The following is a 144,179-nucleotide window of genomic DNA, read 5'->3' as shown; positions in this document are numbered from 1 at the left end:
TATAAATTCCTGGAACTGAGTGAAATTCAATCCCTGTCACCAATCATTCACACTGACTTTAATTCAATCCCTGTCACTGAATGAGGTTCTATTCCAATCGCTGACTGAAATTTAATCCCTGTCATTGACTAAGCTTCAGTCCCTGTCACTGACTGAAACGTAATCCTTGGCGTTTATAGAAAATCAATCCCTGCCAATGACTGAGGTTCGAACTCTGTCACTGTCTGTGACTCAATCCCTCTCAGGAATTGAGATTCAATACATGTCATTGAGATTCAATCCCTGACACTGAATTAGGCTCAATCGTTATCATAATTACGATTCAGTACGTGTCACTCACTGAGTTTGAATCACTGTCAACGTCAAAGGTTCATTCCCTGTCACTGACTGAGATTGAGACCCTGTCTTTGACTGAGATTCATTATCTGTCACTGACTCAGATTCAGCCCCTGTCTCTGACCCACACTCATTTCTTGTCACTTACTGATATTCAATCCCTCTTACTGACTGATGTTTCATCTCTGCTTTTGACTAGATTTAATCGCCATCTCTGAATGAGATTTCTATTCTTCTCACCGACTGAGATTCAATGCCTCTCTTTGACAAAGATTCAATCCCTGACACAGACTGTTATTCAATCAATGTCACTGACTGACGTTTTATTCCAGTCAGTGACTATGGTTCATTCCGGAGTCTCAGACTGAGGTTCAATACTTGTGACTGAGTGAGAGTCAAACCTTTGTCACTGATCGAGATTCAATCCCTATCTTTGACTGAGATTCAATCCCTGTCACAGCCTGCGTTTCAATCACTGTCACGGACGGAGTTTCAAACCATGTCATTGACTGAGATTCAATCCCTGACACTGAAGTTTAGTCCATGTCGCTGACTGAGGTATCATACCTGCCAATTAATGACATTCATTCTTTCTCACAGACTCAATTTCATACACTGTCACTGGCTTAGGTACATTCCCTGTCACTGACTGAGGTTCAATCCCGGACAGTGTCTGAGTTTCTATCCCTATCACTGACTCAGGCACAATTCTTATCACTAATTGAGAACCGACAGCAATCACTCACTGAGTTTGATTCCCTATCAAAGTCAACGCTTCAGTTCCCGTCACTCACTAAGTTGCATTCTCTGTCACTGACTGAGATTCAATCCCTGAATCTGGCGATGGAGGAGTCCAAGGATCTGCATGTTCTTGGTGGATTGGGAGGGGGAGTTGAAGTGTTGAGCCACGGGGTGGTTGGGTTGCTTGGTCCGGGTGTACCAGAGGTGCTCTCTGAAACGTTCCGCAAGTAGGCGGCCTGTCTCCCCAATATAGAGGAGGCCACATTAGGTGCAGTGGATGCTGTAAATGATGTGTGTGGAGATGCAGATGAATTGTGACGGATATGGAAGGATCCCTTGGAGCCTTGGAGGGAAGTAAGGGGGAGGTGTGAGAGGGAATGAAAGGGTAAGAGAGAGGGATAGAGAGGAGTACAAGAGAGAGGGGGGATGGGAAGCAAGCGAGAGAGATGACTTGTGAGAGGGAGTGAGATGGGGCAAAAGTGGGGAGAAAGACAGAGAGAGGGGAGGTGAGAGGCGCAGAGAGAGAGGGGGTGCAAGAGTGAGAGAGGGTCGGGAGAGAGTGGGAGGGAGAGTGGGCAACAGCAAGAGAGAGAGGGCGAGAGAAAGTGTGAAGAGAGTGAACGAGAGAGAAGGTTGAGCAAGAGATAAAGTGAGAGAGAGAGTGAGGGAGAGGGGGCGATTTGTGGAGGGGCGAGAGAGGGAGTGAGAGGAACGAGCGAGAGAGGTGGAAGGAGGACCGAGAGAGCAAAGGGGTGAGAGACAGAGATAGCTGGAGACAGAGAGAGCAAGAGAAGGAGGGGTTCAGGGTGAGATAGCAAGAGTAGGGGACAAGAGAGAGGGAGTAAGAGAGAGAAAGAGAGAGGAAGTGATAGAGAGAGAGAGGGAGGGACAGAGTGAGAGCGAGAGAGAGAGACAGTGAGGGAGAGAAATAGCATGGTTGGGACATGTGAGAGAGGAGATGAGAGAGGTCGTGAGAAAGAGAGGGGACGAGAACGAGAGCAAGACAGTGAGAGAGGGTGAGAGGGGGCGTGAGAGAGAGTGGATGAGAGAGAAAGGGCGAGAGTGGGCTAGAGAGGAAGAGCGGAGTCAAGGGACACGGAGAGATGGGGGCAAGGGGGAGAGATAAAGAGAGGAGGGACAATAGACAGAGCTAGTGAGAGAGGGAGAACCAGGGGTGAGAAAGGGAGCAAAGGAATGAGAGAGCGAGAGAACAAAGAGAGACAGAGAGACAGTGCAAGAGAGAGAGAGGGCAAGACTGGGCAAGAGACGAAGAGAGGAGTCAAGAGACCCAGAGAGAGACACGGTGCGAGCGACAGAGAGAAGGAGTGAGAAGGAGAAAGTGAGTGAATAAGAGAGGGCGCGAGAGAGAAATAGAGGGACGAGAGAGAGACCTAGTGAGTGAGAGAGGGAAGGAGAGATCGGGGCGAGCGATAGAGGGAGAGAGAAGATGTGAGCGAGAGAGAGAGGTGGGGGCGAACAAGGGAAAGGGTGTGAGATAGAGAGAGAGAGAGAGAGAGAGAGGCAAGAGTGAGCAAGGGGCAAGAATCAGGGCAAGAGCAACAGCGAGAGAGAGGGGCGAGAGAGAGGGAGTGGATGAAAGAGAGAGAGGTGGCAAGACAGAGATCGAGAGGAGACAGGAGAGAGGGAGAGAGAGAGACAGAGGGGGGCAAAAGACAGAGAGAGCCAGGGTGAGAGACATAGAGAAGTGGCAAGAGGTAAAGACTAGAGAATAGGACATGAGAGACAAAGAGAGAGGGAGAGAGAGAGGATGGTGAGCAACAGAAAGAGATGAGTCACGTGAAAGAGAGAGAGGAGGTGGCAAGAGAGAGGGTGGGTGCTAGAGAGCAAGAGAGAGAGTGAGGATGAGAGTGAGCGAGAGAGAGAGGGTTCGAGAGCGAGAAGAAAAATATGACAGAGAGAGTGAGAGGGGACTGTAGAGGGAGAGTGGTGTGTGAGAGAGAGGGAGAGGGCACAAAAGAGGAAGCTCGAGAGACAGGCCAAGAGACTGGACGAGAAAGAGAAAGAGCGGGAGAGAGTGTGTGAGAGATTGCAAGAGGGACAGATAGAGAGTACGAGAGCGAGGGGCTGAGAGAGAGGGATGAGAAAGGGAGATCGAGGGCGAGAGTGTGAGAAACTGAGAGTGAGACAGTGAGTGAGGGTGCGAGACAGAGAGAGAGGGTGAGAGGGGTGGGAGATGAAGAGAGGGCGAAAGAAAGCGAGCGAGAAAAGGTTGGCAAGAGTGAGGGGGTGTTAATCCAGGGAGGGACGGGGCAAGAGAGTGAGACAGCAAGAGTGAGACAGTGAGAGAGGGTGCGAAAGAGACAGAAGGCGAGAGAGAGGGCAAAAATGGCGAGAGAGGAAGAGAAGGTTTGAGAGACACAGCTCGAGGGGGGAGCTACAGAAATCGATACAGAGGGGTCTGAGAGACAGACAAAGCGAGAGAGAGAGAGAGAGAGAGAGAGTGGGTGAGAGAGGGGCCGAGGGGTGAGAGAGCAGAAGAACGAAGAGAGAAAGAGAGAGGGTATGAGAGAGAGAGGGCAAGAGAGAGAGAGAGGCGAGGGGGGGTACAGAGGAAGAGAGGGATCAAGAGACATAGAATGAGAGGGGGTGCACGAGACAGAGAGAAGGACCGTGAGGGAGAGAGTGAGGGTGTAAGAGAAGGGGAGAGAGCGAGCAAGAGGGGTGAGAGAGAGAGTATGTGTGTGTGTGTGTGAGAGAGAGAGAGCGAGCGAGAGTGGGTTGATGTGCGATAGAGAGAAAGAGAGGGGCGAGAGAGCAAATAGGAGGCAAGAGTGAAAGACGGCAGAGACTCATTGCGAAACAGAGAGAGGGTGAGAGAGAGAGAGATCAGGCGATAGAGCTAGAGCGAGAGTGAGAGCGAAAGCAAGAGAGGGGACAAGCGAGGGAGGGAGAGAGGGAGTGGGTGAGAGGCAGAGATAGAGGGAGAGGTGCGGAGAGACAGAGAGAGGGGAAGCAAGAGAGAGCGAGTGGGTGAGAGACAGAGAAAGAGAGAAAAGTGCGGCGAGACAGAGAGAGGGAGGCGAGAGAGAGGGAGAGAGGGGGATTTGAGAAACAGAGAATGAGAGGCGGCAAGCGACAGAGAGAGTTGGGGCGTGTGAAAGTGACGGGGGCAAGAAAGAGAGGAATAGAGACAGGGTGGGTGAGAGGGAGAGAGAGGGATGGAAAAGGGAAGGAGAGAAATGGTGCAAGAGAGAGGGAGAGTGAGAGAGGAGACGAGCAAGAAAGAGAGAGGGATTGAGAGAGAGGGAGAGAGTGAGAGGAAGAGAGAGAAAGGGAGGGGAGAGACAGAGGGCGAGAAAGGGTGCGATAGAGACAGACAGAGAGTAGATAAGCATAAGGGAGAGGGGGCAATGAAGAGAGAGAAAGGCATGGTCGAGCAAGAGAGACAGAGAGGGTTCAAGTGAGAGAAAGAGAAGGGTACGACCGAGAGAGTTAGGGAGAAAAATTTGAGAGAGAGAGAAAAGGTGTAAGAGAGAGAGAGAGATGGTGCACACACATGAGAGAGAGAGTGGGAGAGAGGGATATAGATATAGAGGGGGGGCAAGAGAGAGAGGAAGAGGTGGGAGAGAGAGTGAGAATGACAGGACGAGAAAGAGAGGGGTGTACAAGAGAGACAGAGTAAGATCAAGAGAGCAAGCGAGAACGAAATGTTGGGGGGTTGAGAGAGAGGGGGAGAGACGGAGGCAGCAAGAAGGAGAGGGTGAGAAAGAGATGATTGAGAGGAGACGGTACAAGACAGTAAGAGCAAGACAGACAGAGAGTGTGCGAAAGAGAGAGAGAGGGCGAGAGAAAGACAGAAGGAGAGACGGCGCTAAAGAGGAAGAGAGGGGGCGAAAGAGACAGAGATGGAGAGGATGGGGGCCAAGAGACAGAGAGAGGGAGCGAGAAAAAACGAATCAGGATGTGAGAGAGGAGGCGAGAGAGTGCGAGAATGGTGAGTGAGAGCGAGAGAGAGAGAGAGGAGAGCCTGGGGGCAAGCGAGAGTGTGTGCAAGAGGTTGCAAGTGGGAGATAGAAAGAGCAAGCGAGAGAGGGAGAGAGAGACGACACAAGCGAGAGGGGGTGAGACAGAGAGTGTGTTAGGCAACGGAGACAGTGCAAGAGAGAGAGAGGATGATAACGAGAGAGAGATGGTGAGAGCGAGATAGAACTGGAGCCTCAGTGACCGAGAAAGAGTGAAAGCGAGACTGAGACCGAGCGAGAGGAGAGGCGCAAGTGATCGAGAGAGGGTGTAAGAGACAGAAAGAGAGAGAGAGAGACGAGGCAAGAGAGAACGAGAGATACAGACCGCGGCACCAGAGAGAAACAGAGAGTGGGAGAGGGGTATAGAGAGGGGGTGGTGTTCGAGAGAGAGTGTGGAGGCAAGCGAGAGAGAGGTGAGCGAAAGAGAGAGAGATGAGGCAAGCAAAAGAGAGAGAGAGTCGTCCGAGAGAGAAACAGAGAAAGGGGGGGGGGGGGGGGAGCGCGGGGGTGGGGGGAGGGAGAGAGAGAGAGAGAGAAGAGAGAGATGGAGAGAAAGGGTGCAAGAGAGAGAAAGATACAGAGGGGGCAGCTGTGAGAGAGATGGAAGTGAGCAGGGGGGAGAGAGAGGGGAACTAGAGAGGGGGGCAAACGAGAGAGATGGGCGAGGAAGTGAGAGAGGGAGAGGGAGAAAGGGTGTAAGAGAGAGCGTGACAGCATGCGAAAGAGAGGGTGCAAATGAGAGAGAGGGGCGAGAGAGAGAAAAAAGGGTGTAGATAAGAGGCAGAGACAGAAGAAGAATGAGAGCAAGAGAAAGAGAGAGGCAGAGTGAGAGCAAGACAGAGAGAGAGAGAGACGGTGAGAGAGAAAGAGGGCACGAGAGAGATACCGAGAGAGAGAGGGTGACAGAGGGAGAGGGTCAGGGGAATGGAGGAGAGAGACAGAGAGAGTAGGGGCGAAAGTGAGAGGGAGCACAAGAGTGAGAGAGAGTGCAAGAGAGAGATAGAGGTGACGAGAGGGGGAGAGAGATAACGTGTGAGAGACATTGCGAAAAAGGGAGAGAGAGAGGGCGTGAGAGTGAGAGCGAGACTGAGACCGAGAGTGAGAGAGGGGAGCGAGTGTGAGAGAGAGAGAGAGAGAATATGAGAGACAGAGAGAGAGAGAGAGAGAGAAGGAGAGAGAATGAGAGCACAAGTGTGAGAGATAGAGAAAGTGGGAGAAAGAGAGGTAGTCAGAAAGAGAGGATGAGAGAGAGAGAGAGAAAGAGGATGGCAAGAGGAGTGGTCTAGAGAGACAGAAAGGGGCCAAATGAGCGGGCGAGAAATAGAGAGAGAGAGGGTGAGAGGGTAAGAGAGGGAGAGGGGCGAGACAGAGAGAGAGAGAAAGAGAGTTGGCAAGAGAGAAGGCGAGAGAGACAGAGAAACGGGGTAGAAAGTGACAGAGAGTGCGAGAGGATGCAAGAGAATGATAGAGGGATGAAACAGGGGGCAACAGAGATAGAGAGGGGGACGAGAGAGAGAATGTTGAGAAAGGGATGGAGAAAAATGGTGCAATAGAGAGGGTAAAGCAGTGTGTGAGAGAGAGGTCGAAAGCAAGAGAGTGGAAGCGGGTCAAGTGAGGAGAAGAGAGGGAGGAAGGGAGAGAGAGGGATAAATCGGGCAAGAAAGCGAGAGATGGAGAGAGAGACACGGCATAACAGAGAGAGAGAGGCGTAAGAGAGTAAGACATGGAGCGAGAGTGCGAGAGGGTGCAAGAGAGAGATAGAGGGATGAAAGAGGGACAAGGGAGAGATAGCATTGAGAGACAGTGCGCAAAAGAGAGATGGAGGGGGAGAGTGAGAGAGAGAGAGAGCGAGAGAGTGAGAGTGAGAGTTAGAGCGAGACCGAGACAAAGAACGAGAGAGAGCACGCGAGTGAAATAGAGAGGATGTGAGAGACACACAGAGAGAGAGAGAGGCAGAGAGGGAGAGAATGAGAATGAGAGAGAGAGAGAACGAGAGAAAGTGAGCGAGCGTGAGAGAAAGACATAGAGGGCACAAGAGAGGTAGTGGGAAAGAAAGGATGAGAGAGAGAAAGAGGGTGGGAAGAGAGTGGTTGACAGAGACAGAGAGGGGCCAAGAGAGCTGGCGATAAACAGAGAGAGGGCGAGGGGTCTGGGAGAGAGAAGGGGGCGAGACAGAGAGAGAGTTAGCAAGAGAGTGGGCGGGAGAGACAGAGAGAGAAGAGGCAAGCGAGAGAGAATGGTTGAGCGAGAAAGAGAGGGGGGAGAGCGAGATCGAGGAAAAGGTGTGTGAGAGAGGGAGGTTGCAAACAAGAGAGTGGAAGGGGGTCGAGCGAGGAGAGAGGAAGGGAGAGAGAAAGAGAGAAAGGAGCGAGCAAGTGAGAGAGGGAGAGAGAGAGACAGAGCGTAAGAGAGAGAGAGGGGACAAGAGAGCGAGTGAGAGCGGGACAGGGAGAGAAGCAGAGCTAAGCGAGATAGAGAGGGTGTCCAACACAGAGAGAGAGAGAGAGAGAGAGAGAGAAAGTGCAAGAGGTAGAGAGAGAAGGGTGTGCAACAGAGAGAGAAAGAGACAGAGGCAAGCAAAAGAAAGGGCTTGAGTGAAAGAGAGAGATAGAGAGAGGGTAAATCAGAGAGAGGGGAGACACAGAAGGAGAGAAAGGACGCGCGCGAGAGCGAGAGACAGAGAGGGTAGGCAAGTGTGAGAGAGAGGGGTGACAGAGAGAGGGGGCAATCAAGAGATAAATGTGGCGAGAAAGTGAGAGAGGAGTAGAGACAGCAAGGGTGTAAGAGAGAGAGAGAGTTGATACGAGAGGGAGAGAGAGAAAGGTTGCAAGAGAGGTAGAGAGAGAGTGAGAGTGAGAGAGAGGTGAGAGAGAGAGATACAGAGAGTGGGCAAGAGAGAGTTTGGGGGTGAGAGGGAAAGAGAGGGGGAAAGTGCGAGAGGGGGCAAGAGACATGGGGTGAAAGAGAGAGTAAGGGAGACTGTAGGGGCAAGAGAGAGAGTGAGAGGGTGAGAGAGAGTTGGCGAGGGAGAGGGCGAGAGCGAGAGAGAGTGTGGGGGCACGAGAGAGAGTACGGACGAGAGAGAGAGTGGACGAGAGAGGGTGTGCGACAGAAAGACAGGGCGAGAGAGAGAGAGAGATTGGGGACGACAGGGGAGAGACGGAGATGAGACAAGAGGGTGAGGGAAGGGGCGAGTGACAGAGAGGGGTCCGAGAGTGTGAGAGAAGATGCGAGACAGAGAGAGAGAGAGAGAGAGAGAGAGAGAGAGAGAGAGAGAGAGAGACGGCCAGAGAGAGAGAGAGAGAGAGAGAGAAAGAGAGATTGTGTGTGTGAGAGAGAGAGAGACAGAGAGTGTGAGAGAGACGGGGGGTGTGAGAGAGAGAGAATTACCCTGTATATAAACCATCCTGAATTATTTGGTTAGATTCCAGCCTGTAACTAAGAACATAGGAACTAGGAGCAGGAGCATGCTAGCTGGCACTTGGAGCCTGCTCCAACATGCAATAAGATTTTGGCTGAGTGATGGGGAGAGAGCGAGAGAGGGTGAGAGACAAATAGATAGAGAGAGAGAGAGAGAGAGAGAGAGAGAGAGCAAGGAACGAAGAGAGAATATCATAGCAAGATATGTAGAACATGGAGAGAAGTAACTATTCCAAGCGCTGAAATCCCAAAACTTGGCACCACCACTCACCCTTGGCTAACCCAAAGGAGAATTCATTTTTCCAGCTATTGAAGCCGATTGATCCTGCACTATGTCCTCACCTGAATCATCCTGCTGGCCGTATTTCTTCCCCATATTAAAACGGTGATGGCTCTCTGATGGCAGAAGGAAACGGACGGATTTCTCTTCAATCTCATCTTGTCATTCACTCATCGAACTTGAGGGGGTAGACAGTAGCAACAGAAGCAGATTCCTGAGGGACAAGAGATGATGTACATTGTTCTTTGTTATTTTCCATCGCTCACTGAAAGATTTAGAACTTGATCTTGAAGTTAAAGGCTGAACTGGAATCCGTGGATAAATTATCTGCCAAAGGAGCACAATTGGCTTACAATTATTGATTTAACACAACTTTTACATTGAACAGCACATTGTTTAAGTTTCTTTGTGCACAGCCACAGATCTAATTGAAACATAAGACAGTTGGATTGAATAGTTGAAACACGAGTGAATAAAGGAATCGTGAAATAAATCAGTGCAAGGCATGTGACTATTTGACCCGCATATCATTTATGTAGCGAAGGAGTGATAGTGTGGATTTTATTGAACGATTCATCAATATAAAGGCAGACATTTCCACATTTAAGTCATGAGATTACTGGAAGGACAAAAAAACATTTCTGGTTAAAGAATTCACCTTTTTCACCAGGTAATGAAGGCACACTGTCAATGTGGATCTAGTCGTCGGCTGCTGTTTGAACCACCTCTTCAGTAGAGCTATTTCCCTTTGTATGGTGGGAGGTTCAGCTTTTCTCCAAGATTGGTAAAGGTGGACTGTCTTGTTTACTGCTGCTGCCACTGCTCCTATAGAAATGTCACAGATCAACACAGATGCATAGTTTCAGAACACAAAAACAGGTTCTCAATATTTGTGATTTACACAGGACTCCTTCTCAACCTAAACCCATCAACATAGTTTTCTTCGATCTCCTGTATTCCAAGTACTCCTTGACTTCATCTGTTATTTGCTTCAACCATTCCTGATGAATTAAGTTCTACATTCAAAATCCTTTCTGGGTAGAGACTTTGTCCCCACTCCCCCTGCTCATTCCCGTTTGATTTAATAGTGATTACAATTATATCCACAGTTCCAGTGGATAGTGTCATTCACAAGCAGAGACATATTTTCTATGTCTACCCCATCAAACCCCAACGTAACTGGATCATGTCACTCTTTTTAAATGACACAAGACTATCCAATCTTACTTGATGAATTCAAATGCATTTTGATCCAATTGCAGTAGATATTCTTTATCTTCCCTACTGCCTCTTAATCCATGTTGCAATGTGAAGATCAGAATCGTTTGCCGTGCTCCAAAGGCGAGCTGTCCTTGGTTCTACACATACCTAACACATTTCCATTCTGTAGCCCCAGAAATAAACCCATGCTCTACTTTTCTTTATAACCTTTTGAACCGATGCCGTTAACCGCTGGAGGCTCATTTCTCTCTCCAGATCCCTCTTCCCTTTCTAAGTACATAGGATGCAGGTTTGCTCGCTGAGCTGTCGGTTTGGTATCCAGACGTTTCATTAACTGGCTCGGTAACATCATCAGTGCCGACCTCCAAGTGAAGCCAAAATGTTGTCTCCTGATTTCTATGTTTGTCCTGGATTGGGTTCCTGGGGTTTGTGGTGATGTCCATCCAGGACAAACATATAAACAGAAAGCAGGATACAACAGCTTCGCTTCACTTGGAGGTCGCCACTGATGATGTTATCTAGCCAGGTAATGAAACGTCTGGATATCAAACCTACAGCTCAGACGAGCAAACCTACACCCTCAACCTCAACCTGAGTTACAAATCTTCACAAACCTTGCAAAAACCATAGTACATTTTATTCTCTTGACCACAGTGTACTACCTCACACTTGGGTGGGCATTAACCTTCCACAGCTTTGACTGCAGTATTTCCTGAACAAAGGTCTTCCCAACAATAAGTCTTCCTCAAAATAAAACTCCGATATATTAATGTATTTAATCTCTTGAACCATTTCTTATTTGAAAAACACTAACTGTCCAGCTCAGTTTTGAACAAACACCCTCGGCCACAGTTAGTAAAACGTCATAAGCTGAACTACAACCACTATCTGCAATCATACTCATTGGGGCCCAAGAATGAGAGGTGGTCTCATTGAGGGTCTATAAAGTGGTCACGTGATTGACAAAGTAGATGTAGAGAAGACGATTCAATCCAAAATGAGGAGTCGTCATTTTACAATAAAGGGGAAGCAGGAGAAATTACTTCTCTCAGAGAATTGTGAATCTGTGGATTCCACGACCTCAGAACTGCATGGATTCTGGGATATTATGTAAATTTAAATAGGAGACACACAGATTTGTTTTTAGTAATGGATTGAAGAGTTAAAGAGAGCTGGCAGGAAAGTCGTGTCAGGCCAAGATGACTGTATCAAATGACAGAGAAGGTACAAGGGGCTGGAGTCACAATGCTGCTCCTAATTATTATGTTCACATGTTCTTATTTCAAAAGGAGGAAGTAAGAGGAATGGAGTAATGCAAGATTTTTAGTGGACATGGTATTGGAAAGACTATGGTGAGAGGCTATTTGATTTGGTGACGTGAGCCAAACTTGCAGCCTCTTTCTCCAAACCCTCCATCACCGAATCCACAAACATCAACATTCTGGGGGTTGGTCTTGACCAGACATTGAACTGGACTGGCCATCCAACTTCTGTGGCCACAAGGGTAGGTCATGGGTGATGAATCTTCCAACCGGTAGACCACCTCACGAATCCCTGAAGCCTGTCCACCACCTATAAGGCACAAGTCAGGAGTGCGATAGAATGTTCGCTACTTGGTTAGGTTTGGGGGCAGCTCCAAGAACACTCAAGAAACTTGACAACATCTGGAAAAAGCACATTGCTTGATTGGCACCACATTCGCTCCCTCCACCACTAATGCTCAGAGCAGCAGTATGCATCATCTACAAGATACGCTGTATAAATTCATAATACTTCGATAGCCTTCTCCAAACCCGCGACAAATACCATTTAGAAGGACAAGGGAAGATTCATGGAAACACCAACACCTACAGGTCCCCTTCCAAGTCACTATCATCTTGAGTTGACAATCTTTCAGCAGCCCTGATGTGTAATTGCACCAAAATCCTGGAACTCCCTCCCAACAGCAATACCAGTAAGCCTACAACAGACGGACTTACATTTTCGCACAGCTGGTGATACTCACATTTCATAAATTAATTAATTAACGCCTCCTCCTTCCCTCCACCGTAGCCCCGCCCAGAGATAGCTGCTCTTCTCAAACGCAAGGCCTTGTGCAGCATATGGTAACCGACAAGGATGCCCCAACCACATTCAATCACTTCCTGAGGTTCTGAGCCATGCTCAGAAAGGGGCGATACTGAATGAACAATAATCCCCAGTGATTCGCTCACCATCGTCAACAGTGAAACGATCAGTTGCCAACTTTTTCACAAAGAGGTTGTTAGGTACATGGAAAGAATCGTCAGAGGAAGTGATGGATACAGGTACGGTTACAACATTTAAAAGACATTTGGAGAGGTACATGAATACGAAAAATGAGGAATATGGGCCAAATGCAGGAAAACTAGTCTATTTTACTTTGGAAAATTTGGTTGGCCTGGACGAGTTGGACCGAAGTGTCCATTTCCATGTTTTATGCCAAGGATACTATTCTTCTCAGCCACAGTGACATTTTGCAATTGTCGTTTTGGCAACAGGGTCACAGTAATCTCTCAGCAAGGTGATGAGTCGGAGCTGTAATTTAGTGGGCATTTAATGAACAAAATATTTCAGAAGTATTTAAGTAAATTACTGCAGACGGTGGAATCTGTACTGAAAACAACAAATGCTGGAGCTGACAACAACTCAGACAGCATCCATGGAAACTGAGCAAGCTAACGTTGAGTGCAGATGGGTCGATCAAAGCTCGGATGAAGAGCAAATGTTAGCTTGCTCGCTCCCCGTATATAAAAAAAATCATGGGATGAGGATGTCACTGGTTAGGCAGCATTTATTGCCCATCCCTAATTGCTCAATTGGCAGTTAAGAGTCAAGCTCATTACTGTATATCTGGAGTCACCTGTCGGCCAAACTAGGTAAGGATGGTAGTTTATTACCTCAAGGACTTTAGTGAACCAGATTTAGTTCGGACAATCGACAAATCGACTCCACATGTGGAGTCAGATATTACTAGGGGGCATAGCTTTAAATTAAGGAGTGGTAGATATAGGGCAGATGTTAGGGGTAGATTCTTTACTCAGCGAGTCGTGAGTTCATGGAATGCCCTGCCAGTAACAGTGGTGGACTCTCCCTCTTTATGGGCATTTAAACGGGCATTGGATAGGCATATGGAGGAAAGTGGACTCGTGTAGGTTAAGTGGGCTTGGATCGGCGCAACATCGAGGGCCGAAGGGCCTGTACTGCGCTGCATTTTTCTATGTTCTATGTTTTATGTAAAGAATTCATGGTCATTAGATTCATAATTCCAGATATTTATTAAATTCACATCCCTCTGTTTACTGCTGCACGAATCGAACCCGGTTGTTCAAAATGTTATCTGGATCTTTGGATAAGCCATCTAGCAATAATACCTTTCTGCCATCATTTGCCGTTTGTGATATCCAGTATTCGGTGTTTTCAGTATTCAAGAAATATGTTATGCGTTAATTTTGTACGATATAATAGCATCCACAGTGAACATAAAAAGCCCACCTCCGTTCATGATGTTTGAGTCTGGATAACTCAGACAAACTGTCTAATGAAGTGAAATAACTCATTTCAGTATCTGGATGTTTCACCGCATGTCCAGCTGGCGTAGGGGTACCCTCACCCTTTCTGAGATGAAACAAATAAAGAAAATACGGTCAGCTACTTCCTGCTAAGTCTCTGCATTCAAGTCCACTGAAGCCATTGTATTTTCTTTTTAAATGCAAACATTTTTGTTTCAGTGAAAGACATTCCAGGAAGTTCACCACCACCTGTTTCACTTCAATGGGAAATGGGATCAATACTGCCCCGCCTACTGTCCCAGTGAAAAATATAAGTGGTTTAATCCGTTGAACAGATTATCAGCTAATCTGATTTTTAAATCTTGTCTTTTGATAGGTTCCAACATGCTTTGTACAAGTGAACATGCGTGCAGGTCAAAGTTCAATTATATTCAACACAAGAAAAGGCAATTCAGTTTAAATAAGAATTATTAACTGAGATCAGGGCTGTGCTGAGGATTCAAAACAGTCAAGTTTGGAATTTCCAGAGACCATCAAGACTGTGCATTCAATTATTGAATTCTGTCTCATGTTTCTTTCCTAATCAACGTATTTTGATACATTAAGACACTTGTGGAGCAGGTGGGACCTATCCAGGCCTTCTGACTCATAGAACATAGAAAATGGAACATAGAACAATACAGCACAGAACAGTCGATGTTGCGCCGATCTGTGAACTGTTCTCAGCTCGTGCCCCTACAATATCCTAACATAATCCATGTACGTATCTAAGGATTGTTTAAATCTCCCTAATGTGGCTCAGTTGACGACATTAGCAGATAGGGCATTCCACGCCCTTACCACTCTCTGCGTAAAGAACCATCTGACATCTGTCTTAAATCTATCACCCGTCAATTTGCAGTTATGCCCGCTCATAAATGCTGACGTCATCATCAAAAGTCTTTCACTGTCTGCTCTATCTAATCCTCTGATTATCTTCTATGTATCTATCAAATCCCCCCACCCCCTCAGCCTTCTCCTTTCCAATGAGAACAGACCAAAGTCTCTCAGCCTTTCCTCATATGACCTTCCCTCCAGGCCAGGCAACATCCTGATAAATCTCTTCAGCACTATTTCCAATGCTTCCTCATCCTTCCTGTAATGGGGTGACCAGAACCGCACGCAATAATTCAACTGCGGCTGCACAGTGTATTGCATAGCTGCAACATGATACTGCCATTCCAGAACTCAATCCTTCTACCAATGAAACCTAACACACCATATGCCTTCTGAACAGCGCTATCCCTGTGGGTGGCAACTCGCAGGGATCTATGCTCATGAACTCCAAGATCCCTCTGCACATCCACACTAATAAGAATCTTTCCATGGACCCAGTATTCTGCCATCCTGTTATTCTTGCCAAAGAGCATCATCTCAAATTTAGCTGCATTGGACTCCATTTGCCACATCCCAGCGAATTCTGCAGTTCATCCAAGTCCCCCTGCAAACTGTAGCATTCTTCTAAACTTACCATACTCCACCGACATTAGTGTCATCTAAAATTAACTAAACCATCAATCTATGCCTGCGTTTAAGTCATTTATAAAAATGACAAACAGAAGTGCACCCGAAACATATCCTTGTGGCACACCACACTTAATTGGACTCCAGACTAAATATTTTCCATCAACCACCAATCACTGCCTTCTTTCAGAAAGCCAGTTTCTAATCCAAACTGCTAAATCACCCTCAATTCCATGCCTCTGCATTTTCTCCGCCAGCCTACCAAGGTTGACTCAAGTTTGGATACAGCACCACAGCATCACAAGTGCACTTCGCTTTCGGTTGATTAACTAGTGGGTTAATTTGCCCAATTATCTTAATAATCTGGAAGATAATTAACCATCCCAACATTGGAATTAAGCCAGGCATTAATGGGAGGAAAGATGTTATCACAGTCTCTATCGCAAGGGACAAAATATCTTCCATCAATTTTTTGTTCATCCTTCGATACATTGAAATTAACAACTGCTCTGAGAAATTGTCCAGAGCAATCTCCCTCAAATTACTCAGAAGTTAACATAAACTGAGTGCACAGTACAATTTTAACTAACAGAGGGTCTTCTGAATACCAGGATTTTGTTAGATCCCCAAAATTACTCTGAGCATGAAATAGAATGTCTACATTGTGGAAAGAGGCCCTTCAGCCCAACAAATCGCCTCCAACCCTCTAAAGAGTAACCCAACCAAACCTAACTCTCGACCTATTACCCTACATTTATCTCTGACCACTGCACCTAACCTGCACATCCCTGAACACTATGGGCAACTTAGAAGACCAGTTCACCTCAAATGCACATGTTTGGATTGTGTGAGGAAACTGGAGCACCTGGAGAAAACCAACACAGACGCGGAAGAATGTGTAAACTCCACAAGATAATCACACTGGAACTGAACCCAGGTGTCTGGCGTTCGAAGGCAACAGTGCCAATCACTGAGCCGCCCCCTTCTTGCTTTAAAGACTAAATGCATTCACCTCACCTCTCCTGATCATATATGATATCAAAAATATCAAAAACAGTGCAATGAGCAACAAACCTCACGTTATTAAGCCATGAAATTTAATATTATTGATCAGATTGGGGCAGTGTAAAAATCTTACGTGTCAGGTTCAGCCTTGGTTCGCAGTTGTGTCATTAAGTCTGAATGCTGCTGCCTCTGTTGGCCCAACAGCTTTGTCACTGGCACAGAAGCTGTTCCACGAGATAGGCTTCTGGCAGTCATAGATCCTGCTGCAGCCGATGCACATGTGAAATCAGTCATTTCAATCAGAAATAATTAGTGCAGAACAAATTAGAAAAAAAAATCACATTTTGCTTTTGAAATCAGAGGCCCATGTTTCACCACATCGCAACTGTGCCGCCTTTTTGAAATCACAGTATTCCATATAATTTCGTTTTCAAGTATTCAAATTGATTTTGGAAATTAATATTGAATCAGCTGCTACCTCCTTCCAGATGATCTCAGCTCTTCTTTGAAACAGCAACAACCAATGAGAATTACATAAACATTGAAGCATCCAGTTTTAAACATTACACATGTTTGGTCATTTCGTATGATGTATTTTTTTTCGATAATGCTGAGCAAAATTTTATTTGATGCAAAAGATAAAGCAAAGCCAGTCAAGTACAGGACTCCCAAGGAAAAGAACGACACAGCAGAGGATGACTAAATAGGAAGAAAATTCATCATGAAAATAAATTGACAAGAAACAAAAATGAATGGCACAATTTTCGCGAGGTAATTGAAATGTTGCAGCGAAAGTCAAAATAGAAACCTTGGAGGTTCTGACTTGGCAATTGACAATGGGTACAAGGAAACAGCAGGCAATTTAAAAAGATACTTCACATTGGTCTCCATGCAGGAGGATATCGTTCTCGTCCCAAGGATAGCAAATAAGCTAGGTATTCTTGGGGGGGTGGGGCGGGGTGAATGTTATAACAGTCTTTATCACAAGGGACAAAGTAATGACAAGGTAATATGATTAAAGACAGACAGGATCTATTGACACGGATCAAACATTTTTAAAGCAACTTGCTGTAGAGATATCCAAGGCATCGATTGAAATATTCCAGAATCAGTGGATACAGAGACCATACAGTGGATTGATGCGCCTGTTCAAGATGGAAGGGAGACAGAAATCAGGAAAGTACACACTGCTTAGTTAAATACCTGCTTTGGTAAAATTGCAGAAGCGATTATTAAAGGAAGAAATAGCAGGGCATTTAGAAAAGCTTATCATGAAGCATGTTAGACTGGTTTTTGTGAAAGGGCAACTATATTTGACAAATTTGATGGAGTTCATTGAGGAGGTAACAAGCAGGGATGATAAAGGGGAATCAGATGATATTCTACATTTGAACTTTAGAACTGCATTTGATATGGTGCTACACAAAAGTTAATTACGGAAGTTAGGAGCTCATGTTATCAGGGGTTATGTATTAGCATGGACTAAAGATTGGTTAACCAGTCTGGCAGTTGCTGAGGCCCCACTTGGGGTACTGTACACATTGTTAGCTCCCATACTTAAGAAAGGACAAATCAACAATGGAGGCCATTAAAAAAAAGACTAATTTAGCTGCTTCGAGGATGAAAGGGTTGACCTACACAGGTTAGGTTATTATTTAATAGTGTCTCGACAAATAAAGATTCCAAGGAGCTTCGCACGATAGATATTCATGGTTTAGCTATTCTAGCAAGAGTGAAGTCTCAAACCAGTGGGCATTACAGAAAGGAACATTTTTTTTTGAAAAATGGAAAGAATGTATTTTGTTCTCTCACTGAATGGCTAGAAGTCCTTCACCTAAAGAATTGTAAAAGTAATATGGGGTAGCGGAACGGATCTGGTTGGGGTACTCTTTGGAGGGTTGGTGTAGACGTGTTGGGCAGAAGTCGAGATTCTCTAATTCCACGCTCTAGAGATACTGTGATTTTATCTCAAATTATTTTAAAAGAGGGTAGATAGATTTTTGTATTATTGAGCAGCTGAGGGCTATGAGGATCAAGCTTAAAAGAGGAGCTGTCACCTGGGTTGGCACAGTCATGATTTGATAGAATGCAGGAGCAAGCTTGCTGGGATGAATGCCTACTCCTGTTCCGATTCCTTGAGGCTCCGCTTCATGCTTTATTTTCTCCACAGAAGAGATTGATGTAATGTGCCAAATGTCTCAAATGTTGTGAAAATGACTGAAAATGGGGTGTTTATGTACTGAATCAGATGGCATTGATTCATCAATCACAGATATTCAGTCATGAGTAGGAAGGCAGTTCCCTCCATGAAACGGAAATCTACTACAGAGCTCACACAAAGGAAAATCTTGCTTCAGTACACTCTTCCGTCACATTTCCCAACATTGCACACTCAGCTGTTTAATTTTTGTTTACTTCCAGGCATGGCTATTTCAATGTTCTTTTGATTGACCTTTCATAAACTTCAAAGCATTCAAAAACACCATCAACCCCAACATCATGCCAAACCCCCGTGCTTGCTCATTCACGACTAGCCAACAACTTCAGTATAAAAACGTTTGTCCTTGCTTCAATTTTTCTTCTGTCTATCTCTGCAATTTCCAAAAGTCTCCACATTTCCCCAGTTAAGCATTTACATTTTCACGACCCCAGCTCAGCATCGAGGCTTTCAGCTGCAAGGGCATGAGCTATGCAATTCCGTCCTAACGATGCTCAATTTGTTTTTCATCCTTTCCAACTTTCTATATAACCCCTATTTATTAAACCAAGCAGTTGGTCGTCTTGCTTAATATCATATGGTTTGATGTAAAATTTTCGGGAAAAAAATGAGGTCTGCAGATGCTGGAGATCAAAGCTGAAAATGTGTTGCTGGTTAAAGCACAGCAGGTTAGGCAGCATCCAAGGAATAGGAAATTCGACGTTTCGGGCATAAGCCCTTCATCAGGAATGAGGAGAGTGTGCCAAGCAGGCTAAGATAAAAGGTAGGGAGGAGGGACTTGGGGGAGGGGCGATGCAGATGTGATAGGTGGAAGGAGGTCAAGGTGAGGGTGATAGGCCGGAGTGGGGTGGGGGCGGAGAGGTCAGGAAGAAGATTGCAGGTTAGGAAGGCGGTGCTGAGTTGAGGGAACCGGCTGAGACAAGGTGGGGGGAGGAGAAATGAGGAAACTGGAGAAATCTGAGTTCATTCCTTGTGGTTGGAGGGTTCCCAGGCGGAAGATGAGGTGCTCCTCCTCCAGCCGTCGTGTTGTTATGTTCGGCCGGTGGAGGAGTCCAAGGACCTGCATGTCCTCGGTGGAGTGGGAGGGAGAGTTAAAGTGTTGAGCCACGGGGTGATTGGGTCGGTTGGCCCGGGCGTCCCTGAGGTGTTCTCTGAAGCGTTCCGCAAGTAAGCGGCCCGTCTCTCCAATATAGAGGAGGCCACATCAGGTGCAGCGGATGCAATAGATGATGTGTGTGGAGGGACAGGTGAACTTGTGGAGGATATGGAAGGATCCCTTGGGGCCTTGGGGGGAAGTGAGGGAGGAGGTGTGGGCGCAAGTTTTACATTTCCTGCAGTTGCAGGGGAAGGTGCCGGGAGTGGAGGTTGGGTTGGTGTGGGGGTGTGGACCTGACGAGGGAGTCACGAAGTGAGTGGTCGTTGCGGAACACTGATAGGGGAGGGGAGCGAAATATATCCCTGGTGGTGGGGTCCGTTTGAAGGTGGCGGTAATGACGGTGGATGATACGTTGCATATGGAGGTTGGTGGGGTGGTAGGTGAGAACCAGTGGGGTACTGTCTTGGTGGCGGTTGAAGGAGAGGGACTCAAGGGCGGAGGAGCGGGAAGTGGAGGAGATGCGGTGGAGGACATCGTCGATCACGTCTGGGTGGAATCTGCGGTCCTTGAAGAATGAGGCCATCTGGGCTGTGCGGTGTTGGAACTGGTCCTCCTGGGAGCAGATACGGTGGAGACGAAGAAATTGGGTATATGGGATGTAGTTTTTACAGGGGGCAGGGTGGGAGGAGGTGTAGTCCAGATAGCTGTGGGAGTCAGTCGGTTTATAGTAGATGTCTGTGTTGAGTCGGTCGACTGAGATAGAAATGGAAAGGTCTAGGAAGGGGAGGGAGGAAGTCTGAGACACTCCAGGTGAATTTGAGGTCGGGATGGAAGGTGTTAGTAAAGTTGATGAACTGTTCAACCTCCTCGTGGGAGCACGAGGCAGCGCCGATACAGTCATCGATGTAGCGGATGAAAAGGTGGTAGGTGGTGCCAGTGTAGTTGGAGAAGATGGACTGTTCCACATATCCTACGAAGAGACAGGCATAGCTGGGGCCCATGCGGGTGCCCATGGCAACTCCTTTAGTTTGGTGGACGTGGGAGGAATTGAAAAGAGAAGTTATTCAGGGTGAGGACCAGTTCAGTCAGTCGAAGGAGGGTGTCAGTGGAAGGGTACTAGTTGGTGCGGCGGGAAAGGAAGACGCGGAGGGCTTTGAGTCCTTCGTGATGGGGGATGGAGGTGTACAGGGATTGGATGTCCATCGTGGAAATAAGGCGTTGGGGACCACAGAAGCGAAAATCCTGGAGGAGGTGGAGGGCGTGGGTGGTGTCCCGAACGTAGGGGGGGAGTTCTTGGACTAAAGGGGACAGAACCGTGGCGAGGTATGCGGAAATGAGTTCGGTGGGGCAGGAGCAGGCTGAGACAATGGGTCGGCCGGGGCAGTCAGGTTTGTGGATTTTGGGCAGGAGTTAGAAACGGGCGGTGCGGGGTTGTGGGACTATGAGGTTGGAGGCGGTGGATTGGAGAGCCCCTGAGGTGATGAGGTTATGGATGGTCTGGGAGATGATGGTTTGGTGGTGGGAGGTGGGGTCGTGGTCGAGGTGGCGATAAGAGGAGGAGTCCGAGAGCTGGCGTTTGGCTTCAGCGGTATAAAGGTCAGTGCGCCAAACTACTACCGCGCCTCTCTTGTCTGCTGGTTGATGGTGAGGTTGGGATTGGAGCGGAGGGAGTGGAGGGCTGCACGTTCTGAGGGTGAGAGGTTGGAGTGGGTGAGAGGGGTGGACAGGTTGAGTCGGTTAATGTCGCAGCAGCAGTTAGCTATAAATAGATCGAGGGCGGGTAAGAGGCCAGCACGGGGTGTCCAGGTGGATGGGGTGCGTTGGAGGCGGGAGAAGGGGTCGTCAGAGGGTGGGCGGGAGTCTTGGTTGTGAAAGTAGGCACAGAGGCGAAGGCGGTGGAAGAATTGTTCAATATCTTGCAGCGTGTTGAACTCATTGATTCGAGGGTGTGGGGGAATGAAGGTTAGGCCTCTGCTGAGGACTGATCTTTCATTCTCAGAGAGCGGGAGGTCTGGAGGGATGGTGAAGATCTGGCGTGGCTGGAAGCGAGGACCTGGTGTGGGACTGGAGCTGGGGGTGGGGGCGGGGTTAGGGGCGGGGACAGAGATCAACGTAGGGGCGGGGTTAGACGTGGTGACGTTGCTCGATGTGGGGGCGGGGTCAAGCGTGGGGGTGGGGTCAAGCGTCGTGACGAAAATAAGCGTGGGGGCGGGGTTACGTGTGGTGGCGAAAGTCGGCGTGGGGGCGGGGTTATGCGTGATGAAGGTTTGCATGAGGGCGGGGTTACGTGTAGTGACGAAAGACGGCGTGGAGGCGGAGCAACCTGAGGCGTTGTGGTCCTGCAGGTTAGTGATGTCAGTTGGCGGGGAGTGGCTGCGGCAACGGCAACCGAAGGGGCGGAAATGGTTGTGGCGATGGAAGAACCGTAGTCATTCCCGGTAGCCGCGGGGGTCGCGAGTCCGTCGGCGATCTTCCTGGCGATCGTGGAAGCGGTTATCTGTGTGGTGATCGCCGGGCGGTTATTTGGGCGGCGATTGCGGAGGCTCCGAGGTCGGTGGGGGCGGAAGAGTCGTCACGGTCGGCAGCGGCCGTTGGTGCGGCGGGTGATGTAGCGGCCACATGTGTAATGGCGTCCGACAGGCCGATAGAAGATTCTGGAACAGTTGAGGAGCCACGAGTGTGGGGGTAAGTACATGGAAGATTTCGGTACTTACTGTCTTTAATTTCTGATATCAGAAGGCGCGGTAGTAGTTTGGCGCACTGACCTTTATACCGTTGAGGCCAAACGCCAGCTCGCGGACGCCTCCTCTTATCAGCCCCTCAACCACAACCCCACCTCCCACTACCAAACCATCATCTCCCAGACCATCCATAACCTCATCACCTCAGGGATCTCCCATCCACCGCCTCCAACCTCATAGTCCCACAACCCCGCACCGCCCGTTTCTAACTCCTGCCCAAAATCCACAAGCCTGACTGCCCCGGCCGACCCATTGTCTCAGCCTGCTCCTGCCCCACCGAACTCATCTCCACATACCTCGCCACGGTTCTGTCCCCTTTAGTCCAAGAACTCCCCCCTACGTTCGGGACACCAACCACGCCCTCCACCTCCTCCAGGATTTTCGCTTCCGGGGTCCCCAACTCCTTATTTCCACGATGGACATCCAGTCCCTGTACACCTCCATCCCCCATCACGAAGGACTCAAAGCCCTCCGCTTCTTCCTTTCCCGCCGCACCCATCAGTACACTTCCACTGACACCCTCCTTCGACTGACTGAACTAGTCCTCACCCTGAATAACTTCTCTTTTCAATTCCTCCCACGTCCACCAAACTAAAGGAGTTGCCATGGGCACCCGCATGGGCCCCAGCTATGCCTGTCTCTTCGTAGGATATGTGGAACAGTCCATCTTCTGCAACTACACTGGCACCACCCCCCACCTTTTCCTCCGCTACATCGATGACTTACCAGGGGCAAGCAACGAGGTTCAGGCCTCTGGCACGGAGCCTGGCCCCGTTGCTCAGAAGGGTAGGGTGGAGAAAGGTAGAGCAATAGTTCTTGGGGACTCGATAGTGAGGGGTACAGACAGACGGTTTTGTGGGGGCGACAGGGACTCACGTTTGGTATGTTGCCTCCCAGGTGCAAGGGTACGTGATGTTGCTGATCGTGTTTTCCGGGTCCTTAAGGGGGAGGGGGAGCAGCCCCAGATCGTGGTCCACGTTGGCACCAACGATATAGGTAGTAAGAAGGGTGAGGATGTCAGACAGGATTTCAGGGAGCTAGGTTGGAAGCTCAGAGTTAGAACAAACAGAGTTGTAGTCTCTGGTTTGTTACCCGTGCCACGTGATAGAGAGTCGAGGAATAGGGAGAGAGAGCAGTTAAATGCGTGGCTACAGGGATGGTGCAGGAGGGAGGGATTCCGGTTTCTGGACAACTGGGGTCCTTTCTGGGGAAGGTGGGACCTCTATAAAAAGGATGGGCTACACCTGAACCTGAGGGGCACCAGTATCCTTGGGGGGAGGTTTGCTAGTGCTCTTTGGGAGGGTTTAAACTAACTCCGAGGGGGCATGGGAACCAGGACTGTAGCTTTAGGGTACAGGACCTTGAGTGTAGGGAGGTTAGGAATAATGCAGCGATCTCTAAGGAGGGTGACTGTAACCAGAAGGGTGGATTGAAGTGTGTATACTTCAATGCCAGAAGGATAAGGAATAAGGTAGGTGAACTTGCAGCGTGGGTTGGTACCTGGGACTTCGATGTTGTGGCCATTACAGAGACGTGGGTAGAACAGGGACAAGAATGGCTGTTGCACGTTCCAGGGTTCAAATGTTTTAATAGGATCAGACATGGGGGTAAAAAAGGGGGAGGCGTGGCATTACTTGTCAAAGACATTATCACAGCAGTGGAATGGACGATGGAAGAGGACTTGCCATCTGAGGTAGTTTGGGCTGAGGTTAGAAATAGGAAAGGTGAGGTCACCCTGTTAGGTGTTTTCTACATGCCTCCTAATAGTCCTAGAGAAGTAGAGGATAATATTGCGAGGATGATTCAGGAAAAGAGTGAAGGTAACAGGGTGGTTGTTATGGGGGACTTTAACTTCCCAGATATTGACTGGGAGAGCTATAGCTCGAGTTCATTAGATGGGTCGGTGTTTGCACAATGTGTGCAGGAGGGTTTCCTGACACAATATGTCGACAGGTCAACAAGAGGGGAGGCTATATTGGATTTGGTTCTAGGGAATGAACCAGGCCAGGTGTTAGATTTGGAGGTAGGTGAGCACTTCGGGGACAGTGACCACAACTCGGTGACTTTTACTTTAGTGATGGAGAGGGATAATCGTGCGCCGCAGGGCAAGAGCTATAGCTGGGGGCAGGGAAATTATGATGCTGTGAGGCATGACTTAGGATGTGTGGATTGGAAAAACAGGCTTCAAGAGAAGAACACTAATGAGATGTGGGGATTGTTCAAGGAGCAGCTACTGCGTGTCCTCGATAGGTATGTACCAGTCAGGCATGGTGTAAAGGGCCTTGTGAGGCAGCCGTGGTTTAGTAAGGAATTGGAGTCCCTTGTGAAAGGGAAGAAGGCGGCATATGTAAAGATGAGGCGTGAAGGTTCAGTAGGGGCGATTGAGAGTTATAAGGTAGCCAGGAAGGAGCTAAAGAGGGAGCTAAGAGAAGCGAGAAGGGGACATGAAAAGTCTTTAGCTGGTAGGATTAGGGAAAACCCAAAGGCTTTCTATAGGTATGTCAAGAATAAAAGGATGACTAGGGTAGGTATCGGTCCAGTCAAGGATAGTAGTGGGAAGTTGTGTGTGGAGGCGGAGGAGATTGGAGAAACATTAAATCAGTACTTTTCATCAGTATTCACTCAGGAACAGGACACTGTTGCTGATGTGAACATGGAATCACAAATAATTAGAATGGATGCCCTGGAAATATGCAGGGAAGAGGTTTTGGGAATATTGGAAAGGATGAATATATATAAGTCTCCTGGGCCTGATGGCATTTACCCCAGGATCCTATGGGAAGCTAGGGAGGAGATAGCAGAGCCATTGGCCTGGATTTTTATGTCGTCATTGTCAACGGGAATAGTACCAGAGGACTGGAGGATAGCGAATGTGGTCCCATTGTTCAAGAAAGGGAGTAGGGATAGCCCTAGTAACTATAGGCCAGTGAGTCTGACTTCAGTGGTGGGCAAAGTCTTAGAGAGAATGGTAAGGGATAAGATTTATGAACATCTGGGTAGGAATAACGTGATCAGGGATAGCCAGCATGGTTTTGTGAAGGGCAGGTCGTGCCTCACAAACCTTATTGAGTTCTTTGAGAAGGTGACTAAGGAAGTGGATGAGGGTAAAGCAGTAGATGTTGTGTATATGGATTTTAGTAAGGCGTTCGATAAGGTTCCCCATGGTAGGCTAATGCTAAAACTACGGAGGTATGGCATTGAGGATACATTAGAGGTTTGGATTAGGAATTGGCTGGCTGGAAGGAGACAGAGGGTAGTAGTTGATGGATTATGTTCATCGTGGAGCGCAGTTACTAGCGGTGTACCACAAGGATCTGTTTGGGACCATTGCTTTTTGTTATCTTTATAAATGATCTAGAGGAAGGACTTGAAAGCTGGGTAAGCAAGTTTGCGGATGACACAAAAGTCGGTGGAGTTGTGAATAGTGAGGAAGGAAGTGGTAGGTTACAGCGGGATATAGATAAGTTGCAGAGCTGGGCGGAAATGTGGCAAATGGAATTCAATGTAGCTAAGTGCGAAGTCGTTCACTTTGGTAGGAATAACAAGATGATGGATTACTGGGCTAATGGTAGGCTGCTTGGTAGTGTGGATGAGCAGAGGGATCTTGGTGTCCATGTACACAGATCTCTGAAAGTTGCCACCCAGGTAAATAGTGCTGTGAGGAAGGCATATGGTGTACTGGGCTTTATTGGCAGAGGAATTGAGTTCCGGAGTCCTGAGGTCATGTTGCAGTTGTATAAGACTCTGGTGAGGCCTCATCTGGAGTATTGTGTGCAGTTTTGGTCGCCATACTATCGGAAGGATGTGGAAGCTTTAGAACGAGTGCAGAGGAGGTTTACCAGGATGTTGCCTGGAATGGTAGGAAAATCTTATGAGGAAAGGCTGAGGCACTTGGGGCTGTTCTCATTGGAGAAGAGACGGTTTAGGGGAGATCTGATAGAAGTGTATAAGATGATTAGGGGTTTAGATAGGGTAGATACTAAGAACCTTTTACCGCTAATGGAGTCAGGTGTTACTAGGGGACATAGCTTTAAATTAAGGGGTGGTAGGTATAGGACAGATGTTAGGGGTAGATTCTTCACACAGCGGGTTGTGAGTTCATGGAATGCCCTGCCCGTATCAGTGGTGAACTCTCCTTCTTTATGGTCATTTAAGCGGGCATTGGATAGGCATTTGGAAGTTATTGGGCTAGTATAAGTTAGGTAGGATTCGGTCGGCGCAACATCGAGGGCCGAAGGGCCTGTACTGCGCTGTATCCTTCTATGTTCTATGTTCTATGACTGTATCGGCGCTGCCTCGTGCTCCCACGAGGAGGTTGAACAGTTCATCAACTTTACTGACACCTTCCATCCCGACCTCAAATTCACCTGGAGTGTCTCAGACTCCTCCTTCCCCTTCCTAGACCTTTCCATTTCTATCTCAGGCGACCGAATCCACACAGACATCTACTATAAACCGACTGACTCCCACAGCTATCTGGACTACACCTCCTCCCACCCTGCCCCCTGTAAAAACTACATCCCATATTCCCAATTCCTTCGTCTCCACCGCATCTGCTCCCAGGAGGACCAGTTCCAACACCGCACAGCCCAGATGGCCTCCTTCTTCAAGGACCGCAGATTTCCCCCAGACGTGATCGACGATGCTCTCCCCCGCATCTCCTCCACTTCCCGCTCCTCCGCCCTTGCTCCTCCAACCGCCACCATGACCGAACCCCACTGGTTCTCACCTACCACCCCACCAACCTCCGTGTACAACGTATCATCCACTGTCATTTCCGCCACCTCCAAACGGACCCCACCACCAGGGATATATTTCCCTCCCCTCCCCTATCAGCGTTCCAAAAAGACCACTCACTCCGTGACTCCCTCGTCAGGTCCACACCGCCCACTAACTCAACCTCCACTCCCGGCCCCTTCCCCTGCAACTGCAGGAAATGTAAAACTTGTGCCCACACCTCCTCCCTCACTTCCCTCCAAGGCTCCAAGGGATCATTCCATATCCGCCACAAGTTCACCTGTACCTCCACACACATCATCTATTGCATCCGCTGCACCTGATGTGGCCTCCTCTATATTGGAGAGACGGGCCGCTTACTTGCGGAACGCTTCAGAGAACACCTCAGGGACGCCCGGTCCATCCAACCCAACCACCCCGTGGCTCATCACTTTAACTCTCCCTCCCATTCCACCGAGGACATGCAGGTCCTTGGACTCCTCCACCGGCAGAACATAACAACACGACGGCTGGAGGAGGATCGCCTCATCTTCCGCCTGGGAACTCTACAACCACAAGGAATGAACTCAGATTTCTCCAGTTTCCTCATTTCCCCTCCCCCCACCTTGTCTCAGCCGGTTCCCTCAACTTAGCACCGCCCTCCTAACCTGCAATCTTCTTCCAGACCTCTCCGCTCCCACCCCACTCCGGCCTATCACCCTCACCTTGACCTCCTTCCACCTATCACATCTGCATCGCCCCTCCCCCAAGTCCCTCCTCCCTACCTTTTATCTTAGCCTGCTTGGCACACTCTCCTCATTCCTGATGAAGGGCTTATGCCCGAAACGTCGAATTTCCTGTTCCTTGGATGCTGCCTAACCTGCTGTGCTTTAACCAGCAACACATTTTCTGCTGTTAAATTTTGCCTTGCTTTTCCTTGGGACATTTTATTACACGAGAAGAATGAAATAAATTGAAGTTGCAGTGACAATTAACTCAATGCAGCTACTGTACAGGAAAAATTCCTTCAAATGTCCAGAAAGTTCCAGGTCTTCAGTATGACTTGGCGGAATGGGCCAACTTACCAAGTACAATCAAATAAATTGCGTTCTTATCCTGACGTGCTGTATTAGCTACAAGACATGCAATTTCCATCTGCTGAGTTAGCATTTTAGTTGTGACTCTTGAAGCATCTCTTGGCGATCTTGGACAAACTGCTGCAGAGTTCCTCCGTGTGCCTGAGAACGCACAAAAAAAGAGATTTTCACTTATAGAAATTGATAATTCAGATACTTTCATCAAGATTCAATGCACTTTTAAAATGCAATGTGAAATTGACTTTTGATCCAATAACACACTGCATTATCCTGGTATTATGTTTCATCATGCAACATAAGCTCATTGTTATGGTTTTTGTTTTACAATCAAGCTTTTAAGCCTTGCCCTCTTCTGCAATGTCACACATAATCAGAGTAACCTGGCCATGGTGCGTTTTTGGTTTGGATTTTCAGTATTTGCAGCTCTTTGGTTTTTTTTTTATTTAAACTCGTCATAATATTGTGAGATTGTTTCCATGATGGAGATTTGTACTCAATCTCAAAACTTAAAACCAGAGCATTCAGAAATGAGAAATCAGGAATTAATTGTTTAATTCATTCTCAGGATGTAAATATACCTGACAATTACTGCCCTGCCACAATTGGCATTAGTAATCTTCGTGAACCATGGCAATCCATGTGTTTGTAACATTCTCCCAAAGTATGTCAGAACACTGGAGGCAGCAAAGGAAGAACAATACATGTTTACCTCATAACTACATGTGAAATTCCAGGCATTTGTAGCCCTGCTTTTCCAGACAGTACAGGTCGTGAGTCTATCTGTCAAATCCGCCTTCAATGAGGTATTGTAAAGCACCTTGTAGTTGGTACACCCTGCTGCTACTGGATACTGATGACAGATGGGAACAGGCACTTAAGGTGGTGGACATGTTTCAAATTAAGCTGATGTTTTGTGATGGATGATGTTAAGCTTCCTGAGCACTCCTGTACCTGCATCCATCCAGGTAAGCGGGGAGTATCCATCATAATCCTTTTCTAGATCAGTTCATCTCTAATCTCCATTTCTTCCTTCAAACACTCCTTAAAATTCAAATCAACCGAAGTTTCGAATATCTTACAGGACTTAGTGGCAACATTTCCATTGGATGCCTTTTTCAAGTACTTCGAGATGTTTCATTATTATAAAAGCTTTAATGCAATAAATTGCTGTTATGTGATGATATTTTCATTTTACATGTGTTTTGAGAGCTAAGGGGGATAAAAAGCTAATGGGAATTTAGGCATAAACCATTGATAGATTGAATTGCATAAGAGAATTAAGAGGCTGATTATTATAGTCGTGTTCCTATATCCCAATGACAAGTTGTAAATACGCAATCCACCATTCTTGTGATCTCTACATAGGCCAAAGGCTTGCTTGCTAGCATAGTCCTCAACCGAAGAACAATTCCAAGAAAAGCTACAGTCAATTTTTATTGTCATGATCTTCGTTACTTTATTGATCAATTGGATACTCTTTATCCTTGTGGTTTTCCTCTACCTCTATAGTGTCTTGCAAAGAAATCGCAAATATACTTTCAGAGGCAGTGCTCCACTGTGTTTCTCAGAAGGGGACAACTGAAGCAGAAACTGACGTTGAAAGAAGTTAAAGCTTTCACAGTGTCATTGACATTTTCAGGTCATTGCGAAGTCCTCTGAGACAATGGAGTACTTTCAAAATATAGTCACACTGTTCAACAGGGAACGTTTGACAAGCTGCTAAAAAGACAGTTAGTGAGGAATTTAAATTGGTCAGGATACCACTCTTTTAGTCTACTTCAAGTATTAACATGGATCTTCTCTATCCACTGGAACAGAAGATGGAAACTTGTTTTAAATTTTTGCCTGAAAGGTGTCATCTCCAAGAATGCAGCAGTTCTGCTCCAGATTGAGTGTATATGATGGGCTTATATTAAAGTCATAGCATGCAGTTTGAAACAAAAATGTTTTCATTCAGAGGCAGCTACATTCACAATGAGATATCTGCCATTTGAGTCAGGCAGAAATGGGTACCGAAGATGCTGGAAATTAGAGTCAAGATTAGAGTAGTGCTGCACTATTGTAATCTTGACGTTTATATTATACTTTGGAACTTCACAGGAACATGATTACACAATAATACAAGTTGCCACATAAGACGTGCTTAGACTAAACATAGGTTTTAAGGATCTTCTTAAAGAAAGACAGAGACACACTCAAGTTCAGGAAACAAATTTCAATTTTCATTAGACGGTCAATAGCGGAAGGATCCATTGTCATACACAAAAATATGCTGCAGTCTTTTTTAAAAATTGTTCTTGGGTTCACGACTATGCTAGCTAGCAGGACTTTATGGCCCACCTAGAGATCACCAGAATTACGGAATGCAAATTCACAACTTGGCATTAAAGTATTAAAAAACAGGAGCAAACTTGCACAAGTAACTAAAAAACAAAAACAAGGATTATATTGATTAAGCATCCTGTCTCTTAAGACACAGAATTCCAAGAGATAAAAACACCAGAACCTGCAATCTTCCAAATTTACACACCCAAATCAGAGTCAGTATGGTGTCCCTTTGTCCGATTTCTGTAAACTGCTCAGCCCTATAAACTCCCTCATCATCTACATTTCTGATGTGATCTTGTGCCATCAAGTTTTGTGTCTCAGTCTTTAGAATTCATGCCATAAAGTCCTAAAATCTGTCCAGGTTTTTTTTTAGAATCTCCTGAATGTTAACTCTTCTTTCTTGCCACAGATGCTGCTGAGTGTCGCCAGCAACTTATGTTTTTGCTTCTAAAATTTAACGTCCTACTGCCCCCGTACGCTGGGCTTGCCATTGATTTTCATGATAATATTTTCACCATGTGCTGTTGGTGAGATGGACAGTTTATCGGTGGAGCAGATCAGCAATTGTTGGGAGAGAGGTTTGGCTTCAATGTTAAAATCACTGTAAAGATACAATTTGTTTGTTCTTATTGTATTGTGAGAACAGTCAAAAGTGAATTACGTGCATTTCCAGACACCTGTAACATGGTCAAGTGCCTGCACAGCTTTCTGTCTGGCGTCCTGTAGCTGCCAGCGACTTGCAGCAGCTTCTTGCTCAGACATCAGCTTCACCAGGGCCATTTCGTGATCATGTCTCTGCTGTTGGACCTGGACACAAACAACAAAACAAAACGTATTTAGGAACACTCATGCTAAATTCCTCTGCTCTGCTCTGCTCTGCTCTGTGAAAACGCGGAAGTTAGATGTGCAGTGTCTAGGGAGATAGATTAACATTTGAAATGCAAAGGCACCAAAATCTTCACAGTAGCAAGTGGCAAGATTTTAAGCAATTAATTTTCATATTGCGACTTTATAAATAAAAAAGTCTCATAAATTTCATCATGATGGCTCAAATTTTCTAAAGCTGCAATTTCTTGAAAACTCGACAAGTAGTCCTGCTTCTATCAGTCATCTTGAAAAATGCAGTCATGCGCAGTTTCGAAGCTCATATCTGCACATTTAAAATTAGGCTTCGACCTGGTACAATGTAATACAAGTGGGCGTAAATTTGATCTCTATTTTAGGATTAATCTTTATTTTATCTGATTTAACTGAAGAACATTGCTCACAATGTTGCCGAGCTTAAAATAAATCTTGCAATAAAATCATTGTCAGTGAAGATAATTTTGCAAAACCATTTCTGAAAGGAGCACAAAGCATAGATCTGTACCTTAAGCACATCCACTAATATCATTTATTGTATCCGTTGCTCCCGATGTGGTGTCCTCTACATTGGGGAGACTGGGCGCCTCTAGAAGAGTGCTTTAGGGAACATCTCCGAGATACCCGCACCAATCAACCACACCGCCCCGTGGCCCAACATTTCAACTCCCCCTCCCACTCTGCCGAGGACATGGAGGTCCTGGGCCTCCTTCACCGCCGCTCCCTCACCACCAGATGCCCGCAGGAAGAACGTCTCATCTTCCGCCTCGGAACACATCAACCCCAGGGCATTAATGTGGACTTCAACAGCTTCCTCATTTCCCCTTTCCCCACCTCATCCTAGTTTCAAACTTTCAGTTCAGCACTGTCCCCATGACTTGTCCGGACTTGTCCGACCTGCCTATCTTCTTTTCCACATATCCACTCCACCCTCTCCTCCCTGATCTATCACCTTCACCTGCTCCCACACTCACCCATTGTACTCTATGCTACTCTCGCCCCACCCCACCCTCCTCTAGCTTATCTCTCCATGCTTCCAGCTCACTGCCTTTATTCCTAATGAAGGGCTTTTGCACAAAACGTCGATTTTGCTGCTCGTTGGATGCTGCCTGAACTGCTGTGCTCTTCCAGCAACACTGATCCAGAAGCTGGTTTCCAGCATCTGCAGTCATTGTTTTTCCCTGTACCTTAAGCATCTGAGCCAACGACACAGTCTCTTGTTGAGCAAGGGTAATTCGCCGGGTCCTGTCAATCTCCCATAGCTGGTAGACGGACTCTTCCATATCATCCAAGTTAGTGTAATCAGCAGTCATGCGATGTTGGAGGCTGACTGAGAAGCTGAGCATGGAGGCTGCAATAACCAAAATGAAAAGTGTAATTCCAACTTGTACAAGTAGTTAAATAATACATTGGGATAATGGGAGTTAATTGTAGGCCAATCCAAGATTCAAAACAAGTAAGGGAACTATGGTGTAATTCCGAGAAAACTGCAAAGGTCAAGACATTGACACAATTTACGCAATCACAAATTTTGACAAATGGCAAATATGAAACATCACTTAAACCATTTCACACTGCATATTTCATGTCATCAAGTATCTGTACACTGAAGCTCTGCTTTAAACACTCTGGAGGATTTAGTAAGCATGAGAGAAAAGCAGAGTCTAAAAGCAGAGCACGTCAGGCAGCATCTAAAGAGGACAGTCCGTGATTTGGGCATAAGCCCTTCATAGGATAAACAGCGATCCTTATTATATGGGCCCATGTTCTCTGTCCATTTCCCAAAAGCCAGTCTTCTACAATACCATTCCCACTGTTAAATTTTAGCAATCATGCACTGACGGGACAAAGCAGCCTAAAGACTGATGAACCTGCCAAGCCTGTTAACCCTGGCAACAGACTCGTAACATACTCGCCAAAGCCTAAAAAGTCTTTGAGTTTACCAGTCCATTTGAGTCAGCAAGAGGATTTATCAGTGTGTAAAATCACACTAGCAACTATATGGTTGGTAGCTCTCTGGGATGTCAGAGGAAAAATAAAGGACAAATACATCATATGTACATCAACGGACGGCACACAATTATACAAAAGCTGAATGCTTTCCAAAATCACACGCACTACACAAAGCAAATGATCACTGCTGACTACTTCCCCTAGATGAAGTCCAAAAACACCCAAGAACCCAACTTTGAGAAGAAGCATGGAGAATTCACCCCAGCCCAACAACTGTTGGACTGTCCAGTGCAGACTTATAAAATATACTCATGCATATATCCCTGGGAATTGAGAATTTCATAAATTCATAACCTCTGAGTGAAGAAACTTTTAATTTTGCTCCTAGATGGTCTACACTTTACCATGAACCTGGCCAATCTCCAGCCACTGCATGATAAGTGAGTCATTAGCATTGCTGCCTCACAAAACCAGCTACCCGAGTTTGATTCAAGCCGCGAGTGAATGTGTGGAGTTTGTACATACTCCACGTGCCTGCGTGGACTTTCTCTTGGTGTTCCAATTTCCTCCACAGTCGAAATATATGCAGGTTAGGTGACTTGAACGTTCGAAATTGCCCATAGATTTCAGTGATGTGTTGGTTAGGTGTATTGGTCAGGGGAAATTTAGAGTAATAGGGTACAGGAATGGGTCTGGCGGGTTCCTCTTTGGAGAATCAGTGCGGACTTGCTGTGCTCAAAAGCCTGTTTCCACACTGCAGGGATTAGAAAACGGTCAGTAGCATAATGGCAAAGTTACTTCACCAGTAATTTGGAGGTCTGGGAAAAAGCGCTGCAGTTGTGCATCTGCCACATGGACGGCAGCTCTGCAGCAGTTCACCACAATAAACACGATCTTTGCTAGTACCGATTTTCCATAAGAAAAGGAAAACTGCGCAACATCAACCTCTGCAAGGCCTCTTGAAATCTTATACGTTTCAATTAGATGTCTCTCATTCTTCTAAACTCCAGAGATGATAGACTAACTCTGCTCCTGCCCTTTCTCATAGGACTACGCTAATTTTTGGAGTCAATCTACAAACCTCCTCTACGTGCCCTACTAGATGAAGATATCATTCCTTAGATATGAAGGCCAAAACAGTAAAACTAAATAAAAGTGAGGTATTATGAAAAAGTACTGTAAGAAGGTGTTCTTATTCATGCATTCCAAATCCTTTATAATTACTAGTAACTTGTTATTTACCTCCCTAATTACTGTTCCTTATGTTAACTTGTTGTGTTACACATACAAAGACGACCAGTCTCTCTGAATAGCCAACATTCAACAGTTCTGCATAATTAAAAATGAATTGCACTTCCATTCTATCAAAGTCAATGAATTAACGTACTTTCAGTTCTTCCACTTTCCAGCCCAATTAGCAAGCCTGTCTACACCCTTCGTTGACTCCTTGAGTTCCCTCAAAACTTATTTGCCACTTAGTTGTACATATCAAAAAAGCAGGAACCATTACACTCTGTTCTTCCATTGAAGTCATCCTGTATCCATGTTAATGCAACTGTGCCCACCCTTGAACCCTCATATTGTGTGCGAGCTTATATTTTTAAAAAGGGTTTGTGATAAATATCTGTAGTGGTAACCCTTGACTTCCTCTTCATGACATCATGTTAAGTCTCGTCAATCATTTTAATTTAGATGTTAATATTTTCTCCACAATGAACTGCAAGATTTCTCTGAATTGATGTCAGGGTAACTTATAGCTTTATGCACTTCGGGCAGTGGCAGTGGAACACGGTGACTACTCTCAGCCCATATATTAGCTTTCACTTGTCCACTCAGGCTTCCAACAAAAGGCAGTCTGGGAATGCAATACCAAAATCTCTGAAGTTTTTTTTTTAAGAAAAAAAATCCTAGTTTCAAATTGTCTTTTTATGTACATCACTATGATATACAGTAAACATTAAACTTAAGTGAAGCCAAGCAATTTACTTTGAATTCTTGCCAATAAACAGAGCTGCAGAACCATTCATTAAAAGACTAAAACGTCTTTCATGGTGCTATGTATTGTCAATCATTGGCAATTTCTTTGAAATAGTGTTGTACGGGTACTGTAATGGTCTGACTTGTACAATGTTTGGCAAAAGGACGACTTAATAAGCGAATTTTCAAATTATTAGCTCAGGCAAAACAGAAGTTATGAGGGCCTTAGCATCCCTACCCATTGAGAGACAGCAAACCACTCAAGATTTCCACAAATGATCTGTAATTCCCATGATTATCCCTATTCCCCTTCTTGAAGGAGTGAATAACATTTGTCACCCTCCAATCGTATGTTATTACTCCAGTGGAAATTGAGGAAGCCAAAGATGCAGCAAGAGCTCTTTCCTCGCTTCCTGTAGTAAATTGTAGGATATCCCATCTGGCCCAGGCAATTTAGCCATCCTGATGGTTTTAAAAATTTCAGCACTTCTTCTCTCCTAATATCAACCTGTTGTAGCATACCAGTCTGCTTCACACTGTCTGCCCAAATGACAAGGTTCCCCTCATTAGTGGATGCTGAAGCAAAATATTCATGAACGACCTCCCCAATTTCCTCCAACACCAGGCACAAGTTCCCACAAATATCCTTGATTGGCCCTAGCGTCACGTTGGCCATCCTCTTGTTCCTTACATAAGTGTGGAACACCTTAGGATTTTCTTTAATCCTCCCCACTAAAGCTTTTTCATGCCTTCCTTAGCTCTCCTAAGTTTATTCTTCAGTTCCTTTCTGCCTAGCTTGTACCCTTCTCGAGCCTTGTCTGATCCTTGCTTCTTCACCCTTAGGTAAGCTTTTTTCTTCCTCTTGACTGGATGCTCCACATCTCTTGTCATCAAAGGTTCTTTCGCCGTACCATCCTTTCCTTGCCTCACTGGGATCAACCTGTCCAACACTATCAGCAAGTGCTTCTGAAACAATCTCGACAATTCTGCCATGCATTTTCTACAGGACATCTGTTCCCAATTTAGATGCCCCAGTTCCTGTCTATTAGCATGGTAATTCCCCCTCCACAATTAAATACTTTCCCATACAATTTACTTCTGTCCCTCTCCATGAGTACAGTAAATCTCAGGGAGTTGTAATCACTATCACCGAAATGCTCCCACACCGAGAGATCGGACACCTGGCACGGTTTGTTGCCAAGCACCAAATCCAAAATGACCTCCCCTCCAGCCACCCTGTCTGCATATTGTGTCAGGAACCTTCTTGGACACACAAGACAAAAGCTGCTCTGTTCAAAGAATTAGAACTACGTAGGTTCCAATCAATATTAGGGAAGTTAAAGTCACCCAAGAAAGCAACCCTGTTACTTGTGCACCATTGCATAGTCTGCCTCCCAATCTGCTCCTCACTCTCTCTGTTGGTATTGGGGCGGGGGGCTCCTTTCCTGTTTGACCTCCAACCAGACTGATCCTGTAGACATACGCTCTTTGCTGACCTCCCTTTCTGCTGCTGCGATACTCTCCCTAATTGGCAACGCCTCTCCCCCATCTGTTTTACCTGCCCAGCCCCCTACCCCATTCCTTTTGAAACATTTAAACCCTGGGGCATCCAACAAGCATTCCTGCATCTGTGATATCCAAGTCTTTGTAATAGTCATAACAGCATAGTTTGAAAGACTGACACATGCACATAGTTATTTCTTCCTTATTCCTGAAACTACTTGCATTAAAGTAGACACATTTCAACCCATCACACTGACCGCAGCTTTGTCCTATCAAGGGCCTATTCCTCCTCACAGACACTCTGTACAGACACTCTATCAAATGCATCCTCTGATCTGTAGCTCACGCTCCCATCCACCTCCACCACCACCCCAACCCAAAACAATCATTTTTATATTCTCCCAAAGAACTCTAGCTGCTGTTTAGCCTCGACTACTGCTTGGCCTGTAGAGGAGACACTCCTGATGAAGGCCATATGCGCGAAACATCGATTCTTCTGCTCCTTTGATGCTGCCTGACCTAGTGTGATTTTCCAACACCACGCTCTCGACTCTGGATAATGTGCAGAATAAATGGTCTCTCCACAAGTGTATAAGTTTGCATTACGTTCTCCTGGTAGAGGTTGATCACATAGGTCAAGCTAAGGTTGTTGTTTAGCAAAGACTACTCTGTGGAAGTCTGAGTTGGTGCAGACCCACTTACAGGTAGATTTCAAATTGCATAAATGGTTTAGGCACTTTTGTTTGACCGAAATCCATAATTAAAAATGTTGATTTCAAATTTCGTATTCAAGAAAACTTCCGTCCTATTGCAATGTGGGAATAACTGAGCAACCTACCAATATCTTCAGGCTGAATACTGACCAAGAACATCAGGAATGGAAGTAAGTGGCATTTCCCAAAGTAGCAGTACATCAAAAATAAATCATTGACTGGAAAGGTCTTTCGGATATTTAACGAAAACGAATTATCCTTTTACAGGAAGGACATAACTGCTTCGGAAAGTACAGAGGAGACTTACAAGCATGTTGCCAGAGCTTGAAAACTGTCGCCACTTGAAAGGTTAGGGAGGTTTTCCTAAGAACGAAAAGTGATGGGATTAATTAACTGAGAGGTACATAATTATGAGGGGCATAGATACAGTCGACAGGAAAAGCTCTTGAATACGGAAGGCAATTACCAGAGGTCAGAGGTTTAAGGTGATTGACAGTATGATGAGAAGAAGCACAAAGTAAAACGTGCAGAGTTTGGTGGGGTCTACAACTCATCGCCCTGAGGTGGATGCAGAAACTCTTAACTCAAATTAAAATGTAACTGTATCTTCACCTGAAGTGCTGCAAGACAATAGACTAGGTTCTGTAAAGTGGGATTAGAATAAACAACTGGTGCAGACAAAGTGAACTTAATGACCTCAACTAGGCAATAACCTTTCTATGGTAATAAATATGCAAGTTATTATTTTAGAGAAACAACCTGCTCACTGCAAATTTACTTTCTCTCTCATGTTCAGATTGATTTTCTCTCTTTCCTCTTCTCAACTTGAACTCAGCTCAGCGCACAGTTCCAATAGCAACAGCAGCCAACCAACATCGCATTCAAGTGAGAATGTTTTCTGGAAAAGGCAAGGAACACCACCAGACTGTTCAGTACTTGGACCCTCCACTGTTTCAGCTTGACCCATTGAAACGTGCTCAGCCACCAGAGGATGATACGGTTTGTTCCATTTTGCTAACTAAGCTCAGCATGTGGACACTGAAGTCAGTGGTAGGACTAACCTTACCAGGCTCCAAGCAGAGTTCAATTAACTCAATTAACAAGGGAACAAACCTGGAACATTAAGGTCCAATGCAGTTCAGTAATCTACTACATAGTGAATTTCAAGGCCTGGTTCCATCACAATCATTTAGCAAAATACAACTTTAATTAATACAGCATTATTACATGGAAGAAAGACAGGTGAAAACTGAGAGAAATATCATCACCCTCGTATTACTGAGATGTTGCCAGACATGAAAGGCCTGAGTTATAAAGAAAGGCTGGATAGGCTGAATCTTTTTCACTGGAGCGTAGTAGATAGATAAGCGATTGATAGAAGTTTATTGAAAATTATACATATATAAAACGTTAATGATAGTTGACTTTTCCCTCGGATGCGGGACTTCAAGACTGGGGGAACGTTTTGAAGTGAGCGGAGAGAAATTTAGAAAAGTCATTTGGCAGTTTTTTTTTACAGAAAGTGTTTTACAGAAAGAAGTTACAGAGAAAATAGTGAAATTGGGTAAAATTGCAAAATTTAAAAGCACATTTGGATTGACACAGGAATGGAAAGGTTTGGAGGGAAGTGGCATGAACAAGATTGTGTAATGAACTTGCTTCGGCTTGGACTCTTTGGACCAGAGGTTGTGTTCCATGCTGAGTGATGTGAAAACAAAGAACCCTTAAATTACTTGCTTTTGCTAGCTCTTTGTCTCTATCAAGACAGCAACAGAGGCATCAAAGTGGACTTGCCAGCCTCATTTTCGCAGTTTACACTTTAAGAACTGGTGAATTTGGAACGTGCTAGAGGTATGGTGGCTATGAAACTGAATAACCTTCGGATTCAGCACCTTCATAAGTTGAATCGAAAAGCTGGTGAAAGTCACTGCAGAAAAGGTTTCTTTCTGTTGTGAATTTACACCCTTATCCTAGCCAAAATAATTTGCATGTCCCAAGTGCACACATCAGACTGACATCTATGTCCATTGCAGAAACTGTATTACATATATCGTGGACCGTTTGCTCTTTCCACAGCGAAGAGCGGCGGGAGTTGGGCAGAAGTGAAGTCGGAGCTCAAAGCCGGTCGGGAAGGTAAGTGATTATTATTTGAGTGAAGAAGGAACCCGAGACACTACACGTGTAGTGTCTCTTACCCTCCCCCCTCATCTAACCTAAAAAAAGTTAGCTACTTGGTGCTCTTATTTTGGAGACGAAGTGCAGAGTTATGGCAGCACAGGCAGTGGAATGGTCCTCCTGCAGGATGTTTGAGGTAAGGGTAACCGAGTGCATCTGCAGGAAGTGCAGTCAGCTCCAGCTCCTCACAGACCGCGTTAGCGAACTGGAGCTGGAGTTGGCTGAACTGAGAATTATTCGAGAGGCTGAGAGGGTGATAGATAGAAGCTATAGGGACATAGTTACGCCAGAGAACAGAGGAAGCTGGGTAACAGTTAGAGGTGGGAAGGGGAGGAAGCAGGCAGTGCAGGGATCCCCTGTGGTCGTTCCCTTCAACAATAAGCATACCGCTTTGGATACTGTTGGGAGGGACGGCCGAGCAGGGGTAAGCTGCACTGACCGGGTCTCTGGCACTAGGTCCCGCTCTGAGGCTCAGAAAGGAAAGTGGGAGATGAGGAGTGCGCTACTTATAAGAGACTCTATAGTAAGAGGGACAGGCAGGCGTTCTGTGGATATGGGCGAGACTCTCGGATGGTTTGCTGCCTCCCGGGTGCCAGGGTCCGAGACGTCTTGGACCGTGTCTTCAGAATCAGTAAGGGAGAGGGTGTGCAGCCAGATGTCGTGGTGCACATTGGCACCAACGACATAGGTAGGAAGAGGAGTGGGGAGGACATTCAGGAGCTCAGGGAGTTAGGCTGGAAGCTAAAAGCTAGAGCAGACAGAGTCGTCATCTCTGAGCTGTTGCCGGTGCCACGTGACAGTGAGGCAAGGAATAGGGAGAGAGTGCAGTTGAAAACATGGCTGCAAGGATGGTGTAGGAGGGAGGGCTTCAGGTATTTGGACAATTGGACTGCATTCTGGGAAAGCTGGAACCTGTACAAGCAGGACGGGTTGCACCTGAACCAGAAGGGCACCAATATCCTGGGAGGTGGGTTTGCTAGCTCTCTTCGGGGTGGGGGGTGGGGTGGGGGGGTGGTTTAAACTAATTTGGCAGGGGGATGGGATCCAGACATGTAGTCTGGCTAGTAGGTTAGCTGTTTTTCAGGATGTCCAAGAATGTAGGGAGGTTGTGGAGAAGGTAGCACTGACAGGGAATAGTTGCAGACACAGAGATGGGTTCAAGTGTGTATACTTCATCACAAGGAGCATCAGAAATAAGGTGGTTGAACTTAAGACGTGGATTGGTACTTGTGACTACAATGTTGTGGCCATCATGAAAACGTGGATAAAGAGGGACAGGAATGGTTGTTGGAGGTTCCTGATTACAGATGTTTCAGTAAGATTAGAGAGGATAGTTAAAAAGGAGGGGGTGTGGCGTTGCTAATTAGAAATGGTATAATGGCTGCAGAAAGGCTGTTCGAGGGGCATCTGCCTTTAGAGGTAGTATGGGCTGAAGTCAGAATTAGGAAAGGAGCAGTCACCTTGTTGTGTGTTTACTATAGGCCCCCCAATAGCAGCAGAGATGTGGAGAAACAGATTGGGAAACATACTTTGGAAAGGTGCAGAAGCCACAGGGTAGTAGTCATGGGCGATTTCAACTTCCCAAATATTGATTGGAAGCTCTTTAGATCAAGTAGATTGGACGGGGTGGTGTTTGTGCAGTGTGTCCAGGAAGCTTTTCTAACCTAGTATGTAGATTGTCCGACAAGAACGAGAGGCCATGTTGGATTTGATACTCGGTAACGAACCGGGACAAGTGATGGGCTTGTTAGTGGGTGAGCATTTTGGTGATGGTGACCACAATTCTGTGACTTTCACCTTGGTTATGGAGAGGCATACGTCGTGCAACAGGGTAGGTTTTACAATTGGGGGAAGGGCAAATACGGTGCTGCAAGACAGGATCTGAGGAGCACAAGATGGGAGCATAGGCTGTCATGGAAGGATGTCGTTGAAATGTGGAACTTTTTCAAGGAATAGTTACGACATGTCCTCGATATGTATGTACCTGTCAGACAGGAAAGAGATGGTCATGTGAGGGAACCTTGGTTGACAAGGGAGGTTGAATGTCGAGGAAAGAGGAAGAAGGAGGCTTACAGAAGGTTGAGGAAACAAGGTGCAGACGGAACGTTGTAGGGATACAGGATAGCCAGGAGGGAGCTAAGAAAGGGATGAGGAGAGCTAAGAGAGGGCATGAAGAATCTTTGGAGGTTAGGATCAAGAATAACCCCAAGGCCTTTTATGCGTATTTGAGAAACATAAGAATGATGAGAACAAGGGTAGGTCCGATCAAGGACAACAGTGTAAGACTGTGTATTGAGTCGGAAGATATAGGAGAGGTCTTGAATGAGTACTTTTTTTCAGTATTGACAAATGAGAGGGACCGCATTGTTGAACAGGAGAGTATGAAACGTACTGGTAATCTAGAGGAGATACTTGTTAGGAAGGAAGATGTATTGGGCATTTTGAAAAACTTGAAGATAGACAAGTCCCCCGGGCCTGACGGGATATATCCTACGATTATGTGGGAAGCAAGAGAGGAAATTGCAGAGCCGTTGGCAATGATCTTTTCGTCTTCACTGTCAACGGGGGTGGTACCAGGGGGCTGGAGAGTGGCGAATGTTGTGCCCCTGCTCAAAAAAGGGAATAGGGATAACCCCGGGAATTACAGGCCAGTCAGTCTTACTTCGGTGGTAGGCAAAGTAATGGAAATGGTATTGAGGCTATGATTTAAGTCAATGCTTAATTAGAGCAGACAGCACGGATTTGTGAGGGGTAGGTCTTGCCTTACAAGTCTTATTGAATTCTTTGAGGAGGTGACCAAACATGTGGATGAGGGTAGAGCAGTGGATGTAGTGTACATGGATTTTAGTAAGGCGTTTGATAAGATTCCCCATGGAATGATTATGCGGAAAGTCAGGAGGAATGGGATAGTGGGAACTTTGGCCAGTTGGATAGAGAACTGGCTAGCTGGTCGAAGTCACAGAATGGTGGTAGATGGTAAATATTCAGCCTGGAGCCCAGTTACAAGTCGAGTTCCGCAGGGATCAGCTCTGGGGTCCTCTGCTGTTTGTAATTTTTATTAATGACTTGGAAGAGGGAGTCGAAGGGTGGGTCAGTAAATTTGCAGATGATACGAAGATTGGTGGAGTCGTGGATAGTGGGGAGGGCTGTTGTCAGCTGCAAAGGGACATAGACATGATGCAGAGCTGTGCTGAGGAGTGGCAGATGGATTTCAACCCTGTCAAATGTGAGGTTTTCCATTTTGGAAGGACAATATGAATGCGGAATCCAGGGTTAACGGTAGGGTTCTTAGTAATGTGGAGGAGCAGAGGGATCTTGGGGTCTGCAGGAAATGCAGTCAGATCCTGCTCCTCACCGAACGAGTCAGGGAACTGGAACTGGAGTTGGATGAACTGAGGATTATTCGAGAGGCTGAGAGGGTGATTGATAGAAGCTGCAGGGACATAGTTACGCCAGAGAACAGAGGTAGCTGGGTAACAGTTAGAGGTGGGAAGGGGAAGAAGCAGGCAGTGCAGGGTTCCCGTGTGGTCGTTCCCCTAGAAAATAGGGATACAGCTTTGGAAACTGTTGGGGGGGGACAGCCTTGCAGGTGTAAGCTGCAGTGAAGGGGTCTGTGGCGTGAGGTCTGGCTCTGAGACAAGGAAGGGAAACGGGGAGAGCAGGAGAGCGCTAGTTTTAGGAGACTGTCTAGTTAGAGGGATGGACAGGCGGTTCTGTGGACATGGGCGAGACTCGAATGGTTTGTTGCCTCCCGGGTGCCAGGGTCCGAGACGTCTCGGATCGTGTCTTCAGAATCCTTAAGGGGGAGGGTGTGCAGCCAGAAGTCGTGGTACACATTGGCACCAACGACATAGGTAGGAAGAGGAGTGGGGAGGTAATTCAAGAACTCAGGGAGTTAGGCTGGAAGCTAAAAGCTAGGACAGACAGAGTCATCATCTCTGGGTTGTTGCCGGTGCCACGTGACAGTGAGGCAAGGAATAGGGAGAGAGTGCAGTTGAACACGTGGCTGCAAGGATGGTGTAGGAGGGAGGGCTTCAGGTATTTGGACAATTGGACTGCATTCTGGGGAAGGTGGGACCTGTACAAATAGGACGGGTTGCACCTGAAACAGAAGGGCACCAATATCCTGGGGGGTAGGTTTGCTAGCACTCTTCGGGGCGGTTTAAACTAATTTGGCAGGAGGATGGGATCCAGACTTGTAGTCCAGCAAGTAAGCTAGCTGTGTTTCAGGATGTCCAAGAATGTAGGGAGGCTGTGGAGAAGGTAGCACTGACAGGGAATACTTGCGGACACAGAGATGGGCTCAAGTGCGCATACTTCAACGCAAGAAGTTTCAGAAATAAGGTGGTTGAACTTAAGGCATGGATCGGTACATGGGACTATGATGTTGTGGCCATCACGGAAACGTGGATAGATGAGGGACAGGAATGGTTGTTGGACCTTCCTGGTTACAGATGTTTCAGTAAGATTAGGGAGGGTAGTAAAAAAAAGAGGGGGGTGGCATTGCTAATTAGAAATGGTATAACGGCTGCAGAAAGGAAGTTTGAGGGGCATCTGCCTTTGGAGGTAGTATGGGGTGAAGTCAGAAATAGGAAAGGTGCAGTCACCTTGTTGGGTGTTTACTATAGGCCCCCCAATAGCAGCAGAGATGTGGAGGAACAGATTGGGAAACAGATTTTGGAAAGGTGCAGAAGCCACTGGGTCGTAGTCATGGGCGACTTCAACTTCCCAAATATTGATTGGAAGCTCTTTAGATCAAGTAGATTGGATGGGGCGGTGTTTGTGCAGTGTGTCCAGGAAGCTTTTCTAACTCAGTATGCAGAATGTCCAAACAGAGGGGAGGTCATATTGGATTTGGTACTCGGTAATGAGCCGGGACAATTGATGGGCTTGTTAGTGGGTGAACATTTTGGTGATGGTGACCACAATTCTGTGACTTTCACCTTGGTTATGGAGAGAGATAGGTGCGCACAACAGGGTAGATTTTACAATTGGGGGAAGGGAAATTACGATGCTGTAAGACAGGATTTGAGGAGCATAAGTTGGAAGCATAGGCTGTCAGGGAAGGATGTGGTGGAAATGTGGAACTTTTTCAAGGAGCAGATACGACGCGTCCTTGATATGTATGTACCTATCAGGCAGGAAAGAAATGGTCGTGTGAGGGAGCCTTGGTTGACGAGGGAGGTTGAATGTCTAGTAAAGAGGAAGAAGGAGGCTTACATAAGGTTGCGGAAACAGGGTTCAGACAGAGCAGTGGAGGGATACAGGATAGCCAGAAGGGACCTGAAGAAAGGGATTAGGAGAGCTAAGAGAGGGCATGAAAAATCCCTGGCGGATAGGATCAAGGATAACCCCAAGGCATTTTATGCGTATGTGAGAAACATGAGAATGACGAGAACGAGGGTAGGTCCGATCAAGGACAGTAGTGGGAGATTGTGTATTGAGTCGGAAGAGATAGGAGAGGTCTTGACAAGTACTTTTCTTCAGTATTTACGAACGAGAGGGACCGTATTTTTGAAGAGGAGAGTGTGAAACGGACTGGTAAGCTAGAAGAGATACTTGTTAGGAAGGAAGATGTGTTGAACATTTTGAACAACTTGAGGATAGACAAGTCCCCCGGGCCTGACGGGATATATCTTAGGATTATGTGGGGAGCAAGAGAGGAAATTGCAGTACCGTTGGCAATGATCTTTTCGTCTTCACTCTCAACGGGGGTGGTACCAGGGGACTGGAGAGTAGCGAATGTTGTGCCCCTGTTCAAAAAAGGGAATAGGGATAACCACGGGAATTACAGGCCAGTTAGTCTTACTTCTGTGGTAGGCAAATTAATGGAAAGGGTACTGAGGGATAGGATTTATGAGTATCTGGAAAGACACTGCTTGATTAAGGACAGCCAGCACGGATTTGTGAAGGGTAGGTCTTGCCTTACAAGTCTTATTGAATTCTTTGAGGAGGTGACCAAGCATGTGGATGAGGGTAGAGCAGTGGATGTAGCGTACATGGATTTTAGTAAGGCATTTGATAAGGTTCCCCATGGTAGGCTTATGCGGAAAGTCAGGAGGCATGGGATAGAGGGAAACTTGGCCAATTGGATTGAAAACTGGCTAACCTGTCGAAGTCAGAGAATGGTGGTAGATGGTAAATATTCAGCCTGGAGCCCAGTTACAAGTCGAGTTCCGCAAGGATCTGTTCTGGGTCCTCTGCTGTTTGTAATTTTTATTAATGACTTGGATGAGGGAGTCGAAGGGTGGGTCAGTAAATTTGCAGATGATACGAAGATTGGTGGAGTTGTGGACAGTGAGGAGGGCTGTTGTCGGCTGCAAAGGGACTTAGATATGATGCAGAGCTGGGCTGAGGAGTGGCAGATGGAGTTCAAACCCGCCAAGTGTGACATTGTCCATTTTGGAAGAACAAATAAGAACGCGAAATACAGGGTTAACGGTAGAGTTCTTAGTCAGGTGGAGGAACAGAGGGATCTTGGGGTCTACGTACATAGATCTTTGAAAGTTGCCACTCAGGTGGATCGAGCTTGTAAGAAGGCCTATGGTGTATTAGCGTTCATTAGCAGAGAGATTGAATTCAAGAGTCGTGAAGTGATGTTGCAGCTGTACAGGATTTTGGTTAGGCCACACATTTGGAGTACTGTGTGCAGTTCTGGTCGCCTCATTTTAGGAAAGATGTGGAAACTTTGGAGAGGGTGCAGAGAAGATTTACCAGGATGTTGCCTGGAATGGAGAAAATGTCGTACGAGGACAGGTTGAAAATTCTCGGCATTTTCTCGTTGGAACAGCGAAGGATGAGGGGTGACTTGATAGAGGTTTATAAGATGATCAGAAGAGTAGATAGAGTAGACAGTCAGAAACTTTTCCCCCGGGTACAACAGAGTATTACGAGGGGTCATAAATTTAAGGTGAAGGGTGGAAGGTATAGGGGATATGTCAGGGGTGGGTTCTTTACCCAGAGAGTGGTGGGGGCATGGAATGCGCTGCCCGTTTCAGTGGTAGAGTCAGAATCATTGACGAACTTTAAGCGGCAATTGGATAGGTACATGGATGGGTGCTTAATCTAGGATAGATGTTCGGCACAACATCGTGGGCCGAAGGGCCTGTTCTGTGCTGTATTGTTCTATGTTCTATGTTCATAGCTCTTTGAAAGTTGCCACTCAGATGGATAGAGCTTGTAAGAAGGCCTATGTTGTATTAGCGTTCATTAGCAGAGGGATTGAATTCAAGAGTCATGAGGTGATGCTGCAGCTGTACAGGACCTTGGTAAGGCCACATTTGGAGTACTGTATGCAGTTCTGGTCGCTTCACTTTACGAAAAATGTGAAAGATTTGGAGAGGGTGCAGTGGAGATTTACCAGGATGTTGCCTGGAATGGAGAATAGGTCGTACTAGGATAGATTGAGAGTGCTAGGCCTTTTCTCATTGGAACGGCGAAGGATGAGGGGTGACTTGATAGAGGTTTATAAGATGATCAGGGGAATAGATAGAGCAGACAGTCAGAGACTTTTCCCCTGGGTACAACAGAGTGTTACCAGGGGACATAAATTTAAGGTGAAGGGTGGAAGGTATGGGGGGATGCCAAGATTAGATTCTTTACCCAGAGGGTGGTGGGAGCATGGAAAGGGCTGCCTGTGGGAGTGGCAGAGTCAGAATCATTGGTGACATTTAAGCGTCAATTGGATAGGTACGTGGATAGGTGCTTAATCTCGGTCAAATGTTCGGCACAACATCGTGGGCCGAAGGGCCTGCTCTGTGATGTGTTGTTCCAAGTTCTATGTTCTACGTTCTAACGTACTAAAGTAAAAGGAAAACAGATTCAATGCTTCACTTCAACAAAAGGTTTGCGTCCAAAACCACTTTCATTATACTTAAAATTCAGCTCTGTTCTGAAATGGTAATCACGTTAGATGGCATTAGTTTGGGCATAGAATCCGTATCAGAAAACAAAATTTCAACATGTCTTATTATAACCAGTAGGTGATAAGGCACGCAATGGTGTGAGAGCAACGCCATTCCCCACAACAGGAAGATCCTTTTTAACTGATCAATTTCATGGCTCGTTGGAGATTGTTAAGGACAAATTCTGCAACCAGCTGGTGAAGGAGCGGCGCTCCGAAAGGAAGTGCTTCCAAATAAACCTGTTGGACTATCACCTGGGGTTGTGAGATTTTTAACTTTGTCCACCCGTAGTCCATCACCGGCTCCAACACGTTAAGCAAATAAAAATAGCATACTTGCATGAAACCACATGTACATGGCTGTCAAGATAGAGGATAGCCATAGCACATAGAACTTCAGATTACAGTATTAGAAAACAATTGGCAATAAGCAGAGCCATTCAAGCCATTATACATGCCAGCTCTGAAGAAAATCTCATGTTCCCTTCTCCCCATGCTCTTTATTTTTTTCTTTCATAAAAAGTACTTATTCAAATCTTTTTCTTTTGAAGCCATTATAATCCCTCCTCTGAGCAAATACCAAAATGTTATGCTTTTTCTTATTCACCCGTGGGTGTCACTGCCTCGCTAGTAGTTATTGCTCGACCAGGAGGAGGGGGTGATGAACGGCTGCAATCCACATGCCATAGGTCGACCCACAAAGACCTTGAGGGAATTCCAGGTTTTTTACCCAGAGTTAGTGAAGGAACACATATTTCCAAGTCAGGATGGTGAGTGCCTTGGAAGTGAACTTGCAGTTTGTGGTATCCTCGCGCACTGGCTGGCCTTGTTCATCTTGTTGCCATGGCCACCTGAGTAGTTATGGGTTTGGAATATGCTGTCTAAGGATCTTTGAAGAGTTTCTATTGTCCAACTTGTAGATTGGACACACTACTGCAACTGAGCATCGACAATGGAAGGAGTGGACTTTTGTGGATGTGGTCAGGTCAAGCTTGAGAGTTATTAGAGGTGCATTCATCCAGTGGTCAGCATTCCATCACACTAACTTGTGCCTTGCAGATAATGGACATGCTTTGGGAGTCAGGTGGTGAGTTACTCAATACTGCATTTCTGTCCTCTAACGTGCACTTGGAGCCATTGCAATTATGTGGTGAGGTAAGTTGAAATTCTGTTCAATGGTAACCCCGAGGATGTTGATAATGGCATATTCAGTGATGATAACATAATTGAAAGTCAAGAGGTGGTGGTTAGATTATCTGTTACCGTAAATGATCATTGCCTGACATTGTGTGGTGTGAGAATACTTGCCACTTGTCAGCCCAAGCCTGGATATTGTCCAGATCCTGTTGCATTTGAACCTAGGACTGCTGCTGAACATTGCACAATCATTGGTGATCATCCCCATGGTGCTGTTAGGGAGGCTATGCCAGGAATTTGACTTTATGATCAAGGAATGGTCATTGGTGAAACAGCTGAAGATAGTTGGGCTGAGGAATCCTAAAAAGTTGCCTTAGAGATGAGATGACTGACCACCTACAACTACAACAAACTGCCTATCTGGCAGGAATATGACTGTAACAGGCAAACAGTTCCCCCCATTACCCACTGATTCCAGCTTTTTCTAGGGCTTCTCAATGCCACACTGGTCCAATGCAGTCTTGACATCAAGGGCAGTCACTCTCACCTCTTTCGACTATGTTTGAAACAAGGCTGTAATGATGTCAGCAACATGTGGCCTTGGTCACTGGGTGTCGCTAAGCAGGTTACTGCTGAAAAAGAGCTGCTTGATGGCACTGTTGAGGACACCTACCACCCCAACTATTTTCGGAATCCTTTCAAGGTTTATCGCCTTTGTGGTATCCATTGCCACCAATCATTTCTTGTTATCATGTGATATGAATGGAATTGGCTGAAGATTTGTATCTGTAATGCTGGAGACCGTTGAAGGAGGCAGGGATTTATCATCCACTCGGCACTTCAGGCTGAAGATTGCACTCATATGTCTGGCTCTTCCATTATTGACCATAGGAGTATTTGTGGAGGTCCTCCTACATTGAGCACTTTAACCTTCTAGCAGCATTTACGACTAGTTGTGGCAGGGCTGTTAAGCTTAAATGTAACTTACCATGGATCCCCAGCCTTGAGTTGCTAGATCTTTAGAAAATCTGCCACATTTAGCATAGTGATAGTGCAAAACGATGGTTTGGACATTATTCTCAATGTGAAGGCGGGACGTTGACTTCACAAGATCTCTGTGGTGGTCACAGACAGATACCTTCACAGTTGACACATTGCTCAGCATGAGATCAAGAATATTTTTGGATCGTTAGTTCCTTCACCATTTGCCACAGTCTCACTGTGACCTAGCAGGCACGATCAGTAGTATTGCTGTCAAACCACTCTTAGTGATGGACATTGAGATGTCCCACCCATATTACATTTTGCACCCTTGTCACACTCATTGCTTCATCCAAGAATTGTTGAACTTGAAGGAGTACAATGCATTAGCTGAGGAAAGGCAGTATATGGTAAGCAGGAGGTTTCCTTGCCCATGTTTAATTTCAAGTCAATGCTTATTGACCACCTATTACAGTGCGATCATATCAGTTGGACATGTATTCAAAATGTAGCAGGACATACAACGGTCTATGGGATATTATCTGTAAAGTTTAATTTGTGAGTATGACTGTCAGGCTGCTTATACACGAGTTTTTGATGCAGCTGTCTAATTTTGGGAATAAACCCGGGCGTTAGCAATGAGGATTTTGCAGAGTCAACAAGGGATTTTTATTTTTCCTATTGCTATTGCTGGTGTCTAGGTCAATGTCTATTTTCATTATTTTTTTCACAACCTTATGATGACTTGTGACCGAGTCGCTTGCTTGGCTATTTCGAAGGGTTGTTATGAGTCGACCACTTTACCTTTGATCTGGAATCTCGTATCTCAGACCAAATGAGATATGGCAATCTGTAAGTTTAATAATTTGGAGACTTTCATTACTTCACCTTGTATTTACCCTCTCCTTGCTGTCTATTCCAGTAGTAGAAAAAGTTCTTCCAAATTCCTGACCATCATTGAGGTCTCCTCTGAACCACTGTTCAATCAAAATGAACAGCAATTTATCTAATCTCTCTTGATTACTAAAATCAACGAATATCAAGTTAACACATTCTGGTTACTGTGCACAGTTTTGAAGTCCTTCCTGAATTGGGGTTCCAAATACTGGGTACAACATTCTAAATGTATCTTAACCAGTGCTTTGTGATGGTTTAATATCGTTTTTTTTTGTACAGCCACAACTTATAAAAGCTTATTGGCTCTGATGAACTGACAATAATCTAAATACTGTATAGGACTGTGCTGCTTTACAAACGTATCTCCAATAACAGTTGGTTTTGCAGAGCAGTGAACATAGAATAAAGACGAAATCAAACTAACTAAGGTGGGTTACGGGGAAAATGATTATTGAAATCACATTTTATTCTTCTTCTTATTATTATTACTATTATTATTCCATATTTGAAATTGTGTCAACGTTTCTAATGGAAATTGCCTCAGGCTACTGGTAGACACCAGGTTAGGAATGGCTTCTGTTCGAGAGTGCGTCTGCAAGTCAATTTGTACACCAGTTGGAACACACTGTAGTACACTGTAAAAGAGCCATAAGTACAGAAAATGTTCTATACAAGATCTTTAAAATTACACCCTCTGATTAGATTACATGTGAAAGAACGATCATTCTGAAGTCTGGGATCCTCTATATATCTATTCTGCCACTGTTGACTCTGCAAACCTATATTGGTTGTTTCTAATATACACACGACTGGAGGAATGACCGCAGAAAGCCACCGTCAGAAAGGACATTCTTCTCGTCATACCAGTATGCAGTAGCAGTTGGCTGAATCCAACTCGACTGGTCTCCTTGGTTACTTTCTAGATTGGTAGATCGCAAGGGGTTGCGGGATTCTTTTCTCCTTCCATGATTTACTGTGACTACTGGACTTGAAAAATGGAGCACTGGCTATGTAATCCTCCATATAGCGCCCATCTGACAGAAAAAGAAACAACGTTTAAAACATAAAAAGGAGCATGCATCCCATTATCATAACCAATGGGGGTTGTTCGTAAGCACAAGTTTCTCTCAAAAGGTTGCAATCAGAATATAGAAGAGATAGATGGTGAGTTAATTATTCTCGCCCACCTCCACACGTTCTGTGGACCAGCATAAAGTTATAAACTCTGACGTGTGGGGGACTCCGCAATGAGGAACAGGTGTTTGCACAGATGGAAGGGGGAGATGACCACTTCAGGAAGGGAATGTAATGTTTACTTTGTTTGTTTATGCCTTACCAAAGAACCTCCACAAATTAGAGGGAAGGAAAAGGTTCTATCACCTCAATCTCTGTTGCAAATACTTTCAAAACATTGCAAAACATTAATGCACGCCACTCAACCATTTAACTTAATTTCACCAGGGGGCGTTTACTTTTGGCTGAAGGTACTGATCAATAATAGTCAGCATGAGATTAAGAGTGACTGTTGAATTAATTACCATGAACATTCTATTTTGTTTTTCTCCCACTTCTACTCCTTCTACTATTTTTTTTCAAGTAGTACTGCTCAAAGTTTTCTTAGTATCTATCATTGTGTCTATCACTGCAGTGATGGTGGGTATAGCTTCAAGCCTATTTTCTCTGTGCTGCAACTTGAGATGAAAGAAAAACAATGAATTAAATACAATGCAAGTTAAATTTTATGTTTCCTGCAGTGAATACCCTTAAGATAGAGCCCACCAGTAATCAAACGGGAATTAGAAAGCATGCAGGGTGTCAAACATACATTTTGAGGAAATTGGAAGCTAAGAAGCAGGAAATGTCAGGGTGAGACTGAGAAGAATTGAGCTAAAATGCTCAGCGGCCAGAATTACCTGAGATATGCGTGGGGGGAGGACAGAAGAAGAGTTGGAAAAACAAACTGAAACTACAAACAAATCTGTACATCCGAACTTTGAAACTGAAGGACGATGGTAAAGCAGAGAATGAAGGTAAGTAACAAGGGAGTGATAAGCGACCAGGACTATGATGCAAAAGTTAGAACGAGCAGAAACGTACAGCATAGAATGAAAGAAGTCAGCATGTGGAAACAACCGACAAAGAAGAATCAGCCATTCAGTCCTTTGAGCCTGCACCACTATTTAATAAGATCATGGTTGTCTTGATTGTAACCCCAAATACACATTCCCGCCTATTCCAGATTACCTTTTATTCCATCTTTTACAAGAATGCATCCACCTTGGACTTTAAAATATTCAAGGGCTCTGCTTCCACTGCTTTTTCAGGATGTAAGCTTCAAAGACTTAGGACCCTCAATAATATGTTGCCACTCTTTCTGTGCTAAACTAGCAGCCTCTCACTTTTAAACAGCTGGAGATGGCCCGGTTAAGTGGTAGCATCCTCTCTACATCTATCTTGTCAAAGCCCCTCAATTTCTTCTTACATTCCTAAACTCCAGCAATACAAACCCCACTTATGCAACCTTTCTCCATAAGGCAACGCTCCGCTGCAGTCTGGTAAACCTTCTGTCAACTGCTTTCAACGCATTTACATCCTTCCTTAAATAAAGTGACCAATACAATACACAGCACTTAGGCAGGATGACCTGTATTACTGAGGCATAACCTCCCTCGTTTTCAAGGCCCTTCACAATACATTAAAAGAATCAGCTTTCCCAAATTTCTGCTATACCAGCATTTGAGCCTTTTGAAAATCATTCACCAGTACATTCACATCCCTCTTTCTCACAGCTCATTAATCTTCCACCAATTAGATAATATGCTTTTATAGCCTTCTTGCCAAAGTGAAAAAAAGGTTTCCCACAGTATACACTAGGTCAGATATTTGCCCACTCACTGAAGTTGCTGAAATCTTTTTGCAGCCCCATGTTTGTGTCACAGCCTACTTTTCTACTTGTGTTCTTGGCAAAGTTGGCAACTCATCTTCCATCCCTTCATTCAAGTAATTTTATAAATCGTAAGCATTTGAGACGCAGCAATGAGCCCATTGGCACACCACTTGTTACATTCTGCCAACCTGAGATAGACACATTTGTGCCTATCTCTTCTTGTTTGCCAGTCAATCTCCTATTTATGGTAGCATGTTAAACTCTGCAACATCAGCCATTACTTTCAGTAATAACCTTTAATGTGAACTTTTATCAAATAAAAAAGGCACATTCTTATGCATTAACAGTGACACAAAAGCTACATACCGGAAGCTTTGAGTACAACACATAACAAAAACTTTCAATAAATATACTGGATATCAGTCCCTTTCAAACAATTGAAATCAGGAATCATAATAAAGAAAACGTTTTGACATACTTGCAGCATCTTGTCTTGTTGACTGTAGTCCATGCTGAGGCCAAACCTAAAACACAAGAGGCATCTCAGCTTAAGCCATTACATTTCAAGCATTTCACGAATTTTTACCTGATATTTTACAATTACATGGTAATGGTGAGCGCCTAAATCTCGCCATCCTGCCTATTTTAATTTCAAGACTGGATTCCATTATTACATTAATAATTGCATGTGACTGGGATGTTTCTACCTTGAGAAAGGTCACTGAATTTATTGAGTCAGTGCATTGTTATTTAGAATTAATCTGTTCTGTCACTGCACCATTGCATGTTTGGCTCATCTGAAATGGACAGCTGAGTGTAGAGTTTTTCTTGCAGTCTGGGCACCTTTATTTCATCAACAATGACAGCTGAAACTACAAAGATGACAGACGTCCAAACTGCTTTTACGTAAACTGCAATCCTGAATTCCTGAGGCAATAATAGCCTGCCAATTGCTTTTACAAGCCTTTGGTTTTAGTATTGAACCTCTCAATGAATTTCTTTTGTTGAAAGTTTTGTCAAATGTGGTGAGTGAAATCAGTGCTGTGCAATGGGAATACACATCAACAGGTGTTCCTAGAACAGATCAAGAATGTTAAGATCAAGAATAAAACACCTTCTGTAATGCCTTTGTGCCCCACAATCTGTCAAATGTGACACTGTTTAATCGCTTAGTCATCATTATTCAATAACAGTACTCCTATATATACTTTGACAGAAAAACACGTGAGCATGTTTTGCACTCTGAAGTGCAAAACACTGTAATCTCTGCTCAAATCAGTTCTGCATCGACTCAGCATCAAAAATATGAATTTACAGTCCGTGTAAGTTCATATTCTTAACGAAACAAATGCCATGATTATTGGATTTCTCAAAAATTTCTTTGCCATTTAACAATTTTTGCAAATTTTAATTTTGAAATAAAAAGGTCACAAGAGGTTGAATTATTTAATATTTCATTCATCAGGACGAGGACATGAATTTAAAAAGGGAAAGAGAAATAGGAACACAACCGTGTCACCAATGTACTGATAGTATGCAAAGTGCTGGTGGTTGGTGACCATTCCACCAAACATGCACCTCTCACAATGGTCAAGAAAGATACAGAGAAAGACTGGATTTAAAGAAAATTCTATGGCAACGTCATCTATTTGGTATAAATGATGTCATTGACTGTGAAATCAATTCAATGTCTTGCTATTTTCATAAGTTCAATTAAGTCAGATTCAGACACAGATGACACATCTTGATTATCATAAAACAGTGACATCACAAATGTCAATGGTTTGCTGGAGTGATACATTTGTGTTCGGAGTGGTGCTTGCAAAGCAAACCAGGTCAGGCAGCATTCGAGAAGCAGAAGAATCGACGTTTCGGGTATAAGCCCTTCATCATAAACCCTCATCCCTGTTGAAGGGCTCATGCCCAAAACATGTATTCTCCTGCTTTTCGGATACTGCATGATCTGCTGTGCTTTTTCAGCGCCACTCACTTGACTCTGGTTTCAAGCATCTGCAGTCCTCACTTTTTTTCCTGCACTTCTCCATTGGTAAATAAACTATGTAAAGAACAGATCTTTTCAGTTTTCTGTATTTTTTGTGATGCATTGAAGTGGGAAAACTATTTGAAACCAAAGATCAGTGCACTTTTTGAAAGCACGTTACCTGACACTGATTCTGAGTGCTGTTTACACAGTTGCAGTTTCAAGCAGTATTGAAAGGTTTACAGACAAGCTGCAGCCAAGTTCTGCATACAAAGGGAGATCCGGCCAGCAACAAGATTAGTCAGAGGACGAGTATCCAGTCATCGATGACAAAGGTCTTCTGCCTGCCTACAGTAAGGTGATTGGCTCCAGTTAAATAAACAGTTGGATCTGAGAACAAATGAGTGAGAGCCACCAGATTTCCACAAGATCACGAATATACCACTCCAGTCTCATTTCTTTGCAACATGCCGTCTCCTGGAGATCTTTGGCTGCATAATGGCAAGTCGTACGGAAAATGTTGGAATCATCAGTGAACAGAGCATTTTGTAAACATAATAATGTTTCTTGAGTTTAGCTATTCTAGGTTTTTTTGGTATTGTTTTATAAATGAAATAAAAACAAGATGAAACATTTTAATTACTCGCGTTATTTCAATAATGTTTACATTCTCTGTATCCTTATAAGCATCCAAAATAGGCGAAGCAATTCATTCAGCACCTCAAAATAGCTCCGTTTCCAATATAATCACGGCTGCTCTGTTTCCATTTCAAACTACAAAAACCTTCGAATCCCATGCCAAACAAAAATCCACCTATGTAAAAATAAATCAATGAACACACCCCCATTGCCAGAGCAGAGTTTCATCTGTTTATTTGGTAACACTTCCTTCATGACTGTAATTTCACCAAGCTCCCCCTCGCCTTTACGCTATCGGATTGACATCTAGTCCAAGAATGTCTCTTTGAATCCTCTAGCATTTCCTTGTTATCTGCTAATTAATCTCCATTCTCCCTTTCTGCAGAACGAGCACCTCATTTTACTTCACAGTGCATGAAGAGCTGACTTCACCAGCTTTAGTATCTGACAAACACCTGCTTTCTCCTTTATCGCTGTGCACTATTATTATCCAAAACATCCAATTTGTTCTTGAATGAATTAACGGAACCACTCTGCTCCACATTTCCATGTAATGTATTCCAGACCCTAACAACTTGCTGTCTCAAGAAGGTTTTTATTCCCGCACCACTCTTGCTTCGTTTGCACAATACGTCAATCTATGTCCTCTCGTTGTTTATTTCATAAGTGGAAATAGCTTCATCCCATCTACTCTGTTTATTTTGCATGCCTGGCTTGGTTCCTCCCATATTCATACCTTCCTCCTGATTAAGCCTTTAGTTATTATCTGCTATCGTTTTATTCTGACAGATCATTTGACCTGCCACTCATCTTTTCACAGTTACCTCAAGACTGATATTAACTTCTGATACTAATTTCCCTAACTTCTTTCATGAACATATTCTTACAGCAGAGCATATGCAGTGAGACCATGATCAAGATGTACAAATTTATGAGGGGCATAAGCTTGGTCGATGGGAAAGAAAGCCTCCTTCCCCGTTAGAGGAGTGATCAATAACACGAGGTATGGATTTAATTTCAGAAGGCATAGGAGGAAAAGTGTTTTCACCCAGGGAGTGGTGGGAATCTGGAACATTTTGCCTGTAAGAGTGGTAGAGGCAGAAACCCTCGTAAAGAAATGTAAAATTTTGTATCAACAACTGAAATCGAGTTGATAAAACAAAGTTGAGCCTTTCAGAACAATCTAATCCGTCATCAGTGTGGGGACATTCTCCAGTCCTGTGAAATAAAGTAGTCTCAATCAGGAACGTGAAAAAAATAGGTAGTGGGTTCAAATAAGGAGTATCTGTGTGGCTACACAAGAACAAAAGAAATAACAACGATCAACAGAAGCCCAAATCCATATACCCCTGGCTAATATGCCATGACAATTGGAACCATTACATAATAATACCAATCTGATAACAATGACCAGAATTCAATAAAATACTTCATTAACAGAGAACCATTTTGGGATATCCCATAACGACAAAACTCACCATTTAAATGCAAATATTTATTTCTTTGTCACAGTTCGTTGATCACATATTTGCCCCAGCAAATATTCGCTGAGACTTTACCATTCAGTAAACAACTGCTAATCTGGCAAAGACCCATTTCCTGGGCCCTGAATTCTCTGGTCTCTTTCTTCTAACAATTCAAATGCTCTATTTGTGTAAATTAACGGTTGATAGTCATCTACAGACATTAGTGACATTAAACCATGTTTGACAGTTTTTTCCTTGCATTACAGACCTCGTTTCACATTTCTACTAGTTCACTTTGCACTAAATGCATTTCCCTTTTCCACAAGACAAATTATTTAGCTGAAATGTGCAGTAAATGCATTGTGACATTTGTTATTATGATTGAGACAGAGCCACAGAGTCTCACAGAGAGTCACAGCACAGAAACCGTTTCAGAATGTGAGAGATATGTAACTAAACAGAGAGTTTGTTAACTCAACTACAGCACGTGGTAAAAGTTCACAATAGGCATATGTTACTTCAGCTGAAATCTGGAGGGAAAGTCGAAAGTAGGCTCAGAAACAAATATCCAGTTTGTGTCTGTCAGGTCAACTCCCCTAACATGATGAAAATAAAGCGAATTAGCCAAGGAAAGCCTCCATTACACATCCGTGGAAAGTGGTGTTTTAAATAGCTCTTCCATTATGAATATCTGTTCCATCAAATCCCTTTGAAACAGAAAAAAAATGGTTGGAACAAAAATTTATTCAAAAACGACTGTAAGCTAAGAAGTTATCATGTATCACGGCAGAAATGTTTCCAATCAGTAACTGGAAAAGGTCTGACACACATTTATATGCTGAGAATACTCTGAATGTTTCATGAACGTTCCTAGACTGTTTTTGTTTCAATAACTGTCAGAGAAAAGTGAATCGCTTTGATGACAATTAGTTTAAGCCACTTGATGCTGTTGTGAATATACTGTCCACTGCAAACAATTAAACATTAGCCAGAACAGCCATGTGCTTTTCAGATAATAATGTAGATTCGCAAGGTAGCACATTAAAACAGTGGAACAATTTCCAGAGGAACATCGATTTCCTGAATGACATGGGCAATGGGTATTTTGTTTGGAAAATTGAATGCCGGATAACAGTTTAGCCAAACATCAGTGCCTTGCAACCTTGTTTGGATAATCTGAAATTCAGATAATCGAATGCCAGATGCTCAAGACTCACGTATGCCGATTAATCAAATATTCTGTAAATCAAAGAAGTCTAATATTTCAAACAACAACATCTGATAATCTGTTTGGTCTTTTGCTGTTCTCTATCAACGGTGGCTTTAAAGGCAATGCATAAAATTTATTGGCATGAAAATGTGTGGAAGGATTGGTAATTCAAGAGATTAGAACATAGAACAGAGAACATAGAAAAATACAGCGCAGTGCAGGCCCTTCGGCCCTCGATGTTGCGCCGACCGAAGCCCACCTAACCTACACTAGCCCAATAACCTCCATATGCTTGTCCAATGCCCGCTTAAATGACCATAAAGAGGTAGAGTCCATCACTGCTACTGGCAGGGCATTCCATGAACTCACAACCCGCTGAGTAAAAAATCTACCCCTAATATCTGTCCTATACCTACCACCCCTTAATTTAAAGCTGTGTCCCCTAGTAACAGCTGACTCCATTAGCGGAAAAAAAGGTTTTCACTGTCAACCCTATCTAAACCCCTAATCATCTCGTACACCTCTATCAAATCTCCCCTAAATCTCCTTTTCTTCAATGAGAAAAGCCTCAAGTGCCTCAACCTTTCCTCATACGATCTTCCTACCATGCCAGGCAACATCCTGGTAAACCTCCTCTGCACTCGTTCCAATGCCTCCACATCCTTCCTATAGTATGGCGACCAAAACTGCACACAATACTCCAGATGAGGCCTCACCAGAGTCTTATACAACTGCAACATGACCTCAGGACTCCGGAACTCAATTCCTCCACCAATAAAGCCTAGTACACCATATGCCTTCTTCGCAGCACTATTTACCTGGGTGGCAACTTTCAGAGATCTGTGTACATGGACACCAAGATGCCTCTGCTCATCCACACTACCAAGTAGTCTACCATTAGCCCAGTAATCCATCTTCTTGTTACTCCTACCAAAGTGAATGACTTCACACTTAGCTACATTGAACTCCATTTGCCACCTTTCTGCCCAGCTCTGCAACTTATCTATATCCCGCTGTAACCTGCCACATCTTTCTTCGCTGTCCACAACTCCACCAACTTTCGTGTCATCCGCAGACTTGCTCACCCAGCCTTCAAGCCCCTCCTCCAGGTCATTCATAAAAATGACAAACAGCAATGGCCCCAAAACAGATCCTTGTGGAACACCGCTAGTAACTGCACTCCAAGATGAACCTATACCATCAACTACTACCCTCTGTCTCCTTCCAGCCAGCCAATTCCTAATCCAAACCTCTAATGCACCCTAAATGCCATACCTCCTTAGTTTTCGCATTAGCCTGCCATGGGGTACCTTATCGAACGCATTGTTAAAATCCATATACACCACATCTACTGCTTTACCCTCGTCCACTTCCTTGGTCACCTTCTCAAAGAACTCAATAAGGTTTGTGAGGCATGACCTGCCCTTCACAAAACCATGCTGACTATCCTTGATCACATTATTCCTATCCAGATGTTCATAAATCCGATCCCTTACAGTTCTCTCTAAGACTTTGCCCACAACAGAAGTGAGACTCACTGGCCTATAGTTACTAGGGCTATCCCTACTCCCCTTCTTGAACAAGGGGACCACATTCGCTATCCTCCAGTCTTCTGGCACTATACTCGTAGACAACGACGACATAAAATTCAAGACCAATGGCTCCGCTATCTCCTCCCTAGCTTCCCAGAGGATCCTAGGATAAATGCCATCAGGCCCAGGAGACTTATCTATTTTCATTCTTTCCAGTATTCCCCAGACCTCTTCCCTACGTACCTCAAGGCCATCCATTCTAATCACTTGTGACTCAATATTCACATCAGCAACAGTGTCCTGTTCCTGAGTGAATACTGAGGAAAAGTATTGATTTAGTGTCTCTCCAATCTCCTCAGCCTCCACGCACAACTTCCCACTACTATCCTTGACTGGACAGATAACTACCCTAGTCATCCTTTTACTTCTGACATACCTATAGAAAGCCTTTCGGTTTTCCCTAATCCTACCAACTAAGGACTTTTCATGTCCCCTTCTCGCTGCTCTTAGCTCTCTCTTTAGATCCTTCCTGGCTACCTTATATCTCTCAATCGCCCCAACTGAACCTTCACGCCTCATCTTTACATAGGCCGCCCTCTTCCCTTTCACAAGGGATGCCAATTTCTTATTAAACCACGGCTCCCTCACAAGGCCCTTTACTCCCTGCCTGACTGGTACATACTTATCAAGGACAACCATTAGCTGTTCCTTGAACAATCTCCACACATCATTGGGGTGGCACGCTGGTACAGTGTTTAGCACTGCTGCCTCACAGCGCCAGGGACCTGGGTTCAATTCCCGCCTCAGGCGACTGACTGTGTGGAGTTTGCCCATTCTCCCCGTGTCTGCGTGGGTTTCCTCCGGGTGCTCCGGTTTCCTCCCACAGTCCAAAGATGTGCGGGTCAGGTGATTTGGCCGTGCTAAATTGCCCGTAGTGTTAGGTAAGGGGTATATGTAGGGGTATGGGTGGGTTGCGCTTCGGCGGGTCGGTGTGGACTTGTTGGGCCGAAGGGCCTGTTTCCACACTGTAAGTAATCTAATCATTTGTGTTCTTCCCTTGAAGCCTATTTTTCCAATCCACGCATCATAAGTTATGCCTCACCGCACCATAATTTCCCTGACCCCAGCTATAACTCTTGCCCTGCACTGCACACTTATCCCTCTCCATCACTAGACCAAAAGTCACCGAGTTGTGGTCACTGTCCCCGAAGTGCTCGCCTACCTCCAAGTCTAACACCTGGCCTGGTTCATTACCTAGAACCAAATCCAGTGTAGGCTCACCTCTTGTTGGCCTGTCTACATATTGTGTCAGGAAACCCTCCTGCACACATTGGGCAAACACCGACCCATCTAACGAACTCGAGCTATAGCTTTCGCAGTCAATATCTGGGAAGTTATAGTCCCCCATAACAACCACCCTGCTACTTTCACTCTTCTCCTGAATCATCCTCGCAATACTTTCCTCTGCTTCTCTCGGACTATTAGGAGGCCTGTAGAAAACTCCTAACAGGGTGACCTCACCTTTCCTATTTCTAAACTCAGCCCAAACTACCTCAGATGGCAAGTCTTCCTCCATCACTCTTTCCACCGCTGTAATACTATCCTTGACAAGCAATACCACACCTCCCCCTCTTTTACCCCCATCTCTGACTCTACTAAAACATTTAAACCCTGGAACCTGCAACAGCCATTCCTGTCCCTGTTCTACCCACGTCTCTGTAATGGCCACAACATCGAAGTCCCAGGTACCAACCCATGCTGCAAGCTCACCTACCTTATTTCTTATACTTCTTGCATTGAAGTATACACATTTCAAGCCACCTTCCTGTTTACAGGCACCCTCCTTCGAGATCGATGCCATGTTCCTAACCTCCCTACACTCTAGGTCCTGTACCCTGAAGCGACAGTCCAGCTTCCCATGCCCCTGCAGAGTTAGTTTAAACCCTCCCAAAGAGCACTAGCAAACCTACCCCCATGGATACTGGTGCCCCTCAGGTTCAGGTGTAGACCATCCTGTTTATAGAGTTCCCACCTTTCCCAGAAAGAACTCCAGTTGTCCAGAAACCGGAATCTCTCCATCCTGCACCATCCCTGTAGCCACGCATTTAACTGTTCTCGCTCCCTATTCCTCGAAATTAATTGATTATGAATCGATTTAAACATATAAAGAGTGTCAGAACAGGAGAAATATCATATCATGTGCAGATATTAAGAGCAGGACATGGCAGTCACTAACAAATAGCGGTTGTGCAGCCTGAGACAGCAGATTGTGGGTTCATAGATTTGAACAGATAATCCAGGCAGATATTTCAGTCCGGGCAATTATTTTATAGCTCAATTGGTGTAATGTTGTCCAATCCCGTGTTAGAGAAAAATCACATTTTACAAATAGCACTTAAAGTGTTGCCGATATAAACATAGAACATACAACATAGAAGGACACAGCGCAGTACAGGCCCTTCGGCCCTCGATGTTGCGCCGACCGAATCCTACCTAACCTATACTAGCCCAATAACTTCCAAATGCCTATCCAATGCCCGCTTAAATGAACATAAAGAAGGAGAGTTCACCACTGATACGGGAAGGGCATTCCATGAACTCACAACCCGCTGTGTGAAGAATCTACCCCTAACATCTGTCCTATACCTACCACCCCTTAATTTAAAGCTATGTCCCCTAGTAACATCTGACTCCATTAGCGGTAAAAGGTTCTTAGTATCTACCCTAACTAAACCCCTAATAATCTTATACACTTCTATCAGATCTCCCCTAAACCTTCTCTTCTCCAATGAGAACAGCCCCAAGTGCCTCAGCCTTTCCTCATAAGATTTTCCTACCATTCCAGGCAACATCCTGGTAAACCTCCTCTGCACTCGTTCTAAAGCTTCCACATCCTTCCTATAGTATGGCGACCAAAACTGCACACAATACTCCAGATGAGGCCTCACCAGAGTCTTATACAACTGCAACATGACCTCAGGACTCCGGAACTCAATTCCTCTGCCAATAAAGCCCAGTACACCATATGCCTTCCTCACAGCACTATTTACCTGGGTGGCAACTTTCAGAGATCTGTGTACATGGACACCAATATCCCTCTGCTCATCCACACTACCAAGTAGCCTACCATTAGCCCAGTAATCCATCATCTTGTTATTCCTACCAAAGTGAACGACTTCGCACTTAGCTACATTGAATTCCATTTGCCACATTTCCGCCCAGCTCTGCAACTTATCTATATCCCGCTGTAACCTACCACTTCCTTCCTCACTATCCACAACTCCACCGACTTTTGTGTCATCCGCAAACTTGCTTACCCAGCTTTCAAGTCCTTCCTCTAGATCATTTATAAAGATAACAAAAAGCAATGGTCCCAAAACAGATCCTTGTCGTACACCGCTAGTAACTGCGCTCCAAGATGAACATAATCCATCAACTACTACCCTCTGTCTCCTTCCAGCTAGCCAATTCCTAATCCAAACCTCTAATGTATCCTCAAAGCCATACCTCCGAAGTTTTAGCATTAGCCTACCATGGGGAACCTTATCGAACGCCTTACTAAAATCCATATACACAACATCTACTGCTTTACCCTCATCCACTTCCTTAGTCACCTTCTCAAAGAATCAATAAGGTTTGTGAGGCACGACCTGCCCTTCACAAAACCATGCTGGCTATCCCTGATCACGTTATTCCTACCCAGATGTTTCGGGATCATTCGGGAGGCAGAGGAGGTCATAGATCGGAGCTTTAGGCAAGTAGTTACTCCGAAAGTTCAAGATAGATGGGTGACAGTGAGGGGGAGTGGGAGGAGGAAGCCAGTGCAGGGACCCCCTGCGGTCATTCCCCTCAAGAACAAGTATACCGTTTTGGATACTTGTGGGGGGGATGACTTACCAGGGGCAAGCAACGAGGTTCAGGCCTCTGGCACGGAGCCTGGCCCCGTTGCTCAGAAGGGTAGGGTGGAGAAAGGTAGAGCAATAGTTCTTGGGGACTCGATAGTGAGGGGTACAGACAGACGGTTTTGTGGGGGCGACAGGGACTCACGTTTGGTATGTTGCCTCCCAGGTGCAAGGGTACGTGATGTCGCTGATCGTGTTTTCCGGGTCCTTAAGGGGGAGGGGGAGCAGCCCCAGATCGTGGTCCACGTTGGCACCAACGATATAGGTAGGAAGAAGGGTGAGGATGTCAGACAGGCTTTCAGGGAGCTAGGTTGGAAGCTCAGAGTTAGAACAAACAGAGTTGTCGTCTCTGGTTTGTTACCCGTGCCACGTGATAGAGAGTCGAGGAATAGGGAGAGAGAGCAGTTAAATGCGTGGCTACAGGGATGGTGCAGGAGGGAGGGATTCCGGTTTCTGGACAACTGGGGTCCTTTCTGGGGAAGGTGGGACCTCTATAAAAAGGATGGGCTACACCTGAACCTGAGGGGCACCAGTATCCTTGGGGGGGAGGTTTGCTAGTGCTCTTTGGGAGGGTTTAAACTAACTCCGCGGGGGCATGGGATCCAGGACTGTAGCTTTAGGGTACAGGACCTTGAGTGTAGGGAGGTTAGGAATAATGCAGCGATCTCTAAGGAGGGTGCCTGTAACCAGAAAGGTGGATTGAAGTGTGTATACTTCAATGCCAGAAGTATAAGGAATAAGGTAGGTGAACTTGCAGCGTGGGTTGGTACCTGGGACTTCGATGTTGTGGCCATTACAGAGACGTGGGTAGAACAGGGACAAGAATGGCTGTTGCATATTCCAGGGTTCAAATGTTTTAGTAGGATCAGACATGGGGGTAAAAAAGGGGGAGGCGTGGCATTACTTGTCAAAGACAGTATCACAGCAGTGGAATGGACGATGGAAGAGGACTTGCCATCTGAGGTAGTTTGGGCTGAGGTTAGAAATAGGAAAGGTGAGGTCACCCTGTTAGGTGTTTTCTACAGGCCTCCTAATAGTCCTAGAGAAGTAGAGGATAATATAGCGAGGATGATTCAGGAAAAGAGTGAAGGTAGCAGGGTGACTCACTGTCAGACTCACTGGCCTATAGTTACTAGGGCTATCCCTACTCCCTTTCTTGAACAATGGGACCACATTCGCTATCCTCCAGTCCTCTGGTACTACTCCCGTTGACAATGACGACATAAAAATCCAGGCCAATGGCTCTGCTATCTCCTCCCTAGCTTCCCATAGGATCCTGGGGTAAATGCCATCAGGCCCAGGAGACTTATCTATATTCATCCTTTCCAATATTCCCAAAACCTCTTCCCTGCATATTTCCAGGGCATCCATTCTAATTATTTGTGATTCCATATTCACATCAGCAACAGTGTCCTATTCCTGAGTGAATACTGATGAAAAGTACTGATTTAATGTCTCTCCAATCTCCTCCACCTCCACACACAACTTCCCACTACTATCCTTGACTGGACCGATACCTACCCTAGTCATCCTTTTATTCTTGACATACCTATAGAAAGCCTTTGGGTTTTCCCTAATCCTACCAGCTAAAGACTTTTCATGTCCCCTTGTCGCTTCTCTTAGCTCTCTCTTTAGATCCTTCCTGGCTACCTTATAACTCTCAATCGCCCCTACTGAACCTTCACGCCTCATCTTTACATATGCCGCCTTCTTCCCTTCCACAAGGGATTCCAATTCCTTACTAAACCACGGCTGCCTCACAAGGCCCTTTACACCATGCCTGACTGGTACATACCTATCGAGGACACGCAGTAGCTGCTCCTTGAACAATCCCCACATCTCATTAGTGTTCTTCTCTTGAAGCCTGTTTTTCCAATCCACACATCCTAAGTCATGCCTCACTGCATCATAATTTCCCTGCCCCCAGCTATAGCGCTTGCCCTGCGGCGCACGATTATCCCTCTCCATCACTAAAGTAAAAGTCACCGAGTTGTGGTCACTGTCCCCGAAGTGCTCACCTACCTCCAAGTCTAACACCTGGCCTGGTTCATTACCTAGAACCAAATCCAATATAGCCTCCCCTCTTGTTGGCCTGTCGACATATTGTGTCAGGAAACCCTCCTGCACACATTGTACAAACACCGACCCATCTAATGAACTCGAGCTATAGCTCTCCCAGTCAATATCTGGGAAGTTAAAGTCCCCCGTAACAACCACCCTGCTACCTTCACTCTTTTCCTGAATCATCCTCGCTATATTATCCTCTACTTCTCTAGGACTATTAGGAGGCCTGTAGAAAACACCTAACAGGGTGACCTCACCTTTCCTATTTCTAACCTCAGCCCAAACTCCCTCAGATGGCAAGTCCTCTTCCATCGTCCATTCCACTGCTGTGATACTGTCTTTGACAAGTAATGCCACGCCTCCCCCTTTTTTACCCCCATGTCTGATCCTACTAAAACATTTGAACCCTGGAACGTGCAACAGCCATTCTTGTCCCTGTTCTACCCACGTCTCTGTAATGGCCACAACATCGAAGTCCCAGGTACCAACCCACGCTGCAAGTTCACCTACCTTATTCCTTATACTTCTGGCATTGAAGTATACACACTTCAATCCACCCTTCTGGTTACAGGCACCCTCCTTAGAGATCGCTGCATTATTCCTAACCTCCCTACACTCAAGGTCCTGTACCCTAAAGCTACAGTCCTGGATCCCATGCCCCCGCGGAGTTAGTTTAAACCCTCCCAAAGAGCACTAGCAAACCTCCCCCCCAAGGATACTGGTGCCCCTCAGGTTCAGGTGTAGCCCATCCTTTTTATAGAGGTCCCACCTTCCCCAGAAAGGACCCCAGTTGTCCAGAAACCGGAATCCCTCCCTCCTGCACCATCCCTGTAGCCACGCATTTAACTGCTCTCTCTCCCTATTCCTCGACTCTCTATCACGTGGCACGGGTAACAAACCAGAGACGACAACTCTGTTTGTTCTAACTCTGAGCTTCCAACCTAGCTCCCTGAAAGCCTGTCTGACATCCTCACCCTTCTTCCTACCTATATCGTTGGTGCCAACGTGGACCACGATCTGGGGCTGCTCCCCCTCCCCCTTAAGGACCCGGAAAACACGATCAGCGACATCACGTACCCTTGCACCTGGGAGGCAACATACCAAACGTGAGTCCCTGTCGCCCCCACAAAACCGTCTGTCTGTACCCCTCACTATCGAGTCCCCAAGAACTATTGCTCTACCTTTCTCCACCCTACCCTTCTGAGTAACGGGGCCAGGCTCCGTGCCAGAGCCCTGAACCTCGTTGCTTGCCCCTGGTAAGTCATCCCCCCGACAAGTATCCAAAACGGTATACTTGTTCTTGAGGGGAATGACCGCAGGGGGTCCCTGCACTGGCTTCCTCCTCCCACTCCCCCTCACTGTCACCCATCTATCTTGAACTTTCGGAGTAACTACTTGCCTATAGCTCCGATCTATGACCTCCTCTGCCTCCCGAATGATCCGCAGTTCATCCAACTCCAGCTCCAGTTCCCTAACACGGGTTTGGAGGAGCTGGAGATGGGTGCACTTCTTGCAAGTGTACTCAGCAGGGACGCTAATGGCTTCCCTCACCTCATACATGTTGCAAGAGGAACATTGCCCTCTCTGCACTGCCATCCCTCTAAACGTAAGCTTTCCTTAAAAAAAACAACAACAAAAACCAACTAAATCTAAAGAAACAAACAAGGAAAATGCACCACTTACCCACTAGTCACAATTGTTCTTATTATTAGGTTAGAGGAGGTGGAAAGGTGGGAGGCACTACTCGTGTAGTGCCTCGGGTGACTCGCCTCCGCGTTTAAATAAGGGGAGAGAAAAAAAACCTTACCCAGGTAACCTAGCGCGCCTTCCGGGTCTGCTACCGCTTTTTTTTTGAAGGAAAACTTTAAATTTTTAACTAATAAATAAGCGACCAAACTTACCCACCAGCCGTCGCGAAGTCTTCCGAGAGACTGAGGCCTAAAACTCGGAGCCCGCGTTTAAATAAGGGGAGAGAGAAAAAAAACCTTCCCCAGGTAACCTAGCGCGCCTTCCGGGTCTGCTACCGCTTTTTTTGAAGGAAAACTTTAAATTTTTAACTAATAAATAAGCGACCAAACTTACCCACCAGCCGTCGCGAAGTCTTCCGAGAGACTGAGGCCTAAAACTCGGAGCCCGCGTTTAAATAAGGGGAGAGAGAAAAAAACCTTACCCAGGTAACCTAGCGCGCCTTCCGGGTCTGCTACCGCTTTTTTAAAACATACGTTTTAAAAGTTTGTGCTTTGGAAACAGTGTCCCCGATTTGTCAATCGTGTTATAACAAATTTGCATTAACGAAACGCACATTATAACAGCATGACCTGTACAGTACTGAGCGAGCACTACACTATTGCAGATGCTGTTTTTCAGATGATGCGGATGCAGAAGACTTCTGAATTCTGGTCAATATTTGCTTCAAAAGATTATTCTATTCAGCATTTTTGTCTTTTCATGATCGTAATATGGTATTTTACATTTGCCATTTCATAACATTACAAAGTGTTTCACTGGCTGTAAACCGCATAAACAATGCCCCATGATTTCAAAATGTGCCATTTAAAACAAATTTTCTTCTCTTTTTGGAAGTTCACAGATCAACAATAGACAATAGACAAAGGCACTGTTATACTGTTACACACATCTCGGGCATACTGTTGCCCACCACAGACCTGATGTGTTCAGGAAGTGAACAATTTCCAAGCTGGAGGGAACAGCTTCAACTTAGGCAGAAAAGGGAAGAAAATCCAACCAGAGATTCCCCTTTGTCAAGTGCACTCATGTGGAACTGATCAGCCCTGTGATTCCTTCTGTAATTTGCCTGGCAAATGATGAAAAGTGATTACTTAGTCAAAATGTCAGTCAGAATTGGGGAAACAGGGAAGAAAACTGAGAAAATAAATTTTCATTCCAAGAAAAAGAAATTCACTTCAGGGTCAATGGCTTAAAGGAATGCTCATCTTTCTACATTAAAAATGCTATGTCTGTACATTTCATTTTCGAAACACTTCTGATTGCAGATACATTCTGAAATTTTCAAACACTAACCCTGCCAATTTGACATTTTCAAAGATCCTAAGGCACATCGCCTCTACCCATGTGACCTGACTCGCTCCGTCATCACTGCTAGCTGTATTTAGTCCCAAATCACCTTCGACCATCACAAGGACTACTTCTGTCAAGAAGGTGGCCCATCTTATCGGGATGACTGGCAGTTAACTGAAATCTCGCCAATATTACACATATCTGAGAATTCTAAATACTGCAACAGAATCAGGAAAACAGTAGACTTCGACTGAAATTTCCATCAGCTGATTGGAACAAACTGAAGAAAATCTGACGTGAAATACCATCAATACAATACAACCAAAATATACTTTGTGTCAACTACTTTTGTTGCTGGTTGGAGGATCTCAGTCATTTTAATTCCCTAACAATGTATTATATACAGGTACTCAATTGGGATATAGACAGCAACACAATTCAGAGTTTGAGCAATGACACAAAGTTCAAGCAGTTTCTTCAGACACCTCCGTGCACAAACTGTTAAATCTATAAAACATGTAGACATCTGTTATTCTATTTATACCTCGAAACTCAACCTGACTCCAGGCAGTTCACAGTGTATAAACGAAGGACATGGAGTCACTGCTGCAGTAAATGAAAAGTGCTTTGACAAACAGTGGATGAACAACTTCAAAGTTTTAATGCTACACAGCTGGAATGGACATATTCGTTCCTGTGCCTTGTAGGTCGAAATAATTCAGCTTATCTTTATAAATAGCACTTTTAATATTATCAAACATCCAGAAGTGCTTCACAGAAGTGTCACTGAACAAGGAACAGCTTTGAGCCAATGGAGACATATGTTTGGGTGAAAAAAATGTTTCAAGATGCATTGTAAATGAGATGTGGAGAGCGACAAGGGTTCAAGAGCTGCCAAGGTAAGGCCTACGTTAAAAAAAAACAAGATAGTTTGGGGTTAAGGTGGATAAAAAGAGAAAAACAAGACAAAGAGGTCATAAGACAAGTATTATAATTCATTCTGCTATAACACACGGTCTGTTAATGCAAATTCACTGTAATGTGATTAATGAATGTGGGGCACAGTTTCTAACTTTTAAAGCACGTACTTGTTTAAATGCTGTTAAGAAGTGTTATGATGAGATTTTCTTACAATACAGGATTGCACGGGCAGGGAACTACCGTGTTGCTGCACAACCGACTGTACAGTGAAGTGCTTCCCAAATACAAAGGCATGTCGTTGGGTTGGCCAGAATGCAACAGCATGACTTCCAGACACCCACCATCTCTGTGCATGTGTTTTTAAATGTACATGTTCGAAAAACACAGGGGTTTCCATGGGTCACTTTAAAGGAATGACTTTTATGGCGCAGTAGTAGTGTCACTCCCTCTGAGGCAGGAGGCCCATGTTCAAGTACCACTTGCCCTAGAGCTATGTGATAACACACCTGAGCATATGTTAACACACTAAACAATACGAAGAACAATGGAAGCAGATAACTCCACGGGGAAGGAGATTTGCAGCTCTTATCATCAGATTAAATTCTGTGCTTGGCCAGAGCCAAGTTAAACACTGAGAAAGTACAGATACAACTGAACTCTGCAGTGATAAGTCTTGAAATCGCGACAACAGTATAAATGGACCAGCATATGACAGAGCTGAAAATGTGTTGCTGGAAAAACGCAGCAGGTCAGGCAGCATTCAAGGAGCAGGAGAGTCGACGTTTCGGGCACGAGCCCTTCTTCACAAGAAGCGATCATGCCCGAAACGTCAACTCTCCTGCACCTTGGATGCTGCCTGAACTGCTGCGCTTTTCGAGCAACACATTTTCAGCTCTGATCTCCAGCATTTGCAGTCCTCACTTTCTCCCAGCATATGACAGAGCCGAGGTCAATTTCATGAACAGATGGATTTGTTCAAATTCACCAATGGCCCCTGTTCTACAAGTGAAACCTCAAAATGGTCACACAGACGGCACCTGAGGGTTTGAAGCACAGAACAGCAAGGGAATAATTGTAAAAATAAGCTAAAATTTTTCCATCACTGCACAACTTGACCATCGAGATTAAAGTTAGCATATCCAGACTATTAAAAGAAATCTAGCCTTCTTCCATTATCTTTCCATCGCATATCACTCTTCCCCAATTCACAGGGACACTCGGCTACTTGGTGCAAGGTCAATATATTTCCAAATGTTGGCTTACCTCATTCTTACCAGATTGTGGGTTTAAGCCCACTCCAAGGCTGTGGCATATAAACTCATCAACACTCCGTGTAGTTTGATAAGTGGAGTTATGCCTCTACGAATTCCATGCTTCTGTTTGGGCCGACCCTGACAGCAAAGATTATTGGGTGGTCAACCAAGTGGAGTCCAAAAGAAGTCTTCAACTGCAAAAGCGATGTATGAAAACTATGCATCAGACCATATGCAAATCGGGAATAAGGCTGTGGTGGTAACCTGTTTTGACACATCAAAATCTGATCACTAACATGGAAATGATAGTTTCCCATATTAAATAAATTCGGTTGCAGTGTTCTACCAGGGCCAGGCAGCTGCACCCGAGTTACTATCCTTCAGATATGATGTTAAGTCTAGGTCCTAGTTCTGGGGGTGCAAGAAGATGTTATTTTTTCTTTGAGACACCTTAAAGATGAAGGAATCCTTTTAGTGCACTGCCCGACATTTCTTTATTCCTCTCATTGAAATATGACTCATCAGATCCCCTAGTGCACAAATTAAATTTGTATTCACAAAGGACCACAGCATTTAATACTCGGACATTCCAAAGATTAAAAATAGCAAAATTCCATGTGTTAACTCAACCAGCAGATAGATCCCTGCATGAATTTCTGAATTACTTCATAATTTTCACCTCCAAACCACACATAGGTACTGCATTCTTAGTGTATACCTGGCTTTATAATAAATGCTTTAAATGGGAAGAAAAGATAACAGACACACACCAGGTCTGTGAGCTTCTGCAAAGAGAATTCAGTTTAATATGTTGAGTTTGACAAGCCATCGATCCCTTACACTTTAAACCAATCATTAGATTTCAGCAGCGTATTGCATAATTACAGTACTTTCACCTTTGCCTTATAGAGTCATAGAAATGTACAGCATGGAAACAGACCCTTCGGTCCAACCCGTCCATGCAGATCAAAGAACATAGAAAACATAGAAAAAAAACAGCGCCATACAGGCCCTTTGTCCTCGATGTTGCGCCGATCCAAGCCCACCTAACCTACACTAGCCCACTATCCTCCATATGCCTATCCAATGCCCATTTAAATGCCCATAAAGAGGAAGAGTCCACCATTGTTACTGGCAGGGCATTCCATGAACTCACAACTCGCTGTGTAAAGAATCTATCCCTAACATCTGTCCTATACCTACCACCCCTTAATTTAAAGCTATGCCATCTCGTAATAGATAACTCCATACGTGGAAAAAGGTTCTCATGGTCAATCCGATCTAAACCCCAATCATCTTGTACACTTCTTTCAAGTCACCCCTAAACCTTCTTTTCTCCAATGAAAACAGCCCCAAGTGCCTTAGCCTTTCCTCATACAATCTTCCTACCATACCAGATATCCCAACCCAATCTGGTCCCACCTGCCAGCAACCGGCCCATATCCCTCCAAACGCTTCCTACTCAGATACCCATCCAAATGTCTCTTAAATGTTGCAATTGTCCCAGCCAACACCACTTGCAGACAGAGCTCTGCTAGTCATATTCCTAAAATGTTCCAAAATCTCTTATGTTCATGAATACGCCACCAGCTACCAAAATCTAATCATATCTTTGGAGTGCAAGAGCTCGTCTCCTATAATCTTAATTGGATACTGTCATCGTTTGGACTTTGCCAAATCTTCCTGAAAGGAATAAAATATTTTATAGATAGCGGCCAGATTGAGGGGGAGCAGAGATGGGGACAGGGGGTAAATTCAGACTACTCTGAAGAAATACTTGGCTTAAGTTTGGAACAGGGCTTCTGGTTAAGACTACATACTGATTTATTGAAACAGAAATCAGAGCTTTCTTGCTGACAATTACTGATGTATTGTGCAACAAGAAAATAGTGTCAAATACGATATGCTAATCTCGCAAACTGAGGAGAAACAAGTCATGGCTCAACCAAGTAATTTCCAAAGCTCTCCGTAAGTGGGACTTCATTAAGCCTAAGCCAATTTGGACAAACTGATGCATTGATTATTCAATAGCTTCAGAGTTATTGTACCAAGATAGAAATCTGTATCTTAAATGCTTCATGAGATTTATCCTTTCACAAACTCATTCATTTCTTTTTAGTACACATTTCAAATTTAACTATTATATTCCAGCTCCTTCACAATTTTTATTTATTTCAAAACACAAAGCCAGCTGAAGTACAAGCAAAATATGAAATGGAAACAGAAAACTATGAAATTCAACAGGTCTGGCACAGTTTGTGGAGAAAGAAACAGTATTAATGTTAATTCCAATGTGACTCATGCAGTCAATTAGACTTGAAATGTGTACATAGTTTCTCTCCCTTCAGATTCTGTCAATCCCGCTGATTCTCTCTAGCACTTAGTTTCGCTTTAAAATCAAAGCTGAACACCTGACACGTAGCACTTCTGTTTTCATCTCTCATTCACATTTATATGTTTAAGCCTCTGTAATGAAGGATTTATCAACCATCACAAGCCAGCTTACATTGTGAGTGGATTTAGATCCACTTGTACTTCCCTGTGTCAGAAATAGAATGCACAGAATTATGTTGTAGAATTAATTCTCAAAAAAATAACTATGGTAGCTGGAAATCAAAAACAAAAACAGACATTTTTGGAAAAACTCAGCAAGTCTGGCAGCATCTGTGGACAGAAAGCAGAAATAATATTTCAGGTCTAATAACCCTAAAATTTCTATTTTTGCCTATGCATGTTGAACAACTGTCATGGTACAGAGCTTGTAAGATAATTTTAATGCGTTTGCCGAAGAACTGTTTGTAAAGACACAAAATACAAAGGGTCCCATTTTAGCAGATAATACATCTAAGGCGCTGCTACCACTTCCAATTTTGGATCAGCTCTATACAGACACAAAAGCATAAGTAGCAGTACAGAGAAAGCTCACTCAATTGATTCCTGAGGTGAAGTGGATATCTTATAGAGAAATGTTGCATCGCTTGGGCTTGAACTATGCTCAGAGTTTAGAAGAATCAGAGGTCATCTCATTGTAACATACAAGATCCGGAGTGGGATTTCTAATTGATGCTGAAAGAATGCTGCCTGTATGAGAGTCCAGAACTACGGAACACAGTTTAAAATTGAGGGATCTCTCATTGAACGTGGAGTAAAAAGATTCATTTTCTCTCGGAGAGTCAGAAGTCTGTGGAAAACTCTTCAAATGTGTGGAGCAGGCGAGGGCATGACCTTCTTGTTAGTCAAGAATACACCAGGCATTTAGGGCAAATCAGGAAAGAGCAGTCGAGACAATCAGATTCTCCATACCATGTGTTTTATCAAATGCTGGAGTAGGTTTCAAGGTCGAATAGTCTACTCCTACTTCAAATTTGTACGTTCAAGAATTTGTGTTCAAGAATGTCGCATTTAAATGTTCCAATGCAGGCTAATTTGAATTTTTATAGTCAAAAGCCAGGAAACAAACCTTTAACAGTTTTCAGTCAAATTGCCAGACATATACAGTGACGTGTGTATAAATTTGTATCAATTTGAATCGAAAGCCCTAAGGTTGTCAGAATTGAGAGTTTGTTATTTTGAACTTGATGTACAACTGAGGAGAGTAGAGTTCATGAGCTACGTAACATTGCTACTGGTAACAGCAAGAGTATATCAGGAACAAATATAGAGTGCATGCAACACCGTAAAGTTTAGATGTATACTCCAATTGATTTGAAACACAAAACATAGAACAGTACTGCACAGGAACTAGGCCTTTGACCCATCATGTCTGTGCCATTCTTAACTAATCCCATATGCCTGCGAATGGTACGATCCTTCCATTGCTGCCGGTTCAAATAACTCAAACTTTGCTAACATATCTGCTTCTGCCACTTCTCCTGACAGTGAATTCCAGACATTACATCAACGAACAGGATGTTTCTGATTCACGTAGTCTATTCTGGCCAAACATATGGGACCGGGAATACTAATAAACCAGGCATTGCGAGGCATTAATAAAACAGGAATGGTCTTCAACAGCTGACCTATTAGGAGGCGAAGGTAATCCCATTAGAAAAGGACTGAATGACACCTTGCACTGGGTAGTACCTGGTGCTATTTTAGAAAGTCTGTCGATCATGCTTTTTATGAAAACAAGATCTTCCAATACAACAGCAAGTTGCCACATACCAGTTTCTACAATGCACGCAGACCTTCAGCTAGATGAAACTGAATGTTACTTGAATAAAAAGCTACCCAATAGGACTCGAAGTTGCACTGGAACCTTGCAATTTTCTTTGCATTAGTGATATAATGTAGCCTTTTAAGTTTGATTTGGAGATGCTGGTGTTGGACTGGGGTGTACAAAGTTAAAAATCACAGAACACCAGGTTAGAGTCCAACAGGTTTAATCTAAAAGTGAGATAACAGAGTTTTACATACATTCATGAAGTTTTTGAGCTCAGAGTTCTACATGAATGTATGCAACAGACAGGAGGGTTCCCTCCCAGTTGGGGAACACTTCAGTGGTTCAGGACATTCAGCCTCGGATCTTCTGGTGACCATCCTCCAAGGTGGACTTCGGGACAGGCAGCAGAGAAACGTGGCAGAGCAGAGGCTGATAGCTAAGTTCGATACCCATAGGGAGGGTCTAAAACGGGACCTTGGGTTCATGTCACATTACAGGTGATCACCATTGCATTACACACACACAGATATTCCTACACACACACACACACACACTATCATACACACACGGACCCAGGTACACACAGACGCGCACACAGACATCCACTCATACCCTTACAGACACACAGACTCCCACACTCACACATGCATCCCCTCACAGACTTAGGATACTCTGCACTCATTATACACAAACACATACACTTTCTCACACTCACAACCCCCACCCTAGACACATACACACACACACACACACACACACACACACAGACACACAGACAAAGACCCACATGCACAGATATATTTTGTGTGGTGAATTTGTACTTGCAGAGTTACATTGTACTTTTCTTAAAAACTGCATGCATTCATGTAGAACTCTGAGCTCAAAAACTGCATGAATTTATGTAAAGCTGTTATCTCACTTTTTAGATTGGAATCAATCTAAACATCAGGTCATAGACAGAGAACACAAGGGGCTAACACCGTCAACATATTGTCTTGCTATCACCATTGTTAACAGCTAACCCGAGAATGCAACTTTAAAGAAAAAGATTTTGTGATTTACACATGAAAGAAGTGAAACTATCACTGTATTCTAACAGATGACAGACTTAACAGACAAGCAATTTTTCAATGTATAATTTCAGTTACATCACACTGTAAATTTTGGCTATAAATTTTGTTTCGATTGAGCCCTCCACTATCACCTGATGAAGAAGCGTCGCTCCAAAAGCTACTGCGTTCCAATTAAACCTGTTGGACTATAACCTGTTGTTGTATGCTTTTTAACCTTTTAAATATAGTATCAGGGAGCTGGAATGAACAAAGAGTTGAGCATAGAACAAATAGGGCTTGCCTCTGTTGTCCCTCTACCAAACGCGTTTGATTGGGACAGTGTCAAGCGAAATTGACTTTCAGTTCAAAGAGTCAAGGGAACTTCAGTTCCCATTTACTAACTGTTCTAGTGTTAGAGGGAGATTTACTCTGTATTCAACCCTTGTTGTCTCTGTGCCAAATGTTGGTTGAGGTAGTGTCAGGTAATGTTATATTCCGCTCTCTTGTCTAAAAGTGTAGACTGTGATTTACTTTGTATGTCACCTCAAGAAGTCCTTGTCCCAAGATTGATGAGTGGGGTTGCGACCATCGCAACTTTCCTCTCCATTTACTTTGAATTTTAAAAAGTAGGATTTGCATAGGAGAACCTGCTATAACTACTTATCATGAATGAGCATAGAGTGCTTTCTTAAAGGTGTGTAGCACAAATCACTTAAAAGGTTAGTCTCTAATGACAATCATTTCTGGAACTTTAAACTCAAGTGAGAATGAGACTAATCAGGTGCTATAGTTTCCTCCGACAGTCCAAAGATATGCGGATTAGGTGGATTGACCATACTAAATTTTTTGTTCTGTTACAAAGATGCGTGGACTAAGTAAATTAGCAATGGCAAATACGGGGTTATATGGATAATGTAGGAGGCTAGGTCTGCGTCGAAAGTTCTTTGGAGGGTTGGCACAAACTCATTGGGTCGAATAGCATCTTTCCGCACTGGAGGTTTTCTATGATCATGCTTGACTATTTACTTCTTAAATACGCAGGGAGAATTAGTATAAGAGGCAGAACTGAGAAAGAGACAAACAAGTTTATGGCTGCATTTCTGTCATGAAGAAGGAGAATCAGAAATAAGCCTGCTGAATGGTGGTGCAGACTTGAATGCGACTTCTGTTCCTATTTCTTATGGCGTTATGGTCTTATCACTATCCATGTGTGAACAAGATCAACAAAAAGACCTATTCACTCTGACAAAACTGTCTTCTAACACGCATTGCCTCGTCTTAAATGGAGAAATATCATCTGGATGAATCACAAATATGCTGCATTTAAGTAAAGTTCCTCAGATTTTTAAAGAAAAACTTCTATACAACGCTGATCAGACCAATCAAACAGATCTATAAAGCCCTTCAGAGAAATGCATATACTGAAGTAAAAGCGAATTTTACTGAAAACCACTGCGCTCTGCAGAACAAAATCTCAACCGAATCATATTTCTTCGAATCAGACAAGTGCAGAAACAGGAATCCACTTTTTAGCACCTCTATCAGCTGCAAGCAATGATCCACAAGGGATAATCAAAAGGCGTATTTAAAAAAAAACAATAATACCATTGACTCCTCATATAGTTAACTACCTAGACTGGTTGCTAGCATGTAAGTTTTACTTCCTTAAACCAATCAAATTTTAAACCCCTGTAAATAGAAATCAAGCAGTACATGTACAAATAATAACATCAATATCGCAAGATGATGCTTGTTCAATTCATACAATTACATTATGCTTGGGGTCAGCTACAATTAAAGCATCCTATCTAAAATTGGCTGCTATACTTAAAGACAGGGGAAGAAAGTTGTTGGCTGAACAAAGGGAGAGAGAGTGAAGAAAGGGAGAGATAAAAAGGAAGGGAGTATGAACTTGAAGTTGCGACTTACTCAGCAAAGTCAAGTTAACAGTATGGAGATCAAAAGAGAAGGTAATGATGTGCTCAAATACCTCAAAACGTTGCCACATTTTGATGAGAAAGACGTTGAGTTTTCTTTATTTCATTTTAAAACTCGGTTAGACAGATGGAGCTGTCCGAGGATTTAGGATTAATGCTAGTTCGGACGAAACTGGCTGGCAGAGCTCGTGAAGTATTTGCCGTACTCTCAGATGAGGAGGTCAAAGGAATATTAAGAGTGTAAACAGGATATTTAAATTGCTCATGAATTGTCATCGGAAACATATAAGCAGCTGTTCAGAAATCAAATAAGGAATGAGGTTTGGCTTATGCTGAGTTTGAAAGAATTAAACATCATCATTTTGATCGATGGGTGCTGGCTTTGAAAATAGATCGGACATTCCAGGCTCGAAGAGAGATAATTCTGTTGGAGACGTTTAAAAACTCATTTCCAGAGATGCAAAGAATTCAAGTGGAGGAACAGAAAGTTCAGGAAGTGAGAAGGGCAGCAGAATTAGCAGATGAATACATATTGGTGCATAAGACAAGCTTCCAGTCAGAATTTCGTTCTGTGAGGGATAGAAATTGAAAGGATGGGAAATTCTACACTACGAAATCAAGAGTAAAGGGCACTAATAAGTATTTACCACAGAATTAGAAAAACCCAAGAGGGTGGAAAGGGGATGAAAAGACTCGGGTGTTTCCACAGTCGGAAATTAGGACACACAAAGTCACAGTGCTGGTCGTTAAAGAAAGGCACTGTCGGAAAAGATATGGTAAAAGAAGCTTAGCCATTGGCAAAACTGAATGTAGTTAAGGAAACCCCAACAAGAGCCGAGTAGCTGCTGGAGAGTGCACAGCCTAAGCAGGGGCTGGGTATGAAGTTAATACTTGATCTCTACAAAGAATTCGCCTCTGTGGGTAAAGTTTACTCAGAAAGACGGGAATAAGGACAAGGAGTTATAACTTTGAGGAAATCAGGATCTAACCAGTCGCTGATAGTAAGGGATGAGCGAACATGCACTCTTTATGATCTGTTACCCGAGAGTGTAGTAATTTGTGGGATAGATAGACAGAAATTTCTCGTTCCCCTATGTAAGACCAGGTTGGAGTGCCAACTCAAAACTGGCGAAGTTACAGGGGGAATTAGTGACAGAGTGTCAGTTCGAGGAATTCAGTTTGTTCTTGAGAATGATTTGGAAGGATCCAAGGTAGGAGTGACACCCCTTGTTGTGGAGAAGCCCAAGGAAGCCCAAGAAACTGAGGAGTTAAAATGGAAATATCCTGGTATTTTCCAAACCGTGTGGTAACCTGATCGCATTATCATCAGTCACAGCACGATGCGAAAAGTAAAGAGAAAGATGAAGGAAATGAGTTTCAATTAGCAGATGCGCAGTTTGACATAATGGTGCAGGTAAAGCCTGAACAGGCGGAGGTTCAGACAGAGACGTTTAGTCCTGAATGGCAAAGAGAGATGCAACAATAAGGCAAGATGATTAACAAAAATGTGGATGCATACCTGAAATGGAGGCAGAAAATATTTTGGAGGGTTATTATCTGAAAGAGAGAATCCCAAGATGGAAATGGAGACGACAGCAGGTTAGTGCAGAGGAGAAATCTATCGAAGTGAACCAAATTGTGTTGCTGATACCTAACAGACAGGAAGTGTTACGGGTAGCACATGAACTATCTGTAGGAAGTCGCCTAGGGGTATGAAAGACTTAGCCTAAGGTACAAGAACATTTTTATTGGCCTGGACTGCACAACAATGTGGTTAACTTCTGCTATGCGTGTCATACATGCCAAATGGTAGGGAAGCCACATGCGGCAATAAAACCAGGACATTTGCTGCCAATTCCTGCATTTGAAGAACCTTTCTCGTACAGGTCCCAAGAACTAAAAGTGGGAAACAACACTTGTTAAATATACTGTATGTGGCGACCAAATTTCAGGAGGCAGTTCCATTACAGAGTTTTAAGGCAAAAACATATGGTAGAAGAGTTAGTTGATTTCATCGTGCGGGATGGGCTCTCCAGAGAGATCCAGTTAGCTGAAGGGTCACATTTGATTGCTAGGCTGTTTAAGAAGGTTATGGACAGCTTAGGTATACAACACATATATCATCCTGAATGCCAGGGAGCTTCAGAAAGGTGGCATCAGACATTGAAAACCATGTTGAGAGCATTGTATCAGGATTAACTGAATGATGGGATAAAGGTATCCCATTCGCACTGTTTGCCATTAGAAATGTCCCAAATGAATCTACTCTGCTCACTCGCTTCGAGTTTATACTCAGGCATGAAGTGTCAGGCCCTTTGAAATTAATTAAAGAAAAATTGATAGGACGAAAGTCGGATATCTCACACTTCGATCATGTATCAGAGTTGAGGGCAAGATTAAATAGAGTAGGTGAGTTAGCTAAACAGCACCTAAAGATGGCACAGTATGTAATGAAGCAGGTGACAGATAAAAGCTCTGAGATTCGGATGTTTTCCTGAGGGGATGACATGTTCGTATTGTTACCAGCGATAGATCCTTTCAAAGCCAGATTTAGTGCCCCCTGTCAAATTGAGAAAAAAATGTGACAGATAAACTGTCTAGTAAAGATGCCTGATGAGGAAAAGCGGTATTGGGTAGGTCATGTGAACACGTTGAAACCATATTATACTTGAAAGAAAGAACTGGAGAAACAGTATTAGTTAATACTCCAGCAACTGAGGAATCAAATCTAGATGATGTGGATTTTGAGGTGCCTCAAAATTGATTTTTAAAAATGAAGAAGCCCTTGAGAAGTCAGATAGGTTAGTAAGCTATCTCTCTCAGGAGCATAGAACGCAGTTGAAAGATTTGTCAAATTATTATAGGGGTACATGTAAGATTCAGATGAGGAGAACTCTTGCTATTGTACCAGAAATAGATGTAGTGAATACTGCTCTGATAAAGCAATACGCCTACCAGCTTCATCCTTTGAAAGGCAGACGGGGACAAATGGAGGTGGAGGCCATGCTTGGCGATGGCATCATCGAACCAAGCCAGTGGGAGTAGAATGCACCAATCATCTTAGTTCCCAAACCGGACGGGACTCATCACCAATTCTGAGATTGAAAGACTGTATTGAGAAGTCGGACAACTAGTTACATCACCAATTGGGACTTAATGTATTGTTACTGACAGAAACTTTATCAGAGACGGTGAAATAAATTTCTGTGTTTCTAACTCCAAATGGACTATGTCAGTTTAACTTGATGTCCTTTCCAATGAAGAACGCACTGCCATATTCCAAAGACTAATTAACAAGGTTGTAGCTGGGTTAAGAAACTGTGTAATCTATTTGGACGATGCAGTGATCTTTAGTAAGTCCTAGAAAGATCACAGGGTGCAGTTGGCAGAGCTCTTTGAACTTATACGAGAAGCAAAACTGGTTATTAACTTAAATAAAGCAGAATTAGGAAATCAGAGGTGACATTCTTGGTACGTAACATCGGCCATGGAAGGTTGACCCCACGCAATGCAAAGATGGAGGCCATCGAGGAATTTCCATGACCACCCTGAAGAGAAAGGCGCTTCGATTCTTAGGACTCAGTGGATTCTATCAGAAGTTTATTCCAAACTTCTCCAGTGTAGTGGCACCACTAATCGATTTCCTGAAGAAGAACACGACGTTTCAGTGGACAGTTTAATGCCAGGAGGCCATTTGAAAGCCGTATTAACGACTAAACAAAACTTTTCAAAACCTTTTAAAGTCACCATCGATGCGAACGAAATCGTACTTGGTGCTGTACTCCTACAACAAGCTGATGATGCGATTGAACAGCCAGTTAGTTATTTCATCGACCAGATGAAATATTCCACAATAGAAAAGGAACTGTTGAGTTTGGTACTGGCTTTAAAACATTTTAATGTAGTATGTCAAGACAAATTTATCGGAGACAGTTACGTACGCAGATCACAATCAGCGTATAGACAAGAATATGAGACCATTTCGTTGGAGGCTTATGTTACAGACTTTTAATTGAAAAATCGCACATGTTGCAGGTCATAAGGACATAATCACAAATGCATGACCGTGGATTTAACTGATAGAATTTAAATGCGATTTCTATTTATTTAAGGAAGAAATTAGTGTGAACTTATATTGCTATCATCTCTATCTTAGGGTGATGTGTTTAAAAAGTATATATAAAAAAAGAAGCTAACAGAAGTTTCAGAATTTGGACTCTTACTCTGCTTTATGCCTGAAATACTATATCACAGTTCGTGTTACTCCTGATTGGGTGGATTCAGATGTTCTAATGCCTGCATCTCTTTCTCTTGCATGAACTCTTAGTCATTCTTGCTTCAGCAGAAATCTCCACTTCAGACAGGAAAGGTGGGGGAATAAAGCAGCACAGCTCAGGGATGGAGGTTGAGATCTTCCATATCTCAGTGGGAGTCGGTACCGTTCTGTATGAATAATTCTCACTGTATAGGTCCATCTATTGCCTCTGTCGCCTAACTTCATCTCCGCTCTGTTCCACTCAAAACTCCATATGACCCCATCCATACTGTGTTCTCCTAGCATCAGCCTCCAAACCCACTTGCACACTGTTCCCCTAGCAATGGCCCGTGAGCGCAACTCCGCTCTGTTCCCTAGCAACGGTCTGTGGCCGAATTTCCGCTCTGTTCTCCGAGCAACTGCCTGTGAATGCATCTCCGCTCTGTTCACTTAGAGTCACCTGTGACTCCATTCACACTGTGCTCTCCAAACACTGGCTTGCAATCCCGTCCCCACTTTTCTCCCCCACTAGAAACTGCCTATGGTCCCGTGCCCACTATGATAATCATCAATAGCCTGTGAACTCATCATCGCTCTGTTCCCCAAGCATCGGCCTGAGATCCCATACTCGCTCTGTTCCGCTAGCAGGATATTGTGAAGCGATCCCCACTCTGTCCTTCAACCAACAGCGTGAAACTGCATCCACATTCTACTCTCCTATCAATGGCCTCTCACACCATCAACACGCTGTTCTATTAACAACGATGTCTGAATACATTCCTAAGCCTTTCCCCTTGTAACTGCCTGTGAACCTATGGCGACTCTGTTCGCCTAACAACTGCTTATGAAACTATGCACATTGTTTTCTACTGGTAACGGCCTGTAAACTCGTCCTCATTCTGTTCTCCCAGCAACTGCCTGTGACCCCATCCCTGCTGTATTCTCGTAGCAACTGCCTGTGACCCCATCCCTGCTGTATTCTCGTAGCAACTGCCTGTGACCCCATCCCTGCTGTATTCTCGTAGCAACTGCCTGTGACCCCATCTGCGCTGTTTTTTCGTAGCCATTGCCTGTGATCCAACTCCACTGTTTTTCAATCGCAACAGTGTGTGACCACTTCCTCACTGTGTTTCCTTTGCAACAGCCTGAGGCACCAACCCACGGTGTTCCCCTCTCCGCAGCCTGTGGACCCATTCGCATTTGCTCTCTGAGCTACTGCCTGTGATCGCCATGCCCTCGCATTTCACCTTGCAACAGCCTGTGAACCCCACACTGTTTTCTCCTTGTAACGGCCTGTGAATCCATCCTCACTGTGTTCTCCCAGTAACGGCCTGTGAAACTGTCCTCACTCTGTTCTCGTAGCAACAGCCTCTATTTAAATCCCCACTGTATTCTCTGAGCAGTTACCTGTCACTCCATCATAACTCTGTTGTCCTAGCAATGGCCTATGAACCATTCCCACTCTATTCCCCTTGCAATGGCGTGTGCACGTGTCCCCACTCAGATCCACTAGCAACAACCTATGTACCCACCACAGTCTGTTTCTCCGAGCAATAGCCAGCGGCACCCTCCCAATACATTTCTACAAACAACAGCCTGTGAACCCATTCCCAACTTGTTCCCCTAACAACTCATATTCGTTCAGTTCTCCGAGCAACAGCCTGTGAACCCATCCCCACTCTGTTCTCGTTGTAACGGCCTGAGAATCACCCCACTCTGTTCCAACACAACGGCCTGTGATCTCAGCCCAACTCTGTTGTCCTAACAACTGCCTCTGAGATCATTCCATGCAGTTCTAAAGGCAACAATCTGTGACTACATCCCCACTCTGTGACTGGAGCAACACGTTGTGAACCGATCCCCACTCTGTTCCTCTAGCAACAGCCTGTGAACCCCATCCCCACTATCTTTCTTTTGCAACGTCCTGTGAACACATCCTCATTCTTTTCTCCTTGCAACAGACCGTGAACAAATCCATGCTCTCATCCCATAGCAACAGCCTGTGACTCTTTACGTAGGCAGTTTCACGTGCAATGGCCTGACCCCATTCCCACTTTGTTCCGTAGCAACCGCCTGTGACCCCATCGCCACGCTATTTCACGAGCAATGACCTGTGACCAAGTTCGTACTCTATTTGGCCAGCAGCGATCTGTGACCCCATGCCCACTCCATTTGCCGAGGCACGGATGTGGATTCATCCTCCGTCTGCTCCCGAGCAACATCCTGTAACAGCAACCCCAGTCAGTTTCCCTAACAACGGCCTGTGACCCCTCTCTCCATTCTATTTCTCGAGCAATAGCCTGTGACCGCATTCCCACTCTATTTGCCAATGCACGGCATGTGGACTTATTCTCGATGGCCAGGTCGGGGCTGGGGACCAAGAGTTTGAAAGCAAGGACAGAGGGACTTAAAGGCAAATCCTGAGCAGAGTGTCTGGTCCCCTCCCCTTCCTGAGGGCCAGGAATTGGGACTGAATCTGTCTCTCAGTTACTTCAACACAAAAACACAGAAAAATATCTTGCATTCTGTTGCTCAGCAATTTTTTAACTGTTTACAAATTGAAGTGATGGATACAGTTAGTGGGATGGTGGCTTTTCGTTGTGGCCTCTGAGTTGTGAGAAACATTGAAATGTGTCCCTGGAAACCCCCTGCGGGATGAGGATGGACAATCCAGGGATATCCTCAGTCTGTTATCATTGCGACAGGCTGCTTCATCGCTGAAACCCTGAAGTGAAATGGGAAAATCCAGGATGGATTGATTAATGATTGAATTTGATTGATTCATGAATTTGGGTAAAGGGATATTTCAGCACGTTCTTCAGCTGCTGTCTGAACTTAGTCTGGGTCACGGCATAAATTGCGGTGTTTGTGCAGCAACTGAGGAGCTGCAGCATGAAGCCCAATTCCTGCACAAACTCATCCAGATACAAAAAGTAATACCCAATATTCCGCATCCGTCTCCATATAGAATAAACCATGAACGTTGACCATAACAGGATGAAATTGGCCGAGATAACAAACAGTAAAATGATGGACTTTCTTCGGTTTCTCATTTCTGTGTCAGACTGAGCATCCCCATTGGTGTGAGCCCGGAGCCTCCTGCGGGCTCTACTGGTCACTAAAATGTGTCTGACGGTTAAAACATTGAGCAGCAGAATCAGGAGAAATGGGACACACGGGGTTAGAATGTTGTGGAGGAACTCGATTGCTCCCCAAGCATGAGAGGATTTAACAGTGAATGTTACATCACAAAACCAGGGGTCGTTCCATAGCGAATAACATTCTGTGAGCATAAAATACCAGAAAATGTTCTTCAAACAGCTCAGCACATTCACTGCTCCCAGAACTACAGCCGCCATTTTCTCACTGCAATATTTGCTTTTCAGCTTCTGGCAACAAATGGCCACAAACCGATCAAAGGTGAAAATGACGGTGAACCAGACAGAACAGTCAGTGGCTGAATAAAGCAGGACGGCGTGGATATTACACACGGGGATGGAGAACAGAAAATAAAACTGTTCCTCATAAACAATGGGAATGTGTCTCAGTATCAGGTCGAGGATAATGACCAGGAGATCCGCCGCTGCCATGGCCCCCAGGTAACGTCTGACACATGGAGACAATCCACAATCTTTATGAAGCAGGATGTAGATCGTCACGACGTTAGCTGTGAGGAAGGAAAACAAACACATTATCCATCAGCCTGGAGGCAAAGTGACACGTTTGATTGGGGACCCATTGAGATTTTCAAATGTATCACTGTATTCAGAGATTTATTAAGATAATTGGAGCTGAGATAACACATAGGAATATCTGAATTACTGACAAAAATGTATCATAAAAGACAAAAAAACACTCTGTCCTCAACCACGCAGGTAAATGTCTGTATGAACACATAGTTTCTAGAACATCTCCACATACTCGATCACTCGAGAGAAAACTCAGGTGTCAACTTCCCAGTTCCTAATACGGAGGGTGAAAAGGTTGCTCTCATTAAGGATTCTCTATCAGTCCCTTGAAGACAAACGGAGGTTGAATTTTTCTGACTTTTAGTCTAAATTGTGTTCGATCCTGTATCATGAAGAAGTGTAAACACAGGGAAAACATAGAACATAGAACATATAATATTACAGCTCAGGCCCTTCGGTCATAGATGTTGCGCCACCCTGTCATACTAATCTGAAGTCCATCCCATCTACACTATTCCATGTACGTCCATGTGCCTGTACAATGACGATTTAAATGCACTTAATCTTGGCGAATGTACTACCGTTGCAGGCAAAACATTCCATCGGGTAAAAAATGAGGTCTGCAGATGCTGGAGATCACAGCTGAAAATGTGTTGCTGGTTAAAGCACAGCAGGTTAGGCAGCATCCAAGGATTAGGAAATTCGATGTTTTGGGCATAAGCCCTTCATTACGATTCCATACCCTTACTACTCACTGAGTAAAGAAACTACCTCTGACATCTGCCTTATCCTTCTCTCCCTTCACTTTAAAATTGTGCCCCCTCGTGTTTGCCGTCCCCATACTTGGAAAAAAGGCTCTCCTTATTCACCCAATCTAACCCTTTGATCTTCTTGTATGTCTCTATTAAGTCACATCTCAACCTTCTTCTCTCTAACAAGAACAGCCTCAAGGCCCTCAGTCTTTTCTCGTAAGATATTACTTCTATACCAGGCAACATTCTGGTAAATCTCCTCTGCACCCTTTCCAAAGCTTACATATCCTTCTTATAATGCAGTGACCAGAACTGTACACAATACTCCAAGTGTGGCCGTACCAGAGCTTTGTCCAGCTGCAGCATAATCTCTTGGCTCTGGAACTCAATTACTCTATGAATAAAGGCCGAGACACTGTATGCCTTCTTGACAACCCTGTCAATCGGAGTGGCAACTTTCAGGGATCTGTGTACATGGACACCGAGATCTCTCTGCTCATCTGCACTCACCATTCGCCCAGTACTTTGTATTCCGATTACTACATCCAAAGTGCATCACCTCACACTTGTCCACATTAAACTCCATTTGCCATCTCTCAGCCCAGCACTGCATCCTATCTATGTCTCTCTGCAACGTACTGCATCCTTCGTCACTATCCACAAATCCACCGACCTTAGTGTTGTCCGCACATTTACTAACCCACCCTTCTAAGCCCTCATCCAGGTCATTTATAAAAATGACGAACAGCAGTGGACCCAACACCGAACCTTGCGGTACGCCACTAGTAACTGGACACCAAGATGAACATGTTCCATCTCCTACAATCCTCTGCTTTCTTTCAGCAAGCCATTTACTGATCCAAACTATGTCTCCCACAATCTCATTCCTCCGCATTTTGTATAAGAGCCTACTGTAGGGAACCTTATCGAATGCCTTGCTGAAATCCATAGACACCACATCAACTGGTTTACTCTCATGTACCTGTTTGGCCACTTTGTCAAACAAGGCAATAAGATTCGTTAGGCATTATCTACCCTTCTCAAAACCGTGCTGACTGTCCCTGATCAGATGATTCTTTCCTAGAGATCCTATCTCTTATAATCTTTTCCAACACTTTACCAACAACTGAAGTGAGACTCACTGGGCTGTAATTACCAGGGTTTTTTTCTACTACCCTTTTTGTACAAAGGAACCACATTTTCTATCCTCCAGTCCTCAGGCACTATTCCTGTAGACAATGATGATTTGAAGATCAATGCCAAGGGCTCGGCAATCTCTTCTCATGTTTCCTAGAGGATCCTAGGGTAGATCCCATCAGGCCCAGGGGACTTGTCTATTATCACACTCTGCAGTACATCTAATGCCTCTTAATTGTGAACCTCAATCTCTTCTCGTCGACATGCAAGTATCTCTTGTATCTTCCTCGCCAACATTTTCATTTTCTGCAGTGAACACTGTCGAAAAATATTTACTTAGTGCTTCCCCTATCTCCTCTGACTCCACATACTACTTCCCATTATTATCATTGATTGGCCCTAATTTAACTCTGTCATTCTTTTATTCCTGACATACCCATGGAAAGCCTTTGGGTGTCACCTAATTAACTGCCTGACAGGACTTTGGAACAGTATCTCCTTCCCCCTGGAACAGGATCTCTTCCCTCGGGATATTATCATTTATTTAAATCACTGATGTCTGGCAGTACAAACAGGTGTAGAGTGTTCCGAGGAATTCCAGTTGTAAATATTAGGTACAGAATATTCCAAGCCATGACACTTATAGAACTTTGGGTACAGAATGTTCCAGGGAATGTCAGTCAGACAATATTGGGTTTAATAAGAGTAAAGAGTATTATTGTTAATGAAGAAGGTATAGAATATTGGGTACACAATGTTCCAGGGAATGTCAGTCAGACAATATTGGGTTTAATAAGAGTAAAGAGTATTATTGTTAATGAAGAATTGAAAAGTGAGTACCTTCCCCCAACCCTGACCATAATTGAACACTGGATAATACAAGAAAAATCCAACAAACGTTCTTTAAGAAAAGGGAAACATGATTTTCTATATCCATGGAAACATCCAATCCACTTTAAAATGTCCACAAAGTTTTTGCTCTCTCTCTGGACAGTCAAATGAGTACATAGATCCATTGATGGCAATACGGAGTACCACTGTGTACCGTGAGGAATAGTGAATCCCGAGTTCCCTTAGTCTTCTCTTCATATCATCAAAAGATTGATTTCTCTGAATCACTGCCGCTGAAAAGACCTGAAAGAACATAATCACGGAGCCCTCGCGAATTAAATCGGTTGTTTCTTTCCCCTGGGTTTTGGAAGCATCTGTGTTTTTCTTTGTTCCCATAATAATGTAATTACACAAGGACAGGGAGAGGGTGCTGGTCTGACCCTGATCTGCGCGCTCTCACCCGAAGGACTCTCTCATTCTTCATCCGTTCCTTCAGCTTCGAAGTGAAGGAATCACTGCAGACAGTTCTTGAAAAATACTCACTGGCTGACAACCTTCTGTCCGGTCCAACAAACCGATGATGTGAACATTCCTCATCTGTCCCCTGTTCTCGACTTCGTCGCCTTGTTCAATTAAGATACGGACCTGTTTTTCAGAACGAGAATTCGCTCCTGAGAGGAATCGATTGCGGTCTCTGGCACTGAAGTTTGGCGCTCAACCTCGTCCGTTCTGTTTCCAATACTTTCAAGTTGCTGCTCGTGTTTTTGGAGCAGGATGAGAGCGGGTCTAGCCTACTGCAGAAATTTTCTTCAATCACGGCTTCAATCATTTCACGTAACTTTGTGAACTCCAAGTAACTTGGTGAGTAACCAGGTCCATTGAGCTAGCAGAGAGGATTACAGCTGTGGCTGCAAGCATGCTCAATGCTTCTGATCAGTGCCCTGTGTGCTGGGACTTGATCTTTTCCCTTGTTTTGTCATTTCCACTTGACAAAAAGGGATTAGTTAAGCTTCAATAGTTCTTTTAGTGTTGAGTTTTAAGTAAATGGCTTAAGTGGGGTGGAGTAGAGCACCACGTTATCTGTGCTGTTATACAGAGCACAGCAAAGCAGAACTTCTGGAACACTGCCATCTGGGATCCCCCTTTAAGTGTTATCTATCTTGTCATTTTGTTTGGCATTATATTCCTGGATGTTGTGGAGCAGGGTCATTTGGCACCACAGTCGACATTTTCCCCCGCACTGCACATTTCCAATCACTCACCAATAATTCTTGACTCCTTTGTGATGCATGAACATTGCCTCAAAAATATTCAATATATGTGCCTCCAACGCTCTGTGGGAAAGGACGTTCCAAAGACTGACAACACTCTGAGAAAGCAAAAATAAAACTCATCATCTGTGTGTGACATTAGATATGTTTTTGTATTCTTACCTGAGGAAGGAGTTCATGGATTTTTCGCTTCACTTATTCCAAAGATGAAGAGCTTATATTATGGAGGATTTAACAGGCTACTCTAGGAATACGTGATTACCTTATTGAGACATGCATGACCTTGAGGAGAGTGAGTCAGATAGATATCCATTGAGTATTTATATAGTTCAAACTTGCTGTCATTGTCTGAGAACGTATACAGTGTGGCAGCAGGACATTCTGCCCATAGAGTCCATACCAGCCCACTGAGCAGCGTCCCATCCAGATCTATTCCCCGACCCTATCCATGCAACCCAGCAGTTACCATGGCTGATCCACCTAACCGACACTTCCCTGGGCACTATGGGCAAGTTAACATGACCAATCCGCTCGAAACTGCACATGTTTGGATTGGAGGAAGGAACTGGCGTATTGGGTGGAAACCCACAGAGACATGGGGAGAATGTGCAAACTCCACACAGACAGTCGTTCGAGATTGGAATTGAACCCAATTCCTTGGTGGTATGAGACAACAATGTTAACCACAGGTCAACTATGCTGCTCGGTTAGGTTCTACCAGGTACTTGTGGCTGACTAATGAAGCCTGCCGGAGTTGTTCCAATCACTAAAGTTGGCCCAGTGTGAGACCTTTGTAGTAGGCCAGTTCAGCGACCATGTTATATTTATAATTTGTTGTGAGCAGAAACACTGGCACCCTCAACCCGTGGTCAGAACAGGAATAAGGGAAAATTCACGAAGTGAAAATTCATGCAGATGTGAATTCCCTTTCCCAGAAGTTGGTGTTGGCTGGATCTTTAAATTATATCGAAACAAATTTCATTTGATTTTCCATGGACAGCTGAATCAGGGGTAATGGTGAATGGAGAGAAAAATGCAGCTGAGATCATAATGAGATGATCCATGATCTTATTTACTGGTGGCGTAGTGTCAAAGGGCCGAAAGGTTCACTCGTGTGCCTCAGCCCTGTGTTCTGATGTTCCATTCAGCCCTTTCGTCCTGCTGCACAAGGCAGATCCTGTGGTTAGGTGGTACGGTGCAGTGTCAGAAATGTACTTGAAAAATCCAGGTTGAGTCAACAAGTGACACCTACTCCCAATCTCTCTTTCCAGGGTTCCCATCTCTTTAATTTCCATTCCAGATGTGGGTCACGTTACTGACCCAGATTCATATTGAATCCAGTCCTGACACCCATCCAGTGTTAGCTAAACCAAATTCTGTGCTCTCCCAGAATGCAACATTGCACAACACGCCATCCTGGAAAATAATCAGTTACTTTCCAAAAGCATGACATGATATAATAATAAATAAGAGCAGGATAGGCCATTCGGCCCATCATGCTTGCCTTGTCATCCAATAAGAACATGGCTGATCGGCTCCAGGGCTCAACTCTAATTTCTTGCTGACTTCTTCAGCTCTCAGGTTTACGGAATTTCAGACATTTGCTACATTCTGAGTGAAGACATTACTTTGCCTCTTCGTTTGAAATCAATATTCCATATTTGGTATGTCCTCGAGTTCGAGATTCCGCCCAGTAGTAGAAACATCTTCTCAACACCTACCTTATCCCCACCCCACCCCATACCTTGTGTATTTCAGCAGTATCATTCATTCATTTGAACTGTAATGAATATTAACCTCACCATTTAAGAGGTTCTTGATAACACAACATTTTCATCCCATGAAATAGGCAAATGAACCAGCCTAGTTACTTGCCGTACCAGCATTCTGCCTTTACGTTTCATGCACAGGGATACTTCAATCCTTCTGTACTGTTCCTTTTCTGGAAATCCTCTCCGTTAAGTAACAAACTGCTTTTTGGTTCTCAGTATCGCCCAATATTGTGGACAAATATTGCACTCAGCTCCCTCCTTCAGGTACTCAGTATAGATTGGAAATTTCTGATGCCATCAGACTGATATTTGTGCTGATCCAATAGATGCATTTTTATCATGAAGATCCATTAATCCTGACTCTCCGATTTCTATATGTTAACCAATTGTCATCCCATGCTAATATATTTTTCGTCATACTATGAGCCTCTGTCTTGTGTCAAAACTTTTATTTTGTGATACCTTGTGGAAAACGACTGGAAAGCCTCGTGTCTACCAGTTCCCTTTATCAAATCCGCCTCTTACATTCTCTGGGATCTCCAAAAAAAACTTTTTTGGTTTTGTAGGACAAAAAATATAATTTCCCTTTCACAAAACCATGCTTATTCTATGTTAAGCTAAATGCCATGTAATTCCTTCTTAATGACAGACTCTAGCACATGCCCAGCAACAATGGTTAAGCTAGATGGTTCCTGCTTTCTATATCCCTCCTTTCTTGAGGACAGGCGCCACATTGAAGGTTCTCTCGTTTCACTTGAACACTCCTGTAATCCAGAGAGTTATCGAATATTTCACAGGGTACCATCAGTCACTCTGTAACCACTTCTTTTAAAACCAATTATGAATCACTGCTGACCTGTGTAACCTTATTCTTCTCTGTTTGTTAAAACATTGCTCCTTTTGTTAGAGACAGTTCAAGAACATCCCTCCTATTACCATTTTGTTCATTTCACTGAAGTAATTACATTGCCTTTCCCTGTGAGAAACTATGTCAAATACTGATGTAAATTATCTGTCTGTTCCCTGCAGCCAATTCCCCAATTAAACCCTCCAGATGCCTGGGTTTCTTTCCACCAAAGGTAGCCCATTCATCTTGAACGTTTATTTAGATGTACAAAAACTCGTGATGGTTGAGTTAACATTTCTTTTCAATTAACTTACATTTTTTTTCTCTCGTTTCCTCCACTTTATAGATTCAAATAGTCATATAACGTACAAACAGATAATTTCATTCTATTTGTCCATGCTGAACAAATTTTCCAAACTAAACCAGTTGCATTTTATTTTCATTTGGCTCATATGATCGAAATGTTTCTAATTCATCCTTTTTTTCTCCAAATGTCTGGTAACTGTTGTAGCTCTAATTGCATCTACCACTCCTCCTCTGGCAGCTCATTCTATACACACATCACCCCCTGCGTGAAAAAGTTGCCCCTGTGTCCCTATTAAATCTTTCCTATCCCATATTAAAACTATATCTTTATGTTTGATCTCACCTATACTGCGGAAAATAAATTGGCTATTCACCCTATCCATGCTTCTCATGATAATTTATACTTCTATAATGTCACCCCTCAACCTCCTGCACTCCATCTGGTAATAACTTCAAAAGCAAGCATTTAAAACGCAGCACGGCAAATTTCAAACAATATTAAAAATGACAGGTATCACTCAACCGAACACTTCTTACTATGATTTGTCTTTCTCCATGCTATAATACGAAGGCAGCGTGAAACTCTTACTAATGCCAATATGAAGTCAAGCACCTGAATTCTTTTTTGCTAAAGGAGGTGATGATCTTTGCAGTGAGAACAGCACTTCTGCCGGATCAATACAATAATGGCAATTCTTCTTCCACACGGTCAGCCTGCAGTTGCCTTTCGCAGAGTGAGACAAAGGTTGAGTATACTTGTTGTAGTTTGAATCAGAGTGTGAATTCTGTGCAAAGGGGGAGAGATGTTTTCAATCATGATTAATACAAGAAGTAAATTTTCCAGAATGAGATGTGAGTGGAAGGTCTAAACAGCATGAATGGAGAGGCCGATCCACACTTAGACCAGAGGCAAAATAGCAACGCAAAACTCAGATTGATGCAAGTGCTGGGAAGGTAGACGTCATGAGGCAGTTCACACTAACGTGGGTAGCGACCACCATGTAAGAGAATACTCTGGAGTTTGAAAAGGAGAAACAGGAATCAGAGGTAATGGTATAAACGTTGAGTAAAGGTAACTGTAAAGACATGAAGGAGAGCTATGCAAAGTCAATTGGAAGGGGAGACTAACAGGGAAGAAGGTGGAGCGGCAATCACAGGGCTTTTCTGGGGGTAATTCAGGAAGCACAGGTGAAATTCATGCCCAGCATCTGCTTATGGTCCCTGAAATAAACATCCTAAATGTGGCTCTACACTAATGTTAATCAATTTGTGATTGAATAGTATACTTGACGGCTTTTTTCAACTATGGGTGGCTCATTTCCATATCGAGTACTTCTTTTGAACAGAAACAATCATTGCTGAGCGTTATGGGAAATCTGCAAAATGTCTGCACCGTATATATCCACTAAACCTCATCTGGGTCTATGTCCACATCACACTTCAGACCAGATGTAAGACGGAAGTCCTTTTCAATCATTCAAGGGGAGCTTCTGCATGTGGGTGAACACGTGATCAGCTAAGAGTGACTCCATTCTCCCAGTTTGTCAATCTCTGTCATTTATGTGTGATGATGCTATATTTCAGTGGGCAGCCTTTGACATGATCTTATTTTCCTTCAAAACAGAAATTCCCCCTAACTCTGCTAACTGAGCCTCAAGCTGTGATTGTCCCATCCCACAGGCTTCTGCTCTCAACCCTTCCCTTCCTTCCCAGAACAAAAACAGGGATGCCCTTGTCCTCCCTTCTCACTGCAGTAGAATCCACATTCACAGAATAATCCACCACCACTACCATAACCTCCGGTAGACAGCACATTCAAACACATCGAACATAGAACATTACAGAAAAGTACAGGTCCTTCGGCCCTCAATGTTGCACCGAACTGTGAAATCAATCTGAAGCCAATCTAACCTGCAACCCCCGACCTGTACCCGCCCTCGACCTCTTTATTTAAAACGGCAACCAAGACATTGACCACCTCAACCAGGTCACCCCCTCCCGCAAACCAAACTCTCAACCTCACAACGCGCAGCCCTCCACTCCTTCTGCTCCAAGCGCAATCTCACCATCAAACCAACGGGGTGCAGTGGTAGTTTGACGCATTGACTTATACACTGCTGAAGCCAGGCGCCAATTCGAAGCCATCTCCTCCTATGGCACCTTCGACCATGACCTTGGCTCTCATCACCAAACCATCATCACCCAGACCGTACAAAACCTCGTCACGTCAGGGGAACTACCACCCACAGCTTCCAACCTCATTGTTCAGTAACCACGCACTGACCAATTCTACCTCCGACCCAAGATCTACAAGCTTGACTACCCTAGCTAACCTAACATCTCAGCCTGCTTCTGCTCCACCAAATTCATCTCCTCCTCCCTCGATACTGTCCTATCTCCGGTCCAGGAATTCCCCACATCCGTTCAGGACACCATCTACTCGCTCCACCTCCTACTCGACGTCTGATCCCTGGCCCCCAACGTCTCATCTTCACCATGGGCATCCAGTCCCAGTACATCTCCATCCACCATGACCAAAGCATCCAAGCCCTCCATTTCCTCCTCACCCAATGTCTCCACGAATACCCTTCTACTGACATGCTTTTTCGTTTGGTTGAACTGGTCCTCACCTTCAACAATTTCACCTTTCAATCCTCCCACTTCCTCCAGATGAAAGGGGTAGGCATGGGCACGCGCATGGGACTCAGCTATGCCTGGCTGTGTACATGAAACACTCTATCTTCTGCAGTTACACAGGCACCATTCCACAAATCTTCTTCCACTGCATTGATGACTCCATTGGCGCTGCCTCGTGCTCCCACGAGGAGATTAAATATTTCATTAACTTCACCAACACATTCCACTCCGATCTTAAATTCACCTGGACGCGTCTGTCCATGTCCTGGACCTCTCCATCTCCATAATAGTTACCAATCGAGAACTGACATTTTCTACAAACCCACCGACTCCCACAGCTACCTCGATTACACCTTCTTCCACGCTGCCTCTTGCAAAAATGCTATCTCTTATTACCAATTCATCTGACTCTGCTGCAACTGCTCCCAGGAAGATCAGTTCCGCCACAGAACACATCAGATGGCCTCCTTTTTCAAAGACGGCAATTTCACTGACTACGTGTTTGATAATGCTCTCCAGCGCATCTCATCAACTTTCAACAGCTCCGCCCTCGAAACCCACCGTGGCAATTTTAACAAAGACAGAAAGCCCCCGAAACTCACCATCCACCCCCCAACCTCTGTATACATCACACCATCCTCCGTTATTTCTGCCACCTACAAACGGGCCCCACAACCAAGATATATATATATATATATATATATATACACTCTCCCCACCCCATCTGCTTTCCATAAAGACTGTTCCCTCCATGGCTACTTTGTCAGGCCCACGCCCACCATCAACCCGCCCTACCCTCCTGGCACCTCCCTCTGCCACCGAAGGAATTGCAAAACCTGCACCCAAAGCTTCTCCCTCACTTCCATCCAAGGTCCCAAAGGATCCTTCCAAATCCATCAAAGTTTCACTTGCACTTCTATGCATGTCATTTACTGTATCTGTTTCATCCGATGCGCTCTTTTCCACATTGGGGAGACAGAAGGCCAACTGAAAGAGTGCCTCAGAACATCTCTGGGACACCGGCACCAATCAACCCCAATGCTGTGGCTGAACATTTTAAGTCCTGCTCCCATTCTGCTTACGGCATGCAGGTCCTGGGACTCCTTCATCGCCACTATCTTACCTCTGATGCCTGGAAGAAGAATGGCACATCTTCGGACTTTTCACCTTTCAACCCCACGGCATCAATGTGGATTTCACCAGTTTCCTCATTTCCACTTGCCCCATCTTACCCCAGTTCCAACCTTCCAGCTCAGCACCATCCTCATGACCCGTCCATCTGTCCATCTTCCTTCCCACCTATCTGCTCCACCCTCTGCACCGACCTGTCATGATTACCCCCAATTCATCAACTTATTGCGCTCTCAGCCATGTTCGCCCCAAAACCCACCACCTCCCATTTATCTGTCCACCCACAAGGTTCCCAGCCTCGTTCCTGATGAGGGGATATTGCCTGATACGTAGCTTTTACTGCTCCTCGGATGTTGCCTGACCTGCTATGCTTTTCCAGCACCATTTTAAGCTTGACTCTAATGTCCAGCATCTGCTGTACTTGCTTTCGCCCATTTTCATACATATGTCTACCCAATGGCAATTTAAGTGTTGTTAAATTTGGCCAGTCAGCTACTGTTGCAGGTTATCCGTTCCAAGCTGCTACTACTCTCTGAGTAAAGAAACTGCGTCGGACATCTGTCCAAAATCTAGGAGCCATCAACGTAAAGCTATGTCCCCTCGTTCTAGCCTTCACCATTTGAGGAAAAAAGTCCTTAGTGTCATCTGCAAATTTACTAACACGTCCTACTACACCCTCATCCAGGTCACGAAAAGAAATTACAAAAAATGGTGATGCCCAGACAGATCCTTGTACTACACGAAAAGTAACTAAACTCCAGGATTAACATTTCCCATCAATCACAATGTTCTGTCTTCATTTTGCTAGGCAATTTCTAATCCAAACTACCAAATCACCCTCACTCCCATGCCTCCATATTTTGTGCAATACCTTGCCGTGGCGAACTTTATTAAATGGACAAACTGAGGACTGCAGATGCTGGATATCAGAGCTGATAATGTGTTGATGGAAAAGCGCAGCAGGTCAGGCAGCATCCAAGGAGCAGGAGAATCGACTTTTCGGGCTTCAGCCCTTCTTCATGAAGCCGTGTTGACTATCCGGAATCAACTTACTCCTTTCTAAATGATTAAAAATGCTATCTGTTATAACCTTTTCCAACGCATACGCATAACTGAAGAAAGGTCTATAATTTTCAGGGTTCCGCTTCTTGAATAAGGGGACAACATTTGATACCCTCTAGTGTTCTGGCACTATCCCTGGAGGCATAGACGACATAACGATCAAAGCCAAAAGCTCGGAAATCTCTTCCATGGCTTCCCACAGAATTTTAGGATAAATTCTAACCAACCCAGGGGATTTATCTATTTTTTAGCTGTCCAGAATTGCTAATACCTCCTCATTGAGAACCTGAATATCATCTATTCATGTAGCCTGTACCTCAGTGCTCTCCTCGACAACAGTGTCTTTTCCATTGCGAATACTGTCGAAGAAAACTCATTTCGCACTTTCCCTATCTCCTCTGACTTCACACATAGCTACTCACTACTAAGCTAGATTGGTCCTAATCTTACTGTCATCATTCGTTTATTCCTGCTGCAACAAAAAGGAAGCCTTTGGGTTTTCCTTGATCCGATCCATGAACCATTCTCATGCCTATTCCTGACTCTCACTATAAGTATTTTCTGGCTAACTTGCAACTCTCAAGCACCCGAACTGAACCTTCATGTCTAGCGACCATAGCTGAGCCATCACATCTCGCGACCCAGGCATTGTTCTGGTTACCTGACTTGAATCCTGTCACAGCTGGTATTGGAATTCAAATCCAATAAATGTTTGGAATTAAGAGTACGATGATGATCATGAATCCGTTTTCGATTGTGGCAAAAACCCATCTGGTTCACTGTCATCCTAATATAAGCCACCGTCTTTTTCTTAACAAGAGATTCAACCTTATTTGGAAAAACTACGGCTCCCTCCCTCGACACTTTCCTCCCTGCCTGGAAGGTACATACTTATAAAGGACACGAGGTAGGTGTTCCTTAAATAATCTTCAAATATCAATTGCGTACATTTCCTGTTAGTTTCTTCCCCATCCTCTGCATCCTAAATCTTGCTGACTCACATCATAATTGCCATTCCCCCAGATATAACACCTGGCCTGCGGTATATACCTATCCCTTTCCATCACGAAAGCAAACAAAGCCAAATTGTGTTCACTTTCAACAAAATGCTCACCTACCTCCAAGTCTAACACCTGGCCGGGTGCATTACCCAGTACTAAATCCAGTGTGGCCTTGCACCTTGATGGCCTGTATACATACTTTGAGTAAAAAGTGAGGTCTGCAGATGCTGGAGATCAGAGCTGAAAATGTGTTGCTGGTTAAAGCACAGCAGGTTAGGAAGCATCCTAGGAACAGGAAATTCGACGTTTCGGGCCAGAGCCCTTCATCGGGAATTCTGATTCCTGATGAAGGTCTCTGGCCCGAAACGTCGAATTTCCTGTTCCTAGGATGCTGCCTTATCTGCTGTGCTTTAACCAGCAACACATTTTCAGCTCTGTATACATACTTTGTCAGGAAACCCACTCCTACACATATTGGACAAAAACTCACGCATCTAAATTACTCTCATTCCTATTGAGTAACACCTCACTTTACACTTTGTTGCATTAAGGCCTGTAGGTGTTAATATTCAATTCCATCACTTCACAGCATCAGACCATTATGGCTGTTCTCAATTTTTCATGCATTCTCCCTCCTGGGCTCTCTGTGACCTTGTCTTAGTCTTGTTTATCTTGCACTCAATAGAAAGAATCCATTTCCCCTTTCAACCTTTAATTTACACCCATTTTATATCTGTTTCTCTTCCACCACAACTGAAAGCCCATTTCGCTTTGGCATCGTGCATCCACATCGTCTTTTTCCCGTCACTCCTCCTTCACCTCTGTCAAGATATTATCATGCCCATTTTATCATCCCTTTTTACTTCTGAAGTTGGGCCACGCTGGACTTGAAACATTATCTCTGCTTTTCTCTCTCCCCAGATGCTGCCAGACCTGCTGATTTTCTGCAGAAACTGATAATATTGAACAAATTCAAAATATGTGTGTCAAAACGGCTCAAACACCCGGTCAACACGAAGTGTCATACACCAGGAAGTGCACGATAACGCAAGGTGCACAATACCATTGGTTCTGAAACTACATACGACTGGCGTCATTGGCACGACGGAACTCTTAATCATGGTCAGGGAGAGAAACAAAGGGAAACACATCACTGTAACGACAGGAGTCAGCCATTACCATTACCTTGATCTATAGTTCAGTGACGAGTATGGGTGAACATGCCAGAGTCAACAATTAGATTCTGGATTATTGGTGCTGCAAGAGCACAGCAGTTCAGGCAGGCTGAACTTTGGATGCTGCCTGAACTGCCTTGCTCTTCCAGCACCACTAATCTAGAATCTGGTTTCCAGCATCTGCAGTCATTGTTTTTACCAGAGTCAACAACCATGTGCACCGAAAGCTGATGACAAACCGTTAAGGCAACCGCACTTGATTGTCTACATTCCAAACAGTACAATTAATATCTGATAGAGAGGGCGAAATGATTACAAAGAAAACAGATCAGATCTGCAGTCATGCCACATCCAGTCTGAAATTGAGTTGTACTCTGAAACATCTGATGAAAGAACAGAGGTCAACAAGTATTATTTTTCAACAATACATTGTTCATGGTGTTCGGGCGTCTCTGGTTACGTCATCATTTATTGTCCAGAGGGCAGTGAAGACCCATTGTTGTGGGTCTGAAATCCGATGTAGGGCAGACAAGGTAAGGATTTAAAGGACGTTAGTGAACCAAATGGATTTTCCGAACAATCGACGATGGATTCATGATCATTATTAGCCTTTTAATTCCAAACATGTATTGGATTTGAATTGCACCATCTTCTGTGACAGAATTCGAGTTCAGATAATCAGAACATTATCTGGGTCACGACACGAATACCACCAGGCTATTCCTTTGCCATTCTACAAAATAATGGAAACCCCTGTATATCTGTGTCGAAGAGAAGGATGAAAGGTCTGCAACATCCTCATCCCCCTGTTGTGTGGATGACGTCAACAGAATCACAGATGCCAGTCCTCAACTAATTCGATTCGCTGCACATCAATAAACACCTGAACACAGTCGATATGACAAAAGCAATGGGTCCTGATACCATTCCTGCAATAGAACTGAAAACTTGTGCTGTAAAACAAGCCACGTCCCTGAGGAAGCTGTTTCATTCCAGCTCCAACTCTGACATTGCACTGGCAGTGTGGAAAATTATTCATCTATGTGCAGTGATTTAAAAGGAGAATAATTAAACCAATTACCAACCCCTCAGTCCCATCATCATAGTCACATTGGTGGGAATTCTTTTTGACAGAGCTGTCAAGCAGCACAGAAATAATCTGCGCAGTGTGGTTTCCGGTTAGTCCTTTTGTGGAGATGGTGCTTTTGTGGAAATGCCACTGGATTACTCATCAAATCAGGTTGTTGCTCCAGCGGCTGATGGAAGTTACAACAAATAAAATATCGAGGTTTCAAATCTGGTGCCAATTGCTCCAACCTTGAAGCCAATAGCGATTGTCAGCAGCAATTTTCTTTCCCAATGCACTTTCAGGAAGTGATTCTCCCGTACTTTCCTGGTCTGACCTAAAAGTAACTCCAGACACACAGACATGTGATAAACTCTTCAATGGTCTCGGAAACCGCCAAGCAAGACACTCAGTTGTATCAAATTGCTCCGACGTCTTAAAGGAAAAAACAATCGGACAGAACAGGAAAAGGCAATGAGAAACACAGTCTGATCGACCCTGGAGAGACGTCCCTCCAAATATCTGCGAAGTTGTGACAACATTTATAGAGCTTTCCCACAAAATGCGCAGAAACATCGGGAATGTTCAATACACTGAACCTTCCTCATTCTTGTTCATGACCAAACATCTCCTCAATTAATATTTCCCAAACACTGAATACTGTACACCAGTTGAAGTGATTAACTATCGGAAAGGTCTAAAATTGGAACTGCAGTAGCACCTTTTGTCCATCAATTTTACTCTTCACTTCAACATACCGAAGGCTGATTATTTATCTCCACACCAAACTACTGTTGCAACAGCATCCCTTTCGCGCCTAGAAATCCTTATTTATGTTCAGTGCCTTGAATTCCACAGCCTTGTGTTGGAGATAATTCCCCCACGGTCACCAGTCTCTGAATGCAGACATTTATTCCCATCAAAATGCTGAGTGACCTGCCTGTACCTTGCTTTCGACGTCGCAGCCAGGGGAATTATCATCCCTGCTTCCAATCTGCCTTGCCCTGTCAAAGTTTTAAATATTTCACTGAGATCTCCACTCATTTTCCCATACCCCATGGAATACAGGCCGGGTCGCCCCAACCTCTGCTCCACAACAACCCTGTCATCCCTGAGATCAGTCTGGTCATCCTTCGCTGCACTCCCTCAATGTCAGATTTGTCCTTTATTAGGTAAGGAAACCAAAACTTCAAACAATACTGAAATGTTCGAGATAATGTCTCACCAAGGCCCTGTACAGCTGTAGTAAGACACCTATGCTCCTGGACTCAAATTCCCTTGAAATGCAGGTCAACATATCATTTATCTGCTTAATTGTCTTCTGTTCTTGCAATATTGCTTACAGTGACTGGTATAAAGACAGATCGAAATCATTTTCAATGTTACAGCTCCCCACTTGGTGGCTCTGTGTACACTGGTCAGCGTGCCAATGCCATTCACGGTATTGAATTCTAGCTTCAGACCTCACTGCCCTGCATGGATCTCAGAGTTCTCTGAAGAAGACAACAAAAGTATATACAAAAGTATCTTCACAGACCAACAGTTTTTACATTAGTCCCTTTGGTAATGACAACTTGCCATTCCATGTTTCCAATCAAAGTGCTCAACGTAACGTCCATCCACATTACTCTTCGTCCCCCACATAGTTGCCCATTCCCTCCACTTGTCACAATCATTTTGGAATTTCTTTGCATCCTCCTCACCCACTCAATCCTTAGTTTCGTGCCATGAGCAGACTTGAAAAGAGGACATTTAATGCCCTCGAACAAATGCTTGATCTGCTTTCTGAAAAGCTGGGTCCCAAGCATCAATTTCTGGATTATCACGTTAGTGATTGCTTTCCATTGCAAAGTATAGAATTGTTTTCTGACTTACTTTTTCCTGTCAGCTCTGCCAATATCAATCCATGCCAGTATATTAGATCGAGCTGTTGCATACTGTTATGGACCAGAGGCCCTCAAACCATTTAAAGGAAGTAGGACAGACCCGACCTTTACACGTTGTCTTTAGCAGGTATAAGTCAGATAATACAGGAATGATGATCTGGAATAAACAATTAGTTTTCAAAAAACACCATTTCTTTCCAAGATTACCGAATGAAGTTCAAACAAAAAAGGATAGAATATCGAATAACTATCTGAAAACCAAACAGATTATACCAATTTAATGATGTTGTTCCACGTACTTGCATCCATCCCCATGTACACCCATTACAAGAAAACGAAAGGAAAAATCAAACGCAGGTTCTTACAGGAGAGACGTCAGAGAGAGGGAGGATCAGCATGGACCTGCTTCTTTGGGTCCAGAAGATTCACAAATAAACAAAGCAGAGGATCTGCGTTTGGAGAACATGGTAATTACCCTTTCAGAAGAACATAAGAACTAGTAACAGGAGTAGGACATCTGGTCCTTCGAACCTGTTCTTCCATGCAATAAGACCAAGGATTATTTTTTCATTGATTCACATTCACCTCCATGCAGTCTTACCACATCCCTTAATTACTTTATTGTACACAAAAAATGAAATTGAAATTAATTGAATTGAATAAAATGTATTATCACGTGTACCAAGGCACAGTGAAAAGCTTAGCCTTGCGAACAATATAGTCAATTCACAGAGTTAAATAGCATAGGTAAGTAAATAATAGGTAAACAGCGGCCAAAACAGGAGCAAAGATACAGGCAAATGTAAAGTGTTTGTGAGTCCATCCAGTATTCTAATAGCAGTCAGGCAGAAACAGTTTCGAAACCGGCTGGTGCGTGTGTTCAGGCTTATGTGCCTTCTCCCCGATGGTAAATGTTGGAGAAAAACTTTGGCAGGGTGAGATGGATCTTTGAGAATCCTGGCGGCCTTTAATTGGATGCGGGCCTGGGAGATGGATAGGAGATTGGCATCTGTGATTTTCCAGGCACAATTCGCCACTCTCTGTAACTGTCTCTGATTTTGAATGACACAGTTGCCATACCAGGTAGTGATACATCCAGTCGCAGTGCTCTCGATGGTGCACTTATAGAAGTTGGCAAGAGTATTCAGTGTCATGCCAAACTTCCTCAGCTGCCTTTGCAAACAGTTTGGGGCCTTTGCAAACAGTGCGTCCACATGAAGAGTGTGAGAGAGCTTGTTGTAGATGACCAATCCCAGGAATTTGATACTCTCCACCAGTTCCAGCTCTGTGCTGTTCATGTGTAGGGAGACATGAGTAACATCCCACCGAAAGTCAACTATGAGTTCCTTTGTTTAGCCACCATTGAGAGCTACGTTGTTCTCAGTGCACTATTTTTCCTGGTCTTCCACTTCCCATCTGTAGTCTCTTTCGTTGACATCTGAGATTCGACCGACTATAGTGGCGTCATCAGTGAACGTGTAAATGGCAGTCGTCTGGTATTTGGCGTCACAGTAATGGGTATACAGTGAGTAAAGCAGGTGGCTGAGAACGCACCAGTGGGGAGTTCTAGTGTTGAGTGTTAGTGAGGATGAACCATTGAGCCAATCTTTACTGGTTGTGGCCTGTGGGTCAGGAAACTGAGGAGACAGGTGACGAGAGTGGGGCTTCGTCCAAGATCTCTTAATCTCGTAATCAGTCTCGAGGGGATAATGGTGCTGAAGGTTGAACTGTAGCCAATGAGTAGGATTCTTCTGGAACAGTTCTTTTCTCAAGAAGTTTTAGGGTGGAGAGAAGGGCAAGTGAGATGGCATCTGCCGTGGCTCTGTTGGCCTGGTGGGCAAATATGTGTGGGTCAATAGTAGTGCAGAGGCTAGAGTTGATTAATGCCATGATCAGCTTTTGAAATCACGTCATGGTCACCGAAGTTAGGGCTACTGGTCGGTAGTCATTGAGACAGTCTGCATAAGTCTTCTTAGGCACAGGGATGATGTTGACCCTCTTGAAACAGGCAGGAACAGTGGCCTGCTGTAGGGAGAGGTTGAAGATGTCTGAAAAGACGTTTGCTAGTTGATCTGTGCATGTTCTCTGTGCACGGCCTGGTACTCCGTCTGGTCCCACCACTTTCCTGGACTGTACACGGTGGAAAACTGACCTGACCTCTGATGCACTGACTGTTGGGATAGGTTCATCAGAATTTTTCGGAATAGGTGTTACCTCTTCTTGAAATACTGCTCAAAGCGAGCATAGAAGGCGTTGAGACGATCTGGGAGGGATGTGTCATCATCTGTTTTCTTACTCCGTCTCTTTTTAGAACCTGTGATGTCATTCCATCCTTGCCATTGTCACTGGGTGTCTGTGTGTGTCTCTAGTTTGAATCGGTATTGACCCGTGGCTGTCTTAAAGGTTCTTCGATGGTCATATTTGGATTCCTTATATTTGAGTGGGTCCCCTGATCTGAAGATCTCAAGCCTGGTTTTCAGCAGGTTCTGTATATCCTGATTTCTCCAGATTTTTCTGTTGGGGAACACCCACATTAACTTTCTCAGTATGATGCCATCCACACACTTGCTGATAAAGACCGTGATGGTCGTGGCGTACTTGCCCAAGGTACCTGTGGACTGTTTGAAAATGATCCAATCAGCTGATCCCAGACAACACCAGACTTGACTCTCTGCCTCCTCCGACCAGTATTTGAACTGCATCCATGAGCGGATCTCCTGCTTGAGCTTTTGCCTATAAGCTTGGAGAAGAAACACGTTATTATGATCGGAGTTCCCGAAATGATGGCGGGATGGAGTGGTAAGCATCTTTCACGGTGGTGTAAAAGTGATCTAAAATGTTTGGGCCCTTGGTGGGGCAGATAATGTTCTGGTGGTACTTAGGCAACACCTTCATTCGATTGATTTGATGGAAGTCGCTAGTTACAGTAAACAGGGCCTCGTGGTGTTCCATCTCTAGGATGTTAGTGGTCGAGGACAGCACATCCAGAGCCTCCTCTACCGTTGCTTTTGGTGGTATGTACACAGCGTTAGCATACCAGCATGAAATTCCTGTGTTTGATGGTGAGGAATTCAAAGTTTGTGGAGCAATGGCTGGCCAGGGTTGCAATGTCCGTGCAGTACAAGTTGTTGATTAAAAAGCAAGGCACTCCAACCTTTGTCTCACCCGAGGGCGGTGTACATTCCATGCGATAGATATGCTGAATGAGCGATCAGCCTGAAGTGGGCAGTCAGGGGTAGACGGGTTTTGCCACAGTTCATGCTGGAAGTCCATCTGGGCTTAAAAAATGTTTACTGAAGTTGCATCAACGACTTCACTGGGCAAGGAATTCCATAGATTCACAATCCACTGGGTGAAGAAATTCCTTCTTAATTCAATTCTGAATCTGCTGTCTCTAATATTGAGGTTCTGCCCTCTGGTCATTGTTTCACCTGCCAATGGAGAAATCTTCTCTACTATCTTAACCATTCCCTTCATAATTATATATGTTTCTGTAAGACCCCCTCTTTCTTCTAAATTCCAATGAATATAATCCCAGTCTACTCAGTATCTCTTCATAAGACAACCCCCTCAACCAGGAACCTCCCTTGCATCATCTCCAGTGCCAGTACATCCTTTATCAAGGTTGTACTCCACGTGCCACCTGTTAAGTCTGTCATATTTTAGAATGACCATGTAGGTTTCAGTTCTTTCATACGTAAATCACAATACTTTTTAAAATCATTACATTGTCAAGTGCACTTTCGTCATTCAGAATAGAACAGATTACTGCAAGGAAGTGCACCGATAACTGAACAACCAGGAACACGACACGGAACTATTGACTGATCTGACCAAACACCAACCCGTGAACAAAACACATTGATGAGGACTTTGGACCCTGTTCCTCAGAGTTCCCCAGTCACACTCATCTCATGTGCTTCTACTGCCTTCTAAAGATACATGAACCAATGCACCATGACATCCCATCGTAATAGGCAATGGGACTTTGTGTGAGAACCCCTCTGGCCATGTCAAAGGCATCTTGAAACCCATTGGACAGGGGAGCCCCAGCATTTGCCGAGACACTACAGATTTCTAACCGAAAATCAGCACTCATGAACAGTGGAACCAGGAACATTCCTCGTCACAATGGACGTTTCAGCACTTTGCACCAACATCCCTCACAATGACGGCATCGCGACAACAGCCTCAACTGCTTTCTTCAAAGACCGCCATACATCTCATCAGCTTTATCCTCGATGACAACGTCTTCACCTTTGACAATCAGTTCTTCATCCAGGCACGTGGAACAGCCATGAGAACCACATTTGCACCCAAATATACCAACATTTTCATGCATAGTTTTAAACAAGGCTTCTTCTCTACAAAAGACCTCCAACCAATATTATACACCGGGTACATTGACGATATTTTCTTCCTCTGGACCCTTGTATAGGAGTCACTGAAAAAAAACGACACAGTGATATCGACAAATTTCATCCCACCAACAATCTCATAATGGGCTACTCACTACTATCTTCCCATTCTTGGACACATGCATCTCCATCAAGGACGGGCATCTCAGCAGCACACTCTACCACAAACCTCACGATGCTACACTTCTCCAGTTTCCACTCGAAACATTTTAAAGCAGCCATCCCCTGTGGACAATACCCATGCATACACAGGATCCATTCACGTGAGGACGAACATGACGGGCACTTGGAAGTACTCAGGGATGCCCTCATACGAACGGGGTACAATGTTCAACACATCGACCACTAGGTCTGGCCTCAGCCGGGACCTTGGGCTCATGTCACACTACAGGTGACTCCATTGCACTATTCATGCACACACGCAGGCAGACACACAGACAGACACACAAAGACACACACATACACACTCACTCAGACGCACATACACATTCACTCACACATACACGTTCACACTCACACTCGGACCCTCTCTCATACACATATACTCCCACACTCACCCTGTCACGGACCTAAACCCCATTACACTGACACACGCAAGCATACACATACTCTCACACACAAGTTCATAACACCCCACCATCACCTCACCACACCCCCCATCCATACACACACCTACATGCATACATACACATATAATTTTATGAGCTGAACTTATACTTGCAGAATTACATTTAACTTTGCTCAAAAACGGCGTGTATCCATTAAGTTTCACAAATCCATTTTTTAAAATTAGAATCAATCTGACTGTTGTGGCACAGGTAGTCTCACCAGCAGTTAACACCTTCATATCTGGGTTAACATGAAACAAAATGTTAAAGTGCACTTGAGAATGTAACTTTAAAAAAAATTGCGACTTACATTTGAAAGACCTGAAAAATACATCGTCATTCTAAAACATGAGAGATTAACATGTCTTTTTCAATGTAAAGTTTCAGTTACAATGCACTATAAACCTTTGCAATAAATTCTGCGTCTTACAATCTTATTCTGCACAATAACCTGATGAAGGGGCAGCACTCCCAAAACTAGTGCTTCAAAATAAACCTGTTGGACTATAACCTGGTGTTACGTTATTTTTAACTTTGTATGCCCAGTGTGTACAAATATGTCTCGAAATGTTCACATTTACTAACATTGTTTTCCATCTGCAAGACCTTTGCCCACTCATTCAAAGTATCTGCGTTCCTCTGTATTGTTTCACACACCTATGCACACTTTGCTTTGCCACTCATCTTAGTGTCATCTGTAATCTTTGACACCGTACATGTGGTCCCCAACTCCACATCATCTACATAAATTGTAAATAATTATGGTCCCAACACTGATCCCTGAAGCAAAACATGATACACTGATTGCCAGTCAGAATCGCACTCACTTACCATTCTTTGCTTCCTGTCAGTCAACTAATCCTCTCTCAACGCCAATACCTTACCCCTAAACACCATGCATCGTTATTTTATGTAGCAGCTTCTTGTGCGGCAACTTGTCATAGGCCTTTTGAAAATCTAGGTACAATCGATCTACTGGGTCCTCGTTGTCCACCTCTCTTGTAATATCTTCATAGATTTTCAGAAAACTTGTTCAGCTTGGCGTGCCCTTCATGAGACCATGCTGCATTTGCCCAATGGGACAATTTATATCGAGATGCCTTGCCATTTCTTACTTGATAATAGTCTCAAGCATCTTCCCCACTTCAGGAGTTTTCCTATTTGGTCTATAATTCCTAGCTTTTCTCTAGCTCCCTTTATAAACCGTGGTGTCACATTTGCTGTTTTGCAAAATGCTGAACTGCCACAGACTCCAGCAACGTTTTCAAACTTGCCACCTGTCCAGCTACCATTTTTCCTGCCATCTCTTTTATTAACCTGGGATTCATTCCATCAGGATCAGGAGATTTGTCTATCCTAAGCTTCATTTGTTTGCCTAACACGACCTCTTCCATAATAATGGTTGTTTCCAGGTCCTCGCCTACCTTCGTCTCTTCATCACTTACTGGCCTGTTATTATTATCCTCCACTGTGAAGATCGGTTTTAATTTCATTCTATCCCATAAGTAACACGCCTTCTCATCTTCTAACGGAACAACGTTTACTTCAGCCTTTCTTTTTCGTTTTATACATTGAGAGCAATTTTGCTGCCTGTTTTTATATTTTGTGCTTCTCTCTTACCTTTCTTTTAAGCACTTTTTGTGGTTTTCTGTTGACCTTTAAAGTTTTCCGAATTTTCTGGTTTCGTGCTGTTTTGAGCCAGTTTGTTCGTATTCTTTTCCAATTTGATAACCTCACTCATTCCCTTAGACACCCATGGTAAAGAACCCGTTTTCTTACAAATCTTCCTTTTCACTGGAACATGCTTTTGCTTAGGACTTTGAAAAATTGCTTTGAAAGTTCAACACTGCTCATCAACTCGTCCACCACAAAGTAATTGTTTCCCATCTACTTTAGCCAAGTCCTCCCTCACTCTATTGTAGTATCGTTGTTGAAATACAGAACACCGATATTGGATTTTATCTTCACACTCTCCATCTGTATTCTAATTTCAACTATACTGTGATCAGTTCTTCCAAGAAGATCCATAACTATGAGGTCATTGATTATTCATGTCTCATTACACGGATCAGATCTAGCATAGCTGGTTCCTCGTTGTATAAATTTTCTTTGTAAACTTGAAAGCATTCCCTAGTCGTCAAACCCAGACTTTTCGGTATCGCTGCTTTACAGACATCTTTTGGGGGATGGAAGTCCAAGGACAGCATAGCATTGTTCAAGAAGGAGCATTGCCACAGTTTGGGCATCATCAAAAATCTTTCTGAAAATCCAAATTCACTGCATCCAAAGCTTCGCCATAATTAAATTCCCAGTAGGTTTCTCAAATATGATTCGTCTTTATTAACTCAGTTTTGTCTTTATCTATGTTCGTTACTTTCACTTAAATGTAATTTTAAAAGTTACCTGGCAATCCATCCTTTCTCTTGTATTATCCTGACTGCTTCTTTGGTGCTAAGTCGACTGTAATTCCCTGCTGACTTCCTTCTCCTTTGCAGATATTTGGAAGACCACAAGTAAAGTATTCATTATTACCATGACCTCCTCCTTCAGTAAATAATTATACAGATTATCAGGTTAAGGGAATTTATCAGACTTCAGTACAGATAATTTATTCAAAAATGTATATTTACTGATTTAATTCTATTTCCTTTTTCTCAGTAGACCAAGATCTCCAAAAAATTTATTTTTAAATGTGTTCTTTTGTGAAGACAGAACTGAAGTAGTTGATTCATCGTCCTGTCATCTCCCTGTTTTCCATTCTCTGGTTTCAGGCAGTAAGGAAGCTATAGTTACCTTCTCCAATATCTGATCTTGGTATACGATTCTTTGAGAAGGTTTTACATTTCACTCTTGTTAATGTATTCTTCAGAAATCGATAACTTCCCGTCATAACCTGCTCAATTGTTAATTTTCCACAATTATACAGTCACAGAAGCATAAATCTGTACCATCAGAAATATAGCATGATCTACATTAGTCCTACGTTCCGACAAAAGACCTGCTGCTGGGAATGTTATGTCGCTTCAGGTGCTCGCCTATGTACTTTTTAATGTTTGTGAGGTTACCCGTGTCAACTCCCCTGTCAGGACGTGCATTCCAGATCCACAACACCCCCGAAGTGAAAAGCAGTCCTCGAACCTTCTCTTAACCTGAACCCCTTCACTTTAAAACTGTGTTCCCTTTGATGAGAAGGAATAGCTGCTGTCTGTCCACCCTGTCGATGCCCCTCTTATCTGAATTACATCCCCCTGAGAATTCTCTGCTCCAAAGTGAACAATCTGAGCTTATCCACTCCCAGTTCATGGATGATATGCTTACTCCCAGGGAACATCCTGGTGAATCTCCTCTGCACCCCTCAAGTGCGATCACATCCTTCCTATAAATGTGGCTCCAGAACACCACACAGTATTCCGTCTTGGCCTGAACAATTTCCACTATAATTCTTACAATCTACGCCCTGATTAATAAACGTTACTTCCAAGGTCCACTTCTTAACTCGTCGATTACCCTGTCATTCACATTCATGGATGTGTGGAGAGTGCCCTCCCCGCCCCAGATCTTCACAGTGCGCTACCATTCATTAAGTACTCCCCTGTCAGGCTCCTTCTTCAAAAATGCAGCACTTCTAATTTATCAGGTTTGCATTCCATCTGCCATGGATCTGCCCATCTGATCATTCCATCTGTATCTTCTTGTAACATAAGACCTCAGTCTTCACTGCCAAACACCCTGCCAATCTTTGCTTCAAACACAAACTTACTTATCAACTCGCACAACATCCCACCCAAAAGAAATTTCACATCTATATAATTTATGACTGTCACAAATAATAACACTGATCCCTGTTGTATACCACGGCATACTGTTCTACAGTCACACAAACAGCCATCTATCACCACCTTTTCCTCCAATAGTTTCCCTAACAATGATCTGATACTCATTGGTCTATAGTTTCCTGGTCTATCTCCACCACACTCCTAGGTGGTGTTCTCCAGTTCTCTGGCACGACCCCGTGACCAGATTCTATTTAAAGGTTTGCATAAGCGCCTTTCCCCTTTATTTCCAAATGCAGCTTGCGATATAACACACCCGGACTTGGGGACTTGACCAATATTATGCCATAAAAACCATCAATTCCTGTTCACAGCTTATATAAACCTGGAAAAGACCTTCCCAGTCCATCTTCTCGGATTCTGTCCCCGCATCCCCAACGCAATCAATGTGTCCGTTGTTGCTTCCTCCGAAATGCCAGTATGAAGTACATTTGTTCCATCAGACTTATCCACGCTCAATTCAGCTGTGTTTCCAAACACTATCTCGTTACTGATATGAATGATGTTAGTCTTAATTAAAAATTTCCCATGATCAATGGTATTTCTGAGAGATGTCTTCGATTTTCCTCCATGAAGACAGACGCAATTTAACTGTTAAGTTTCCCTCTCAGAGAGTTTTGAGAACATTTCCAGCTCAGCATTCCATCTCATTTTTCTGTTCTCTGCAATAAATTATGCTGACCACACATTCACTGTTCCACACTTGGCCTTACTTTTATCTTCCTTCCAAATATCGACAGACGTTTTTCTTTCCAGTATTTACATAGAAGAAAGAACAAAGAAAATTACATCACATGTACAGGCCTTTCGGCCCTCCAAGCCTGCGCCGACCAAGATCCTTTATCTGGACCTGCTGTCCATTTTACAAAGACTTGTAAAACTATGTTCCCTGTCCATTCATGTATCTATCGAAATGCATGTTAAATGATGCTATTGTGCCCACCTCTACCACCTCCTTGGCAAGGCATTCCAACACAGACTACCTTTGACATGAATAACAGAGGGTTATCATTACAAAGATAGAATTCTAAAATTGAAATAGACACCATGGAAGGTTAGCGAAGAGGAGAAATGGGCTGAAGTGCCCCAGATTATGTTGTTGGTAGCATACAGACGTGAAGTATTACGGGTAACAGTGAGAGGGCCTATGAAATTAATTAAAGAAAAGTTGACAGGACCGACGTTGGAGATCTCACAATTAGATTAGTTATCAGAGGTGAGGGAGAGATTAAACTGAGTGAGTTAGCTGACAAGCATCTAAAGATGGCACAATTCAGAATGCAGTAGGAGTCAGATAAAAACTCTGAAATTGAGACGTTTTCCAAAGGGATAACGTGGTAGCCCTGTTACCAATGATAGATATCCCGTCAAAGCCAGGTTTAGCGGTCCCTATCAAATGGGGAAGAAGTTCAGTCAGGTAACTATTTAATAAAGACGCCAGATAGAGAAAAAAAGTTGTCGGTAATGTCATGTGAACATGCTGAAACCATGTTGAAACATGAGGGATAAAGAACTGGAGAAACAGTTGTTAGTTATTGCCCGCAGAGTGAGGAATCAAATCGAGATGATGTGGATTTTGAGGTAGTTCAAAAAAGATTAAAAACTCCTTGAGAAGTGGGATAGATTTGTACGCGATCTGTCTCAGGAGCATCGAACGAAGTTAAAAGGTTTGTTACTGCAGTCCAAGGACAAATGCAAGAATCAGATGGGGAGGACTAATGTTATTGTACATGACGTCGACGTTGGGAATACTGCTCCGATAAAACAACACGCCTATGGGCTTAATCCTCTCAAAGCCAGACAGGTCAAGATGGAATTGGAGGCCATGCTCGACGAGAATATCATCGAACCAACCCATAGCGAGTGGAGTTCGCCAATCGTTTTGATTGTCAAACCGGATGGGACTCAACGATTGTGCATGGATTATTGGAAGGTCAATGCTGTGACAAAATTGTACTCATATCCATTTCCTAGATTGGAAGACTGTATCGAGAAAGTCGGACAAGCCTGTTATGTCATCAAGTTCAACTTAATGCGTGGTTACTGGCAGGTACCTTTATCAGAGACTGCTTATAAATGTTTGTGTTTGCAAACGAAAATTGGCAATATTAGTTTAAAGTGATGCCCTTTGGATTGAAGAACTCACCCACCACATTCCAAAGCCTCATGGACAGATGTGTAGCTGGGTGAACAAACTGTGCAGTCAATTCGTCGGGATCTTTTGTAAGTCCTGGAAAGATCACATGGTACAGCCGACAGAGTTCCTTAAATGACTACAAGAAGCAAAACTGATGATAAACTTAAATAAAACGGAATTCGCGAAAACAGAGGTTACATCCTTGAGACATAGAAGGTTGACCCCACGGATTGCAGAAAATAAGGTCATCGAGGAACTTCCACAACCAACCTCGAAGAAAAAGGTGCTTAGATTCGGTGTTCTAAACATCGGCAATGTGGTGCTGAAGTAGAACACAAAGTGTCTGTGGACAGAAACGTACCAGGGGGCATTTGACCATTGAAAATCGATATTAACCACCAAACCAGTTTTAGCTGCAGCAAACTTTTCAAAAGCTTTTAAAGACGCCATCGATTCTAGTGACATCGACGTTGGAGGTGTACTCCTCCAGGAAGATGAGGAATGGACTGAAGTGCCAGTTGGTTACTTTTCGAAGAAGATCAACATTTAGCAGAGGAAATGCTCCATAATTGAAAATGATCTATTGAGTTTGGTACTGGCCTTACACTGTTTTAGTGTATCTGTCACAAATCATATACTGGAGACAGTTGTGTACACTCACCAAAATCCGTTTATATTCAAATATCATTTTAAAGATGAGCCTATTTCTTTGGAGACTAACGTTACACGTTTACATTGAAACATCATACATGCTGTGGATCGGAAGAATGGCTGATGCATGATCACAGACATAACTGGTAGGGTTTAGATGAGATTTGTCTTTATTTAATGTTTTATGCATATATAGGTATTTGGAAAGACGTTAAGGTGAACTTTCTGAAGTATATTAGGGTAATGTATTTAAACAATAAACAATGAAGCAATCTTTTCATTATGCTGGTTCATGTTTTCTTAAGGGTAGGTGTCATGAAGATATGGGTGTATATTTAAGATTGTTAAAAACAGCAGAACAACTGGGCAAAGCACCAAGTGTTTTCAATAAGGCAACAATGTATGTCACATTGGTTGAACAACTCAAGTCGTTCGTTGCCTGGAGTCAAAAACAAATTCGATTTCGGCGAACTAGTTTTGAATTGAGTATATCGCCAATCTTAAAAGTCAATGACACAATCCAATGATCTGGGGTATAAGACTGTGGGGAAATTGAACAGTTGAGAAGAGAAGTGCTAAGTCCTTAATATGTAACAGACAGCTTGAACAAACATTTCTCTTAAAAGTTCCTTTTCTATCAGTAAGTTGTGACACAGAAATTCCTAACAAGGACAAAACAGGCGCAGGAAGATCCAAAGACAATAAACTACAGCTGCCTGGTTAGAGATAAGAAACATTGTTTTGTAAATCTTAATTGGGAGTTTTATCGGAATAATAATATAGAAGGGAAGGTAAAAAAAATAGATTAGAGAAAGGAATTGTCAATAGTGGTTAGTTACTTTCTCTTTGTTATACTGTAAGAAATAAAGTTGTTAATTTTTACTTTAAAGAGTTCTTGGACACTCGAATTTTTACAGCATGGGATAATATTTTTCCTTTGATGCTGGTTTTAATTTAAGCAGAAGAGTTTATCTCGTGACGGAATAATATCTCCCATGAACATTTCACCTCTCATCTTGAATTTTGACTCCCTAGTAATTTAGAGTCACACTCTGGGGAAACAAAAACATCTTGGTATCCACCCTAACTCTCCCTCTGATTATTTTGTAGACCTCAAACCGGCCGCCACGCAACCTCTGTCTTTGTAATGCAAATAATCCTGTACTACTGAACCTCTCTTCATATCACCTCTCCCCCTCTCCCCTACCAGAGGAGAACATCCTCTGGTATAGGAGAGAATGTTCTGGGGAACATCCTCTGCACACTCTCCAGAATCATTGGTAAATGTGGCCGCCAGAACTGTACGCAGTATTTCAAACACGGCCGAACCAAAGCCTTGCACTAATGTAACATGTCCTGCCAACGCTTGTACTCAACAGATTTGCTCCTTTGGATGACAAGGTATCTGCACTGTAGTTCTCCACTTTCCCTTTTCTTGCTTTCTTAAATCATTTCAATGTGGGAAGGAAAGTATGACGTATGCCTTCTTGAACACTTTATTGAGCTGTGTCGCAACGTTCAGTCTGTAACGAATCTGAACTCTGAGAATTCTCTGTATCAGTGTTTCCCAATCATTTTCCGTTTACTGTATAGTTCACTCTTGAATTAGATCTTCCAAAATGCACCACCTCACATTTTCCCAGATTGAACACCGTCTGCGATTCCTCTGCCAAACTCTCCAATTTATCGACTTTCTGTTGCACTTTCTGACAGTCCCCCTCACTATCTGCTACTCTACCAACCTTACTGTCATCAGCACACTTGCTCATCAGACGACTGAGACCTTCCTTCAGATCATTTATGTCAATCACATAGTGCTACCAGCATAGATCCGTACAGAACATCATTTGTCACTGTCCTGAATTTTGAGAAACTTCCTTCCACTACTAATCTCCGTCTCTGGCTGCCCAGTAAGTTCTCTATCCATCTAGCCAGCACATCCTGGACCCCATGCTACTTCACCGTCTCTATCAACCTACCTTCGAAAACGCCTCACTGAAGTCCATGTAAATGATATTTAGAGCCCTTGTTCATTAAGCAATTTTGCCACTTCCTCAAAGAATTCTGTTTTGTTTACTAAAGTGTGAAGTTCCATGCACTAAAGCAGGAAAGGTCTTGTTTGGAATTTGCGTGTGTCTTAACCTGGAGTCAGACTGGTTTTATTTCCAAAGTAGAACTTTATAAAATATCATGTTGATTGACTGTCTTCAAAATGTTTGCCTTTTGAACAAAATATAATGTATCCGCAAATATAAAACCGACAATTGCAAATTCAACTGAGAGATTTGTATTGTGTGTGTATGTATGTGTATGTGTGATAGATGGACTGTGTGTGTGTATAGGGGGGAGAGTGACAGAGAGAGTGTTGATGTGTGTGAGACAGAGTTTGTGTGTGTGTGTATTTAAGGATGAAAGTGAGAGTGTGTGTGTCCAAGTGAAGACGCAGACAGTCAGGGCAGATCCCTTTCTCCACCCACACCCACTCCGTAATTTCAAAGTTTTCCTTCTCTGCAGCCTTTGCTGCATGTTCTGTTCATTTTGCAGACCCAGATGCTGTAACCACAGTCCCCAAGCTCCATCCAATGTTGGGTCCCCAACTCCTCAGGTCTTCCTGAAGGTCTAAGGCAGCTCACAGCATAGTCTCCAGCATCTCCACTAACATTTCAATAACATGAGTCAGTCAGAAGTCCCTGAGTTGCAACTTAGATACCTGCTTCTTTGCAATAATATTCATGAGGCTTCCTCGTGTTACTGACCACATGATCAGCTGAGAACGTCAAACACAGGCGTTCACTGGACAGGCACAGACCAAGTCTCAAAGTCGTGTTTCAAAGTTGTTGAAACCACCCTGTCCAACATGGGACATACTGGGAAGTGAACAACAGCCCGCCATACACCATTTAATTGTTTCTGAGCTTCACAATGCCAGCTCTCATTACTCTAGGCAGCGACAAACCAAGGCGAGGGAAAGATACAGAGGGGTAGAGTGATTCACATTACAGATAGAAACAGAAAATTACGATAGAAACAGAACATGTTGGTGAAATGTCAGGAAAAATAAAAGGGAGTAGGTCTAACAGCAGGAATGAAATCTTGGAGGGTCAAATCACAAGAATGAGATCGCGGAATAAAGACAGGTCAGCTGAAATATGTTGTCACGTCAAATTCTGAATCCGCCTCATAGAACAAACCCAGACAGTATAAACTGCCTAAACAGCCTAGCATGGAGAGCTGTGCAGACTATGCCAGTGTATCGCTCAGTAAGCTCGACAATCTTCCCAGAATGGGGGCACATTAGAAACATTTGCGAGTATATTGCTGCTACGTTTGAACCATATAACTCACAAGTCCAGGAATACGTGCAGAGCCTAATGCAAATGACAGTAAATGGGGCTCCAACAACTTTATGTCTCTGTGCCTGCATGAGTCAGCACAAGGCAAGGGATTTTAAGTGTGTGTCTATACAAATCTATAAAAAGGATGGTCTACACCTGAACCTGAGGGGCACCAGCATCCTTGGGGGGAGGTTTGCTAGTGCTCTTTGGGAGGGTTTAAATTAACTCCGCCGGGGCATGGCAACCTGGACTGTAGCTTTAGGGTACAGGACCTTGAGTGTAGGGAGGTTATGAATAATGCAGCGATCTCGAAGGAGGGTGCCTGTAAACAGAAGGGTGGATTGACGTGTGTATACTTCAATGCCAGAAGTATAAGAAATAAGGTAGGTGAACTTGCAGCGTGGGTTGGTACCTGGGACTTCGATGTTGTGGCCATTACAGAGACGTGGGTAGAACAGGGACAAGAATGGCTGTTGCAGGTTCCAGGGTTTAAATGTTTTAGTAGGATCAGACATGGGGGTAAAAAAGGGGGGGGGTGGCATTACTTGTCAAAGATAGTATTACAGCAGTGGAATGGACGATGGAAGAGGACTTGCCATCTGAGGTAGTTTGGGCTGAGGTTAGAAATAGGAAAGGTGAGGTCACCCTGTTAGGTGTTTTCTACAGGCCTCCTAATAGTCCTAGAGAAGTAGAGGATAATATTGCGAGGATGATTCAGGAAAAGAGTGAAGGTAGCAGGGTGGTTGTTATGGGGGACTTTAACTTCCCAGATATTGACTGGGAGAGCTATAGCTCGAGTTCATTAGATGGGTCGGTGTTTGTCCAATGTGTGCAGGAGGGTTTCCTGACACAATATGTAGACAGGCCAACAAGAGGTGAGGCTATACTGGATTTGGTTCTAGGTAATGAACCAGGCCAGGTGTTAGACTTGGAGGTAGGTGAGCACTTCGGGGACAGTGACCATAACTCGGTGACTTTTACTTTAGTGATGGAGAGGGATAAGTGTGCGCCGCAGGGCAAGAGTTATAGCTGGGGGCAGGGAAATTATGATGCAGTGAGGCATGACTTAGGATGTGTGGATTGGAAAAACAGGCTTCAAGAGAAGAACACTAATGAGATGTGGGGATTGTTCAAGGAGCAGCTACTACGTGTCCTCGATAAGTATGTACCAGTCAGGCATGGTGTAAAGGGCCTTGTGAGGCAGCCGTGGTTTAGTAAGGAATTGGAATCCCTTGTGAAAGGGAAGAAGGCGGCATATGTAAAGATGAGGCGTGAAGGTTCAGTTGGGGCGATAGAGAGTTATAAGGTAGCCAGGAAGGATCTAAAGAGAGAGCTAAGAGAAGCGACAAGGGGACATGAAAAGTCTTTAGCTGGTACGATTAGGGAAAACCCAAAGGCTTTCTATAGGTATGTCAGGACTAAAAGGATGACCAGGGTAGGTATCGGTCCAGTCAAGGATAGTAGTGGGAAGTTGTGTGTGGAGGCGGAGGAGATTGGAGAGACACTAAATCAATACTTTTCATCAGTATTCACTCAGGAACAGGACACTGTTGCTGATGTGAATATTGAGTCACAAATGATTAGAATGGATGGCCTGGAAATATGCAGGGAAGAGGTTCTGGGAATATTGGAGAGGATGAAAATAGATAAGTGTCCTGGGCCTGATGGCATTTACCCTAGGATCCTATGGCAAGCTAGGGAGGAGATAGCAGAGCCATTGGCCTGGATTTTTATGTCGTCATTGTCAACGGGAATAGTACCAGAGGACTGGAGGATAGCGAATGTGGTCCCCTTGTTCAAGAAAGGGAGTAGGGATAGCCCTAGTAACTGTAGGCCATTGAGTCTGACTTCAGTGGTGGGCAAAGTCTGAGAGAGAATGGTAAGGGATAAGATTTATGAACATCTGGATATGAATAACGTGATCAAGGATAGCCAGCATGGTTTTGTGAAGGGCAGGTCGTGCCTCACAAACCTTATTGAGTTCTTTGAGAAGGTGACTAAGGAAGTGGACGAGGGTAAAGCAGTAGATGTTGTGTATATGGATTTTAGTAAGGTGTTCGATAAGGTTCCCCATGGTAGGCTAATGCTAAAACTTCGGAGGTATGGCATTGAGGATACATTAGAGGTTTGGATTAGGAATTGGCTGGCTGGAAGGAGACAGAGGGTAGTAGTTGATGGACTATGTTCATCTTGGAGTGCAGTTACTAGCGGTGTACCACAAGGATCTGTTTTGGGACCATTGCTTTTTGTTATCTTTATAAATGATCTAGAGGAAGGGCTTGAAAGCTGGGTAAGCAAGTTTGCGGATGACACGAAAGTCGGTGGAGTTGTGGATAGTGAGGAAGGAAGTGGTAGGTTACAGCGGGATATAGATAAGTTGCAGAGCTGGGCAGAAATGTGGCAAATGGAATTCAATGTAGCTTAGTGTGAAGTCATTCACTTTGGTAGGAGTAACAAGAAGTTGGATTACTGGGCTAATGGTAGGCTACTTGGTAGTGTGGATGAGCAGAGGGATCTTGGTGTCCATGTACACAGATCTCTGAAAGTTGCCACCCAGGTAAATAGTGCTGTGAGGAAGGCATATGGTGTACTGGGCTTTATTGGTAGAGGAATTGAGTTCCGGAGTCCTGAGGTCATGTTGCAACTGTATAAGACTCTGGTGCGGCCTCATCTGGAGTATTGTGTGCAGTTTTGGTCGCCATATTATAGGAAGGATGTGGAGGCATTGGAACGAGTGCAGAGGAGGTTTACCAGGATGTTGCCTGGAATGGTAGGAAAATCGTATGAGGAAAGGCTGAGGCACTTGGGGCTGTTCTCATTGGAGAAGAGAAGGTTTAGGGGAGATTTGATAGAGGTGTATAAGATGATTAGGGGTTTAGATAGGGTCGACACTGAGAACCTTTTACCGCTAATGGAGTCATGTGTTACTAGGGGACACAGCTTTAAATTAAGGGGTGGTAGGTATAGGACAGATGTTAGGGGTAGATTCTTTACACAGCGGGTTGTGAGTTCATGGAATGCCCTGCCAGTAGCAGTGGTGAACTCTCCTTCTTTATGGTCATTTAAGCGGGCATTGGATAGGCATTTAGAAGTTATTGGGCTAGTGTAGGTTAGGTAGGATTCGGTCGGCGCAACATCGAGGGCCGAAGGGCCTGTACTGCGCTGTATCTTTCTATGTTCTATGTTCTATGTGTGTCTGGGGCGATGACAGACGTGAAAATAAAGGTGTGAGAGAGAACACGCCTGGAGGAAATCAGTGTAAATATGAACAACTGTAGATGTTGGATGTTTGGACAGAGAGAGAGACTGAGAGACTTTGCATCGGCAGACATCATGAGGTGCTTCAGAATATTTAGGTAAAGGCATTGCGAGACTCATTAGATCAGTGTGCACAGGAATGACAGGTGGATGGAGAGTGTTGTCTAAGTTCAGACATAATCTGTGGAGTATCAATTCAGATTTGTTTCTGCAGGTTTGAAGCTGGGAGTCTCAGTAGCAGATTAATGTCATAATTAAAACAGTATTTCATAGCTCAAGGTTCATATAGCAAACGGGATGAGCCAGTGAAGTATATCCCAGAGAAGTCAATAGCTACACTTACGAGGGGGCAGGGTTTGGTGTTTGGAATCAGCTCTTTTCAAAGAGATAACAATAGTTATTAATTGTCTGTTTCAGCCCCAGATATTCACCAGGGGTGGGATGGAATCAGAAGAACGACATGGAGTTTGCAGCCAGAACAGAAGAATGTGACCTCAACGCACCCAATTTTTAAATAGAAAGGGCACTGATGCTATGAATCTTGGTTCACAGCTGAAACTGAGTAGGTCAACGTAGAGACACGTGAGTAACACTATGAGAAGCAAAGAGAGAAAGAATGAATTAACATGTTCATTGATGCAGCTAGAAGTGATTTGTGAAGTGAAAATCTGGATTCATATTCTCAGCAGAAATAATAATAGCGGCAAGGAGAGTAGAGTCAATGACAAGAACTGTATTGCGGTCAAACGTGATTTGCAGACTTAATGACTGAACAGTAAACTTAATAGGGACACCAATGAAAAACCGTCCCCATGCCAATCTCCGTCCCCGCCACCCACGCCCAACCCCGCCCCCACTCCCGGCTCCAGCTGCACACCAGGTCCGAGCTCCCATCCCTGCCGTATTTTCATCATCCCTCCAGTCCTCCCTCTCTCTGAGGATGAAAGATCAGTCCTCAGCAGAGGCCTCACCTTCATTCCCCTACACTCTCTGATTAACAAGTTCAACACGCGACGAGACATCGAACAATTCTTCCAGCGCCTTCGCCTCCACGTCTATTTCTTCAACCAGGATTCTCACCCACGCTCTGACGACCCCTTCTCCGACCTCCAAAACACCCCACCCACCCCGTGCTGGCCTCTTACCTGCCGTCGATTTCTTCATAGCCAACTGTCGCCGTGTCATTAACTGCCTCAACCTCTCACCCAGTCCAACCTCACTATCAGGAGAAAGTCAGGTCTGCAGATGCTGGAGATCAGGGCTGAAAATGTGTTGCTGGAAAAGCGCAGCAGGTCAGGCAGCATCCAAGGAACAGGAGATTCGACGTTTCAGGCATAAGCCATTCTTCAGGAACTTCACTATCAGTCAATGGAGGCCCGGTAGTAGTTTGGCACACCGATCTTTACACAACTGAGGCTAAACGTCAGCTCGCGGACTCCTCCTCCTAAATCCCCCTTGACCATGACCCTACCTCCCACCACAAATCCATCATTTCCCAGACTATCCATAACCTCATCACCTCAGGGGATCTCCCATCCACCACCTCCAACCTCATAGTCCCACAACCCCGCACCGCCCGTTTCTACCTCCTGCCCAAAGTCCACAAACCTGACTGCCCCGGCCGATCCATTGTCTCAGCCTGCTCCTACCCCACCGAACTCGTCTCTGCATACCTCGACACGGTCCTCACCCCTTAGTCCAAAAACTCCACACCTACGTTCGGGACACCCCCCCAGGCCTCCACCTCCTCCATGATTTTCGCTTCCCCAGTACCCAACGCCATATCTTCACCATTGACATCCAGTCCCTGTGTACCTCCATCCCCCATCATGAAGGACATAAAGCCCTCCGCTTCTTCCTTTCCCGCCGTACTAACCAGTAACCTTCCACTGACACCCTCCTTCGACTTACTGAACGGGTCATCACCCTGAACAACTTCTCGTTCCAATCCTCCCACTTCCTCCAACCAAAGGAGTAGCCATGGGCACCCGCATGGGCCCCAGCTATGCCTGCCTCTTCGTAGGATATCTGGAACAGTCCATCTTCTGCAGCTTCACTGGCACCACCCCCCAACATTTCCTCCGCTACATCGATGACTGTATCGGCGCTGCCTCGTGCTCCCATGTGGAAGTTGAACAGTTCATCCACTTCACCAACACCTTCCACCACGACCTCACATTTACCTGGACCATCTCAGACTCTTCCCTCCCCTGGCTGGACATTTCCATTTCTATCTTGGGTGACCGAATCAACACCGACAGTTACTATAAACTGACCGACTCCCACACCTACCTTGATTACACCTCCTCTCACCCTGCCCACTGTAAAAACGCCATCCCATATTCCCAATTCCTTCGTCTCTGCCGCAACTGCTCCCAGGAGGACCAGTTCCAATACCGTACAAGCCAGATGGCCTCCTTCTTCACAGACCGCAATTTACCCCCTGACGTGAGCGGCGATGCCCTCCACCACATCTCCTCCACTTCCCGCTCATCCGCACTTGAGTCCCGCCCCTCCAATCGCCACCAGGACAGATCCTCACTGGTTCTCACCTGCCACCCCACCAAACTTCATATACATCGTATCATCCGTCGTCATTTCCGCCACCTCCAAACGAACCCCAACACCAGAGATATATTTCCCTCCCATCCCGTGTCAGCATTCCAAAAAGACCACTCCCTCCGTGACTCCCTCGTCAGGTCCACACCCCCCACCAAACCAACCTCCATTCCCAGCACCTTCCCCTGCAACCACAAGAAATGCAAACCCTGCGCCCACACGTCCCCCCTTACTTACCTCCAAGTCCCCAAGGGATCCTTCCATATTCGCCACAAATTCACCTGCACCTCCACACACATCAATTACTGCATCCGCTGCACCCGATGTGGCCTCCTCTCTATTGGGGATACAGGCCGCCTACTTATGGAACGTTTCAGAGAACACCTCTGGGACAACCGGACCAACCAACCCTCCATCCCCTGGCTCAGCACTTCAACTCACCCTCCCACTCCACCAATGACATGCTGGTCCTTGGACTCCTCCACCGGCAGAACATAGCAACACGACAGCTGGAGGAAGAGTGCCTCATCTTCCGCCCAGGAACCCTCCAACCACAAGGGATGAACTCAGATTTCTCCAGTTTCCTCATTTCCCATTCCCCCACCTTGTCTCAGTCGAATCCCTCGAACTCAGCACCGCCTTCCTAACCTGCAATCTTCTTTCTGACGTCTCCGCCCCACACTCACTCCGACCTATCACCCTCTCCTTGACCTCCTTCCACCTATCGCATTTCCAACGCCACTCCCGCAAGTCCCTCCTCCCTACCTTTTATATTAGCCTGCTGGACACACTTTCCTCATTCCTGAAGAAGGTCTCAAGCCCGAAACGTCGATTCTCCTGCTCTTTGGATGCTGCCTGACCTGCTGCGCTTTTTCAGCAATACATTTTCAACACCAGTGAAAGCCAAGATTGGATAATTAAAAAGGAAATAAATAATGAAAAGAGCACATCGGATTCATCATGACAACTATAATGGATCATAATATATAGAAAGAAAGCAAACATTCCAGGATAAATTCCTGTCCAATCTTCGAATAATCCAGTTTAATGTTCTCAGATTCTGATCCATTGTTGGAACTTTCCTGCCAAATGTTCTCAGATTCAGATTCATTTTTGAAACAGTCCAGTCTAATGTTCTCAGTTTCCAATCTCTCTCCCCCTCTCTCTGGAGCCGCTGATCCCTATTGGTGCTATCAGTGATACTCCCGCTCATACTATGGGATAACACATTTAACGGAGACCATTTAGAATCAAATGATAGAAACACCCAACTGGGAAAATTAGAATCCATGGAGATTGAGATTAATCACAGTCACAGAACAAACAGCTTTAGTTACACACCTCCCTTACATCCCTTTTCATATCACAATGAAAGAGAACATTTACTCCGCCTGGATGGATTATATGACGTCTGCTAAGGGGTGGACCACAACTATTTCCATCTTTTTACTTTTTCTTTCTTGACTGTAAGAGCATTGCCAAAACACCTGTGTTGCATATGTTCCAACCCCGTTTATAAAGGGAGGCAGGGATAAAATAACAGAGCAGCAGCATAAGATCTTTGCTGCGCAAATTGCAAGAGACCATAAACCAGGGTAACAATATTTATCGAGGAGAAAGTGAGGTCTGAAGATGCTGGAGATCAGAGCTGAAAATGTGTTGCTGGAAAAGTGCAGCAGGTCAGACAGCATCCAAGGAACAGGAAATTCGACGTTTCGGGCATAAGCCCTTCATCAGGAATGAGGAAAGTGTGTCCAGCAGGCTAAAATAAAAGGTAGGGAGGAGGGACTTGGGGGAGGGGCGATGGAGATGTGATAGGTGGAAGGAAGTCAAGGTGATGGTGATAGGCCGGAGTGGGGTGGGGGCGGAGAGGTCAGGAAGTAGATTGCAGGTTAGGATGGCGGTGCTGAGTTCGAGGGATTCGACTGAGACAAGGTGGGGGGAGGAGAAATGCAGAAGCTGGATAAATCTGAGTTCATCCCTTGTGGTTGGAGGGTTCCCAGGCGGAAGATGAGGCACTCTTCCTACAACAGTCGTGTTGTTATGGTCTGGCAATGGAGGAGTCCAAGGACCCGCTTGCCCTTGGCAGAGAGGGAGGAGGAGTAAAAGTGTTGAGCCACGGGGTGGTTGGGTTGTTTTGTCTCTGGGACACCCGGACTCCCTAACCTTTAAGTGACTGTTGCATTGGCACGTGGAATTTAATACAATGAAGGTCATGTAGGATTCGTCTGATCTTCGAGCAGGATATAAAGTCGGCACATCATGGGTCGAAGTGCCTACACTGTGCCACAATATTTTATGTTCTCTGACCCGAACAGGTGCATCCCAGAACCCGTTGTGACGCTGGGGAAGTGAAAGTTTGTTCTCTGGCTGAGATATTGTTATCATGGACAGTCACAGGTTAGGCACCAGACGACGGCAGTTTGGCGAATATTGTGTCATTGGTAAGGAAAACCATACACTGGTAGGCCTGATGTCATTGATGGGTAAGCTGTTCAAAGGGATTTTGAGGGACTTATGTTTGCAAGGGCAAGGACTGGTTAGAGACTTTGTGTGCAGGAAATCGTGTCTCACTAATTTGAATTTTTTTTTGAAAAAGTGACGAAGAATATTGATGACGGGAGAATGATTGACCTCGTCGTCAGCGAATTTGTAAGACATTTTAAAAGATTCTTTGTGGTGAACTGGTTAGCACTATTAGATCACATGGAATACAGGGAGAGTTGGAGGGAAATGGCTGGATTGTAAGAGATGAAGGCAATGGTGGTCGTCATTTGTTATTGTTTTTTTCGACTGGAGGCCTGTGACCAGCAGTGTGCCACAACCATTTCATAGATTTTGTCATTTCCATAAATGATTTCGAAGTGAATATAGTTGGAATGGTTCGTTGATTTGCAGCTAACACCAAAATTAATGATTTACTGGTGAGTGAAGATGATTAACACAGAGTACAATGGGACCCTGTTCAGATGGGCCAAAGGGCCGAGGAGTGGCTGATGGAGTTCATGTTAGAGAAACGAAAGGTGTAGCATTTTGGTGAGGCAAATTGGGTCAGTACTTATAGATACGAGCCTGGGCAGTTTTGCCAAACGCAGACACCTAGATAGAAATTCTAGAATCTCTGCATTGTAGAAACAAGGCATTCAGTACAGTGAGTTCGCACTGACCCTCCAAATAGCATCCTAACTAAGACAGCTATATGTTACCTCGGTATCTGTGCATTTCTCACAGCTAAACCACTTAACCTGCACGCCCTGGATACTGCAGGGCAATTTAACAAGGCCACTGCACCTAGCCCGCCCATTGTTGGACTGTGGAAGGAAAGACAAGCACCGGGAGGAAACCCACACCGATACAGGAGAATGTACAAATCCCACACAGGCAGTTACCCAAGGATTGGATCGAACCAGGGTCCTTGGTGCTGTGAGTCAGCAATTCTGACACACCGTACCACCCCCCGCCGCCGCACCCCCCCACCCCCACCCCCCAGTGATCAGCTCAGAGGGACTGCATTCTCCCATATTTCTGGAAACTTCAAATCTGTTCAAATGATGTCGACCTTCAGTGGGGTACATCTGACATGACCTCCTTTAACCTCCTACGAGAATTCACTCAACCTTCCTTGCACCGAACCCTGATGGACAGGTCCTTCAGCTGTAACTGCGCTTCTGCCCTCACCCCTTCCCCTCCTCCCCCGATCAAATCATCCAGTAATACTGCAGTATGCAGAAAACTTGCCTATCTAAAATATAATAAAGAGCTGCACATTCTGGAGATCTTAAACAAAAACTGTTCTGATTAAAAGTCCCCAGATTTGAAAGGTTGACTCTGCTCATTTCATACAAAAGAACATGGGAAAGTGATGTCTGCAGATGTAATGAATTCTGATGTGATTTCCTGATGAAGGGCTTATGTCTGAAACGCTGACTCTTCTGTTCCTCCTATGCTGCCTGACCTGGTGACGGCCAAACTTTCTGACTTTCTTCCTTCAGATATGACAAGTCTCGCTGAGTTATAACATGCAGAAATTTGACATGCAATATTGACTTCGACATATTACTCCCAATAGTGTTTGATTCACCTTTTTGTGTCTAAGATAAACCAAAATTGTTTCTGTGTAATCTAAGCACCATGACCGGTGGTGAGATTAATAATGGATTTAGCGAGATGTTTCCAGATGCCATTCTTGATGTTATGATAATCTGGCTACCACATCTTTGATCTTCTTAAGGTGAATTGTAAGATTCTTCCTGTGTCTCCTCTTACGCTGGCGGAGTGGAGAAGGACAATGACCTCACGACAACGCTGTCCATTCTTCCCGATGGCTGAGACTGTTCTAATCTGGGTGGTGCTGGCCACTTCATCGCAGGCAGGCATGGTCTGGTGTCATGGCCTACACTCAATGTCCTGGGAGAAGGGGAAGTCCTGCCTGTGATCCTCACCACCAAGTTAGAGCTCCATGCCCATGCCCACAATGCGCGATCGAGGAGGGCAGTAATGTCCTCTGCCTACCATGTTCAAGCTCAATATCAGGGGCTGTGCAGGGTATATCTACATGGACTGTGCTTGCCCTGGTGCGCTGTGGGACTTCAAAGATAGCCATGACTTCCCCGGAATTCCAGCCGCTCCAGTGAGTGGGGAGTTGCTCTCGGAGTGGTGTGCTGTAAGAAGTGGGGGAAACCCAAAGTGAGTCTCACTGGCAGGGCTCGAAGACCAATTCATGTGGCGAGTTTGGTGAGATCCCCTGAGCCTCACGTTGGGAATCTCTCCCCAAGTTCAACTCAACTGGCAATTTGCATAAAAGTAACTCAATAAGATTAAGACAATACCTTAATCATTAGCTTCCATATATAATGGACAATACTTCATTAATCCACAACACCAACCCTTCGTATACCCTGTCCCACTGAAAGGTCAGACCCATGAGTGATAGGAGCACCATGGGATAGAATCAGGGAAGGATTTGCCGTGGGATTACCCAATATTGATTCCAGAAAACGAGAAATCCATTGGCAACAGGTTAAAAATGGTGGTGGAAATCTACTGCAGTCCACACCACCCTTCGTTGATAACTCATGTCCGCTCTATGTTGAAACAAATCGCAGGAAGCACTTAGGGAGACAAGGACACATCACGCACTCTGGGTTTGACATTTCAATGTCTATCACGAAGACAGCTTCCACAGGCCAACCACTGCCTCAGTATGGAGAGGCCTCAAATACACAGCAGCAAAAACTGCGGAAGTGATAGGTGAATAAACAAGAGGAAACTTTTCTCACCAAACTCCTTGTCCCAAATGGATTGGTCCCTAACAGTATCTGTAGGGGCAGCCAGCACACAGCACTGGTGGGGGGGAAATCTCAGCCTCATATTGAAGGTACTTTCCACTGTGTTAGGTGACACTACCTCCTGCGAAGTAGGACATACTTTTAAAGTACAGGCGATATGGAAACTGGGCATCCATGAGGCGATGTGTACTATCAGCAGCTGCATCATCAATGACCTTCCCTCAACCATAATATCAGAAGTGGGCTGTTCACTGCTGGTTACAAAATGTTGCACACCATTCACAACTACACCGATACTGAAGCAGGCTATTCAGCCCATCAAGACATTAAACAGGAACAGAATGAAGCCATTCAGCCATTGGAGGCTGTTGTTCAGCAATTGGGTGGCATGGTAGCATTGCAGTTAGCACTGCTGCCTCACAGCGCCAGAGACCTGTGTTCAATTCCCACCACAGGCGACTGACTGTGTGGAGTTTGCACATTCTTCCCGGGTGGTTTGGTGAATTGGCCGTGCTAAATTGCCCGTAGTATTGGGGGGGGGGGGGGGAGACGGTAAATGTAGGGGAATAGGTCTAGATGGGTTGTCCTTCGGCGGGTCCGTGTGATCTTGCTGAGTCAAAGGGCCTGTTTCCACACTGTAAGTATTGTAATTTAATCTAATTAATTAGAGCAGATCTTATAATCTATCATAAAGGCTTTACAGGAAATGGAAGGGATAATTCAGCCTTTCAAAGCTGCTACACAGGTATATGGAGAGAACGGGTTTCTGAGCCAAGAGGAGGGATAAATTAGGACTAAATCAACGTTTATCAAATTAACACAAATTAACGACGGCAGTAACACAGTGACTAGTGCTGGGGCCTTAACTATTTGCAACAAATATCACCGTTTTAGATAAATGGAACAAATGTATTCTGACTCAGGTCGGCAGGATCTGAAGTTATCAAGAGCAGGTACAGAATCTCGAATTGGATACGCAATGGACAACAACCTGGAATGCAATGTGGGTAACCGTGCACCTATGTTTGTTTCTCAGGAAGAGTAAAAGGCTGCATATTCTATAAATAACGAAGGCTTACAAGACTTAGTGATAAAGTGCGTACTGGACGGTTCACTCTGACCCGTTCAGACATGGGAAGCGCTGCTCCATCTCCCTGTTGGCCTGTTCCATGACATTCCCATCGCCCATTGCTGTTAGTACTCACAGGGTATCTTGATGTAGTTGGTTGAAGGTGGAGAGTGCTGAGGGGGAGGGTATGTTGAGCCATATATCAAATGGCCTTTATCCGCGATGTCATCCTTTCTTTCTCAATGGAGTCCCGAAGATAATGGGAGTGGCTGACTGTTTCTGATTGAAGAGGCCGTGGTTGCTTCCAGGACAGTGGGTATTCACCAACACAATGTACTGTGCATGATCACACAGGAACATCAATGGAGTGAGAGATGGAGGGTCTACCATTCACAAGAATGAGAACGAAAGGCAATGCCAAATTAAGCGGAAATGTTTAGTTTTACCACATTCTCAATACATCTCAGAGAACCATTAGGCCAGAGCATTGTGTCAGACAAGCTTTGCTCGGTCAAAGCCAGCAATTGGCTGAGAGTTCGTGCAGACAACAGCAGTGCATTAGTCTATAAACATGGACTAAGTATCGGTCCAGCATGGGAAGCTATGCCGACCACAGCAGTGCATTGATCTATGAAAATAGAATTGATATCTGTCTAGCATCAGGAGCTGTGCAGACCACAGCAATGCTTTAATCTATAAACCCCGAACTAGATATCTGTCCAGCATGGGGAGCTGTGAATACCACAGCAGTCCATTGATGTATAAAACTGGACTAGATACCTGTCCATCACCGGGAACAATGCAGACCACAGCAGTGCATTGATCAATAATCCCGGAAGAGATATTGGCACAACACTGGGAGCTATGCAAACGACATCAGGACAGTTGTATACATGCCGCTTTGAGTGAAGCACTCTGGAAGAGATTGAGATGTTTTTAATTTCTCTTGGTCGGTATTTCAATTTTTTATGTATGTTTTCCAAATTGCAGTGAGAATAGATTGTAAAGTCCTGAAACAAACCTAATGGCAGCATGCAATCCAACAATGCTCATGTCCATTTCCTTCTATGAATATCTCAGAGACAACATGGTAAGGAGTCGTTCAAAACTGAGTCCCCGAAGTCATTTTTGAAGAAGGAAACAGCATGAAATTTCTTTAAAATGGTGGCAGGATTGAATGTTCCACGCTGCCAGACCCTCTAAGCCTGCCCAGTAACTTCTGGTCATTGTTCCTGAATTACAGAAACCGCAGTTCTTTCGGGTTTTGTTTGTATGATTGATAGTCACTGGTGAGGCACTGTCTTCCTGTTTGTCCTACGTAGTGTTTTGTGCAGTCCTTGCATGGGAGTTTGTACAGTACTGCACAAGGACTGCACAAAACACTACATACGACAAACAGGAAGACAGCTAACAATCCACATCCATGAACACCAACTAGCCACGAAACGACACGACCAGCTACCCCTAGTAGCCATACACTCAGATGACAAACAACACGAATTCGATTGTGACAACACCACTATTATAAGGCAGGCCAAACAGAGAACAGCCAAGGAATTCCCAGAGGCATGGCACTCATCCACAAATTCTATCAACAGAAAATCGACCTAGACCCTGTATACCGGCCACTGCAGCGGACAGCAACTGACAACCGGAAGCGGCAGATTCAAGCCAGTATAATTGCCAGAGGAATCAGCACAGGAGGCTCCCAAGCACTGAAGATGTCACCTCGAAAGGGGACGAAACGTTTGCAACAAAAACTCCCAGCTCGGCGAACAGAACCACAACAATAAGGTTACATCATTGGGGATCATGGACAGCTAGCCATTTAGAATCAAAATTGGCCTGACAGCACGAGACAGAGGGTGGTTGGAGAGATATTTTGTGACCAGTGGTGGAAAAAGTCCACTGTTATTTATTTTTAAAAATATATATATTTGGATGAGAATATACGAAGCATTAATAATAAGCTTGTAGACTACGTCAAAATAGCTGGTATAATATACATTGAGGAAGGTCACTTAAAAGGTAAACGAGATCATAATTACCTGGGCTACTGGGCTGAGGATTGGCAGATGGAACTTCATGCAAATAATTGTAAGGTGTTTCAATTTGACAGACAAACCAGGACAGGATTTATGCAGTTAGTGGTTGGGCCTTGGGGAGTGATGGCTTTCAGAGAGTCCCAGGGATGCACGTATATATCTCCTTGAAACTGGAGTTTCAGGTGGATGGGATGGTGTAGAGGGCTTTCGGCACGTTTGTCTTCATCGGTCAGAATATTGAATATAGTAATTGGTACATCATGTTGTGGCTGTAAAAGAGAATGCTGAGGTCACATTTTGAGTGCGAGCAGCAGTGGAGGTAGGACTAACTCGGAAGACTGCAGATAAGGTAAGGCAATCTTTATTAAAATTACCTACTGGTAGCGGGCAGCGGTGTTTTTCTCTTTCACGGAAGGAGCGGGAGCAGTGGAGGAAGTCACAGGGACCAGAGGGGTATCCGGGAAGGAAAGGAGAGAGTATAAATACTCACCCTTCGACGCCAACGGCCATTTTGAGTGCAAGCAGCAGCAGAGAAGGAGCGGGAGCAGCGGAGGAAGTTACGAGGATCAGCCGGGCAGCTGGGAAGGAAAGCAGTGACCATACATATCAGCAAAACGGCAAATGAGACTCTACTACTGTAGTGTCTCCCACCCGCCCTCCTCCTCTAACATAGTTAATAAACAGGAAGAGCGAGAGCAACGACCAGGGGACTGCCGGTAATAAATCAAGACAGTGGCTGAACCCGAGACACTACACGTGTTATGTCTCCCAACCCTCCCCCATTCCTTTAACCAATAAGACTCTGGCTTGATAAGGTAAGGATTTTCTATTTCTTTATCGGTGATTGGTTAAAATTTTACTTTTTATAGTTTATCTATTAATTGGTTTTTAGAAAAAGTCTATAGCAGAGAGGTATCAGAAAGTATTTAACTCGAATTTTTACAGAGTAATAAAGTAATGAACTAAGCAGAGATGGCTGGGCAGGTGATGTGCTGTAGCTCTATATTGTGGGAGCAGGCTGATCCCATTGTGAATGTCAGTGACCACATCTGCAGCAAGTGTTGGTTGCTGGAAGAACTCCGGTTGGGAGTTGATGATCTTGAATCTGAGCTTCAAACACTGCTGCACATCCGGGAGGAGGAAAGCTACCTGGAAGCTTTGTTTCAGGAGATAGTCATACCTGTGAGATTAAGTAATTCACATTCAGTTAGTGATCAGGGACATCAGAGTTTGACTGTAAGTGAAGCAGGCAGGGGGAACCTGAGTTCTGGAGTGCAGGAGCCTCAGCCCTTGACCTTGTCCAACAGGTATGAGATTCTTTCTCCCTGTCCGGATGAGGAAACGGGCTCTGGACAGGATGAGTCAGCTGACCAAGGCACCATGGTGCAGAAGGCCATTCAAGAGGTGGATGCAAAAAGACAAGTAGTGGTTATTGGGGATTCTATAACTGGGGGACAGACAGTTTCCTATGCAAGCTGGATCGGGAGTCTCGCATGGTGTATTGCCTGCCCGGTGCCAGGGTGCAGGGCATCTCCGACCGGACTGAAAGGATATTGGAGCGGGAGTGGGGGAATCCAGTTGTTGTGGTCCACATTGGGACTAACAGCATAGGCAAATCTAGGGTGGAGGACCTGTTTGGGGATTATCAAGCACTAGGAAGGGAATTGAAGTACAGTTCCTCAAAAGTCATAATCTCTAGATTACAGCCCGAGCCACGTGCCAATTGGCATAGAGAGAAGAAAATTAAGAAAGTAAACACGTGGCTAATGCATTGGTGTGGGAAAGAGGGATTCCACTTCTTGGGGCATTGGCATCAGTTTTGGAACGGGGGGATCTGTACCGTTGAGTTGGTCTCCACCTCAACCGATTTGGTAACAATGTTCAAGCGAAGAGGATAAATAGGGTGGTCAGTAGGACTTTAAACTTCTGAGTTGGGGCTAAGGGAAAGTGAAAGCAACAGGGAATACAGTGTTAAATTGAATGATAGGTAGCAGGATAGCATGTGTGCAGGTGGGTTTAAGCTTGAGACAGACTCTGCATACAGCCAAAAGGAAGGATAACTTGGGGCATCTTATGACTTCCAATATCTCTAATGATAAGAAAGTAAGCATTGAGAAACTTTACTTGAATGCTCGAAGCATTCGAAACAAAGCAGATGAACTAATGGCACAGATCATTGTGAATGATTATGATGTGGTAGGCGTCACAGAGACGTGGTTGCAGGAGGTTCAGGACTGGCAGTTAAATATCCAAGGATTTACAACTTATCGAAAAGACAGGGAGTTGGGGAGAGAGGGCGGGTTTGACATATTAGTTAAGAACAAAATTAAATCTATGGCACTGAATAACATAGGGCCAGATGCTGTGGAGTCTGTGTGGATGGAATTGAGGAACCAGAAAGGCAAAAAAAAAAATAATGGGAGTTATGTACAGACCTCCTAACAGTGGTAAGGATCAAGGGCGCAACATGAACCGGGAAATAGAGAAGGCATGTCAGAAAGTCAAGGCCACGGTGATCATGGGGGCCTTAAATATGAAGATGGACCGGGTAAATAATGTTGCCAGTGGATCCAAAGAAAGGGAATTAATGGAATGCTAACAGGATGGCTTTTTGGAACAGCTTGTCATGGAGCCCAAAAGGGAGCAGGCTATTCTGGACCTAGTGCCTATGTAATGAACCAGACTTTATAAAAGATCTTAAAGTAGGGGAACACTCAGGAAGCAGCGATCATAATATGGTAGAGAGAAGGCAAAATCGGGTGTATTGCCGTTACGATTAAATAAAGATTATGAGGGCATGAGAGAGGAACTGACGAAAATCGACTGGAAGCAGAGCCCAGTGGAGAAGACAGTCGAGCAAAAATGGCAGGAGTTTGTGAATATAATTGAGGACACAGTACAGAGGTTCATCCCCCAAAAAAGAAAGATTATCTGGGGAGGGATTAGACAACCATGGCTGACAAAGGAAGTCAGGAAATGTATCAAAGAAAAAGAGAGATCCTATAAAGTGGCCAAGAGGACTGGCAAATCAGAAGATTGGGAAGGCTACAAAAATAAACAGAGGATAACACAGAGAGAAATAAGGAACTAGAGGATCAAATATGAAGGTGGGTTAGCCAGCAATATTAGAAATGGTAGTAAAAGTTTATTTCAATACATAAGAAACAAATGACAGGCAAGCAAAAGTAGACATTGGGCTACTCCAAAGTGATGCTGAAAGGCTAGTGATGGGAGATAAGGAAATAGCTGGAGATCTTAATAAGTACTTTGCGTCAGTCTTCACAATGGAAGACATAAGTAATATCCCAACAATTAAAGGGAGTCAGCGGGCTGAGTTGAGGATGGTTGCCATTACAAAACAGAAAGTGCTAGAAAAGCTAAAAGGTCTTAAAATTGATAAATCTCCTGGTTCCGTTGGGCTACATCCTAGAGTTCTGAGGGAGGTCGCTGAGGAAATAGCGGAGGCGTTGGTTGAGTTCTTTCAAAAGTCACTGGAGTCAGGGAAAGTCCCGGATGATTGAAAGATCGCTGTTGTAACACCCTTGTTGTAATATCAAGACAGGATCAAGACAAAAGATGGAAAATTATAGGGCAATTAGCCTAACCTCGGTTGTTGGTAAAATTCTAGAATCCATCATTAAGGATGAGGTTTCTAAATTCTTGGAAGACCAGAGTCGGATTAGAATAAGTCAACATGGATTTCGTAATGGGAGATCGTCCCTGACAAACACTTTAGAATTTCTTGAGGAGGTGACAAGTAGGTTAGACCAGGGAAACCCAGTGAATGTGGTCTATCTAGAATTCCAAAAGGCCTTTGATAAGGTGCCACACGGGAGGCTGCTGAGTAAGGTGACGAGGTGTTCGAGGTGAGCTACTGGCATGGATTGAGTATTGGCTGTCTGACAGAAGGCAGAGAGTTGGGATAAAAGGTTCTTTTTTTTGGAATGGTAGCCGGTGACAAGTGGTGCCCCACAGGGTTCAGTGTTGGGGCTGCAACTGTTCATGTTATATATTAATGATCTGGGTGAAGGGACTGGGGGCATTCTAGCGAAGTTTGCCGATGATACGAATTTAGGTGAACAGTCTGGTAGTACTGAGGAAGTGGGAAGGCTGCAGAAGGATCTAGACAGTTTGGGAGAGTGGTCCAGGAAATGGCTGATGAAATTTAATGTGAGCAAATGCGAGGTCTTGCACTTTCGAAAAAAGAATACAAGCATGGAATACTTTATAAACGGTGAGAAAATTCATAAAGTCAAAGTGCAAAGGGATCTCGGAGTGCTAGTCGAGGGATTCTCTAAAGGTAAACATGCAAGTTGAATCCGTGATTAAGAAAGCAAATACAATGTTGTCATTTATCTCAAGAGGGTTGGAATATAAAAGCAGCGATGTGCTCCTGATACTCTATAAAGCTCTAGTTAGGATCCATTTGTAGTACTGTGTCCAGTTTTGGTCCCCACACCTCAGGAAGGACATACTGGCACTGGAGCGTGTCCCCAGCAGAGATTCACACGGATGATCCCTGTAATGGTAGGTCTAACATACGAGGAACGGCTGAGGATCCTGGGACTGTATTCATTGGAGTTTAAAAGGTCAAGGGGAGATCTAATAGAAACTTACAAGATAATACATGGCTTGGAAAGGGTGGACACGAGGAAATTGTTTCCGTTAGGCGAGGAGACTAGGACCCGTGGGCACAGCCTTAGAATTAGAGGGGATCAATTCAGAACAGAAATGCAGAGACATTTCTTCAGCCAGAAAGTGGTGGGCCTGTAGAATTCATTGCTGCAAAGTGCAGTGGAGGCCAGGACGCGAAATGTCTAAATTCTTGAGGTCACAAGGAATTAAGGGCTACAGAGAGAATGGGGGTAAGTGGAGTTGAAATGCCCATGAAGCATGATTAAATGGCGGAGTGGACTCGATGGGCCAAATGGCCTTACTTACGACCCCACAAATATCCCCATCTTAAATAATAGAACAGCCCTGTGCATCAGTGTAAAACACAACGATGCAGTATCTGCAGCATCCTCAGCCAGTAACGTTGTGTCGATGATCCACAGCGTGGATTTTCTTTCCAGACTGGAGGCTCCTCACGAGGAATGTGCTTCACGAATCAGTACTGAGTTCACTGCATTTCAGCACCAAATGTCCTTTGGTCTTCTGGTCTTATGGAGAACTGAGCACAATTCTTTTTTCCCTGATCTAGGAAGGATGTTATAAATTGGACAATTTTAAAATTACGTGACGAAAAGTGGATGCTTTGCAATCTAAGGCTCGTCTGAATAGGCGGGATTTTTTTTGTGCAGGAGTCCGAGGATGACCTTATTGAGGGTTAAAAAATAATCAGGGGCATGGATGGGGTGAGTAATCAAGGGCTGTTATCCAGGGAAGAGGTGCCCACCATCAAAGGCCGCAGATTTAAGGTGAGAGGGGAGACATTTAAGAGGGATCTAAGAGGCAAATATTTCTCACAAACTGTGCTGTGTATGTATAATGAGCTGTCAGAGGAAGCAGGAGAGCGAAATACAATTACTACGTGTGAACGACAGGTGGATGGGTAAATGAATAGGAAAGGTTTAGAGGTGCATGTGCCAAACGCAGACAAATAAGATTAGTTCAGTTCAGGAAATCTAGTGAGCATGGACAAGTTGGGCCGAAGGGTCTGTTTGCATTTTGTATGACTCAAAGACTCGGTGATTTTATAATTCTTCTTTCATCAACAATTCGTTGATGTCCTCCAATCATTTCTAGGTCAAACATCCTTTTCAAAGATCGAGCTCCTCTTACTTTGAAAATATAATTCCCAACATTAGCGTAGTAACGTAGACCACGGCAGCAGCAGCAGCAGCAGCAGCTGAATTAGATTCAACTACGATCTGGAGCCTTTTGCCTGTGTCTACCCTCCAACAGTCTACCATTAATAATAAGCTGATCTAGGGTTCATTGACGAGTGTGGGTGAACATGCCTGGGTCAGTATTGTGTGTATAGAAACCTGATAACAATCCAATAAAGCTACCGTACTTGACTGGTTACATGCCAAACAGGAGAACGCGCATCTGTTGGGGTGGCGGCATGCTGGCTCATTGGTCAGCACTGCTGCCTCACAGCACAAGGGACCTGGGATCGACTCCAGCCTCGGGTGATTGTCTGTGTGAAGTTTGCACATTCTCCCCATGTCTGCCTCGGTTTCCTCCCAAAATCAAAAGATATGTAAGTTACGTGAGTTGGTCATGCTAAATTGCCCATAGTATTCAGTGATGTTTCGGTAAGTTGCATGTTTTAGTTGTTTATGTAGAGGAATGGGTCTAGGTGGGATACTCTTCGGAGGGTCGGTGTGGGCTTGTTGGGCCGAAGGGCCTGTTTCCACACCATAGGGATTTAAATCCTAAAGAGAGGGTGAAATGATTTCAAGACCAATAGACCAGATCAAAGCTCTGTAGTTTTGTCACATCCAGTCATAAATGTTGATATACTTACTGGAGGAGACGACCCCACAAATATCCCCATCTTAAATAATAGAACAGTCCTGTGCATCAGTGTAAAACACAACGATGCAGTATCTGCAGCATCCTCAGCCAGAAACGTTGTGTCGATGATCCACAGCGTGGATTTTCTTTCCAGACTGGAGGCTCCTCACGAGGAATGTGTTTCACGAATCAGTACTGAGTTCACTGCATTTTAGCACTTATATAAATGATTTGGATGTGAATATCGGAGGCACAGTCAGTAAGTTTACAGAGATGGTATGGTGGATTGTTTCAGAGTACAACGAGACCACAACTAGATGGGCTGATATGTCAAGGAATGGAAGATCAAGTCTAATTTAGATAACTATGAGATGTTGCATGTTTGGAAAGGCAAATCGGGGCAGGAATTATACGCTTAATGAAAAGGTCCTGAGGTGTGTTGCAGAGCAATGGGACCTAGCACTGGAGGCCAATAGTTCCTTGAAGCAGAGCCGCAGGTAGACAGTGTGGTGCACAGCCCATTTGGAACACTTGCCTGACATAAGTCAGACCCTTGAATAAAAGAGTTGTAGTGGCATGTTGCATCTGTACAGGATGTTGGTGAGGCCATTTAAAAACTACTTCATACAATTCAGTTGGTTGCAGAAAGGATTTACAAGCACGTTCCAAGGCTGGAAAGTTTGAGGGTTAAGCTGTGGCTGAGTAGGTTGAGGTGTTTCCCCGGAGTGACAGAGGCTGAGAGGTGACATTATAGATGTTTATAAAATCATCAGAGGCATCGATATTCTGAATAGTCACGGTCTGTTTCCCAGGAGACGGGAGTCGAAAACAACAGGGCATAGATCGAAAATGAGGGGTGGGCAGTGTTTTATAAGGGATGTTGGGGGAAATGTTTCACACAGAGAGTGGTGCGTGCACAGGAAGTGCTATCAGAGGAATTGCTGAAGGCGGGTACAGTCACACATTTAAAAAGTGTCTGAAAGAGGAGGGATATTGGCCAAATACTGGCAAATGAATTAGATCAGATTTGGTTATCTGGTCGCTGTGGATAGATTGGACTAACGGGTCTGCTTCCACGCTTTGTGACTCGCTGATACGATTAGAGGGATGAGGAGAAATTCAAAAAGGACTTTTCGAGTGGGAATTCTCTTCAACGGAAGTTTATCATAGCTCTATGTACACATTAATTCAAAGCTGTGTTAGTTAAATATATGACAGAGAAGTGAATCACACATGATGGAATACAGACATGAAATTGAAGCTGAGATCGCATCCTGATCAGCCACAATGTTAGTGCATGGTGGAGATCGCGTAACGTGTCTCATGATCCACTCCTGCTCCTCAGTCACATGTTTCTATTTTCCATTTAGCCCCTCAAAACTGCTTGACAGGACCAGTTGGAGGTTACTTACTGCAATAACCTGGTGCACAGAAACAGATAAGACCATTCATCCACTCAAGACTGTCACACACGGTTTGGGGTAGTTTGGAAAGTATAATTGGAAAACACAGGCTGTGTATGAAAGACGCCCCTCATCTCTCCTTTCAGAGATTCCCTGTCCGCACCTTATGCTTCATTTGTTTTTCATGTTCTGGACCCAGGTTCAGAGTGAATTCAGCCCCCATACCTGACCCAAAGATGACTCACACAATCTGTCCCTGACTGCAACATTCAATAACAGACCTTCCAGGAAAATGACATCCATTAACTTTGTAACAACAGAATGTGAGAACATCAGAAATGGGAGCATGTCTTTCATCCCCCAAGCCTGCCTTTCTCTTCAGTAAATCATGCCTGATCTGCTATAGGTCTCAAATGCTCTTTCGTGCCCAAATCTTCATGGCCCTCAATTGTCTGACAGGTAAAAATCAATCTGCCTCCCATTTAAATATTTTCAGTGATCTACCTCCCTTAACACTGTGGAAAAGAGAACAAATGACTCTCACTACTCTCTGTTTGAAGAAGACATTTTCTGCTCCAATGCCATCACATATTGTTACGAACTTCTTATCATCAATCATCTTCTTTCGTGCATATCTTGCGCAGTGTAATCTGTATGCCTTACTCTAAGTTTATTTTCACCATGTGATATGTACACCTTTGCTTACTCTGATATGTCGGTACCGATCACATGCAAAATTTTCCTGTGCTTAGGTACACGTGACAATTAATGATATCTATCAATTCTGAGTAAAGTATAAAATTTATCATCCAATTAATGTCTCTTTCAGAAATAAGTGAACATCACTAACCCACAAGTTTAAACAAAATCATCTCTTCTCTCATACTGCTCTACAGACTAAACACTCAGTGTGTTCACTCTGTCCTCATGGCAACATCATCTGTGACTGTGGTGAGGGCATCATTGATTGCAAAGGAGATCAAATCTGTGCACAGTGCCCCAAATACTCTTTTATCAACACTATTCAATTACAGGAAGCTCACTTTGTTATTATGAATAAAAGAGAAGACCACAAGGTCTCAGATAAAAGTGACTGGCCCTGACACCAAGGCAGTGGCTGACTGAAGATAACGTCAAGGAACAAAAAAAAACTGGATGTATTTGGGAATCAGTGTAAACTCCCCACTGGTTTGTGTCAATCATAGGAATATGGAAGACGTTTGTGATTCGTGGATGACCATCATCTCAGTTCCGGGAAGTCTGCAGGATATCGTCTGGTTAGCTTCCTCAGCACAAACAGCTTCAGCTGCTTCATTAATGACATTATCCCATCATAAAATCAGAAGTGAGGTTGTTTCTTGAAGATTACATGATGTTCAGAATAATTTGTCACCCCTCAGCTCCTGAAGCAATCTGTGTCCATGTGCAGCAAGACCTGAACATAATTCAGGTTGTGCTGTCAAAGTAAATGCATGATTCCTGTAACAGTACTGCTAGATACTGTTTAATTCCACAGTGAAAGGAGGAGATTATTCAGCGCCTCAAGTTCACTTCACAGGAATATGAGGAATTCATTCAGCCTATTAAAACTACAGAACAAGAAGCAGGATAGCCCATTGAGACCTTCCCACCTATTACACAGGAAGAGAATGCGTCCAGCATTGTGGACCAGGCCAGAAACCCTTAGATGTATTTTGAGGTGTTAGTTTAAATCCAATCAGTTTGTTATTCAAAAGATAAATGTAACACAACTGGTTCAGATGCAATTTGATTCGTGAAACCACTCACTGTTAAGCAAAATACAGTTTACTTAAACACTATCATTAACATATAATCAAAAAAAGGAACTTAGAATAGCTTAAAACGATTGGAAAACGTAACAGAATATTAGCTGTGGTACCTATTACTAACTAACTGTATCGATATAGTAAGATACCATAAAACTAACCACTTGGTGAAAAGGCAAATTCAAACACTAATTCTCACATACAATTCTCCAGGCCATTCAGCCCTTCGAATCACTTACACAGAGACAGGATGAGGTAGTTGTTGTTCCAACGTGACAAGCAAATTGAGCAGAGACAGCGCAGGCAGACTGCACCACGTTGTTCCCCGTGGCTCCATTGTTCATGATACTCACGTGGGACTTTAACATAGTTTTCCAGCTGTGGTGAGCGAATCCAAATGTTTTGCATGAAGCTTCAGTGAAGAACCTGCAAACTCCATGGCAGTCTGATATTCTCTATGGAGGGAAGAAGCTGGTGTGAATGGTTAACTGTTTCAGAAGGAAGGTATTGTGTCTGCTGTTGGGGATTGTGAACAGCATAACGTTCAATACAGGGTCACAATGAGTCTGCGCAATAAGGTCGGGAGAGATTTAAACATAAATTGTTTGGAATGCCCTATCAGAATGACGAATGGACTGTCTAATATCAAATAATGCTGAAGGTGCTCATGTTGATCTTCTTTCGTGCATATCTTGCGCAGTGTAATCTGTATGCCTTACTATATCTGTTTATTTTTGACCCTGTGATATGTACATCTTTGCTTACATCTTACATATGTACATCTGTCTGTACCGATCACAAGCAAACCTTTTCCCTGTACTTAGGTACACGTGACAATTAATCGTATCTATCAATCCTGAGTAAAGTATGAAATTTATCATCTAATTTATGTCTCTTTAGGAAATAAGTGATCATCGCGAACCCACAATTTTCATCGAAAACATCTCTTCTCTCATACTGCTCGACAGACTAAATATTCAGTGTGTTTACCCTGTCCTCATGGTAACATCTTCTGTGGCTGTGGTGAGGGCATCATTCATTGCAAAGGAGATCAAACGTGGGCACAGTGCCCCAAATACTCTTTCATCAAGGCTATACAATTAGAGGAAGCTCGCTTTACTTAGGTTCTTCAACAATCTTCCAATGAAGGAAAACACATCATTTACTGCCCTACTTACTTAGTCAGGGTTTGATTAGGAGTTGAACGTGTGTTGCTGGGAAATCAAGGCAGGTCAGTCAGCATTCAAGAAGCAAGAAAATCGACGGTTCGGGCATAAGCCCTTCATTAAGAATGACTAGGAATAGTCAACATGACTTTGTGAAAAGAAGGCCATGTCTCAAAAATTTGTTCGCGTTCTTTGATAAGTTGACAAGGAATGTTGAAGAGGACAGGGTGGGAGATGTTGTTGGTATGAATTTCAGTGAAGCCTGCGATAAGGTTTCACATGGAATGCTACTCTGGAAGCTTACATCGCATAGAATCCAGGGCGAGTAGGCAAATTGGATACACAATTGGTTTGATGGTAGCAAGCAGAGGGTAATGGTGGAATGATGCTTGTCAGACTGGAGGCCTCTGATTGGTGGAGTGCCTCGGGAATCGGTGATGGAATCATTGCTGTTTGTTATCTACGTCTAATAATTTGGATGAGAATGAATAAGGCACGATTAGTAAGTTTGCAAATGACACGAACACAGACGATATCGTGCACAGTGAGGAAGGTTATTAGCAATTGCAGCAGGACTTTGATAAGCTGGGGAAGTAGCCAGAGATTTTGAAAATGAGGTTGACCATAGATAAGTGTTAGTTCTTGAATTTTGGAAGATCAAATCATGCTGAATTATTGGGCCTCAACGATTATAGTGGAAAAGAAGTAACTTCAAGATCAGATGCAAGGTTCTCTATGGTATCACAGGTAGACACGTAGACAGAAGGCTTTTGGCACACTGGCCTTCGTCAGTCAGGGTATTGTGCATAGAGGTTGGGAAGATATTTTATGATTGTACAAGTCTTTGGCAAGGCCGCCCCTGGAGAATTTTGTTTGGCTGTTGTCACCTTGTTTTTAGAAGGAAGTTGTTAAGTTGGAAAGTGTGCAGGAGGTATTCGCAAGGACGTTGCCAGGAGTCAATGATTTGATTTGTGGGAAA

Source organism: Hemiscyllium ocellatum, chromosome 8 (genome assembly GCF_020745735.1).
Source record: "Hemiscyllium ocellatum isolate sHemOce1 chromosome 8, sHemOce1.pat.X.cur, whole genome shotgun sequence".
Taxonomy (NCBI): domain Eukaryota; kingdom Metazoa; phylum Chordata; class Chondrichthyes; order Orectolobiformes; family Hemiscylliidae; genus Hemiscyllium; species Hemiscyllium ocellatum.
The sequence above is the reverse complement of the archived record's forward strand: the minus strand, read 5'-3'. Positions refer to the sequence as shown.